General features: G+C 37.1%; 1 pseudogene; it reads left to right on the top strand.

Annotated features, from left to right (window-relative positions):
- Positions 1–87,008: 87,008 nt before the first annotated feature.
- LOC127527561 (DNA-directed RNA polymerase III subunit RPC10-like) lies at positions 87,009–128,557 on the top strand (annotated as a pseudogene).
- Positions 128,558–144,179: the final 15,622 nt, after the last annotated feature.

The following is a 144,179-nucleotide window of genomic DNA, read 5'->3' as shown; positions in this document are numbered from 1 at the left end:
GTTTGAGGAACTAGAGAAAGATTTCAAGTTGTTGATTTGTCCTCTAAATTCTCCAGATCTCAATTCGATTGAGCATCTGTGGGGTGTGCTGGAAAAACAAGTCAGATCCATGGAAGCCATATCTCACAACTCGCAGAACTTATTGGATCTGCTGCTAACATCTTGGTGCCATATACCACATGACACCTTCAGAGGTCTTGTGGACTCTATACCTCAATGGATCAGAGCTGTTTTGGTGGCACCGGGGGACTACACTATATTAGGCAGGTGGTTCTAACATTGTCGCTAATCAGGGCATATTAAAAGCACACATTCATGCTACTGCAGTAGCTGTAACAAATCGTTGTTAAACTCACTATTGCCGTTGATGGAAAAACGTGATTTTCAAAAACTTTACGTAGTGAAATGACATGCTTTGACGTGATTGGAATTTCACATGAACTCTCCCTGCAATCTTGATTTTTAGGGCAAATTTTTTGCATCAACATGACTGGGACTCTAGGGGGGTATTGCTTTGACGTGATCAGGACTTCCTGGGGACCCCCACATTTGCTTTGATGTGAATAGAACTTCACAGGTTTATCAATGCGAAAGCAGTATGTAGTGCAGTGTGATTGTGCAGTGTGCCGGGGATGTGGATAATTGTGTGGCACACCAGGTAGACTGGAGTAAGATGGAGGAATTTGGAGTTATCCATTATTTACTTTGGAGCCATTTTGGTGCTGGTACTGAGGTCCAAAAGCTGGTATCGATACCAAAGTCAAACTTTTAGTACCAATCATCACTAAATGGTTGGACACCATTGCTTTTCCCTCAGTATTTACCTTGACCTCCTCCACTGATAAAACTCCAGAGAAAGAGAGAGAGAAAAATCATCCCCAGTTGAGAAATCTCGTTACGGGGCCACTGTTGTGTATCACAGCCAGTCTGACCACACCCAATTGTTACACTTAAACTGTGGCTCCAGTTCCATTAGCAAAGCTGTGTTCCATATCTCAGGAAGCAATATCTACTACCACACTCTACTATATCTAAATATAGTACATGCTGCCCTGGAACCAAAAATGATGCCAGATGTGAATTAGATTGCACTGGACCTTGTGAGTGGTGAGAATACATGACGGCTTCCTTGTCCTTGATCCTGACTTACTATATGGGTCACCAAGTTTCAAAGCAAATGATAGCAAATATCACCCCCAGGTATGGCCAAGGTTTCATTATGTTTGTTAGGAACTATCATGGAAGTCAAATGTACTTTGTCTAGTCCCTCCCATTAGATTAACTTGCTGAGAGTAACCCTTACCCTTTTCAGCACTTTGGTCAGCGGCTGTTGTATGTAAAGTGCTTTATAAATAAAGTTGACTTGACTTGACTTACGTGAACACTTTCTGAATTCATGTTTTTTCTGTATTTTCTCAAACCTTCTTCTATGTCTCACTAACTAAACTAGAAAATATGGATTGGTCAGCTTATCAACTATGTTGTTTCATCTTAACTCTGTCTTATTTTTCCAGAATGGTCTGGTATTTTAATCAGTGCATTGGCTGTAAAAACTGTCCATTGTGAGCTGTATTCGCATCGCATAATATGTATGTTTCCATGTATTGCCATGAAGTTACAGCAAAATCCATCCCAGATTACATATAATGTGGAACTGCCGATGATTAGTGTGATCCTGCAACATTTTGATTACAAGGGCCCTCAGAAGTAGCTTCCCTAAAGTGTAAGCTAAATTTGTGTGAATTTCCCCTTGGGATTAATAAAGTATCTATCTATCTATCTATCTATCTATCTATCTATCTATCTATCTATCTATCTATCTATCTATCTATCTATCTATCTATCTATCTATCTAAAGAACTCCATAGACTGTTTGTGCTAGGAAAGGCTGTTAGCAATACAAAACAAAGTGATTCCTGGTGGCATCATTTGACTTCTCTCTCTCTGTCTCACTTTTTCTTTCTCAGTCAGCTCCCACCATGCTGCAGAGCACCACCTCCACACTCTACCCCTCCACAGTGTAAATTCTACTGACTTCTCTACATGTATTGTAATGGATTCACAGCGCAATCCATCCCAGTCCGTACATTTTGCATTGAGTAACTGCCAGTGTTCAGCAGTGAACCCGTGACATCTGGATTACAAGGGCCCTCAGAAGCAGCTTATTTAAAGCTTAAACTAAAAGATAACACCATTAACTGTGTGCATAGACATCCTTTAAGCAATGTAAAGCGGAACACTTTCTGGTGATGTCAGCTGAGCTCTCACTCTCTCTCCCTCACTCTCACTGTACTGCACAGCACCACCTCCACAATCCTTTGTAAACTGTACCTTGAGATGAAATCTTCAAATCTTCTAAATGTATTTAATTTGGCTTTGGAACTGCTCCAAAAATACTGGATTCTAAAACAACCAATCAATTGCTATTAAAACTTTTTTGTGAGACAATCCAGTGCTTCATTACTGATACTGTCATGCAATCCATATATCTTGTTTGCTACATTCCATACAACTAGTTAAGTCACACTGTATGTTGATGATGCCATCATGATTCTGTAACATCGAACACTTAGTGTTCTGGTTCTTGTTACAGGTATTTTTTTCTTGTTAGGTGACGGAGAAGCAGATATAGCTGCTATAATTAAAAAATAAAAATATACTTTAAATGACAAAATATTCATTTTTGGTTGATAGTGAAGGATCATATAGAAAAAAAGCTAGGGAAGAGGCCTTTTGTCTCTAATTTTCTTTCTTTTTGTTAAGCTCGGACAGCAGCTGAACTTTTTTTTTTCTGGAAGCTGTTTCTCTTTTGCTAAGCAGTGGCTATCTGGTTTTAGGATGATGTTCATGTCCAGCACCTCTAAGCCCGCCATCTCACACCAACTGACAGCTGTTTTTTGCCCCTGTTAAATCAACCGTAAGCAAGGGATCAACTGTGTTTGTTTCATTTGGTTGCTTGTTCTGCAAATTGGAAATTAAAGTAATATTTCTGTCCAGACTGGCATGCCTACAGAAACCTGTGCTTCTGACTACCACTTTAAGCAGAAGCTGTTTGTTTCTGGGTTTCCTCTCTCCTCTCCTGTGTGGCTGCCTTTCACATATCTGCAGTACCGTAGATAGTAGCTACATGGCAATGGTAACATTTTGTCACACTCTTTATAACTTCATTTTGGTTTATTGATGTTTAAGGAATTTATTTTAGGTACAACTCTTAAAGTCTTGCCAAGCACTTCAGTGTTAAGAGGTAATCTCAGAAATACTCAGTTGGATGAGCCTATGATGTCCTGAGTAATAGACTATGTGTCAAACAGACCGCAGTTTGTGAGACTCAAGGACTGTGCTTTTGACACGGATGTGAATAACATTGGAGCACCACAAGGAACAGTTCTGTCCTCTTTTCTCTTCATTCTGTGCACCTCTAATTATAAATATAAGACCAGGTCATGTCACTTGCAGAAAATTATCAGGAAAATCAAGGACCTGGGGCCTCATGTATAAAGCCGTGCGTAGAACTCACACTATAACATGGCGTAAGCACAAAAGCAGGAATGTGCGTATGCACAGAAAAATGCAGATGCAGGAATCTGTGCGTACGCAAACTTTCACGTTCTTCCACTACATAAATCCCGATCAGCGTGAAAAGTAATGTCACATGCACGCGCCTTCTGTCCCGCCCTAACTCCTCCCAGAATTACGCCTCTTTGAATATGTAAATCGATATAAATAGCCTTCTGTGAAAAGACAATGGGAAAAGCATGGGGGAAAATAGAAGAATTTCAGCGAATACCAAGTGGAGGCAAAGGAAAAACGTACTATTTGTTGGTTTAAACAGTGGTATAATCAACAAAAGAAAGTTGATCTATTGACATAGTGATGGAGAAACTCGAAAGCTCAATTTCACAAAGTCAAACAGTGCCCGAAGTAAAAAAGAAGTTGTCACATACTGTATCAAAGTCGGCGTGAAAAGGCGACTCGTAGTGGACTGTCTGAGTGTCATATGAAAGCTTATTAGGGTACAGAGAAAAAAAAATAGGCACACAGTGGGGAAAAAAGCACGAAATGTCAACTTTAACCTCGAAATTTCCACTTTAATCATGTAGTTTATTTTGTCATTAAAGTAGAATATCATAAACTTCATCTTAAAATCATTTATTTTACTAGTTTCTCAAATCCCATCGTAACTAAAGTAGCACGTTAAATGCTTTGTTCTGTGTTTGATCTTCTATGTGCTCTATGTGTGTGAATCACTATGTACTTCCGTTCTTTCTCTTTCTCCGACAGGACACAGAATCCATTACATTCGTGATATTACAGCTCTCTGAATAATTAAAATACTGAGATGTATACGTGATATCTTTTTCATGATGATAGGAATGAAAGCATGTTGTTAAACATGGGAACACGGTGGTGCAGTGATTGTTCATATCTCACGCAAGAGGCTTGCTGCGCCATGCGCAACCTTTGATGAAATAATTTATTACAGAAGTACTGTCTCTTTCAAACGTACCTCCAATTCCTGTCCTTACTTTTCTTTCTCCAAATACCCAATCGCCACACAATCAGCTATGTAATAGACGTTAAGCCATCTGTAAGCTTAGAACGCCGATTCTTCAAAACTTTTAAGGAACATTGAAATACGTGTTTAATTATTCTCTCCGTCTATCCTTCCAGTGTTGCGTCAGCACCAGCAATAATACAGCACAACGCAGGAGCTATCCGTGAACTAGCTAGCGCTGCAGCACTGTGTCCTCACATGTTTAATTATTAACAATACAGATTATTTAAATTAAGTTAAAGTTTTATCTGTATACTATAAGCAACATATTTTGCTGCATTTCATCTTAAAAATGATATTGTCATCATACGCGCTTTATAAAGTGGCGCAGGTTGTGCAATATTATAACTAGTGCAAGTTTACAGTGGGGTAATTGTACTTATAAGTACAGACAGTTCTACAAGGAGCACTTGATTGAGTGCGTTTATAGTTCTTGGGATGAAACTGTTTCTGAAACGCGAGGTCCGTACATGAAAGGCTTTGATGCGTTTTGCTGTGGCTAAGGTAGTGTGTGCTTGAAACTGTATACCGATAATTCTCTTTCCGATCAGCTGCTGCTGTGATTCCCCACTCAGATACAGTGATATAAATACTCCGAGTGGTGCAGTGAGAGTAATATGGAAAAAGATGATCCACTATGGCAACCCTTAACGGGAGCAGCTGAAAGAAGAAAAAGAAGGTGCAGTGAGAGTAACAACGCTAAAGCAGTTATGGTATTTGGAATACTATGGCTATTCCCTGGACAATTATATTTCTACAGGTTAATTACAATCAGATGCATTACACTAATAAACAATATGCAGTTAATTTCAGTGTATTTATAAAGCCGAGTCAGGAATGTGGATCTAAAAAAGAAAAGGTAACCACACAGGAACAGTAGCATTGCTTTGACGCTGGGTGCCGCCAGTCTGCAAAACCGAGTGGAGAAATTGCGTACACCAGGGTATGAGGTACCGTGGAAATGTGCGTGACTTTACGCCGAGTTTAGGTTTTATACATCGCGATTTGAGCGTGGAAACATTTGTACGCAAGATTTCTGTGCGTATGCACCGTTTATACATGAGGCCCCTGGTTACTGCCTTTTGACGCACCAAAGAGCCCCTATGTCTGCTTACTGTTCAAGGAGTGGATGTTGAGGTGGTGCACTCCTAAATGTACCTTGGGGTCCACATTAATGACAGTTTGTACTGGTCTCTGAACACATAGGAACTGTATAAGAAAGGGCACAGCAGACTTTTCTTCCTTAGGAGACTGCATTCCTTTAATGTGGGATGTGACATCCTTCACATCTTCTACAACTCTGTGAAGGCCAGTGCAGTTTTCAACACTGTGGTGTACTGGTTTAATGTATATATAAATGCAAAATTATTATATTTATTACATTTAAAGAAATTATGAAAACTGGGAGAAAATGACACAAAAACAATACAGAAAGTTTCTAATTACATGTTAAAATAAATAAATTAATAATAATCTGCTCTGCAGCACCTTAGTCAGGAAAGAAGACAGCACCATCGGTTATTGACATGCTCCATTTTATTTGCATGTGAAAATCAGATTTTGCTCAGTTAATCTGCTGATTGACACATCTGCTGAAATGCTTTTTCCCAGCCAAACATACTTTTTATGATCATAATACTGCCTATAAATTAAGGTCCACCTTTTCCATTACTGTAAGTAGGTCCTTATTTAATAAATGTGCTTCATTTTATGGTGGGAGCTATAATAAAAACAACAAAATATTTGCATCCTAAATATACCTTTTAATTTCATTAACATAAATATACTTTACATATAAAAATCACAAAGGGAAGTATTACTTGATATGTACTAAACAATGTTTTGTTTTGTGTTAACAGTTTGCTATACGGATAACTGCAACTGTAAAAGAGTCAGTGCTACTGTATCTGTTTTGCTGTTAGCCTACTGGGCACAGACAAATTAAATGACTACAGAAAAAAATATTTCATGATCCTACTAGCATTATAGATGGATGGACAGACACAGCCTAACACACTGGCCACTATTGATTAGTAGAACATGTCATCGTTCTGCTGGTGTTTCACTCCTGGCTGTCCCCTTTTTAAATTTTTTTTCACCTTAAGTTTCTCTTTGTTGCTCCTTGGTTTCCTTTGTCTTGTTAAGAACTTGAGTCTAAAGAATGGGACCTTAAGTTATGACCAATGACTGAAGTGTTGCTGCTGATTATTACAGGCACCTGAGAAGAATTAAAAAGGCAAACTCAAGCCTCACAGAGCTGTTGCTGCAGCAGTGCTTTTTCTAACTTGTCTAAAGATTCCATCTTAGACTTAAGTTGTTGTACTCAGGCTTCGTCTTCTTCTGGTTTTGAATTATATTTAGCAGATATGAGCATTAAAGAATAGCTGATTTATAGTCATTTATATTTATTCAATACACCAATTTTAACAAATATGCATTGAAACACTTATAAAGTATAAACCTTTATCTTCTTCGTATAAAGTTTTAGTAGATTATCATCACTGCAGGCAACACAGGTACCAAGCTGACTAAATGATGAAGATATCAACTAAACCTGCCTTTATAAGTACCTTTGTAAAAATGTTGCTCAAGTTTCATAGCTTCATGGAAGATCATTATCTGTGTTGGTCCAGTTATGCATTGCTGGCATATGCATTTGATTTGTTGCCTTCCTAAAACCACTGGCTACTTGCTTGTTTGCAACGAGGAACCATTCAAACACATCCCATACACAACTCTTAAATCCATATCCAGCACTCACCTTTTAATAGCCTTTGGCAGCAGCAGTTCAAAGCTGGATTTGATATCTTTAATACAGGATACTACATACATTGTAGGTCACAGGATCATCTTGATAACATTTTCAGCTAACGCCTTGCTTTGTCTCCCAGGAGGGATAGAGATCACAACAAATCTCCATTGTTAAACAGGAATGTAACTGCCCTGCAATAACCTCTCTTCATTAACTGATTATTCTTTGTGATTTGATCCATTGTTGTCTTCTTTTTCACACACTTGTTCCAATTCTTTTTCTGGTTCATTGTCATCGAGGCCTCTTCCTTACTCCCCGGAGTCATGATCAAATATTTGATCAAGAGACCCATACTTTGTACGTCAGTTCCTGATAGTGATGCTACTTAATGAAATATAATCAAAAGCCTGTGAAACCCATGTTTATAGTTCAGAATTGCAAATATAGATCTACAATGACCTGAAACATGTTACAGCAGCAGAAAAGACATATGTTGTCAAAGCAAATAGAAAGGTCTTTTCTCCCATAGTAAAAACACAACATACACAACATTTTATCCTTTAATTTGTTTCACACCTTCCCATTTCTCTCAACAACAGACTCTTTTTCTTTAAATCCTCTCTATTCATTTGCAGGGTTCACTTCACACCTTCTGTTCACCTGCCTTGACTCTGAACTATCTGATAGCTGCACTGCCTGTTACTGCTGACTACTAACTGCATGTGAATTCAGAAGTCTCATTATCGTTTCAACTGTTCATTTTCTATTGTCATCCAGATCTGAGTAGCAACAATACCAACTACAGTTCAGTTAAACAAGTAATCATTAGTCATGAGCAAAATGTAATTTTCAATTCTCATACAATTTCACAAAACTGACGCTACAGCTCACAATTCTGAAACCTACTTAATAAGCTTCGTTCACACTTCCGTGTTTACCTGTGTACTTTTCTGCAGCTGCAAAATGCATGTAATCTGTCACTTAACAGTAAAATAAAATCTATTTATGCCCCTTGTTCATATCACCACACTGCAGTTTGTGTTTTACAAATGTGACATGCTGCTTATTTTCCACTTTAAGACACACAAAAACACACCTTCTTGCACATTACTGTGTTTTCTCCGCAGGGAATTCTCATTAGACCAGGGATTCCCAACCTGGATTGTTCACACTGGCATTTTAGGGGGTGTGACAAACTGGAAGGCTGCATTGTGAGTCACCAAAATAGAGTGAGGTGCATTGTCTGACTTTATCATGGTGCAATCAATGTCTTGCAGTGTGCCATCATTTGTAAGTTATTTGTCAGTTAGTACTCCTATTCTGTGATATTGAAAGAATCAAGCATTGCGTGAACTATTGCCACCTATGAACGAGATACCCAAATGTGCATTCTCGTGGGTTCCTTCTTGTGGTCGGAGCATTCGTAGAGGCAAATAACTTTTTTAAGAGAATGAAATTTGGACCTTGGGGGTAAGGTCTAGTATTGATTTCTGTGAAACTGATTTTTGAGGTCTGATTGACATTTTTGCCAGGGGGGATAAGGGGGACTGAATTGGATGCAACACCCGCTGCTTACACTCAGTACATCTCTCCTGCTGGCGATCCTGCAGTAGAACAGCAATTTTAACTGCTCTTGAACTGCAGTGCAGGTGTTATTGGGGCATAAAGCTTGACAACTGTGTTTCATTGCTTACTAGCACACCAGCACCCATTGGTTTACAGGGGTCTCCAATCTCTCAAACCCTCAATTGTTGATCGTGTATTGTTTCCTCACCGCACTTAGTTTTTTGCGGGATAGGCCAATCCCAGGGTCATCAATTGGATATCTAAGCTTCATGGGGGAAACTTTTACAAGATTACTGAGATTTTTAAAAGTAAATTGCTCAATTTATATTTAAATTTTATGCACATAGTTAAAAGCTTATTTTTTTTATAGTTCAATATGTTCACCCGCAGTACTGCATGTAGTTCAATTCGTGATTCAAAAATTATAAATTTGACTTCTTCAATTTCAAATATGATTTTACTTTTGTAAGGGAAACGAACATAAATCAAACATTTTCTAGGGGCATAGAATATGCTGAGAACCACTGCCTTAGACAAACAGCCTTCTACGTCACCTCCACGCCACCATTTACTTACCTTGCCAGATTCTTGATTCCTGCAGAAGAAGTTGAGGATATGTACTATTCAAGCACCATGGAGCTCCAAGTTTCTTTTCTGTCTGTGATGCATATTTAGGATTGTGATTACCAAGGCTGTCATCATAGTTGGCAAAGTGTGAATTGTACTACCAGAACACATATGGCAGCTCAACAAAATGTCTACACATGACATTAATTAAGTCAGATGATTTTTTTTTTTTTATTATTACAGATCTTTACATGATAAATTACAGGTAGACACATGTGAAACGTAAAAACTTCCTTTCTTCCTGTGTCAATGGCACAAATTTCACTGGAAGTGTAACACAATTTGTTTCTTGAGCAACACACATTTTCACGCAAGTTCAATTCCACTTATTATTAGTTAACACCAGTTTTATGTATTCAAATGCCTATTCTGGACAAAGCTATCAAGCTTTCTGGCAACAAGATGATAGAAACCATATACTGTATATGACAACGTAATTTGACCAGAAAATAGCCAAAGGCTTAACACATTACCAGAAAGAATATAACATATTATATTGTTACAATGCACTGTAGACTACTGGTGAAATCACAAAGCTCTTGTTTTGGAGAGTCTGTAGAAATCAAGTCAAGATTTTGTGTTGATTTACAGATGACTTATGGTTCTTACTGACATTTGCTTTAAGTTATATTGTCTGGTGCAGACTCTTTCACTTGCTGTGGCAAACTTACAACACTGCTATGGTGCTTACAGTTACAGAAATGCCCCTTTTCCTTTAAATACCATAAAGCCAGTATGCACTCCATTTTGCTTGCGGAGCGGAGGTCATGCTACTTTCTTTCTAAACCCATGTTAGTTGACAACTCATTCACTTTTGTACTTCCTAAACTGATTTCATAGGTCATTTTAATTTTGATTGCAGTTAGACATGCTTTGTGAGGAGCAAAATGCAGTAAATGACATTACTTGTCTAATACATGCTGTATTATATTATCGCTGCTGTGGGCTAATCATAATATCAGTTTATCCTTTCTTTTGCTGTTAAACTGAGTGAAAAGCAGCTGAAGACTACATTTTTACATAACTGAGACTCATTGTTAAATCAAGTCAGTAGCAACTGTGGGAGTGAAACCCAACTGTAAGCATAAAAAAAGGAATACATCAGTTTTATTAAATGTGAATGAAAGCTGTTTCTGGCAATAGATACAATACAAACTCCAGTTTGGTCTGGATCAAACAATAATAACAATAATTAAAATGAAAATTAGATTCTGCTAAGAAATATGCTTTCACACACAGTGTGAATAATATGCTTTATGAAAAAGATTAGAGGAAATACAAGAATCATACAACTCTGACAGTTTGTAATTAAACAACACCAGGGGCATACCTGCCAGAGGTTTATGAATTGCACTCTGGTGCTAGAATGACCTTACAAAACCACAAATTTGTCCCCAGGCATACAAACCTGGGTAATTGGTATTCACTGTTTAATCACAGTTGAAGGAGGCTGATATCCCGTCTAAGTGAATAGCCCAGAGTGAACACACATCGAGAGGTAACCAGACTGGAACTGTACCAAGGGCTAAAGGTCATTGGCTTGTATTACTTCTTGCAAATAGGCCATCATAGGCTGAATGTCCCGCTGCTGACCACAAAAGTGTGTCCACTCTAGCAGCATTCCTTCAGTGAATAGAAAGAAAAGATTTTATATGCCATAAAACAAAATTAAAAAAAATGCATTTTACTTACTTATTATAGCAAATGCCAAATTATGATAAAATAAAAATACATTCATGACAATTTCCATACATTAACATTGTATGATTTCTCTTTCACTTTTTACACTTTCTGTCTTGTGCATCATCTTTGTAAAACTTCTAAACTTCTAAAACTTAGAGTCATATTAAATAATGTAAAAAGGCCCCATTCCATTATCAGTAGGAATATCGTCAGGAATATGTGACAAAAAATTGGACCAATGATATGTGACAAGTGTCTGGTCACACTTACAGGTAATCTAACTTAGACACCATTAAAATATCCGACTACGCCACCCAGTTTTATTAAGAGACTGGGAACTCTTGAAATTTGCCGATAATAGCACACAGGTTTCTTTAATTGGCCAGTGAGTAAACACACAATGAAAGACACAACAGTAATTTCAGGAAAAGCAACAGTAACTTGTATTACCCAAGACAATATAAAGTACATTAAAAAGATAAATAAACATAAAAAATCTAACAATATCAGGAACGAAATTCCTTTTTTTAAAAGGAAAGCACAAAGTCCACACTTTAAAAGTCTGTTAAAAACATGAAGTGGAGGTTACAACCTTTAGTGGTGCAGAGTCCAGTTTGCGCACTGTGTTACCCTGACAATTAATCGTCCAACTGTCCACGGATGCACTCTGTTTATCAGGCACTCATTTCCCAACAGAAGTTTTATCAGAATCGTTGAATCCCTGTCAGCATCTCTTCATCATTCCTTTTTTCCATTCTGGGCTCCTTGTGTTGTTGTGACCTAGGCACGCCTCATTTCTCATCTGCCAGCTTTGCTCGGTCCTTTCATGCGGCTTCCCTCTCTCGCTGGACCCACAACCGGCGTCTCCTTGTGGAGCTGTCTCTTCCTCCCTGGAAGTAAGTGTTGCCGTCCTTGTGCCTCATGTCGTGCCAGCCACGTACCCTCGTCTGCCTGCAAGCCCCTGTGCTCTGTCCAAGTGTCTTGGCAGCATTCTCAGTGGACTGTCCCTCTGCCTGCCTTCTACTGCCCAGAAGTTTAAATCTCCTTCAGTCCCTGCCTAGATTAACAGCACGATGGATTAAACAATAGCACATCCAAATCTCCTGGGTTTAACAAATAGTGTAAACACAAGTTAACAAAATGTATTGTTAGCAACTATCAATGAGTACACATACTGTATGCTGATTGGAAACCAATATTCTCAGACATGTTAATTTCCAAGTCAGGTAAATACAAACTATAATATCGGATTACGACACACAGATGTTGATATGATTCTTAAATACAGTTTTTAATAACTGTAAAATCGTGTCATTTTCTCATTAGGTTCTCTCTGTAAAAAGAAAACAAAAACCTTTTTTTTAAGAACTTCCTTTTTCCTTCTAAAATCCCACCCACTAACATTCTACAGGAAATTACCAACAACAGGAATGTCAATCAACATCAATATAAATTTAACTTGTTACTGAACGTACAAATACACAACACAAACATTTTCTAAGGAAGGAGCAGTTCTTTTATCACAATTTTATATTGTTTGTACTGTATATTTAACCAGTTAAAACTTCAAAGCGGTGATTCTTTTGTAAGACAGCAAATACCTAAATCCTATAGACAGCCATGACAATAATCAGTAACGGGATTACCCAGGAAATTTGCCTTTTAACTTCTCACCCCTGTCCCAACAATGGGTGCCTAGTGCCTCTTCATCTGCCGTGTTTTAAATGTAATGTTTACATGTTCCTTTGCCTAAGAGAGAAATGGAACCACCCAGTGTAAAAAAAATGTCCCCCTCTGACATCTAGAAGACCTAAAGATACTAGAAAAGGATGGAACAGGCATGCACATTTGCTAAAGGATGTGTGCTTTTTTTTTTTACAATGGACTATGATATGCGTTGTGACAGGACAGACATCAATGCTAGACCTGCTAACTTTTGGAGAAGCCTAATGTGAAAAATGAAATATCCATGATAGTGGTGAGGTAACTGATAATTCCAAGCTGCTAGGGCAAAAAAAAGCAGCAAAGTGGCTACTGACTTTACTCTTAATGAAAGAAAAACCGCGAGAAGTGTTAGAAGGCAGAGATACTGCTTTACTTTACATGGGACAAGATGCTCGGGAAAGAAACAGAAAGGCAGCTTGCTGCTTTACTGCTTGTGAGAAAAACAATGAAGAGTCTGCATTCTGGAAGAGAAAGACATCGTAGATGCTGAAGCTTTACTTTGGTAATACACAGCAAAATTAAGATCTGCAATGGGCATGTGTGTATTTGACAAGACTGTGTAATTTCATACGCTAGACATGTTTATTTGTCTGAAGGCAAGACAATATCTTTTTCATTTAATACAGTTGTTTGAAAACCAGATTATATTCAACATGTACATGTTCACAATGAATTCAAACAGTATGCCTTCCAAAGGCCTAACACTTTGTCATTTTGTTCCTTTCCTGCAACATCTACACATCATCTGTGATGATACTGCAGCTGATGATGAACTTTAGGGGCTTGCCTGCATAAAACTATAACCATATACTGTAAATCAAATGTGTGCATTATGCAACTGCACTATACTTGTGTGTTTCTAGTTAGAGAAGTTTTTTCCCAGTATTTAAAGCTGTAATGTATTGCTGTCAGTTGATTATTTTTGCACCTTTCTGTGCTAAATTCCTCACTAACCAAATGCTCTGACTTTATTGCAGTACTGGGCATTATATTGTACTAGAGACTTATAAATATAAATTCTGGACTTAATTTAAACATGAAAACAGTTTCCTATTTTTATTTCAAAAATGAAATCAATGCAATTAGGCTTAGATACTATGCTTCATCAAGATCTGGTTGGAAATGTTGGTGCAGTTTAAACTTACCATGACAGCAGAAATGAAAGATGTCTGTAAGATGTATCCTGTCTAAAATATTAAGGGCTCTCTTCAGATGTTTTTAATGCTATACAACCACAGTGTGAAAGTCCTTGATTGTGATATAATTTCTCTTAAATTAAACATATTAATAAACTCGAGGATGGTGAAATTCCTTAAAACTGACTATAGTTTTGATTGAGTTTTAATGCAGTATGTGCTTTGTGTGTCACAGCTTCCTTGTAAGCATCATGTTGTACGTGATATAAAAAGACATTTGTTTTCCTTTTACACTGCCCTTCTGAATTTTGAAAGCTATAAGTAAATCCAGCTAAGGCTGGATGACAATGCTTATAGGCTAAAGCGGGTATTTGTATGTTAGACAGTCATGCGTTTCACAGAGTTCTAATCACCTGAGAAATATTGGTGTCATGTAGAGTAATTAAAAACACTAGGCTTAACTTAAATATTTGTCAATTATATCAAAATTTAAAGATAATAAAAATTCTTCAAAAATTAAACAATCTCCACGTAAACACTGAAGATAATCAACTTATCAACATTTCAAAGATGAAAAATGGTTCAAAACTGGACAATGTGACTTTTTTTTGGGAGTTTTGTGAGACCACAGTTCCTTTTTCAGAGCTGAGAAATTTAAGTTCAGAAGGCTAGTATACCTGAGCACATATCTATTCTATTCTATAAACATTATGGCTACAGTTTGTTTCAATGGAAGTATATGTGGTGGAAATGGGTTGGAGGTTGCCTGGACTGGTCAGCCTGACATTTTCTAGTAGTGTCGAGAGAGGGAGCAATTGCTGAAAGAAAACAATAGTAGAGGTGAATAAAAGTAAAATTTATTAATGTCTACAAGAAAGGTGTGATGGAGCACTTTGTGGTCGCTTTATATAGGAGTGTGGAGACTGGACAGCATTTACTTTAACTTGCATAATTGAAATTCAAGATCATTGTAAAAAGTTTACTAAAAATAAAAAACTGTAAAAAACCTAGCTCTGTTCAGTAACAAAAAGAGTTATTATTTTGAAATCAGTTAAAATAAGGAAATGAATGAGAAATATTTTCACTCATGTAAATAAACAGAGCAATAGAGCCACTGAATGTCTTTTTGTACACTGAGGATTCTAGGCAATACAATTTTAAAGATAATTCTTCCCAATGTAGTAGTAGTAGAAAAGTCTAGTGTGACTATTTTGCCGTATGATTTCAAAGAAAAAAAAAGAATACCTGATTGATATTTAAATAAACCAATGATATTTTGCATACAGCTTATTTACCTAGATCCTATCTCTTCTCCTCCCCTATATCATGGCCAGTACTTGAGTATAACTGGTTTGTTAAAAACACACTGAAACAGAAAAGAAAAAATTGATGATCAACAAGTGAATGGTGGTGAGTGATGAGTGATACATAATGAGAGATGAATGATGAGCGACAAGTGAGTAGGAATTTGCGACGTGTGGCAAGTGAGTTCTGAAAGGTGAAAAGTGATGAGTGACAAGCAGGTAGCCATGAGTGATCTTGAAGAGTGATGATTGAAAAATGACAAATAATACATGATATGGAGTAATAGTGATGCATGATGACAGGAGAAGTAAAAATGAATTTTTGTGAAAATAGACATTGTAATAAAGGCAAATAATATCACAAACTAAACAGAAGGCTCACTTTGCATTTTATGGATTAGAACAAATTCACTATATACTCATTAAACAAATTATTAGGAACACCTGTACACCTGCTTATCCAATTACCCAATGAGCGAATCATGTGGCAGCAGTGAGAAGCATAAAAGTATGCAGATACAGGTCTGGAGCTTTAGTTAATGTTCATATCAAACACCACAATGGTGCAGTGGGCACAGACACACCAAAGCTGGACAGATGAAGACTGGGGAAGCCAGATGAATTTCAATTCATGCTGAGGCACATGCACTAGGTGGTAGGGTCAGAATGTGGCACCAACAGCATTAATCTGTCCACCCAACCTGCTTTGAGTCAATAGTCTGGGCTGGTGTTGGTGGTAAAATGATGTGGGGAATGTTCTCTTGGCACACTTTGGGCCATTAATAGCAATCAATCATCACTTGAATGCCTTGACCTATTTGAGTATTGTTGATGACAATGTTCATCCTTTAATAGCCACAATTTACCCCTCTTTTAATGGCTACATTTAGCATGATATTGCACCACGTCCACCATGTCACAAAGCAAAAGTCATCTCACAATGGTTTCATAAACATCAATTAATTCAGTGTTCTGCTGTGGCCTTCTCAGTCACTAGATCTGAATCCAATTGAATACCTATAGAATATGGTAGGACAGGGAGTTTGCAGCATGGATGTGTAGCTGACAAATCAGCAGGAACTCCATGCTGCAATCATGTCAACATGGACCAGAATCTCAAAGGAATGTTTCCAAGGCTGTCTTGAGTGCAAAGGGAGTTACTACCCAGTATTAGAACAGAGGTCCTAATAATCTGCTACATGACTATATATATAAAACAAAGTCAATGTTTACATTTCCTCTTTTGGTATTTGCAGATTTCATTGTTTTCAATTTATAGTACAGTCAATGAAGACAGATGACAAATCTCAGTGTTTTTTTTAAATGTTTGAAAATTACAAATGCAAGTCATGCACCACATTACAGCTGTAGTAGAGACACTTCTCTGCCAGTGTCACAAACATTGTTCTGCCATCTTAAGATAATCAGTAGTGCTTTTTTGAATGAAAGATCAGGAGATGAAACATAGCCAAAAACACTAAATGAAAATTCCTAGTCAGGAGAAAACGCACAGAGAATCATTAACCAGAAAAACAAGCAAAACAAAACAGCACTGGCAAATCTTTTCAAATTGTCTTTTCAAGCAGGAAGCATGCCAAGCTGACTTTTTCACTTTTGATCTTGTGATTTCATGTGCCGCACATTTCCTGTTGCTTTTGCCTAACAACAGTATAGCAACTGTTAACAAAATTCCACAAAATGGAGTCACCCAAGGGAAAACAAAGCAGTGTCACCGAAGAATGATACAAATTTTTTAAATTTTGAAAATTAATCTAAAACAATAAACAAATATCAGAAATAGATTCCTCGGGCTTCCAAACCACATTCTACATGTATACATTCTGATAAAAGCCCAATGTAAACTAAAAAAGCAGCTAATCATAACAAAAGTGTTCCCTTATGTAACATTTCCAAATTAGTAATTGGTAAAGAAATGATGATTCAGGCAAATGATGACAGATGGAATCTACTAACATCTTTTTTGCCCAAAGAGGTAAAGGGACTTATTAATAACCGTGATCATACATCTCAGTAACTGCACTGGCATTTCAAACTAGCAGAATCTACTGGTAGTAATATTTCTGTTTTGCACACAGACTTCATTTATGGTATAAATGCTTTAGTTATTAAAACAAATTTGAAACAGACATCCCATATCCATGTAGAATGTAGCTTTCATTACATATGTTTTTGAAGAGCCTGTCACATTAGTTCACAATATGTTTTTATAATATTCTTTATTTTGTGTGGTTTTGTTTGATTGGTGATTTCATTTTTTTTTCCAGAATCCAATATTTTGAGTTGTAGCCCTGTCTGTCAGTGTGAAGTGAGACTGTTACTATTTTCCTTAGAAATGGAGGCCTGGGGAACAAGATTTTCCGATTGATGCTGGTACAGCCAGACACTTTCATTTTGACATTTAATGGTACAATTTAAATAGTTACAGGTTGCTTTTTTGTGATCTTGGACAATGTATTTTGCCTCTTGTTGTGATTTATTTTTGTATTTGCTTGCAGTGATGCTTGGTACTCATGCTGGTAATGTGAAGTTAAGTGACTATAAGTCTTCCATATGTCAAACACATAACTGAAGGCAAGTCGGGGGTTGATGAAGTGCAATTAATATCTCTCTCCTCTTCTACTTATCACCAGAACAGAAGTCCACCTAAACAACGACCAGTTCCTGCATCCCTTTCCTAACCACGATTTCCCACTGACCTCACTGCCGTCTGGCCAGCAACCTTATGGACCTGCCTCTTACTTTCCTCCACCTATAAAAGTTAACCTTCTCACCTTACCAGTCAGTCCCATCTTGGACAAGGTAAGAATAAGAAATTGACCAGGAAATCAAAAGAGAACACACAGCTAAAAAAACAGAGCATTGTCATTTCTAGACTACGCTAGAGCATAGTATGCTAACCAAACATCTTTGTTGATAAATACATGCAAATTGCTAAGACCCTAATTTGACATAAAAACTAACTACACACTATGAAGTCTTCTCACAATATCAACAGTCTTATACACCAGGAAGTCTGTAACACCAGCCACATCATTGCAAAGTAGCAGCCATGGGTTGTTGTTAACAACAGGGAGCCTTTAGGGGCACAAAATGCCACAGTGAGAATAAAAAACATTTCTACAAAAATGTTTCTAAAATGAAATGAATATACAAATTATATACAGAATTGAATCTTGCACCATAAAAAAAATGCAATCTGCAGTTCTTTTCTTCACTTTCTCTGATGGCAGTAAATTGAAAGGAACTGAACAGCACACTTGAACCTTCTAAAAAATGAACTGTGAAAATCTGAGTCTTTTTCCTTTCCAGATTTCTTTAAAATCATGAAGAGTATGCTGTATATTCTATTTTAGATCCCTGCTATATAATAGATTTTAAACAGATTACATAGCTAGACATGCATACAGGAAAATAAAACCAGTTTAATCACTAGTCATTTTAATCGTTTTAGGAATTAAAATATGTTCTCACTCTGTCAGTTGCCAGGCAACACTTCTCAGCCATGCTGCTAGCCATGAACGCATGGTTGGAGTAGTGCTACTAAAAACATAGCCTTATATTTATTTTAAAAGGTATACATTTCTTAATTGTAATACTCCAGTAACATGTACAGTAAATTAATTGCCCTGTAAATGGAAAAATATGTGAGCTGATTTTTTTTGTCACTTTTGCACTGCTTTGAGACCAACTAAAGGTAAAGGTATTTGTTAGTCTCGTAATACATACAACATAACAATTAAACTAATTCAGAACAACTTGCCACTTACAACCAAACCTCACAGCCTCTTTAAAAGTACAAATGCTAGTGTATACGATAGACATCCTTTAAAATAATTTTTAAGCTATAGATTTTGTGTCAGCCAGATCAGTCAATGTGTTGTTAAATCTAACACTCACATTTCAAAGGATTCTTGCAGTTGTCAACATTATGTAAGCTAAAAGCGAATTTTCATTTTTCCCTATTTTTAGTAGCTCATAGATTTTAAAAATATAAAGGCTAATGTGTATCCAGCAGAGTGTAATGTGAATGCATTTCAACTGAGAGTTTCAAGTGACACGTAAAAAGCAGAATGCACAAAGCAGGAGTGTTTTACAAATACCACCAGAAATGAAGTCCTGCTGTGCCAACCTCAGCATTCATGGAGCACAATGTACTTGGGAATAAGAAAAGATAAATAAAAATCAAAAAACTGCAATTAAGACAAATACATAAAAACTAGACATATGTTATTGATTAATCTGAATAGTTCAGACAAGCCTGTTTTGGTTAAAGTGAAGAAGTGAGGAAAACCATGGGTTTCTCTCATAAACAGATAATGCATAACATGATTTTATTAATTTTATTGACACACCTAAAATTGTTTTAACAATTTACTCGTCCAACATGTTCAAATACCAAGTGAATCATAAATACTTGTTCTTAAATTCTAAATAAAAAAACTCAAAGGACTGTAGATTTTTCTGGTGTTAAATGCACTTGCAATTTAGGAGCTTTTATGTTGAGTGGCTCTTTATTCACATCGTCAAACTAACAACATGTTGGTCCTCCATCTGTTGTCATAACAGTCTGAATTTGTTGAAAGGTGGAATCAGTAAAGTGTCAAAATTGCAGCAGAGCAATATATCCCATAGTTGTTGTATTTAAAATAATAGACTTTCCCACCTCATCTTACAGATTAATGAATACATAAAGATCTAATGATTTGGAAGGCCACTGCATTAGACTGAATTCAAAGTCTTGTTCTTACTGTGATTTCAGGACCTTACTTATTGGAGTCTTATGCTTCTTTTAAAATGTAATTTGCAAATGAATGTAATTTTGCCATATAGAGGTTTTATCTAATTATCAATATTCTTCCCATACCCTGTGGCAGTGTTGTGGTGTGAAATTTTGCATTTAAGTTTATAAATATTTTGTATGTCTTTAGTTGTATAGTTAAGTATCCCTACCCTCTTTTAGGAATGAGTCTTTGTAATTTTATGACAGGGTTGGGGAAAAAGCCTCAAACCAGTATGGCGAGTGATTCTCTGCTGGACTCTCTCAATCAACTCCCACAGGAAAGTCAGACTGCCTAGCTAGCAAGCATCACCTTAACAAATGGTTTTGGGGGCAGGTATGAAGGTATTCTATGCCCCATTGATCTGAAGTATGGCTGTTTGGAATTGGCTTGTACCAGAAGCCTTTAAGTACCATGACGCCCTATTGGCTATAGGGTGTGGACAGAGAGTCTATAAATTTGCTTGCTTTACCCCTCCCTCCCTCTCTCTTCTACCATCTAATGAAGAAACATCTCACAAACCATGAACTGAAAAGGACAACACAATGAAGAGCGCAGCTTGGCAGCCATATTGAGACAGGCATGCGGCCTGTTCTGAAGAAAGCTGACCAAAAAAGAGGACTTAACTAGAGACATTTTAAGTAACTAACAAGTCTGTGTGCCACCTGAAACTACACCTCACCATTTATCAGGTAGTATGGTTGTCAATATTCAAATGTAATTTGCGTATTGTTATTATTTATGAATATTATCACAAATACATTATTTAAATTGTAACTTAACTCCTGCTTGTCTTTTACTACACCTAATTTCCTGAGGTTATAAATGTAGAAGGGAAGGTGGGGAGAAGTTATATGGTACAGTACCTTATAAACAGTGGTAAGTCTGGGAGATTTGAAGCATTCTGACAAAGGCTACATACAGTATTAATAATACAAAAGGGGAAAGTAGAGTAATATATTACTCTACCAAAATAAAACAGGCAGTCAAGCATGGTTTTCATAGCAGTGTTTCAGTGTCTTCAGTGTTTCATACCCTACAACATTACACTTCTACCACCAGTTGTGATTTTGACGTTTAAAAGAATGAAACCATGGAATTATTGGAGTCGGCAATTATGTCCCTGTCTCCTAATCAGAATAAATCAACAGTAACCAGAATTCCTCAGATTAGATATTATTCCAATTGTAAAATATCTAATAATTACTGTATGTGCTTTAGTTCATTACAAGAGCAATGTCTTGTTTTTTAACAATTAACATTGGAATTTGTTTGTATTGTCAACTTTAATATCTCATCCTGTCACAAGAGTGATAAGAGGGGATCTTCATGGAAATCCTTCATGCCCAGAAACAATACCAAGGAGACATAATAGCATTTTAACATAAACAACCAAACTGGGAAGATAATCACAAGGAGAACACAAAGTGAAAATAAAGAGAACCAAAATAATGTCAGCTGCCTTTCTGTGATTCACTGTACTTGTCATGCACACTTGTCTATTTGTCTGATGGTGCGGCCAACCCACTTGCCCTCTATAGCACCACACAAAGCACTCTCCTTCTCACCTCCCCTCTTTTACTCTCTTCTGACCGTGTCCTTTTAGCTAGCTGCCATTTGATGTTTTTCCTGCTCTCCTTCATAATCTGTACTCATTAAGCTTATGGCCTAGAGGTGACATTAAACAGAATCTTGCAGTCACTACTGGAATTATTTTTGGGTTCAAGAGTAATGTTACACTTAATCAAAGGGTACCAACTTCTGTGCACCTTAACTTTTAAATGCCCATATTATTGAGTTAGGGATTCTATCTCCTCCAACCTCCTCTTTTTTTCGTCTCAAACATCCGAAGGCCTTTTCCTTCTGAAACTCAGTCCTACATTTTTGCACCGTTCAATCTTCAGTTGCCCTTAGTTCAGACTCCTTTGAATGGAAAGGAGTAGCATTAACCTTCTCTCTAGTGAGTAAACAAGTGGTGAATGTGAAGAGAACAGTGAGAAGATCTTACTAATCGGCTCTTCTGATTTTTGCACTAAATTGCAAGAAAAAAGCGTAATCTTCTAATAGTATTAAGCAGAATCTGTACAATAATATGCTGTGGTCTTATGTGTAGAGTTAGGTGTAGAACTATCTCTAGAACTAGAGATCACATATTCATGTTTTACATACCTGAGGAAACTGAAAATTAATTTTTCAGACAGAAAAAGTAACATAAAACCTTTCATTTAGAGAGAAGCTATGGACACTTCTTGAAAAAAATAAATGTTTCTTTTGAAAGGATCAACACTACAGCATTTCATTTAGCACTCTAGATATTTACCAAACAGCATGCTGAATTTGTATTGTTCATTGGGTTTTTAAAACTAAGGTAATGTTTATTAGTATAAACTAACTGAAGAAAATATCACACTTACTTGAACGGTATAGGAGCAAATGCAATGTCATTTACAAGTAATTTCTGCATTTACAGGTCAGTCAGTCCAATTTGGTGGCTAGTTTTGAATAAATACACATGTACAAGCAAAGCAAAGTCTGATCAGTTAGGTGAGGTATTTTGAAAACAACAAAACAAAGACAGTTCTATGGGAATTCTGAAATAAACTTTGATCACAAGTTTGATTTCAGAAAGGTAACCTTAAATTAGGGACAAGTCTATAAAAGAAGGAAAAGATTTAGAAAATTATAGTAGCAGGTGTATGACAACTGAAATTTAAATTAATTTGACTTGTGGATTAAATATTACTCTTCAGTAACTGTTGCTAACCAGCTAATGTCTCTTCCCTACAATGATGGAGGCTCAGAACAGCAAAAGTCAGAAATCTAATGTTTACATTTTTTAGCATTAGTTTTAGGTAGTTATTGTGAAGCAAATCTTTAAGGCTTTCCATGACAAAGCACTCCATTGTTAAGATATTTAAAAATAATTCATGAAATACACAAAATTAGGTGTACATAAGAAAAAGTAAAAGGCACACATGCACACAAAACTATCCAAAATACAATATTTTTTGGCAGATAAAGAAATATGACCTTTAGTTTTATCTAATAACAGCTTAGTACTTAATAATTTAAGATGTCAAAAATGGCGGTACTTTGGATTGTTTAAACTCCTGATGATGGTATGCCAAGACAAAATACGCTGAACCTCTGATTTAGCTGATATTATTAACAATGGTTTTACAATATGCCGTATTACTTCTAGTCTTGTTTGAGAATGCTTAAGCAGCACTAAATGGATTCACATTTAGTGGTGCTATGTTGGTTATTCTCATGATATTGAATTTGTACTATTGCTTTTGTTGAAGTTTTTGAAGTGTTTTTTTCCATTTTTCCAGTGATTCCCCACCTATCACGGAAGTTACGTTCCAGACCCATCAGCTATAGGTGAAAATCTGCGATATAGAAAGACCATATAAATAAAAAAAAATTTTTATAGTTTAAGCCTTAAAATACCCCTCCCACACGGTTTAAATACATGTAAACTTATTAAAACACACTTTGTAAACACATATGATATGTGGATGTTGGGCTAAGGATATGAGTAACATCTCCCTCTATTATAAAACATTTTAACGTCACGTAAGACAAGGCAGTGAGACAGAAGGACAGCTGCTAAACAGGCTTTTAAATGATTGACACGCAGAGCGACAAGCAGAACAAGCACCTTGGCAGAAGCAGCACAAAGCCAGCACAAAGTCCACCTCTCCTTAGTGTGCAGTCAGCTCCCCCCTTCACAACGCGAAGTGGCAGGAGCGTAGCATGCCTCCAGGGAGCGGGGGGGGTGGGGTTGGGGGCTCTTGGGTTTAAGCGAGGCGAGCGAGACCAGGGGCATCATGTATAAACGGTGCGTACGCACAGAAATGTTGTGTACAAACGTTTCCCCACTCAAATCACGATGTATAAAACCTAAACTTTGCATAAAGCCACGCACATTTCCACTGTACCTCATACCCTGGCGGACGCAAGTTCTCTGCTCGGTTCTGCAGACTTGCGGCACCCAGCGTCAAAGCAGTGTTACTGATCCTGTGTGGTTACCCTTTCTTTCTTAGATCCACATTCCTGACGCCGCTTTATAAATACACTGAAACTAACTGCATATTGTTTAGTAGTGTAATGCATCTGATTGTAATTAACCTGTAACAATATAATGGTCCAGGGAATAGCCATAGTATTCCAAATACCATAACTGCTTTAGCGTTGTTACTCTCACTGCACCTTCTTTTTCTTCTTTCAGCTGCTCCCGTTAAGGGTTGCCACATCTTTTTCCATATTACTCTCACTGCACCACTCATAATATTTATATCACTGTATCTGAGTTTGGAATCACAGCAGCAGCTGATCAGAAAAAGAATTATCGGTATACAGCATCAAGCACATGCTGCCTCAGCCATGGCAAAACGCTTCAGAGCCTTTCCTGTACGGATCTCGCGGTTCAGAAACAGTTTCATCCCAAGAACTTCAAACGCACTCAATCAGTCCATCTAGTGCTCCTTGTAGAACTGTCTGTACTTACTGTATAAGTACAATCACCTCACTGTAAACTTGCACTACAGTTATAATATTGCACAACCTGTGTCACTTTATAAAGAGCGTATTTACATATGATGACGGTATCATTTTTAAGATGAAATGCAGAAAAATATGTTGATTATATTATACAGATAAAACTTTAACCTCATTTAAATAATCTATATTGTTAATAATCAAACATGTGAGGACATGGTGCTGCAGCGCTGGCTAGTTCATGGATTATTCTATACCTCGTGCTTTATTCTTGCTGGTGCTGGCGCGACACTGGTAGGATAGATAGAATAATTAAACACATACTATGAAGATATTTCAATGTTCCTTAAACGTTTTGAAGAATCGGCGTTCTAAGCTTACAGATGGCTTAACGTCTATTACAGAGCTGATTGTGTGGTGATTGGGTATTTGGAGAAAGAAAAGTAAGGACAAGAATTGGAGGTTAGTATGTTTGAAAGAGACAGTACTGCTGCGATAAATTATTTCATTGAAGGTCGCGAATGGCGCAGCAAGCATCTTGTGTGAGATATGAACAAACACTGCGCCACCGTGTTCCCATGTTTAATAACATGCTTTCATTCCTATCGTCATGAAAAAGATATCCCATATACATCTCATTATTTTAATTATTCAGAGAGCTGTAATATCACGAATGTAATGGATTATGTGTCCTGTCGGAGAAAGAGAAAGCCCGTTTAAGAAGCAGGTAGTGATTCACACACATAGAAGATCAAATACAAAACAAAGCATTTAACGTGCTACTTTAGTTATGATGGGATTTGAGAAACTAGTAAATTAAACAATTTTAAGATGACATTTATGATGTTCTACTTTAATGGCAAAATGAACTACGTGATTAAAGTGGAAATTTCGAGATTATAGTTAACATTTCGTGCTTTTTTCCCCACTGTGTGCCTATTTTTTTTGTCTGTACCCTAATAAGCTTTCATATGACACTCAGACGTTGGGTTACGACTCGCCTTTTCACGGCGACTTTGATATGTGACTTCTTTTTTATTTCGGGCACTGTGCGACTTTGTGAACTTGAGCTTTCGAGTTTCTCCGACACTCTGTCATTCAATCAACTTCCTTTTGTTGTTTATACCACTGTTTAAACCAACAAATAGTATGTTTTTCTTTGCCTCCACTTGGTATTCGCTGAAATTCTTATATTTTCCCCCATGCTTTTCCCATTGTCTTTTCACAGAAGGCTGAGTTCTTAAGGGCAATTTATATTGATTTGCATATTCAAAGAGGCGTAATTCTGGCAGGAGTTGGGGCAGGACAGCAGGTGCATGCACGTGCGTTACTTTTCACGCTGATCGGGATTTATGTAGCGGAAGAACATGGAAGTTTGCGTACGCACAGATTCCTGCATCTGGATTTTTCTGTGCATACGCACATTCCTGCTTTTGTGCTTACGCCATGTTATAGTGTGAGTTCTACGCACGGCTTTATATATGAGGCCCCAGATCATTAAAACAATGACAAGCAGAATACACAGCTTGCCAGCAGCAGCTGCAGAAACCCAGCAGATGATCCAAGCACTTCTCCTTAGCGTGCATTCAGCCCTCCACCACATCAGAACGTGCAGAGTGACAAGTAGAACAGGCATCTTGGTAGAAGCAGCACAAAGCCAGTAGCTGATCTGTCCACTTCTGATTAGCGTGTGTTCAGCTCCCTCCCTTCACAAAGCGAGCGGCAGAGACACGAATTGGCAAAAGGACAGCTGCTGTACAGGCTTTTAAGTGATTGATGCAAAGTGCGACAAGCACAACACACAGCTGGCCAGCAGCAGCAGCAAGACACCAGCTGAACCGATTGCATCTCTTTAGTGTGCGTTCAGAACCCCCCTTCACAACGCAAGCAGCGTTATAAGTGCCGTGAGAAAGAGATTTAACCACGCCCGGGGCAGGAAACAAAGGACAAATATTGTTTTTACAAAAGTTTTAAAGTAAAAATGAAAATAATGCATATGTAACAATTCCCATGAAAATAACAATCTCTTTAAATTGTTTATCTGGTAAACCAAACCCGGGGGTGGGGGAGCGAAGCGAGCAGGGGGTGGAGCCCCCTAGTAATAATAATACAGTGGAACCTCGGTTCACAAACATCTCAGAACATGTACAAATTGGTTTACGACCAAAAAGTTCGCCAAACTTTTGCATCTGTTCATGACCACACACTCGGTATATGAACAAGCCAGTTTCCCTTTCGGTTTGTGCGTGCCGATGATTTCCACACGTGTTCAGTCTCTCCCTGTGCAGCGAGCGAGAGAGAGACGCACATGCACGAGAGAGAGAGAGGGCTGGCCGCATAAGGGCTTGTTTTTAAAGAGACAGATTCCAGCATTGTTTTAACCTTGTTGTATTTAATGAAGACTTTTTTCTATTGGATTTTAACCTCCACTTCACTTCTGTTTACAGCGATCGGTTCGTAGCGTGCATTGTTGCAGTGTTACTTTTCTTGGTGGTTTATTAAATTACGGATTTTTCAAATGTTCATTTTTTTCCCTGTGCTTAAAACTCATTAAAAAAAGTGTTTTTTATCGAGCGGTTCGTAGCGCTATAGCGTGAACTCTTGCAGTGTTAGTTTTCTCTGTTGTTCAAGGTTTTCTCAGTGTTATTCCATGTTTTTACATTTAGTTTTCTATTACGCTGTACATTCTATGGTATAATTAACTATATTTGTGCTTAAAAATCTTTAAAAAAATATATTTACATACAGTTTGTATGGTCTGGAACGGATTAATTGTATTTACATACAATCCTATGGGGGAAATTACTTTGGTTCATGACCAAATCGGGATATGACCAGAGTTTTTGTAGTATTAATAAATCCGCAATGTAGCGGGGTGCGATAGCTGAACCGTGATATAGCAGGGGATCACTGTATTACATTTTTTTCTTGTTTGTTAATGTAGTGCATTGCTGTGCTGGACCTTTGCTTCTCTTTGGAAAGGCAAAATAGGTAAGGTGTTAGAGGAGAAGTACAGGAGTTTATACTTTCCTTTTTAATTTGCTTAATTATTTTGATATATCAATTGCTGCAGTGTTTGTCACATGAAACTTTATAACAAATACATATTATTAAGGAACACAAAGTATAAAAACATAGAACCAGTTATCCCTTGACAAAAATATTAGTCCATGACTGTTGATTATTTCAGATTATCAGATAACACTATAACAGTCGCCTGATATGGGAATGCGATTACTACACTTCACCACCCAAGAGGGAAGTGGACAATATTTGAAGGATAAAATAGCACTAACATATTCGGTCCTTGGCCCTTGTTGTCCCCTATGCGTGCCCTTAAATAACTGGCAAAAAATCAGAAGAAAGTGGGACCGGTAAATATATTGAAATCCACTGATTACATTTACTTGCCCCGTGCCTGAGTGCTCATTTGTGAACCCCTTTCCCCAGATGCCCTCCCCAGCGGCCAAATCTTAACTCCCGGTTTGATACAGACATAGAGAAATAAAAAAAACTGATCTCAGAGAAGCAAAAAGAAAGATTTTATGTAGTCCATAAACACGGAGAAGAAACCTGCAGTACAGCTCCTACTGTGGGATGGAGTGAGGAAAACAAAAACAGACTTCTGGCAAAAATGGTTTCCCAGGTGGCTATCCCAAAGAAACTCAATTATGAGTCCAACTCACCAAACGGGAGCACCCGGAGAATACCAGCCCCTGGCCTCTGCTCTGGGATTCGTCACACTGATTCAAGTTTGGGGTGGCCACCCACAAATAGCAGATGTCCCTGGGTGAAAACTGATCCTGACGATTCTTAAAGTGCAGATAGTCGCCTCCTTGCCTTCTGCCTTTTCCTTTTTTTTCCTCCTCTCCTCGATCCACCATTCCCCTTAAAAAGAAAAGTTTCCCACCGAAACATCCTTTCCCCACTTGGTTGTTATAGTAACATGACGCTGGCAACTTGCAGCTGGAATATTTACCAGGCGGGATCCTCCCAGCACTTGGTCCTCCACAAAAGTGCCTGAAGGGCTATTCATAGACACCCTTCCAGCCACATTATAAAGTGACGGACAGTCCAGAAAGCCAACCCGCCTGACAAGTTATGTAGCCTTGCTACAACACTGCTGTACATATAATTCATGTTCTTAATATAGCACATCTTTAAATGAAATACCAAATGGACTGTAGCAGCTAGAGTTTACATCATAGCACATCACTGTAACTTAAATGTTAGGCATAAACACGTTTGTCTTAGGCTGCATGATTTTTTTTTAAGTTAAAGGCAGATTGAACACAATGTTATGGAACACTGTCATTGTATAATTTTACAGAATGAGCAGGTCCTGTACTTCACAACGTTTCAGACGTAAATTATTTCAGAGCAGTATACAATTATGCTGCTATGTTTCTATATGAATGTTAGCAAATATGTCTGTGAGTTGCTGCCAATAATAGAAAGAGAAAACATAATTAGTAACATCAAACCTCATCTCCATCTAAACTTAACTGCTTAATCTCAATAAGAACTTTTATAATTTTGTCATCTTCTCAGACCTTTTCATCAGTTGTTGCATATTTCACATCAAAGAAACTAAAAAAGCATTAAGAAGAAGGACGCCTCACGCCTGGACAAACTGGTGAGGAAGGCAGGCTCTATTGTTGGCATGGAGCTGGACAGTTTGACATTTGTGGCAGAGCGACGGGGAATCAGCAGGCTCCTATCAATTATGGAGAATCCACTGCATCCACTAAACAGTGTCAACGTAAACGTTAACATTATTCAAAGTTATTGTCTGTTTTTACCTGCATTTTTATTACTCTTTAATTTAATATTGTTTTTTGTATCAGTATGCTGCTGCTGGAATATGTCAATTTCCCCTTGGGACTAATAAAGTATCTATCTATCTATCTATCTATCTATCTATCTATCTATCTATCTATCTATCTATCTATCTATCTATCTATCTATCTATCTATCTCTATCTAACTAAAAAACACTCCTGAATTAAGCCAGCAATATCAACATAACTCATTTTAATAGACAGCTACGTATATACAACGAGAAATGCCTGCTGTCTCGTCTACTTATAAAAAAGTTGATGTTTTGACCTTGACCTTAATCTCCTTAAGAAGCAACAATAATATAATTTTGTGTAAACTGTGACATGACAGAATTCCAGAAAACACAAATAATGACATAATAAGCTGTCAATACATTAGCATACAGATAGCTCTGTAATTTTCTAAGGTTGCCCATATTGACAGAATGTCCATTCTCATGATGTCCCCTGGTTGCTAACTCCTGGAAGCAATGCAGTGACATTGCAACTGGTATCCAATAACCAATATCATAAAACCTCTGTTGCATATCTAGAGAGTTATGAACAAAATTCTGTGTATCAGAAGATATTCTCCATAATCAAACGCTGACTTACTAGTACATTGTTAATCAATGAACCAGAATTACAAACATATCTTTATGTATCTTAGGTAGTAGATAGAATACTGAATTGCAAGGGTGTTTATTAAACAAAACAAAAGTCATAAGTCATTTACCAACGAGTTCCATGGTAGGAGTTCTATCAGTGGTGTTTCTAATAATCTGGGCAATACATTCAGTAGGATTCTCACCCTGCTGCTCATAACACTGTCAGATAATTGTCTAAGACCCTCCATCATATTCTGTGCTATATCTATAATAACAATGGTCTTTTCATTATCTGCAAAATGAATAATTATTTCAGGATCCTCACCTATCTGCTTCAATGCAATGTGGAAATGATATTTAAAAAAGTGTCTTTTCATACTAAATCTGAAAAGTTGTCAGTATGTGAAAAATTGTGCACTGGGGGATTAAATGTGGATTTAAAAGGTAACTCCTAATAATGTGTATGTGAATTGGGTGCTTTTTAAAGAATACTCTCAGTGTTATTTTTCTGAAAAATGTAAACAATTTTATACAGGTCCTGCAAGAATGGCATTGACAGGTGGATACAAAAGAAAACATTGAAAGAATGTTGGTCTCTGCAAGTAGAGTAGGTGATCAGAAATATTACTTACCAAATTTATTTTAATTCCATTTTCTTTGAATTAGTGGGATACAGGGAAAATTGACGTGTGACTTTGCTTTTTAATATTCTAAAAAAAGACTACGAAAAACATGGATAGGACTCAAAGTTGGTCTGATCTGTCCCTGGAATTCAGATTGTTTTCTTTTTATCAGAAATTTATAAACATAGTCCATGATATAGTCCTCTTCATCGCTGGAAAACTTTTTATCTTGTTTAATTCTTTTGCAAAAGAAGTGATATGTGGTACAAAACAGTTTCTACATTGCCAGCTTGTGCTTGGTCATTAGCACTTTACTTTCAATATTAGAAGTTTCAATAATTAATAACATTAAATTCAACATTTATTCAGAATCATACACCATTTAGAGCTAAACTCAGAATTCTCTAATTTTTTGCATTCTTAAGCTTCCAGGTATTCTCTTTTTTACAATAATCAAAAAGTTTCAATCAAGCCATTTTTCAGTCAAGGCCTTTGTCTCAGCATCAATTTCATTAACAGGTAATACATCTGTGCCTAAAAATTCTTTAATTTTACCTTCTGAATAGCTATACATATCCTTCCAAAGTTAGACAGGTACAGCCACAGGCTGAGTCACTATCAGAATTTCAAGTGTCCTACATTCACACCCTGAATTACTGTGGGAGTTAATGAGTAACAATTAAGGAAGCATTTGGAAATTCTAAACAAAATGCATATACTAATTTCTTCCCTTATAATATCAACGAATACTCTCAACTCAAGATATTAATTAAAAGACAGATAGTAAAACTGAAAATAAAAATTTGCCTTTTCATTATTTGAATTTTTTGGCTTCACATCAAACACAAGAACAACAATTAAATACAAAAAAGAAGTGCTCCTCAGTCACAAGAGAATATTACAAACTTGTGTGAACTCGGCGAAAGTTTCTCGTCACAACAATCTCCTCTGTATCACGATAGCTGCAGTCAAGTTTCAGCCCACAACTTTAAAAACAGCCAGAGAAGTCAAAATGCAGCAAAGGAAAATATTTGGTACTGGTTTGTCAGTTAAGAACTACAAGAACATCTACTGGAAGGAATAGAATTACATATGAACCTTTTCACAAATATTGAAAAGCCAAATGAAAAGCAAAAACTTCTGGTGCCACCTTACACGTTTTAAAAACACAACCTGCATTTGGCTTGTTACAGTGTAACCCTGGGCATTGTGCAGGATGAAGTTTTGTTTGCTGTAAGCTACTGCTTATGCACTCTCAGGTATATTTTTTATGAATCGAAAATAATGTATGCCTTACTTGTATTGTAAATACACATCAGGCCCCCATTAAAATCCACTGTCTCCCTGCTAAAATTGTCCTGCCACTGACCTAGCTTCGTTATTTATTTAATGTAATTTTAACAGCTGCCAGTAGATGGAGCACATATGTCAAAATGAGCCCTGCAGCAGTGTATTTTTATTTTATTAATAATTAACTTAATAATATTAATCAATTTAAATATTGATGCGTTTCTTCACAGATTCAGACAATAAGGTTTTCAAATATGACAGCATCTTGAATGTAAAGTAGGCAAACAGCACTGAAATTAATATGTAGATTCATATGACAAATTATAGCTTTCAAATCAATGTAGATAGCATATCTTGGTAGGTAAGAATGAAAATTAAGACCCCAGATAAACAATAGAGTAAATAATGGAGAACATGTAAAATTGCTTGGAGAAAGAAACATGCTCAGCACTTTAACTGTACTACATCACCCTAGTGACATTTTTAATGATTAGTGATTGGGTTTTTAATGTATGAAAGAGAGAGTCTGGTTAAATGTAGACTCATCATCTAGTTATTTACATTTTTTAGTTTCTCATGGAAAAAACATCAATAATAGATAATAAACGAAAAAAATGATTATGCAGCAATTTGTGGAGTTATCATGACTCCAGTGATCATTTAAATATTAAACACTTTCCCTTGACCGTTTGCTCAGCATTAATGCTTAGCCCTGTAATTTCTGCCATCTGCTTTCAAGAACTTGTGCTAAGTTTAGGTGCTCTTAAAATGTCATGAGCTATTAACTAGAAAGATGACAAGTTAGCATGAGTCAGTTCATATCATGTCCCCACTGTCATAGATCACTATTATTTTGCTAATCTGACATTATGATTCAGAAAAAAAACAAATAATAGCAAGCATTATTTAGTTGCACATGTGCACACCATTTACAGATGTCTCAATTTAATGCATTAAGTTCCATATTTCAGAATGTGCTTCAAATACTGTATAATATAAAACTAAATAATTTTACTTGTGTGGTGGGAAGAATCAGGTAAAACATAACCCAAACATGCACTCATCAATTGTGATATTTGCTCTATGAAACATTAATATTGTTTCTTTTTTTGGAATGAAATGTTTTACATCATGATGACATTGTGCACATGTTTGTTCAGGAGTGTAAACAGAAAGTGTAGTATACCTTGAAAATGTGTACATTTAGTGATAATTAACATTAAGCAAAGTTGAACAAGCTGCCAGAATATGACATTATACTCAACTGATTCAGGAGCAAACAGGAATATACTCTTCATTGTGCTGCTATATGTACTGAGAACTATGTTCGGATTAATTAACATGAATTTAACACTTTATTGAATAATTCTCAGGAAAACAATTGCATCTTTGTATACAGTTTATACACATCACTTAGAAATAAAATATATTTTAAAATTATTATTAAAAAGACCTTCATGACTCACAGAAAATGTTAAAACCCTTAACACTTTTAAAATATCACAAAAAGGGTTCCCTCCAAGTCATTTCATATCAGTTAACTCAATCATGACTTTATGCATATTTTCTTCCAGCAGCAATTCACTTTTATTACAATTTCCCTTGTGCAGTTACAACATGCTATGCTAGACAGACTTTGCCACCCTATATCTTTAGCATCTTCTTCCAACCCCTCTTGAAAAATTCCCTCATGACACTATGAGAGATGAAACATATAATTCCTGAGGTGAGTCCTGAGTCTGACCCTCGATCTCCACTGGCCTGTCCCTCTCCCAAGGAAGGCACACTGCGGAGAAAAGGCATTTTATATTGAAAATAAAAACGTACCCATACTTTGTGCAAGTTCTAGACCAGGGCCCATATTTAACAAGCACTTCAGAATTACCCCTAGGAATTGCAATAAAAGTCTGACTAGGATAAGAATTTGTCCAACCTCAGAGCAGAACACGAAAAAAAATTACAAAGTGTCCCAGTCCTAGTGAGCAGAAGGAAGCCACACCTGAGAATGAATGACGCCACGATTTCACGGCACCCATTGTGTCAAATTAATTATAATTCCAGAAAGAACATAATAATAATAATAATAATATTCAAAGTGGAAAAAGAAAACATAATAAGGAAGACTATTGCACTAAGTTTCAAGTAATTGTCATCATTGTGCAACATCATGAATAATGTCACAATGAACACTGAAGCCCAATAACAGGCGTGTTTATTTAACAATAAATTATCCACTGACATACTTTCAGAAGAATCACCTTCCTGCTGTAATGGCTATGGGAAATGCCTCGTAAACAACAACAACATTTATTTATATCGCACTTTTTCATACAAATTATGTAGCTCAATGTGCTTTACAGGATGAAGAATGAAAAAATTATAAAAAATAAAATAAGATTAGGTAATGCTAAGTAACAAAGATTTAAAGTAAGGTCCGATGGCCAGGAGGACAGAAAAACAAACAAAAAAAAACGCCATAGGGCTGGTGAAAAAAAAAAAAACAAAATCTGCAGGGGTTCCAAGGCCACAAGACCACCCAGCCCCCACTGGGCATTCTAACATAAATAATCTAAATCAGTAAAGTAAAGGTTATACTAAAGATAGCCGTAGCTAGTTCTACACTGTTACTGACATTGTGCTCACTCTTACACTGTTCCTAATTGTCTTCTAGAGTCGAGTTCCTTGCCTCTGATCTGTGATCCCTCCTTTATGTTCTGCGAAGATCTATTTATCCAATGCCCTGCCTTCTTGAACCTCCATGGCATGTAAGGTATAAAACGAATGCCCCTGGGTTCATGGAGTGCAGAGCTTAGCGTACCTGTGTGACATTTTGCTGTCAATCAACCATCCAGCCTCGCTTATCTTAAGGGTAATATGCTGGCTACTACAATACAGTTTGCATCTATGACCGCTTCTGTGTTGATACCACTTGCAGTTTACATATATTGTGTTCATCCACACTTGGGGCAATGATTTTTATGTGCATTCCAATTTGAATGAATGCAAATTGTTTTAACATTACTGCATGTGGAATGGAGGGAAAATGTATAAATATTGGATTACTTCAAGTGGTGTAAGGGCATTCAGTTTGCTGCATATTTCATGAAGTGCTTGGTTGTGATATACCTAAATTATTGTTCTTCCAAAGTTGCCTTTTCCCTGTGGCCCTACAGCATACTGTTACCAACACTTTAATTTCAGCTGATAGTTCATGGCGCCTCCACGTAAAGGAAGTGGTTGTGTAACATATAAGAATATTATGTTATGAATATTACTCAATTTCTGTCAAATCAATATCATTATATATTTTTACAAGTTAATTGTTGTCAAGCTTTTGCAAAACATTCAGCCTTTCCCTGGATGTGCATTCTGATCTCTGCCTGAACGCCATCTTATGGTATCTCTTAGCAAGTTAGGATAGGTTATAAGCTCTCCTAAATGCTGGTAAAATCAGGACTAGTTTCCTAACTTAGGAAAATTTATAAAATGGTTTGTGTCACTCTAAGAATTTTGGGCCAGTTAATATCATTCTCCTACTCTGAGATATTTGGGCATTGAAATCAAACCTTTCTTTCACCAAAGTCAATTATCAGAACCCATAGATGTAGTCAAAATTTCAAAGCATAAATTCAATATCATGAAAAACAAATGCAAGGAGAACAAACTTTCAACACACTAAGGGATTTTTTTTTTTCCAAACTAAGTTAAACAGGAAATTTACAGCACCAGCTTCTAAACCAGTGTTACAGGGACATCACACATTTCAGTCTATTCTTACACAGGAGCTTTACAGCACCCAATATAGGACAATAATGGCATAATGATCAAATGCAAGATGATTTCAACATCAAGTAAAACATTCAAGAGACTGAAGTAAATGATAGAATTGACTTTTCCACCTAAGAAACCAACATTTCACCTTAATTAATCAAGAAATAAACCAGAGAAGTCATGGTCGTACTACACCAGAAATAAATAAAACACATTTCAACACAAATATTTTGTCTTATTCATGTTTCTTCAACTCTTCTATATATAGCATTGTGGGCACCATTTTTATTATTTCAATACCATCATATGGAGAGTACAGGGCTAGCACAGGTGTGTCTCCACATCTGCAAAAAAAGGTATTGATTTTTAGAAGATTAGAACTTGTGACAAGAACAGCCTATTTATCTCAGCAAGCTCATTCTTCCTTCTCATCTAAATTGTCAAAAATAAGATAAACTCGAGATTTAAGGAAGGTCCCCAAAGTCAATAAAAACATCAGTTTATTCATTGTATAGCCCAAAATGACAAAAGGAATGCCTTAATGGGCTTTAACAGGCCCTGGGTTTTGACAGCCCCCAGTCTTGACTCTCTAAGAAGACAAGACAAAAACTACCAAAAAACCTTGTAGGATAAAATCTTTGGAAGGACAATTCAGAGACAGACCCCCTCAGGTAGGTTGGGCATGTAATGATTGTTGAAAAATGGAGTAAACACAATATACAAAACAGAACACAAGTAATCCTCTTCATAGAGCTAGATGGCCAACTTTGCTTTTGCACAGCACTCCTCACAATTGTAGCTGCAGAGCACTGCAACAACTGTCAAGGCAAAATGTAAAAATAGATCAAACCACTCACTAAATACAGAATTATGACATATAAGGTTACAGATTTGTTAAAATACATCAGAAACAAACAAACTAAATAGAATAAATGAAAAACAACAATATCTGTCCATCAGTTGTAGAATCAGAACCAGTTTGTAGAAAAGGAGTCATAGACGAGCCAGACATAGTCAGAGTCCTGGAGACCTTGGCCAACTTCCCACTTTCTCCCACTCTGCTTGTTAACTTATTCCATCTGTCTGTGATTCTTTGCACGAAGAAAGACTTTCAAATGTTTGTGTAAAATCTACCCTTAACAAATTTTCAACTGTGTTTCCTTGTTGTTCTTTGCTTCTTAGATTAGGAAAATAGAATCCTGGATTGACTAGAATTTTTTCAACAAAAACTTAGGGTCTTTGGCTCCTTGCTAGCCTGATTTTTGGCTCCTTGCTAGCCTCTCACCCAAGTGGTAGTGTTCTTTAGAAGATTACAACAATTAAAACAAAAAGAGTGTAGTCATTAATGTAATGTATATGTATATTGTGATCTAACTTTGTATTTTGTAGATTATGCTTTAAAAGTTTCATTTCCATTTATTTTGAGGTTTCATTTTTAATAATAAACCTTATTAATAAAATTTTTAAGAACTAAGATATACTGTACTAAAAACTTCAGCTCTATTGCTTCTATTATATCTGTTACTAATAAGGGTGGAAGATTTTTTTTGGATGCCAACAGCTCAGCAGGCTTTTCACACCCTTAAGGTCAAGTTTACTTCTGCCCCCTTTTTTGTATCACCCTAGCCCTACACATTACCTTTTCAGGTGGAAGTAGATGCAACTATTGGTGTGGGAGCTCTGTTATTTCAGCATTTTCCGATTTCTGATAAACTGCACCCTTGTGCTTATTTTTCCAAAAAGCATTCTCTATTACTGCAACAGTGTTACGTGGAAGATCATGAGATGCTGGCAATTAAATTGGCTCTTAAAGAGTTCTGTCATTGGCAGTATGGGGCTGCACATGAACTCAGTATTTTCACTAATCACAAGAATTTTACTTATTGGAAGTCTGCCAAATGCTTGAAAACTAGACAAACTCATTATCCTTTGTTTTTCAATTTCCTTTTTGTTTTTATTTTTTTGTTTTATTGATTTTATTTGAAGAAAACAACATTCCTTACACTAAAGTCAAACTCAGACCAACCAGACGTCATCCCCTGCCTGAGAGAAAGAGTGGACAGCCAACAGCAAGAGCAAATCTTTAAAAACAACAGAGAAAGGAGAATGTCCTTTTCCCTGATATAAATGCTTATTGTAATATTTGATTGATTAAAAATTGCCATATCTAAAAAAACAGTTTTGAACAGATCCTCTAATAGACAATTTCAAATAGTATAGAACATAAGTTACCCATTGACTTATAACAGGTCGGCTGGAAGATAAGTTTATGCGTTTGTTATGTGGTATAGACAATTACAATCAATTTGTCCTTCTCCACTTTGAGCAAATCCAGGAGTACACCAAGCACAGCTGTTAATGGGTTAGGAGTGATTGTGAAACCAAGGCTGTGTGATAGGCTTTTACAAATTTTTTCCCAGAATGATATTCATTTGATGCACGCCCAAAACATTAGGCCCAGTGAGGCTGGAGCTTGATTGCAACATTGACTGAGGTTGAATCTTGCTCTGGATAAATTTTGAACAATTTTAAATGAGATAAACATGCTTGAAAAAAGATTTAAAGTTGAGTGATTGAATACTTGTGCATTTGGAGCTGGAGTGTATTCTATGCATGGCTGCCTCTGAAATGTTAAATGAAAGATAATTTCTCCATCATACCCTGGGATCTTTGAAAGGAAGAGACTTGAAAATGTTTTATGTCAATGTCAATTTATTTATATAGCACATTTAAAACAACATAGGAATGCAGTGGCCAAAGTGCTTTACAATAAAAGAAGGAAAAAAAACATACAATTAACATTAATAGAAATAAAATAAATGAACGTAAAAAAAATAAATAATAGTTATAATATTACACAACCTGAGCCACTTTATAAAGTGTGTATTTACATATGATAATGATATCATTTTTAAGATGAAATGCAGCAAAATATGTGTATTAGATTATACAGATAAAATGTTAACATCATTTAAACTAATCTATATTGTTAATAATTAAACATGAGAGGAGACGGTGGCGCTGCACTAGCAACGATCTGGTGCCCCGTTCAGAGATTGTTCTTGCCTTGTGCTGTATGCTTGCTGGGACTGGCGTGACCCTGGATGGATAGAATAATTAAACATGTACACAAAGATATTTCAATGTTCCTTAAAGGTTTTGAAGAATCTGCGTTCTAAGCTTACAGATGGTTTAACATCTATTACAGAGCTGATTATGTGGCGATTGGTTACTTGGAGAAAGTAAAGGAAGGACAGGAATCGGGGGTTAGTACATTTGAAAGAGACAGTACTGCTGCAATAAATTACAGCATTTCATCGAAGATCGCACACAGCGCAGCAAGCATCTTGCGGGAGGCAGGAACAATCTCTGGACAGGGAGCCAGCTCGTCACTATCACTATGCCACCATGTTCCCATGTTTAATAACAAGCTTTAACTCCTATCATCATGAAAATGATATCAAGTATACATCTCAGTATTTTAAATATTCAGAGAGCTGTAATATCATGAATGTAATGGATTCTGTGTCCTGTCGGAGGAAGAGAAAGCCCGTTTAAGAAGCATGTAGTGATTCACACACATAGAGCACATAGAAGAACATAAACAAAACAAAGCATTTAACATGCTACTTTAGTTACAATAGTATTTGAGAAGCTAGTAAATTAAATGATTTAAAGATGAAGTTTATGATATTCTACTTTAATGACAAAATAAACTATGTGATTAAAATGGAGTTTCTAGATTAAAGTTGATATTTTGAGCTATTTTCCCACTGTGTGCCTATTTCCTTTCTTTTTTCTGTACCCTAATAAGCTTTCATATGACACTCAGACGGTGGACTATGACTTGTCTTTTCACCGCGACTTTGATATCTGACAACTTTTTTATTTCTGGCACTGTGCGACTTTGTGAACTTCAGCTTTCGAGTTTCTCTGACACTCTATGTCACTCAATCAACTTCCTTTTGTTGTTTATGCCACTGTTAAAACCAACCACTTGGTATTCGCTGAAATTCTTCTATTTTCCCCTGTGCTTTTGCCATTGCCTTTTCACAGAATGCTGAGCTTAAGGGCTATTTATATTAATTAGCATATTCAAAGAGGAGTAATTCTGGGAGGAGTTTGAGAGTGGTGACAGGTGTGTGCACATGCGTTACTTTTCACGCTGACTGGGATTTATGGAGCGGAAGAATGTGGAAGTTGGTGAACGCACAGATTTATGCATCTGGATTTTTTTGTCTGTACGCACATTTCCGCTTTTGTTCGTACACCATGTTTTAGTGTGAATTCTATGCACGGCGTTATGTATGAGGCCCCTGGTTTTTACTCCTTCTTATGATAACCCTTGGACATAAAGTCTTATTACAAACAGGCCATTGGCCTAACATAGATTGTTAATTTTTGTTCATCTAATTTTTGCAAAATAAAATCAAGTTGAATTTTAAAGCTTTTCAAAGTACTATAATCTACAACACTACTTGTTGATTTTGTTCCAAGTACATAAAATTTGCTGTGTAAATAAAAACTTTCTAACAGGTTCCATCCCTTTTTGAGAAAGTAATATAAAATAACGGTAGTTCTCTTCAGAATTCTGGATACTTACATAATGTCACCTCTTAATATTCATTTGTTTAAAGTGAAAATAGTTAAACCTCTTCCATCTTTTCCCATAGCTCACACTCCACAGTCCTGGAATGTCCTAGTCACTGTTCTTTGGTTTTTCTCTAGTGTAGTTATGACGTTTTTTTAATTTGGAGCCCAAAACTGCACACAGCACTCCTGGTAAGGCCTCCGAATTACATTTTATAGCATAAGCATAACCATTCTTGATTTGTACTCTACATTGTGGTATGTACCCCAACATTCTATTAGCCTTGTTAATCACCTCTGTTCTATGTCTAGATGTAGCTAGTCCACTATGACTGCTAAATCCTTCCCAAAATGATGTACTTTCAGACCCTCATTTGTATTTAAATCTATTTTTTTTGATTTTGTAACTTTTTTATATTTTACTTTACTTATTACATTTCATCTGCCCAAGATATTTTCAGTGTTTTTCATCTGGCACTGAAATCATAAGCATGAACAAATGATTGTTGGATATAATATTGGATTATGTCTAATGTCCAACATCTATCTACTGATTTACCTGTTAATGTCAACATGAAATGATTATCTGTGGCTGCTGTATGCTTGCCAGAATCTTCTTATGCATATCTTCTCTCTCTTAAAAAACACTTGATTGGCAAATGTGACTGGCATTCTGTGCAACCTTCTCCCAGTGCAACTGTGAAGCTCCATCAATGTTCAGGCTAAATACTATTTTGATGACTCACTTACTCTCTCTTGCATTTTTCTCAGCTATTTTTGTACTTTAATGTCTTATTCTTTTTCATCCATTGGTACAATGTTAACATTCTGTTAGCTCATACTGTCAATTGACTGTGAGGCTCTGTCTGCTCATGTAGGCTCTTCAAAGTTTTTCCCTTGTAATGCATCATGTATTGATTGGCCCTGCACTGTACCCTATCCTGTAGCTTTTGACTTGCTATGTAAAGTGCTTTATGATGGTTTGCTATTGTTAAGGGATCTGAACCATGCAAAATGAATTGTTATTATGTATATATATCACTGTTACTTCATGTTATTTATTTTTGTCATGTTTTGTTATTTTGCTGGGTCACCATTTTGTTTGATGGCTAGAAGGAGGACGTACAGTTACATGTCAAGTTTTGCATTACAATTGGCTTTTTACTTAACTGGTAATGTCTGATAGTACCTACTGTACAGTAGTGCAGTAATCCCCTGAAAAATTCTACAGATTTTAACTACCCTCATGAAGACTCTGAGGTAATTAAACTCATTGCTTGGAGAAACCAATTTACTAAAGCAACATGCGAAGTGCAAATCTTTATTTCTTCTTCCTTGCAGAGAACCTCAGCTTTATATGGAGGAATTTTCACGCTCAGTTCTGAACCATTTCATTGTACACTTTAGATCAAAGTCTTGTCCCCAAACTGGACAGTTATAACCTTCAGCTACATTTAATTATCCTGCTCAGGATAATCAGAAATGCAAGACAATCAAAGATGTATCTTTCTATGTTGACCTTAGATGGATTTCCTAAAACTAAAAATCTGGGCATAACTGTGACTCTGAAAAAGCAAAAACTGAATATTACTCAATGATGACCCGATGTAGCATTACACACAAGATAATTTAGTGTACATATTTTTAAGAATAACATTTACAGTGTATTTAATAAAATAACAATTAAAATAAAACACAAATTAAATCTGAAAAATAAAATTAAGTAAAAACATGAAACAACATTCAATAAAAGCAGCATAAATCTTAGACAGCACTACACATAGATTTTAATCAGGTTATTAAATCTGTTCATATTGAAAAGTGAAAGCAATTGTATGGGGAGTATATTATTGGCCATGATGTTACCTCCAAGACCTACCACTTAGTCTGTCACTAGTGGTACTGCTTCCCATGTACTATCCGGTCACATTCAAAAGGATATTTCAAGAAAGATAACTTTTCCAAAATATCAAGATAGGACACAAGTCATAACATCTGACCAAATGCTCACAACAGATAAGTTAAAGGAATATAAACAGCTTAAGTAACAGTGGTAAGAGGAATACACTATGGAAACGTGTTCTGCCACTGGGACATCTCTTATATTATCAAAAAGGTAATGATTCCAAGGTCAAGAACCACTGCACTAGACTAATCTGCATGCTTAAATACATTTTTAATTATTTTATGTTAAATTAATTTACACATATGCTGGAATGAACTTGAACACGCAAGCAATTAACTATCATTTCTTTAATGGAGAAAATCTGTTTGGCTTATTTTACACATGCACCAATCCAATTACAAGAATATGGGACAACAGCTAAAAAAGGCTAGTTTTTGCAATTAAACAACTGCTGTCTAGTATGATATTTTACTTTTATTAACTTGTTTTTCTCTGATCCCTGCTAGTTTAGAAAAGAAAGATCTGCTCATAAGACAGTCAAACATTCTTCTTCATTAAACAATAAGTACTGTACTTCAAGGAATCTAAGCATTTTTGAATAGTAGTCATTTCAATTGAAATAATTATTTTGCATTCAGCTTACTTTTTGTTCATTATATAGATACATGAGTTTCATGTAATACCCATCCTTGCAGCTAGAGCTATTTTCTGGAAGCCAGGGTATTTGTAAAATCTATTCCCAAGTGGCCAGAAGTACATAAAACTGCCTTTGAAGGTGCCTAGCCAAGAGATACAAATGGCAACTGGTCAGTAATGAATAATTTCCACACATTTTTCTTAAAGTAAAAGTTTCTCTTCAAACTAGGAGCATGCTCTTTTCTGGCAGGACGCCTTATAATCATTCAGGCAGTAATGAGTAGTTTCCTTGACTGTCGCTAAGGCAAGAGCAATTTGTTCTTGAATTTTACAGAGCTGGATTTTTATGTAATATTTTGAATGGCTCTGCTGCAATGTCTAAGCTCTATCCTCTATTCTCATTCTCAAATGACTAATTGCACCTGACTGTATGCTATCAGTTTATCTCTGAGGCCTCCTCCAGCATGGCATTCATGCTGCTGCAATGAGAAACATTATTATTCCATGATTCTCCACTTGATCACTGACGCCAAAAGTAGTCATCATCAAGCTCACTTCCTCTCGCTTTGCAGGAACATTATGATTCATACTTTCTCAACCACTGTCAGTTTAAGCGCCATCAAAAACAAGACTAATCTCCCCATCTGTTCACCAAGTTACGCACATGGGGAACATGTACTGTATAAGGAGATTCAGCTGTCTTGTTAATAAATTTTCTTTCCTCCATCATCCTTTGCAAAATTGCTCCTTTCATATTCATAGTGTATGTGTGATGAGCGTGTTGCTTATTTTTCTAGCAAATTACTCTGTCTATTCATTTATTCTTTGCACAGCTGGTTTGAGAAAGACATAACCTATTAGCCAATGTTATGCTGTATGTTAAGACTGAAAAAACATGAGGTGCATGGGCGTGACAGTCCGTTTGTTTCTCCCTCACAAGGAAATTCCTAATAAGCCAACATGTGACTGAAAGAGAATTGAAAGCTTTGCTATTAAATAGTCACAAGATATTTAAAGTTGTGCTCAATAGGCAATTAGAGTACAAAATATAAAAGTACCAAAAAAATAAAATTCTAACCTAAGAAGACCGCTTCAGACTATAAATATGAAGTAGAGATGTAGTGTGAGACAGGTGGGATATCATTCTTCAGTGCTATTAATAAACTATTTCATTAGAAGTCTTGCTTTCACCCTGTATCATCAAGCCAACATTTCTGATCTACTACTTCTCATGTGCTGGAGAAAAACATTGAGTTATTCCTATTAATGTGTGCCATAAGGTGGACTGAAAAAATTGCAGAGATTGCCAAGCGAATGCAGAATCAAGGAATTCAGAGCATACTGTAGGAAGTTGTGGCATATGTGTAGAAGTGTGCAAAACTGGTTAAAACATAGAAAGCAAAGAGTTATAATACAAGGAACCTTATGAGAATTAGGTGATGTTAAAAGTATAAGTATATATAGTGGCCGCTGTCACTGCTCTGTTTAACAGTAATACTACACAGAAACACAGCTGCCCTTCAGAAACTCCCTCTTAAACAGTATTTCAATGAGAAAAAAAACACTGTTACACATCCCATTTGCGGGATTAGCTGCAGGCTTACTGCGTGACATGCTTCTCACACAAGGTTTGGAACATTTAAAAGACCGAGCCTCGGGCACCCTAATGGCTCATGCTCCTGTCTTTTCTCCCTCAGACTGTCTCTACACCAGTCACTGATTCCAAGCCGTTGAACCCACCTGATGAGGAGAACTTTGTGTTCTTTTGACGTGGAGATGTGACCTGAAGCGCCACATTTGACAGCTGGTTCCTGTGTGCTTTTCTGTTGTTGGCAAACCACTTCTGGATAAGGTCTTGTGTTTGTACCTGCCAGTTCAACAATAATGATTTTGTTTCTTGAAAACCTGTTCCCTTTTCTGGTCTCCTGTGAAGTATTGTGACCCAAGTTTGACAAGTGGTACCAGAAGTGGGGTTAGGTTGGTTATCCTTCTGATGATCTTCATCTGCTCTTCTTCCTTTTCATATCCTCTAGTGTTTTCTTGCTCTCCTCAAGTTTCATTTTGGTTTCACTCCGCATTGCCCTCAGAAGTTTCTGTTTTTCTGTTTCCTCCTCTAGGTCCACAACTTCATGCCCATTATGTTCAGTCACTTTACAAAGGATGCAGATACACATCTCATCAGTTTTGCAAAAAAAGTGTCCAGAATGTTCTGATGTTTCACTCAGAGTTTCTTCTCTAGATTTATATCTAGATCAGTTGGCTTGTTGTTCTTCAAGGTTTTTGCTGTTAAATGAGGCTGCAGATGAATCTCACAGAGGGAGGCTGTGTAGGTTAGGCATGTCTTCATTGCCCAGAACTTCAACCAAGCGCAGTAGTCAGACTCCACATCAGCACGGCAAGCGTATTTCTGAGATGGAGAAGGAATGGTTGTCTTCTTTAACCACTTAAGCATTTCACTCAGCTGAGAGTTTATGTTCAATTCAGGTATCACGGTGAAGACGCGTTTGCACTCAAGACAGCTGTACTCATTGCTCAAACCCACCTGTTGCTGAGGCACAGAAATTGTGACCACAGGGAATTGTGACAGGGTCACTCAGGGTGCCCAGACACACAGCGCAGGTGAAGTACTATGATAGAGACTTGGCTCCAGCCATCATCAGTCTTTCCATTTTCTTATAGGACATTTCCCCCCACAGTACCACTGGCAAAACACCTGCAGAGCTTTTCCTGTATAAGAAATGAAATTGCAACTGATGTCTCCACTGAAGGTCTTATTATTAATGACTCATCTTGTCAATGACGTTTTGTCAATGGAAACTGGCTTGAAAATTGATCCAAGCTGCCCCGCGGACACATGCCAAACTGTCACTAAAATGGACTTAAGCTGGTAGAAGTCTGAGAGGATTCCCGGATCACAAACATGAGGAATGGCAACACAGTGTCCCAGGATGTTGAATGTGGTGTGTGATGAGGTCAGACATTAGCTTGAATTAGACATAATTCACGAGAGTAAAAGCAATTGGCGGAGCCTGATCATATTAGTCCCAAAAGTGGATGGATCAATTCGGTTCTGTATAAATTTGAGATGCTTAAGTAAGGTTTCCAAATTTGATGGTTATCTAATGCCACATTTTGATGAATTATTTTTGAAAGGCATCGTATATCTCTACGCTCGATCTTACAAAGGGGTACTGGCATGTACCTTTTGAGGCTTCCAGTTGCAAAAAGACAGCATTCGTCACCACTGACAGGTTATTCAAATTTACTAGGCTTCTGTTTAGTCTGAATTGCGAGCCTGTAACTTTCCAGCATATGATGGATGAGATTTTGTGCCCCTATTCCAAATATTCTGGAGCATGTTTTGATGATGTCATCATTTTCAGTAATAATTGGCAATCACATTTGGAACACCGTCAGGCTATGCTTGACAGTTTGAGGCAGGCCGGGTTGACAGCTAACCATTAGAAATGTAAATTGGGTATATCTTAAATGCATTATTCAGGATATTCTATGGGGAAGGGTTTGATTAAACTTCAGTTGAAAAAGGTAGGTGAGGTGCTTGCATATCTCCATCTGGAAACACAAAAGCAGGTTTGTGCTTTCCTGGGACTTGCTGATTATTATAGAAGATTCATCCCATAGCTAATAGAGCTGCTCCTCTAACTTATCTTATGAAGGGTCGAAAGAACTGCTGCATACTCTGGTCCGATGATTGCAAACGGTCCTTCTCTGATTTGTAGACTGCTTTGTCGTCTTACCCAGTTTTAAGGAATCCCAACTTCTCTAAGGACTTCATCCTGCAGACAGATGCTATTGTGTTTGGTGTGGGGGCTATCCTGTCTCAGGTTTTCAATGGTGAGGAGCATCCCATCACGTATTTGACTAGAAAAATGCTTCCCAGGGAGCATAATTACTCAACCATTGAGAAAGAGTGTTTGACAATTAAATGGGCGGTGTAAGCACTCTGTTATTACTTGTGGGGGTGTAAATTTACCTTGGTGACCAATCACGCTCCCCTATAATGGCAGACAGAAAGATACAAACCCCTGACTCACAAGGTGGTTCATTGCCATTTAATTTTATTTTTTGTCATTGTCCCGGCTCTGTGCACATCAATGCTAATGTCCTTTCTTGGCTAGCCGAGCCAGGTCTGGAATGTAGCTCAGTTCACAGAGGTGTGAACAAAGCTGAGGGAGGGCAGTTCATTTTCAGTAAACCCTTAAAACAACATTGGTGACAGAACAACACAAGTACAAAAAAGCAATCATGACAATATTTTTGTACAATGTGGCTCACAGAAGGACATTTTGAAAGATCCTCACTCTTTTTTGAGTGAGTTGGATAGAACTGCCATTTTAGGAGCAAGGAAAATGCACAATAGTAGTTAGTTAGATACATATGGAGAGTGGCCACACATTTGTATCAGTTTTGGAGTGGTCAGTATGGAGGGTACATTTATTTGATGGGCCCTCAAATGGAGTTGTGTGCCACTTGCTTGTCAGCTTCATCCTGACATTTTTCCATTGCAGCTGTGGGGGATTTTGAATTAAGGTGCTGTAGAAAATGTAACTGGACTATGAAGGTCGTTAACAGGAAGTGACTGGGATGGATGGCAGATGTTGAGGACTAAAGAGTTCCTGCTATATATGTGCATAAAGCACTACTCGAATATAAATTGGGTCCAGATTGGGTCAGTGCCGTGGGTGAGGGGATGTTACACTCTGGTCAGTTGATATTTTGACACAAGAAAGAAGAGAAGATTAGATAAAGTAAAGTAGAACTAAGTTGAGGTGAGCTCAGTTCAGTTAAGAGTCCCGTGTAAGACCTTCAGATGTAATGTTTTTTTCTTTTTAATTTATTTTTATTTTAATATTCCAATATTGATTTTTGAAAAATTTTCTTGTGCTTTTAATGAATATTTTTTATTTACAATATTTATAGCTTATTTGTTAAAGTACTTATATTCAGGTGCACTTCTGGAATTGTTTTTAAAGAAGTATTGACTTTCACACAAAAAATGCACTTTTTGCATAATGCATCTGTTCTGTATGCCTCTCTTACTGTGCTACTGACCATTGGTTCCAATACTTAAATATCCTCGAGAAATTTTTAAAGTCAAAGGAGCGGCCACAGGGCATGCCATATACTTAGCTTGATTATAGAAATGTTCAGTACAATCTACTTTAAAGCTCTTTTCAGGAGATCCACAATAAAGGTATAATGAGCAGTTAGCTAAAGTGCTCTCGGCATCCTGGCTGTTATCTGTTCCAGATGATGCCAGAACATTTGTATGTTTGGAATGTGAAAAGTCACTGGTCACTGAAGATTTGAAAGTCTTTGGGTTGAGCAAGTCGTTATCTGTGGTGTCCACTGTGTCAGGGATCTAGCAGCTTTGGGGTCTTAAATCCTCAGGTGTTATGACAATTTTTAACTTTAAGATAATAATGTTTTGATACAATGAAATAAAGGTAAGTAGGAGTTTCACCTCTTCTTTTGCTTAGAAACCTCTAAAAAGAAGGAACCTTTTGTGCTTCAAGGCCCAAGAAATATTCTCACAGGTGTATAATAGCAAAATAATGAAAACAAAATGCATAATATAAAGGAAAACCACACAATGTAACATAGTGATTAAAATAATAAGTAGAAATAAAACATATGTATTGTATATCAGAAAATAATATTTCACATTTATTTAACAAAAGGTAATATGTTGTGGTGGACCAAATAAACTTATTGTCAACAAATTTGTGTTCCAAAACATTTATAAGTTTTTAAGAAGTGTTTTTAACATTTGTGTCAAATGTGTGCTTGCAGGAGGTAGGGGCCTTACCTGCACTTTTAACACTGAAAGAAAAAGACAGTGGATGTAGTTGTCCAAAAGCCAGTTAGTAAGAGCTCAGTTTTACTGCTTTTTGCCACTAAATAGCTCTGATGATTCTAGGCACTAACAGAATTTAAACTGTGAGTCATTTGTAAAGCAGAAGCTTAACTATTTTTATATAGGCAGTACAGTATCAGTGCATCATCAGTGTTTTGATGAAATGCCACCCAAAAGCTGTAAAATACTAACCGGAGGGGTGTTGTGTATATTCAAAAGAAAAGAAATCTAAGAATAGAACCCTACTTTGATTTTCTTTCATCGTATACCACATACTCCTATGTCTCACCAAGTTCTGATTTAATCTAATGGAGGAAAACATCTGAATGCTTCAGAATTCTCTTCATTTTGCTAGGAAGAATGCCATGCTTTACATTGTCACACATAACTTTCATCAAAACTGACAGTGTTGGGTTTTAAAATTGCCTGGAGTGATTGAACAATGTCATTTAAAGACAAATGATTCCAAATTTGACTAGAAATACCAGTATTTTGGAAAGAAATGGCAAGTTATACAGTAACTCCAGATCCATAAATCTTAGAAACATCAAGGCCATCACCAGCTTTCTTTAGATAAGGTTTAATAGAGACAGTTTTAGAAGTTGTATAAGCAATGCCAGATTCAGAACATTTTCTGAATTTAGCCATGGTAGGAGAAACAAACACATTTTTACCAAAGTATTAGAGCTCATCATTTTTGTAATGCTCCAACTAGAGTAAAGAATAATACAAAAACACAATATTCTCAAACCTATAGGGATATATAGACATAACATGCAACAAACAGAAAATGGGGAGCATCAAAAGTGGGAGACATTACTTTGAACAATGTAGGATAATATAAAGGGTTCTTACATTCTTTTTTAAAAAATGTCTACAATCTTGGTAGAAAACATAATGGAAAATATTTACTCCAAAGTAACAAAAGCATTAAGACAATTTGAATAGTGCACTGTAAGTTAAATTAAGAAACAAATTTTTGTTAAATTAAAATAATATTTTTTTACATCAGACTCATAAGTAATAGACACACATTTTACATTTAGATTTCAGTGAGAGATTGTTGCTAACCTTATAAATAACACAATACACTGAAAACCAGAGAGAGGAGCCTTGTTTAGTAACATAAAATCATTGATCTGTTACTAGGTCTCTGTTAAACAAACTACAGAAAGAGATGGATTCTTTAAAAGGAACATATTTCTTCAGAAAGCTATTTAATATTAGAGAGAACTGATAACCACCACATACCTTACAATACCGAGCCATACCGTGGATAAACCAGGGTAAGTGAGAGAAACACAAACAAGATGGTACAAAATTAGGCGGTTCTTTATAAACAGGTGAAACCAACATGAGATGCTACAATAATCTACATTTATTAGTGCAAACAATGTCTATCTTATGGCACACACACACATTTTCAATCACTGATGCAGTGTCAATTTAAAGTCAGTAATCAACCCAACTTCTGTTTCTTTTGGATGATTAAGAAAAAATAAACACTACGGCAAAACACAATTACTAATGAATGTAGTGATGTATATTATTTTATCAGAGGTATCTTGTAGCAGCTCCACTTTTTGCTTGATGCCTAGTGTCTGAAATCTTTGCTGTTAATTCAACACTTTTCTTCAACGGCATGAATTTTGCAGGCTGTGAAACACAATAGTTTAACAAAATGTTTCCCATATTCAATTTCATGCAAATTACTGGCTCATCACTAATGTTCAAAGTTCATAACCAAAAACTCTTAATGGAGACAAAATGATTGTCTATACATATTGGTCCAAAAGACTGACAAATCAGCTACTGCCAATGCTAGACATTCAGCTGGAAAGAGAAAGAAAGTCAGTTCTTCCACCCAAACTAGCTCCCTTTTTGGAATAACCTCAACCTCAACATAAGAGATCCAATTAAAACAACACTTAGTTGCCATAACTTAGCTACAATGTAAAACAATATATTTTTTCTGGATGCTCAAGAGCATATTACTGAGACAAGAGCTTCATTAACAACTGATTATGCAATGCTAAAAACAGAAAGTCTGAGAATGTGATAAAGGAGCTAAAATCAAAAGATATGTGTCTCAGCTTACTGTGTAATAATAATTTTTAATAATTTTTTGCATTTATATAGCACTTTTCTCACTACTCAAAGCGCTCAGCAATTGCAGGTTAAGGACCTTGCTTAAGGGCCCAACAGAGCAGATTCCCTATTGGCATTTACGGGATTCGAACCGGCAACCTTCCGATTGCCAGTGCAGATCCCTAGCCTCAGAGCCACCACTCCGCCTTAGCCCCTAATAAGCACACAATAGACACAATAGTACCACATAAAAAGGAATTTTGCAGAGCTCAAAAAGAAGTGCAGAAAAAGATAAGAAATGTAGTAGATAAATCATAAAGAAGAAACAATTACAAAATCCTTTGAAGAAAAAGAATATCAAAGTGACAAAGTCTGGCAGTTGTATTAAAAATGACAAGAGCTGACAATCTAGTTGTGCCCTCAGGCCTTGCTTAATGGAGAGAATAGTTGGCATGATGTCACACATTGACGCACATGACTTCGCCCATGGCATGATGTCTCTATGTTGCAACTATTTGTATCCCAGGAAACAATAAAAAATAACCAGCTAACAAGCAACAATAAAACAAATTGAAATTAGAATCAGAATTGCATAAAAATTGTGCTAATTGTACTTAAATGGCTTTAGATTCTGACAATAAGCTATTTTCTAAATAAAAAAGGCATTTTAATTTTGAAGACTCTCTGTCCAGCACTCATACTCAAACAAACCAACTTTATGTTTATTTTTCTAATTTATTTTCCAGCACCTGTGTTTTCCTCTTCAAAACAATACAAATTTTCTCTTTTACTTTTCTCTAATCAAAGTTTCAGCAAGGAATCCCAAGACTGCCAAACGTATCAACATTGATGTTGACAGATTGTAATGTACTGGTAACATACAATGTGATGACAAAGTACTTGATGGTGTATGTCTATATACCAAAGCTGTCACATACAGCCCTAGTAGATGAGGATGATGTTTAAACCTGCAAGACAGCTTAATTTGTCTAATTAGATACTAGTGTCTCCATGGATAGGTCATATCCTTACAATTTTATATTTGATACAGTGTAAGGTGTTTTTTTGGAAAAGTTTGATGTATTGTTGATAATTTATTATTTTGTTTTGACTGATGTTACTCTGTTATTGTTTCTGGGGATCCAAGATGGTCGCCATTTTTTGACATCTTGGGGACATGGGCATGTGATGCTGTGGGAATAGGCATGCGGTGGATATGAGAAGTCATGGGCCAGGTGAACGTGGTCCTTGTGCATACTTTGAAAGCGTGGTTAGTCCATTTTCCAACTGTGACTATGCATGTTGCCAATTTTGTTTGAGTAAGTTTTGCTATTTTGTACGATTTGCTTAGTTTGTCTTAGACTAATTCCTTTTAACTGTTTTAGCTGTGGCATGTTTGAATGCCCATTTAAGAGCTTTTTGAAACAGACAGGTGCTGTGACTTTGCTGACCATGTAGAGTTGGGGTTGAAACAAGTGTGTATAAGCTCTACATATATATAGGTTTCTATTTTATGGTTAATTACAGGGATTATGCTGCATATGCTGTCATATTTTGAACACATTATATGTTTGGGTTTGCACAATTTATCACTTCTTTTGTGCCTATAACTCCCTGGCAGCAACTGACTGTGAACAAATTAATTTTATTTCATGAAAAAGTTTTTTGCTATATCTTTTTACTAGTTTTTACTAGTTCCTAGGCTAACATCCTTAAACTTTTCAATTCTTAGTAATTGGTGTTTAAAATAAAGATGTATACGATTATCTCAGCAGCTGTCTTGTTGCTCTGCTGCTGCCGTCTCTTTTGCTGTACTTGATAAAGCATCTGCACACATACTTGCACACATATGTTGTGAATGCTTAGAATAAAGGTGATTATTAGGAAACAGCAATTATGGAAGAAGATAATCCGCTGTGGCAACCCCTAACGGGAGCAGCTGAAAGAAGAAGAAGATTAGAAATGTCTTTTAAAGGGCAACTTGAAAGAGTAGTAAGGGACAGGCAGAGGGTCGGTATATTGAGAAGTAGAAGATCAATTTATCAAAACCAAATGGTAACCAAACTTGTTGTGGACAGTCAAAAAGAATGTTGCCAAACTAAACCTTGTTTTTTTGACCTCATAACTGCTTTAGACTAGTCTGTTGACTTTCGTTCTTTTGTAATGGCAATATGAAGACATCATGCTTCACATTGCTGTTAGATCACGTGAGCGACAATGAACATTGTGCATCTGAAAAATGACGATGAATTAATAACAATGCAACTTTAATAATCATATACTAGAAAATTAAATAAAACATAAAATATTAAAATAGCAAATGCCAATCAAATTTTAGAAATTTGGAAGGAAATGCTGAATTCTAATTAAACTTACTACAATGGGATGCCAAACAAACAAGCAAGCAAGATTTGATTACATCAGCACAGAGTCCATGCACTGTATGTCAGCAGAAAAGTTCTGTACTTTATGACAATATACGGGTTGCCTGAACTATTAAATCCCTACACTCATACCTCCAATGCTAGACAGTACACTTTATAAATGGTTTTTAAACAGTTTTTGTTCACCCTAGAAGACTTTCAATTGAAAAATTGATTTGACCAAGCTAGTTTGGGCATACCAAAATAGGAAATATCTACCATTTTGGCTGCTTTTAAAAAAGGTTAACCATTATACACTCAAAAAATATTCTTCTTCTATCTGTGTAACTGTCTTGTGGAATTAACATAGTAGCTTTAAAAGCTAGGAACAGTAAATTATCATATGCCTCTAATAAAGATATACTGAAAAGGATCAATAAATGTAAACTTTTTTTTTAATTTTTATTGATTTTATTGAAATCACACAACATTCTATACAAATACATCAATTTTACAAGAATAGGATTGAAAACAAATCAACCCCCACACCTGAGAAACAGAGCATGGCCAGCAGAATAAAATTTAAACCTAGTAAAAATAAGCAAATAGATAGAGTAATAAGTGAATATAGATAAATGGAGAAGACAAAAAAGGGACAGAATCTGCTTCCTCAGTACTTTAAAAACTTATTCTAAAATGTTATTGATTAGATCCTGCCAGGTTTGGAAAAATTTCTGCACAGATCCTCTAAGTGAGAATTTTATTTTTTCCAATTTCAAATAATAAATAACATCAGTTACCCATTGACTAAAAAGGGGGGAGTTAGGATTCTTCCAGTTGAGCAACATAAGTCTATGTGCCAATAGTGTAGTGAAGGCAATTACAGTTTGTTTGTCCTTCTCCACTTTAAGCCCCTCTGGAAGTACACCAAACAAAGCTGGTAGTGGATTAGGAGGGATTGTGACACCAAGGCTGTCTGAAAGGCATTTAAAAATCTTGGTCCAAAATGATGTTAGTTTGGTGCAGGCCCACAACATGTGACCCAGTGAGGCTGGAACTTGATTGCAGTGTTCTCAGGTTGGATCTTGCCCTGGAAACATTTTGGATAATTTTAAGCGAGACAAATGTGCTCAATATATAATTTTTAGTTGAATAATTGTATGCTTTGAACATATGGAGCTCGAGTGAATTCTCTGCATTTCTACCTTCCACTCCTTTTCTGATATGTTGAGGGAGAGATCCTTTTCCCACTGTACTCTTGGATCTTTGAAAGGGAGGGACTGTAAAATGGTTTTATATATTGCAGAGATTCTGTCTAAGTCCTTGAAACTGATGAGTATTTTTTCCAGCACCTAGGGAGGTGGAAGATGAGGGAAATAGGGCAGGTTCTGTTTAACAAAGTTTCTAATTTGAAGATAGTGAAAGAAATGTGTTGCTGGAAAGTTAAATTTAGAATGTAGTTGTTCATAGGATGCAAAGACGGTGTCTATGTACAGATCTCTAAGTGATTTAATCCCAAATGTTTTCCAGACATTAAAAAACTGCATATGTTTGCGATGGTTGAAAAAGGTGGTTCTCGTGCAGTGGTGCCACCAATAAAAGATTCTCTATCTTAAAATGTTTCCTATATTGGTTCCATATTCTGAGTGAGTGAAGTACTATTGGGTTATTAGTATATTCGCGATAATTTGCATTTATTGGGGCACAAAGCAAGAAATATAAAGATGAACTGCAGGATTCTATTTCTATTGCAGACCAAGCCTGCATATGTTCATCTATTTGTGTCAATGTCCAGGTTTTTATGTTTGCTGCCCAGTAATAAAATTGAACGTTAGGCAGAGCCATGCCACCTTCTGCCTTTGGCCTTTGTAGGGTTGCTCTTTGAATACATGGATGTTTTGAATTCCAAATAAATGTTGTTATGGTTGAATCTAATTTCTTAAAGAACGATTTATTGATGTATATTGGAATATTTTGAAATAAAAAGAGAAGCTTAGAAAGGATATTCAACTTAACAATGTTACTTTTTCCAGCTAAAGTGAGATGAAGGGTTGACCATCTGTGCAAGTCTTGCTTGATTTTTTCCATACAGACAGCAAAATTTTGTTGATAAAGAGCTTTATGTTTACATGTGATGTTTACCCCTAGATATTTGAACTGATCTGTGATGATAAAAGGGAAGGTGTCCAATCTAATATTGTGTGCTTGAGAATTCACTGGAAAGAGCACACATTTAGTCAAATTAATTCTGAGACCAGAAATATTTTGGAATTCTGTTAGTGCTGTTAGGACTGTAGGCACAGAATTTTGTGGGTCTGATATATACAGTAATATATCATCTGCATATAAATACATTTTCTGTTCAAGTCCTTCTCTGATACGTCCTTTTATCTCATAAGCATTTCAAAAGTGAACTGCCAGTGGCTCAATGGCGATTGCAAAAAGTAGTGGTGACAAGGGACATCCTTGTCTGGTACCATATTCTAGTTTAAAGTAGCCTGAATTAATGTTAATACAAACTGAAGCTTCTGTATTGGTATACAGTAGTTTAATCCATGCACAAATGTTTGGGCCAAACCCAAATTTCTCCAGTGTAGTGAAAAGGTAGTTCCATTCAATCATATCAAATGCTTTTTCTGCAACCAAGAATAATAAAATCTCTGGGATATTTGACTTTGAGGGTGAGTATATTACATTAAACAGGCGTTGAAGATTGGACGCTAAATGTCGGCCTTTAATAAATCCAGTTCGATCTTGTGATATTACTGAAGGCAACACTTTCTCCATCCTTCTAGCTAGGACTTTGGAGAGTATTTTAACATCATTATTCAGAAGTGAAATTGGTCTGTATGATGCACATTGTAATACATCCTTATTTTGTTTAGGAAAGACGGTGATTGATGCTTGACGAAAATTTTGAGGTAGAATTTTATTGTCTCTAGCTTCTGTTAATGTTGCTAATAGGAGGGGAGCTAGCTGAGTGGAGAACTTATAAAATTTGGCAGGGTAGCCATCGGGGCCTGCTGCTTTCCCACTCTGAAGTGACTTTATAGCATCTAGTAATTCTGGTAGTGCTAGAGGTTTATCCAATTCCTCTGTACTAAGAGTAAATGTAAACTTTTATTTTGTACTCACTGTTTCTGTTCTGAACGGACTTACTGTAACGTAAAATGAGGTTGTTGAACTAGCAGTACTTTTGCTTCTTGTGCTCCACATATGAGCTAAAAAGGTATGGCATAATTTGGATTCTTATCTTATAAAGAAAGTAGTTTTCAACTTTGCCAAAGCCTAAGGCATCTGGCATTTAATCTAGTTTCATAGGGAGAATGTTTAAGGAACCTGGAAACTTGGATTTCAACGTTCATTCCTCAACTACATTACTAATTTGTTCTCTGTCTGACTCATATGTTTTCTGTCATTATTTCATTAATGCCAAAAGGATTGTCATACAACTTGTCATAATGTGTGACACATAATAAGTGTAATGTTTGAACGGTTTGCCTATTAAATTAAACTGTTAAACAAGATTCAGACTGTAGAATTTCCATCTTTTTTGATTACACATTAAGAGTACAAATAATTGTGCTAGTCAATGCAGTATTTCTGTTGCATTTCTGAATGGGCTGTGCAAGGGTTATGCAAAACTTGAGGTTATTATGCAATTGAACAAAATATTTACATGAAAGGACAGCTCTATCCATTGCATTTATATATAGTGGTGTGTACTGACACTGTGGTGTCTGTTAGATTTGAAAGTACCGTTTAGGAATGGTCTTTGTGGTTTAGAAAACAAATGGCTGATTGATAAATTATTTTACAAAAAGAGCAACACAATGAAATACTCCTCCCAAAAATGATATAATTTTTTTATATGTTAAACATACCACAGAAAGTTTGTCATCACCATTCTCAATGAAATATTGAATTAATTAATTATTGAATTAATTCTTTTTTTCTGGGCCATCACTACAAACCACATGGGTTGAGGTACATATTAAAAATATATGAATTTGAGTGGAGTATTCCTTTAATATACTGGCAGGTGACAATCTTTCAGACATTTAAAGTGAAAAAACACATTTCTATATAAGTATAAAAGGCAGGGCACTAAAAGTATGGTCCACCATAATTTGCTTCATTTTTTAAAATATTCAAAATTAATTATAAGTGCGGATTCAGAAATATGGGAATCAGTGGGACAATACTGAAATATTTCTTTGTGGCCTTTTCTATGTACAGTATTTTAATGTACATGCTATGTGTTTCTGTTCAGAAATGCCACTATTATGTGTTTAATTGTTTAGTTGCTCTGAGCAATTTTAAATTTGTTCAGGCTTTTCCTTTCATCAGCCTACACAGGCGTCCAGCAATACATAAATTGCTATTCTGCCTGCTTAATCCAAGTAAGACATGGACTTTTTTAATGGTTGGGCCAAACAAAACACTCTTTACCTTTCTGTGTCTATCACTGTTATAATGACTGTAACAAGAAAAGGTTATTTGATCATTCAGAAAAATCAACAGAAACTAAATTAGATTTTCTTCATTTTGAAAGATGTGTCAAGTCCTGAGAGATTTTTGTGGTAGTGCCCATTGTTCTTGGTAGATGTTAGAAAGTATGACCTGTCAAACAGTTAATAACCCTCTATAAAACTCGTTACATTAATATTACAAATAATAAAATCAATATGGTTATAATGAATATTAATATTTTATTAATTAATATAAGCTAATTCTAAAATGTTAAAAAAATAATATTTTTAATATTCTGTCAGAAAATTAAATATTCAAAAAAGGAAGAAAACATCTTAATACATAATTCGCCAGTCTCCTCACTCACTCACTCACGTCTGTCCGAAGCCGAATGCGCAGTCACCTTCTGCGCATGTCTGAAGCTGAATGCGCAGTCGCCTTCTGCGCAGCTGCCCGAAAAACCTTACGAGACCAACATCGCGGCAGGTGGAATGGATTTACGGCCGCGAATATTCAAAGAGAAAGACGACAACGGCCGCGTAAATTCAAAGAGAAAGGCGACTTTGATTAATACTCTAGAGGCCTGAAAGGCGATTTCGACTACAGCTCGAGGCCTAATTACGCATTCATTCAATACACCTATATCAGGTTTGTGGTGCGGAATGCGCAGTTGCCTTCTGCACACGTCACCTTCTGCGCATGTCCAAAGCCGAATGCGCAGTCGCCTTCTGCGCAGCTGCATGAAAAGCCTTACAAGACCGACATCGCGGCAGGCGGCGGATTTACGGCCGCGAAAATTCAAAGAGAAAGGCAACTACGGCCGCAAAAATTCAAAGAGAAAGGCGACTTCGATTAAAGCTCTAGAGGCCTGAAAGGCGATTTCGACTACAGCTCGAGGCCTAATTACGCATTCATTCAATACTCCTATATCAGGTTTGTCGTGCTTATACTTATTATATATTATACTATTCCATTCGTGCCCGTTTCATCTTACGTTGTCGAAACGGGCTCTTTGTCTAGTTACTAATAAAAAAAGGAAAGGCTAGCAGCACGGTTAGAGCAGAGAATGTTAACTATTGTATGTCATCTTCTCCACCTGGGGGGTATTTTTCGTACGTGGATTATTCGTTTAGCCGGATGTAGTTGTTGACGATTTGGCGTGTGATCTGTCGGTTTTTCGAAACTCTTCCTGGATGTGTTGTCATAGCCACACATCCTAATCCTCAAACCTGCTCGGAGCAGGTTTGTTCTATGTAAACAAGGATTAGCTTACACACTTAATCAGTGTTCGTGCGTGGAATTCATTTAGTCATGACTTCGCCGTTCATGAATGAGCAACCAATTGATATCGGTACGCAAATTTTAAGAAGAGAATTTTATATAGAGAGGGTTTTGCACGATCAGCAAGATCCTTTATTGTTCCCGGAGGAAATTCTTTTTGAAAGATACCGCTTTAGCCGAGGGGGAATATTGTACCTCAAAGATTTATTAGGACCTTATATTCGAAGTCAAACTCGGCGAAGTCAGACTCTCACAACCACACAGACAGTATGCATTGCTTTGAGGTTTTTTGTAAGCGGTACTTTTTTTATATACTGTAGGCAATGTGGAAAATCTATCTAAAAGTGCAGTTTGCCAGGCAATTCGTAAAGTCTGTTTGGCTCTGAAATATTTCCTTCGGGTTTTCATAGTGTTTCCTGGACACCTGCATGTGCAGACAAAAGAGGCGTTTCATGCCATTGCAGGTAAGTAATACACAAGCAAAAACACCCACAGTTCCATAAGGAATTTCACAATCAGCCTAACATTCTCATTACCCAGGGTTTCCAAATATGATTGGGGCACATGGGACTGATCAGAGTGGAGTTTGATCAAACATTATTTGGAAAATGTACCTCTCCTCCTGATGAATAATCAGACACAGTGTCTTCATCAAATATTTGACCTTCGTCAATATCTCGTTGGTCAGACACAGGTTCAAGGAATATGACATTCCCTGCAAATGACCCAACAAAAAAGAGGGCTATATGGAACATACCTATGGCACACAAATATACACACAAATATATGCAATGGCCATCCTTTACCTGAAATAAAGTGACCACTGCATCCTGCCACTGGTTCTGAGGAGGAGTTTCCCCCTGGAATGCCCTCAGAAACAGGGCGATGGGCATTTTGCTGGAGAACCAACTCTTCTGCAGGGGTTAGGTCTGGACCGCGTGGACCTCCACCTGTTTTTTGCTTGTCTGCCTTCTTATTAGCTTTAAAATTGATGTTCTTTACATTATATATGTATTCTTTAAATAGTTAGAAGTATATTCTTGTACTTCACTTTAACCTGTTTCCGTGTTCTCCTTGTGGTCACGTTTGATCTGGAATTATGACATATTAAATAATAATTAATCTGACACATAGGAAATAAAACGCTGCATTCAGTAAGTACAATGCACACTACTTAGCGTTTAATTTGACGGCCACTTTTTGCCAGCCGTCTTTTCTGGTTTGGGCTGCTTTTGCAGTGTTACCCCTTGTGCATATTAAATCTTGAAATTCTTCATGTCCTTCGAATAAAGGTCTTGCGCCGCGTGTGTGACAAAAAAATGCGCCCGTTCTTTCGTCATTTTGTTACAGCCTATCAAAGACTTGCTGATCATGTTTTCTAGACTCAGTATATATGGGCTTTTCACTCAGCACGGGCGCGCGCATTCATCTCGGATGATTAGATCAAGCTAGACTGATCTACTACACCGCTGCGTTTGAAAAAGCGACTTATCCCGGATGAGTTTCACTGGCATTAACTCATCCAAGATGAGGTGGCTGATCTCGGATGATTTAAGTGACGTACGGAAAATACCCCCCTGTTCTCTGAAAGTGTGGCTCACAAATGTTTCTTTTGGATACCTTTCATGAATATATCTTCAGGAATCTCTGCTCTAGGTATGGATCTGATACATGTGAATGAGCAGAGAAAAATTTTTATTCTTAAAAAAAAATCATAAAAACAATAGAAAATACCCTGCAACATTACACATGAAACTACATAACTATTATTTTAAAATATTAAAATAAAAATGACTATTTTAAAATTAATTTTTAAACTAAAACAATATTACCTATAACGGAACCTTTATTTCATATTATTATAGCAAATGCACATTCATAGATACATACATATATTCTCAAACCCATTTAATCTAATTCAAGGTCATGAGGACTGGAGCCGAGGTTATGCTCGTCTGCATTTTAAACTTTTGAGTCTCCAATAAACCAAATGGAGGTGTAGGAGAAAAAGTCACAATAAATAAGATTTCATATAGACAATGACCTGGCACTGGATTCAATCCCAAGACCTTTCATTTGTGAAAAAGCAGTTCTAATAACTCTGCCAACATCAACAAATTTATAATAAGAAGTTGAAGAATAAAGCAATAATGAAAAACTTCCTAATATTCTATCAAACAAAAAACAGCATTAGAAAAAATGCATATTTTGAACCACAGTACTTTTACATTTAGCTCATTTATTTTGTACAATTCAGGAACTTATCATCTATAATAATAAAAGGCAAAGCCCTCACTGACTGACTCACTCACTGACTGACTGACTGACTGACTCATCACTAATTCTCCAACTTCCCGTGTAGGTGGAAGGCTGAAATTTGGCAGGCTCATTCCTTACAGCTTACTTACAAAAGTTAGGCAGGTTTCATTTCGAAATTCAAAGCGTAATGGTCATAACTGGAACATATTTTTTGTCCATACACTGTAATGGAGGAGGCGGAGTCACGTATCGCGTCATCACGCCTCCTACGTAATCACGTGAACTAAAAACAAGGAAGAGATTTACAGCACGAGTCACACGTGGGAACGAAGGTAAATGACGTTAATTTTTGACTGTCTTTTAATACTGTGTAAGCATACATATTAACACATGTGCAATTAAACGTGTGCATTTACGGGGTGATTTCTCAGGCTTAAAAGCTCGCCTTTTACTAAAAAGGTAAATGCAAAACTATTTTCAATCAGTTTATTGAAACGCTCCCGTTAAGGATTGCAATAACATATTCGCGAGATAAAAGAACGAAGTAGGGGGAAATGGAGGAAGAGCCGGAAACAGCGAAGAGCAAAAAATTAATTAAACAATTGAGAACGGAGCGAGTGAAGCATACAAGCATGTTCATAAGGGAAACAAAGCACGGTGTAAAACGTAACTTTAAATTAAGTTTATAGAAACGCTCCCGCTGCGGATTGCAATAACATATTCACGAGATAAAAGTTTAATGAGAAGACACGAGGTATACACAAACCACACGCCGTGGCGCAACGTTAGGGGCAACAGTTTCAACCATTCTATGATCTGCTTCTCGCAACTGAAAGACGGCACATGGCGGATGTTAGCCGACTTGCTGACCGCAACGTTACGGGCTTCAACTATGGCGCTGACGCCACATCTCAGTGCCAACATTTTGCAGACTCTACTTAAAAGACACGCCCTCCTCACTGGACAGTTAAAAAGACCAATCAAACTAACGATGACATCAAGTATTACCCAATCAAAAGTAGGAAAGGAGGCATCTTCATAAAATGCATGTGGGATGATTTGCATGACACGCTGCTTTAAAAAAAAAATGATAAAAAAAATACGGGATAAATCCCATCCAGTATTGATTCAAAACGGGACGCGCAATTTCATTCTCAAACGCGGCACGATTCCGTATTTTAAAGGACGGGTGGCAACCCTACAGTGCCAGGTAACCACCCATACAATCAGATTGTGATTCAGACTAGGAATGCAATGAATGTAATTACCCCGATCTACATACAAGGCGAAAGTCTTGCAACATTCAAAGATGATGGTTTGGGATAATTAGTACTTATTAAGTACACCATGGCACATAAAAGAGCTTATGAAGCCTTGAACCGAAAAAAGCAAGATCTCAGAGATCGTAAAAAAAAAAAAAGGAGGTAATGTCGTTTTACTCGCTGTACATTTTAGTCAAACATTACCAGTTATTCCACGAGGGAGACCAGCAGATGAACTCAATGCGTGTTTAAAATCCATGCTTCTCCCACGGTCGGTTATATGTCGCGTGTTCTCGGGTAGGTACACCAAAAAATGTATACATTTAAGCATGTAATGGGCAAACAGAAAATGAGGTATACCCGAAGGCACTGCAGTAGTACTCAATGTAACTTTACTTCTTAAATGTTAATGTTTTACTGTTTAATAATTTATACGCTTCTTATATATTGTTCAAATTATTTTATCAAAATACCAGTGACAGCGCAATGCACGATAACATGGAGTGAATACACCATACGCATCTGCCCACGGCCGCCCTGGTGTGCGCAGATAGGAGTTGATTCTAAAATAAAATAAACATAAAAAGAGTAATACAATCATCACCCATAACGCGGATAGCAGACGTGACGTATTATATATGTACCAGATTTCAACTCAATAGGTGAAACGGTTTGCAAGCTACAGGTCATTTAAAATCCTGGACAGACCAACGAAAAGCCACGGTAGCAAATTATAGAAGAAGATTTTACTGTTTAATAATTTATATTTATATGAAATGTGCTTCTTATATATTACTTCATATTCTCATATGATAATGATGTTAATGTTGTTTATATTGATTTCTATGTTATTGTAAGTGCATCTATGTGTGTATATGTATGTATGTATGTGTATATATATATATATATATATATATATATATATATATATATATATATATATATATATATATATATAAAAAATATATATATAACAAATATATGTGTATATGTATATATAATATATCTGTATATGTGTGTATATGTGTGTGTATATGTGTATATGTATATATATATGACAGCAACACTCATAACAATGACAACACAATTACATTGACAATCATGTTACGTTATTTTTAAAATGTTTCCTTTACTTTTTCATAACCTCTTTAACACACTACTTCTCCGCTGCGAAGCGCGGGTATTTTGCTAGTTAGCACATACCGTATTAAGACCCCTTCACTTTCTGCACACTTTATTATGTGGTAGGCTTAATTTTAAAAGGGTAAATCTGCCATTTTTATACTCAACGAGCTGTATATACCCGGCGTTGCCCGGGGCAGAAGTAACGTAATCGGTCAAACACTTACATATATACCAAAGTAAACCTAATCGGTCAAACAGTTACATATATAAAAAAACCGAACCTAATCGGACAAACAGCTTCATATATACAGAAGCGAACCTAATTGGTCAAACAGTTATGCATGTGCAGAATAATTTTACAAAGATTATGCGTGTTAACAATCATTAAAAAGAAAAGATTGAGGAACTCTTCTTCTATATGTGATAAAGCTGGATAAAGCTGACTTGACGAAGACGTAGGTGGCATAGATTGGTTTTTCTAAAACAGAAGAAAAAAATGAGTATCTATTATTATTTTAAATTAGAATGAAAATGAGAACCTTGATTAGAGATAGATTATCCGTATTAAAATATGTGCATGAATAAACTTTTGCTAACTCTCTAGCAAAAGTTTATTCATACAAATTGCCATGGGATGGCTTTGTGAAAAAGTAAAAATTAGATAAAAATAAATTGACAATGCGTACTTCGATTTGACTGAGATTATCTGTAATGATGAAAAAAAAGTTTAGTATGTTTTTTTTTCCATACGGGAAGGATGTAAAACCTTACATAGGCACCCTTCAGCCCGTACTGAAGGGTAGTGTCAGATTCTTACTGACTAAAAAACACCCTTTTTATTCCACAGCTACCCCAAAAACCACTATTATGCATTACTTTGGGGTGGCAGTAGTTTAGTTATGAAACAGCTGGGTCCTGAAAAAAATCTGTCTTATTAGTGGCTTCATCACATATAGAAGAACAGTTCCTCAATCTTTTCTTTTTAATGATTGTTAACACGCATAATGTTTGTAAAATCATTCTGCACATGCATAACTGTTTGACCAATTACGTTCGCTTCTGTATATATGAAGCTGTTTGTCCGATTAGGTTCGGTTTTTTTATATATGTAACTGTTTGACTGATTAGGTTTACTTTGGTATATATGTAAGTGTTTGACCGATTACGTTACTTCTGCCCCGGGCAACGCCGGGTATATACAGCTCGTTTCATATAAATATAAATTATTAAACAGTAAAATCTTCTTCTGTAATTTGCTACCGTGGCAATTTGTGTGTCTGTCCAGGATTTTAAATGACCTGTAGCTCGCAAACCGTTGCACCTATACACTTGAAATGTGGTACACATATAGTACGTCACGTCTACTATCCGCTTTATGGGTGATGATTGTTTTAGTCTTTTTATCTTTATTTTATTTTATTGTACAATCAAGTCCTATCTGCGCACACCAGGGCGGCCGTGGGCAGATGCGTATGGTGTATTCACTCGATGTTATCGTGCATTGCGCTGTCAGTGGTATTTTGATAAAAGAATTTGAACAACATATAAGAAGCGTATAAATTATTAAACAGTAAAACATTAACATTTAAGAAGTAAAGTTACATTAAGTACTACTGCTGTGCCTTCGGTATACCTCATTTTTTGTTTGCCCATTACATGCTTAAATGTATAAATTTTTTGGTGCACCTACCCGAGAACACGCGACATATAACCGAGCGTGGGAGAAGCATTGATTTTAAACACGCGTTGAGTTGATGTGCTGGTCTCCCTCGTGAAATAACTGGTAATGTTTGACTAAAATCTACAGCGAGTAAAACGACATTAGCTCCTATTTTTTTTTTTACGATCTCTGAGATGTTGCTTTTTTCGGTTCAAGGCTTCATAAGCTCTTTTATGTTGTATGGTGTACTTATCCCAAACCATCATCTTTGAATGTTGCAAGACTTTCGCCTTGTATGTAGATCGGGGTAATTACATTCATTGCATTCCTAATCTGAATCACAATGTGATTGTATGGGTGGTTACGTGGCACTGTAGGGTTGCCACCCGTCCTTTAAAATACGGAATCGTGCCGCGTTTGAGAATGAAATTGCGCGTCCCGTTTTGATTATCATTTTTTTTTTAAAGCAGCGTCTCATGCAAATCATCCCACACGCATTTTATGAAGATGCCTCCTTTCCTACTTTTGATTGGGTAATACTTGATGTCATCGTTAGTTTGATTGGTGTTTTTAACTGTCCAGTGAGTAGGGCGTGTCTTTCAACCGTAAGCAGATTTTTTGCACTGGTATCACTGACCTCGACGACGGCGACGTTATACATCAAAAATAAATTACGATAAATGACGATTTTAGCGATACTTTATTACGACGGCGGCTACATAGACACGATCAAATAAAAACAAATCAAATAATCATTCTACATTTTCAAAACGTCGAAAAAACGACGGAATGAAAAAAAGGCCCACCCGACGACCCACCCATTCCATTTTTATATATATAGATTACCCATAATGAGAAAGTGAAAACATTTTTTCAGAAAGGTTTGCAAATTTATTTATGTCATTTATATAAGTACTCAGACCCTTTTCTGTAGCACTCCAGTTTGTGGTCAGGTGCACCATTTACTTATCCTTGAGATGTGTCTAGAAGTTGATTGGGGTCCACCTGTAAAAAAAAATGACCTGATTGGACATTGAAAAGCACATAACTGTGTACATAAAGTACCACAATTCACACTGCATGTCAAAAGCAATCAATGAAGTCTAAGGAACTTGGACTCAACAAGTGTTGAGGCATAGATCAGAGCAAGGACTAAAAAAAAAGATTTTGTATGCTTTGAGCATTCCCAGGAGCACAGTGGCATCAATAATTGGGTAATGGAAGATGTTTGGAATCACCAAGATGCAGCCAAAGGTTTGAAGTGTGCCACTGTGATCTGTGTGATTTATTCCATAGTACAAATATCTGGACTATGCAAACCAGTTGACAGGGAGAAACTAACAGGGTAATGGAAAGAGACAAGTCGAAGACGACTCAGGCAGGCTATTAAAAAGTGCTGATGATGTGCTCCCTGTTGGGTGTATATGTGGCCAGGGGCCACTGTCTACTATTTAGAGATTCCCTGTGAGTGAAACTCGTGTTCGGCAAATGCATATTCTTATTTTGGAAACTGAGAAAATATAAAGCTCTGTCAACTGCACTGAACATTAGAGCTCATCTGTTATTTTAGTTTTTAATACTCTACTGATGTTTTTTGGCAAGTATAGTAGGTTTCTATCAGTTTGTTATTCCTTTTGTCTATTTCATTAGCAATGATTTATTTATTTGAACTTTTGCACATTGAGTATTGGCAACTTTAAATGCATTTTTTGTTATATTTCGATCCCTTTTTCCAGCCCTGTGGTGTTTTTGTACTTGTTAGGGGCTATGTTTTGCAGGCAAGCATCTCTCTGACCACATCAGGTAAGGTAGCGAAGACTCCTTTGCTTTTTTGTCCAATAAGGCTTTCATCTTCAGCCTCTATCCTGAGGCTATTGCTTGGATCTGCTAGGAGCTCGGGCACTAGGCACTGTTGTTTCTTTTAGTGTCTGTGCCAATATTTAAACATTGGCAATCCAGCAGCATGTTGTTTTTATGTTATTGTTTTCAACAACTATTTTAACAGTATACTTTGCACCAGAGTTATGGCAAATGTAATATTTACTGTATAAATATCATTTAAATGAATTGGAAAACACTGGGCTTCTGTTCATCATTGTTCCATACCTTTAGACCATTGCTACCAAGGATAGAATACTATGTGGCTTTTAAGAACCCTGTACTGAAAAAAAGGAAATTCAAATTTGATGGATGGCTGGACATTTTTCATACACTAATAAATGTGGTTTTTGTCTACAGCATTAACATTATTGTCCAACTTCTCATCTATATATCTGATTAATTATTATTCCATTTTGCGTGGAAGGTGGGAAGAGCACCCTTGGAATGGCAGACTGGTGTGGTGGTCCCCAAATTTAAGAAAGATGACCAGAGGATGTGTTCCAACTCCAGAGGAATCACACTCTTCAGCATCCAAGGTAAGGCAAGGGTGCTGGAGGTAAGAATCCATTTGATGGTTCAGCTAAACATACATGAAGAACAATGGTGATTCTGTCCTTGCCATGGAACAGTAGACCAGCTGTGTGACCTCAGAGTAGAGCTGCTGCTCCTTTCGATTGAGAGGAGCCAGTTACGGTGATTTACGCTTGTTGTAAGGATGCCACCTGGGCAGGTCCCCCTAGAGCTGCTCCAAGTTCATCCCTCTTGGTGCAGAACCTGCAGCAGACCCAGGATATGTTAGAGGAGCTATATTTCTCAGAGAGCTTGCAAACGTCTGGGAATTTTCCAGGAAGAGCTGATCTCTGTAGCTGTGGACAGGGAAGTTTAGGTTGACCTGCTCAGTCTGCGGCCACCACAACTCTCACCATTAAAAATGGTTGAGAAGATGGGATAAGATTTTTGATTAACTGAGAATAAGTGGTTAAAAGATTAACTGAGATGGCTAAAGCAAGGAAATCACTAATGCTGAAAAAGCCACATTATGCTGCAGCACATTAAAATTAAGTTTGAATTACCAACAGTGCCAACATAAACATCTAACAAAATTATAACATCAAAATGCAAAATGAGCCAGAATGCAGATATTAATACAATTGAGAATTCTTGGCTGTACTTGAAAAAGGCTGTTCACTCACAATCTTCATCCAACATTGTACAGTCTCACTGAAGCCAAACATATATATTTGAAGACAACCATAAATGAATTTTGCTTAAAAAAAGGGTGGTAACAATTAAATGGCTCGCTGAGTGTCACATTTATAAACCAATCCAATGACTCAAGAATGCAGCACTCAAAGTAGGGATGGTAAGTTTGAACTGAAAATATCAGAGGTGCTTTGGTTAACCTGTCCTGACAGAGAGCAAGCTTCTGTTAATGATGACAGACATCATTAATGTCTACAGTCGAAAAGTCTTTTAAAAAAAACCCATTAGACATATAAATGTGTATTGCGTGTTCAGAGGGCTCACTGCATGTTTTAAAATAAAAAAATTTCTGCATGATCACATTATACATTGGCATTCGAAGACATCAATGAATGGATGGTAAACGTGAATGATATGTTGTCGCAGGTGCTGTGTGTGCTCTTGTCGTTCAGACTATAGTGTAGGAGTTGATGAGCACTTCAAAGAATCGGCAGCTACAGTATATTTTGAAAATATGAAGTGCAAAATATGCATTTGAAGTAAATGGTGTGTCATTCTCAATCAAAAGGACTGCTGTTAAGAGAGCTGATAACAAATAGCCACAGGAAACGCAGATTTTGTGTTCCTAACATCCAAATCAACAAGTCTGCTTAACAACACCAGTAGATGCACAGATGAGGCTGCACAACACCCACCTTCTGACTACAGGTCTAAACAAATAGCTAAAAAAAAATTAACATTACTGTCTAATTGGAAATGCAAACATGCCAGGACAAAATAACTTCAACGCTTTAACAGTTTTAAGAAGCTGCACTGTGGATATAGTCTTTACAACACATTGTTTCACCACTACTCACTACAAATTTTTCAGCAGGTTGTCCCCAGATGTGTATTCTCGTTTAAGAATCATGTCTGGCCCTATCAGACTAATGGTTGTGTAACAATAAAAATTCCACGTAGGCGAGTACTTTTTATAGAACGTTATTCATATATATATATATATATATATATATATATATATATATATATATATATATATATGTATATATATATATATATATATATATATGTACTATTCATCTAAAAGTATAAAATTGTAAATGTGACATTATGGAAACTTTATCAAATAGGAAACCTAAATCAGGTATCAGAGTATCTTTTGGAATAAATAATGAAGAATCTTTTCATAAACTTGGATAAAACTGGAAAGAAAATGGAAAGCTGTGCTATGCTAGTGTATCCACTGTGTGCACTTGCATAGACTTACACCAATTAATCCAGGTAGTAGTAGGTCAATGGAGTACAAGCATAAAGCAGCCTGCTATCCCACCCCCCCCAAATGCCAGAACTGAGTGCATCGCAAAATTCTCAGAGCTGAGGTCTTTTTATCTGGGAGTGAGGTGCCTGGAGTTGTATAGGGTAAATATCCATCCATCCATTTTCCAACCAGCTGAATCCGAACATGGGGGTCTGCTGGAGCCAATCCCAGCCAACACAGGGCGCAAGGCAGGAACCAATCCCCGGCAGGGCACCAATCCACCGTAGGACACGCACACACACCCACACACCAAGCACACACTAGGGCCAATTTAGAATCGCCAATCCACCAAACCTGCATGTCTTTGGACTGTGGGAGGAAACTGGATCACCCAGAGGAAACTCACGCAGACACGGGGAGAACATGCACACTCCACGGAGGGAGGACCCTGGATGCAAACCCGGGTCTCCTTACTGCGAGGCAGCAGCGCTACCACTGCACCACCGTGCTGCCCTAGGGTAAATAATATATTGTTATTTGGAATAGATACATTTCATGTATGTTCTGTGTCTACAACGATTTGTGTAAGTGTAGGATGACAGGAACAACTGAACACATAGCTAAAACAGAAACTTTTTCCATGTTATACTAATAATGACGTGAAGTGTATAATGTGTGAACACTTTAGTCGAAATATCAAATAAACACATGCGTTTTTATTCAAGAATATAACCAAAAAAAAAATGTGATTTTCATGTTGCTGTTAATGAGTTAAAATCCCAAGCTCAAATGTCAATTGACAGGAAATTGATATGCATTCTTGAATGGTGTAGAGGTAAGAATTGCTGCCTTATAACCCAAAGGTTCAGAGTTCGAGGCCAGGCGCTCTGTGTTTTGAGTAGTGAGCTGCTATTATTATTACTATAATATAATAAAAACATACATTTGATTTGAGTCTGTAACAACCCAGTGTAGGTTTTAGCTACTTGTAAAAGTTAGCACTTGTTTTTTTTTATTATTCAGTTTTATTCTGTCAGGGACATTTATGTGGTACAACGAACTTGCCTCTCCCTCTTCTTTTCACAAGAGCAGTGATGACCACAGTGGGTACTGTGGCTGATACCTGCTCAGAACTATTTGTTATAATAGCAAACAATGTCCCGTATATGTGACAGCTTTCAGACTATCATGTGGCATTTGCACTTTGACAACAAAGAAACCTGTGCAGAACGTATGAAAAACAACAGATTTGCTGCGATCTCAGGCATCTGGCAACATTTTGTTGAGAACTGTGTTTTGAGTTATAACCTTAGGGCAAAGACTTTCCTAGTCTGTGGTCATAAAGCTTATAGAAGCATTTCTGGACAAAGGCAGAACCGTAACAACAGACAGTTTCTTCACAGATCTTGCCTGTATTGCATTTTCTGTATCATGCACCATAACGCGGAGTACAGGCAAGATCAAAAAAAAAACCATGTTCAAATGACCAGGTGAGAATCACAGCCCGGCAGCAAGCAGCAGGCTAGAGGCTGATCCCTCAAAGATAATATGAAAAGCTGTGTTTGTTTCCCATTGAATCATTGTTTAAGAGAGGGTTTCAGATGTCGCGTTCACCGCATTCACACTATATGCTTCCCATTGGCTATATTATTTGTAGCTATGGACTGGGTTGTCGTTTTTATGCAGATGATACTCAACTCTGTTTCAATGTTAAAAGTCAAACTTCATCAAAGCTTTCATAGCTCACAACTGGCCTCAGTGAAATTAAAACCTGGATGGAGCAGAACTCTTTAAAATTAAATTGCAACAAAGCTGAACTCCTGCAAATTGGCAGTAAAGGGCAACTTAAGAAAATGACCTCCTTTTCAATCACTCTTGACAGAGATCCTGTCAGACCTTCAAATACAAGAAATCTTGGTGTCATTTTTCACTCATGCCTTTCTTATTCCGCCCACATAAACCACATTAAGAAACATTCTTACTTTCAGCTCTGTAACATATCCTGTGTTCACTCATTCCTCTCCTTTTCTAATGCTGAGGAACTTGTCTGTGCTTTTATCACATCCCGCATTGATTATTGTAACTTTCTACTGGCAGGTGTTGCTTCTAATCTTATATCCCAGATCCAGTTGATTCAAAACTTTGCTGCAAGAGTCCTGACATGAACCAGCAACAGCGAGCACATAACACCCATTCTGCTTTGCTTCCACTGGCTTCTTGTGTCTTACGGGATTGAATACAAAATTATATTAATAACCTACAAAGCTTTAAATGGCCTTGCACTGGACTACATCAGTGACCTTCTCCATCGCTATGCTCCTGCTCGCTCACTAAGGTCCTCTGATTCTGGCAATCTTATTGTGTCCCACACAACAGCTTAAAAGGTTGATTGATGTGGTGTTTCTATCCAAGTTCCCAAATAAGCATTTACATGAATTTATGCTTTCATTCTTATTCATTTGGTGTTCTTTTGGTTACGACTCTTCTTGAACTTTTATCCAGTTATCTTAGTTTTGTAGCCTGTGCTAAGGATCTCCCGATTTTTGTCTTTTTTGCTACATCCTAACCACTACCTGATCTTTTTTTCTGATCAGTCTCATTAAAACCACCCTACTTACTAAAAACAGAATAACTTGAGAATAGGTTTGGGAACTAAATCAGTGCTGTTTTAGCCATTTGTATTTGAATAAGAATTTTGATACTATTTTGTTTTTTTTTTATTATAATGTCCCAAAAAGTCCAATGTTACGCACATCAGGAAATTTAGATCTGATGTTTGAACCAGAAAAGTTTTTTCTAGGATGGACTCTACGTGACACAGGTGGTTAGCCTAATCCACTGTGGTTTTACACAATCAATGATGGATAAAAAAAAGAAATGATTGATAATCTAGGGTGCAAGACTACAGGTGCCAAATTCTATAGCTCTGTGTGTGTGTGGCTTGTTAGTTGCTTTTGTCCTTTTTATCATTTTTTAAATTTCCATTTTGATTTGCTGGTAAATGTAACATCATTTTAGGAATTTATGACTCCGTGTTTTGGTGTGTTTTTCTTATTTTGTTTATGTTCCGTTGATTTATGCTCATTAAGAGTTAGTCAACACAGTCAGGCACTTTCTCCATCTGCGCAGGGTCAGGAAATTGAATCAGCTTTCTGTAGCTATATGAATGGACATTGCATTTAGCTCCACTTTCAGATTAGTAATAAGGCCTATCAGACTTTTTAACACTGATTTTTTCATTTTGTTTTCTTTTCCTATCACTGGTAGCATTTTTGGCGACTCAGTCATTAAGTTATGTTAATAACAATTTATTTATTTTTGCCTTCTGTTCATGGCATCTGGGAAGTTTATATGTTTAACTTCACTATGGAGGCATGCCTTAGTGTACACAAAACTAAATGAGAATTGCTGAAATAACCTTGTTTTTGAAGAAATGGTTGCAAAGGGAAACAAGCCATAAAATCTGCAATGCAAACCAAAATTTTAAAACCATAAGGACAATAAAAATGCTACATTATGACTATTTATCATAGATGATTATGTTGCATTTTTTAACTAAATATTTGTCTAACTGTTGTTTGTTTTTGCTTGCTGGCTGTTTCAAAGCACTGCTTGTGTGAATGCAAAAAATATAAATATCTAGTAAGTAATATAAGTGCTAAGAGTCAAACAAAAGATTTTATTATATATTAAAACAACAAAAAATTATCTGTTTAAGTAAAGGGGGTTTTAGATTTGACATGACTGATATTTTTAACTTATTAAAGGAATTAAAACAGTGGATACAGGTTGTAACTTTAAAATGAGCTCTTCATCAGCAACCAGGGAACACAGGTTCTTGTTAAGGGTAAATTTCACACAAACAATAGAAAGTTTTTTTCTTCACAAAAAGAACCATGGAACCATGGGCACAACGTAAAAAATACCAAGTAGAGATTAGACTTTAGGGACTTTGAAAATGCTACTTGATGTTATTTTGAAGGGATTAGGTGTATACAATTGGTGATCCTTGTTGGGTGGGACAGCCTATTCTATAGTTCTAATGTTCCAATACTCAAAAGTGTGATTTTGGTCCTGCAGTGTAATATTGTCTTCTCATGATAGATAGATATATAGATACTTTAGGAATCCCCAAGGGGAAATTCACATACTCCTGCAGCAGCATACTGATAAAAACAATATTAATTAAGAGTGATAAAAACACAGTGCAAGTTAAAAAGTGCAAGGTGGAGAGTGCGAGGTATGTATAACAGTCTAATGTTACTGTTTACCCCCAGGGGTGGAATTGAGGAGTCGCATAGTGTGAGGCAGGAACGATCTCCTCAGTCTGTCAGTGGAGCAGGACAGTGACAGAAGTCTGTCGCTGAAGCTGCTCCTCTGTCTGGAGATGATACTGTTTAGTGGATGCAGTGGATTCTCCATGATTGACAGGAGCCTGCTCAGTGCCCGTCACTCCGCCACAGATGTCAAACTGTCCAGCTCCGTGCCTACAATAGAGCCTGCCTTCCTCATCAGTCTGTCCAGTCGTGAGGCGTCCATCTTCTTTATGCTGCCTCCCCAGCACACCACTGCGTAGAAGAGGGCACTCGCTACAACTGTCTGTTAGAACATCTGCAGCATCTTATTGCAGATGTTGAAAGATGCCAGCCTTCTAAGGAAGTATAGTCGGCTCTGTCCTCTCTTGCACAGAGCATCAGTATTGGCAGTCCACTCCAGTTTATCATCCAGCTGCACTCCTAGGTATTTATAGGTCTGTACCCTCTGCACACAGTCACCTCTGATGATCACAGGGTCCATGAGGTGCCTGGGCCTCCTAAAATTCACCACCAGCATTTTGGTTTTGCTGGTGTTCAGTTGTAGATGGTTTGAGTCGCACCATTTAACAAAGTCCTTGATTAGAATCCTATACTCCTCCTCCTGCCCACCACTATGTCTGGTCCTTAAATAGTTCAAGGGGTTTAATGCATAACTCTTATTCTTGAATGAACGTGTTTACCTTTAGAAAATATACATTCAATGATTAGAAAAGTATTAAACCAGCACAGCCAAGCAGTGATATCTGGATGAAAAACAACAAAGTACCAGCCACGCACAACACCAATCACATCATCAAGTTTGCGGATGATACAACGGTGCTGGGACTGATAAGCAGGGATGATGAAACAGCATACAGAGATGAGGTGGAACAGCTCTCTGCATGGTGTGAAGACAACAATCTATCTCTCAATGTCGACAAGACAAAAGAGATAATCGTGGACTTCAGAAAATCATGTCCTGCCCACATCCCACTCAGCATCAACGGTTTAGATGTGGAGACTGTCAGGAGTACCAAGTTCCTCGGTGTGCACATAACTGAGGAACTTACATGGACACATAACACCTCATCACTAAACAAGAAAGCCCAGCAGAGACTACACTTCCTGAGGCGACTGAAGCAAGCAAGTCTTCCCCCTTCCATCCTCACCATGTTCTACAGAGGCACCATTGAGAGTGTTCTGACCAGCTGCATCACGGTCTGGTATGGCAACTGCAAAATATCCGACTGCAAGCACCTGCAAAGGATAGTGAAGACAGCAGAGAACATTATTGGGGTGCCTCTACCTTCACTACAGGACATATTTTACAAACACAGTGTCCGCAAGGCCTGCAGCATTGTGCAGGACCACTTACACCCCTCACATGGACTTTTCACACTTCTGCCATCCAAGAGAAGATACTGCAGCATCAAAGCCAGATCTGCCAGGCTGCAGGAGAGTTTTTACCCCCAAGCTGTTAGACTCCTTAACACCAGGCTGCCCCCTGGGACCTTCCACACGGCCTCAACCACCTCTAAAAACAGAACTTTCATACATGCGAGCCACTGTCCTGCAAAGACGAGTGTGCAGGTAGAAAAGAACTGAAAATCTCATACTGACCTTTAAGTATTTTGACACTCTTGTTATCCTTCTGCTGTGAAACATTCTGACCTGTCATTGTTTACACGTCTTAAACAACTATTATCATACACTGATAATTTCTGTATTATCTGTTATTTATTATTTATTTATTATATTAGTATCTTACACATCAATATTGCTGCTGCTTCTTTGTCTTGTCTTTGCACAATGTCTTGTCTTGTTTGTGTTTACATTTTTTTATATTTTGAATTTATTATTTGCACGTCATGTTGTTACACTGTGGACCCTGAGCTTCGCAATTTCATCTATCAGTATACAGTACTTGTATATAGCTGAGATGACAATAAAGTTCACTTTGACTTTGAAGAGTTGCAGTCAGAGATCTATCAGATTTAATATAAAACAACTTATATTATGTCCACTGTCCTTGGGCCGCCATACTTAACAAAAGGAACTCCCAGCACCATGTAGAAGTCCTGTAATAGTTTTGATTTTTTTATCTTAGTACAAGAGAGGAGCTAAATTTGTTGAATTCATTTTGCCTCAGGTTCAGCAAAATTGCAAAAATGTTCAGAAACTTTAACAAAATCTTTGGGGAAGGATGCAGAAGGCCTGCCCCCTACAAATGGGATAGCAGGTACTCAACAGAAAAGTACACTTTATTTTTTTCACCTTAACACTTTTGCTTGTTCGCTGCTGCTGCTACCAAATGCACAAATCTCACATGTGGATTCTGTCCCTGGGCCTAATGGTGAGGGAACATGCTGTGCTGTGATAGACTGGCATCCCATTCATGAGCTGGCTACTGCCCTATGCCCAGTTTTGTCAGGGTAGTTAACAGCTTCCTACTATCCTATAATGAAAAAGAAAATGCAAGAATTACATGTATCAAAAATGTATGTTTGTTGTGATTTTATGTAACATATTAAGTGTCATGTCTCCAGTTTCTTATAAGCGGTGTTTTTGTTGTCTTCTCTGGGTTTGTCACAACATATTGCCAGGAGCTAAACATCTGTCTGTGAGAAGTTATTAAAAAGAAGGCCATAACTGGATTTTTTTCCAAATGAACTGGTAACTTTGTCTAGTAGATGCAGTTTTTTGTGTTGTGGGAGGATTCCAGAATGGACAGAGAAAAACAATGTACATTCCACATAAACACTTCCTTAAGACATTGAGGCAGACGTAGTTTCCAGTTCACCACCACAACTACAGTAAATTCAATGCCAAGAAAAAATAATTCAAAGTAATAACAAATTAAAGTTAAAAAGTATTTTCTCGTGAAAACCTCTATGAGATAACATAAGGGGTATAAGTAAGTTTTTAATTACACTGATTGATTTAAAATTTAAACTATAAACCAAAACAAATTACACATTTCAGCAGGTAGCAGATAGCAAACAAAGAATGGAGTAAGAAAATAACTTTCTCAAACCTGCTTAATCCAAATTGAGCTCTGGGCACAAGCCAGAAAATAGCCCTGGACTTGGTGAAATGTACATTGTACAGAAGAGCCTCCTCAAAAACACCCACATCAACACTAAGACAAGAACAATTTAGAATTACCACTTAAGGTAACCTTGCACAATTTGAGGAGGTGGGAAGAAAACCAGAGAATGTGCGAATTCCACACTGGCAATGACTGGGTGGGGATAAAGGACCTGTGCTAAACACTGTGTTACTGGGCCACCCAAACAAGTCCTTTTTTTGAAAACAAGAATACACCAAACCATACATTTTTTATAACAATTGATATAAAGAGTATTTTTATTTTAGATGGCAGATTCTATAAGCTTTTAAAACACAAGCTTCAGATGAATTAAGTAGTGTCCCTGGATCCTGCTATCTTTCATTTGCGATTCAAAATTTACCTTGTCCTGGGTTTAGGTGCCAGCCAGTTCTCTTTCAGTGTGAAGGTTAGATGGGGTATCAAAGCACAATTGGCTCTTTATGAGTGTGGTGTGACCTAAACTAGTTCAGCACTCTGTCCAGGGATCATTTTTTGCCTTACTAGCAAGGTTTTCATGATAGACTCTGATTTTAAGCCAGCTCAGATAAGGCAGGTTTAGAAAATGAATGATTTAACATAGTATAATCATACAGCCAGAAGGACTTCAAGCACTAAAACTTACAAATTAACATATTTTTATAAAGTTGCTTGCTAACAAGTTCCAAAGGGCTTCATATTGTAAGAGCTACTAGTCAAAGGGCTATCAGGGGTCTCTGAGCGCTAGAAACTCCCGTCACAAACCTTACACGCAATTAGCATTTGTGATCGATGTGGTTTAACATCTTACCCAAAGGTCACTTCCAGACATATCCCATCTTTCTCTAATGATCTTTAGTTACCGTGCACCTCTGAGGCTTTATTTTCTATAAAAGGGGTGCATTTAAAGAAAAAATTCTTTACTAATCAACTTCTTAATGACTGCCTGAGCTTGGGACTGTATATTACTACCTATTCATTCAGAAACCATTATCTCTATTGTTGCATCCCAACCACAATATATAAAGACAGTCACATTCCCCATGCAGGTTTGCTAGCATACCTCCCTAAAAAAAAACCCTGACTATACCTCTTCTGGAGCATCTCATGTTGCTCATTGTCCTCCAGTGGCATGGCTATATGCATTAAAAATGGCAATGCAATCTTACATTCATCTTCTAAGATGTTGCCGAGTCCTGCCTATGTTTTGAGCCACACTTTCCTAGCCACAAAGCCGTTGAAAGCAAGAGCATTACAGTAGGTACCGTGAGCTTTTTACCACTGGTACAGCTTCATGTAAAACAAATTTAGCTGAACTTGCTTATATAATAAATAGTATAACCTTTGTCTATATATTGACAAGTAAGGTCAGTATCTCAGTATACTTCTCACAATCCATGGAATTTCTTGTGGCCACATATATCTATTGTTTGAAAGCCACACCAGCACGTTTAAAACTAAATAACAGATATTTCAGATCAACACTGCAATTTTGCCTCTTTCTTAGCCTACTAACACCCTTTGAGAGCTTTTGATAACACAGTATAAAATTACTGATGGCATTACAGCAATCATAAAATAGTAAATATCACATTGTTGTAATAGTGTATACTCTCCCTTAAATTGTAAGTGTGTCATTTGCAGGAGCTATAAGACAACCTCTGCAAGCTGTTCTTTGTTAACATAATGACATCACACACTTGTGGCCATGTAAGCTCTTAAAGATAAAGATAAACTCTAAAAATAATTAAATTATTAAAAAGGTGTTTTGCAAGGTGAGTGTTTCTAAAAACTTAAAAAAATCAATTCACATCTCAAAAGTAAAGTCACTGAGCTTAAAACATGGCAGTGCATTTTAGAGTTAAAACACAGATCTAGACAGATCACTCTTATCAATTCAGTCAATAAGGTTTTCCTGTTGCAGCTTGCAGTTTGGGTTGAAACAGCACATCTTTACAGTAGATGAAGTAATCAAAATCCTCAACAGTATCCTCACTTTTAACCTGTTATCCTAATTTTGCAATACTTATTATTCTATTAATTCTTTTGACTCTCTGTGCTTTCATTTTCTGGCACCCTTTCTTCTTTCCCTGGATCTTTCTTTGTGGGCCACATTATTTCTCAGCTCTGAATCCTCAGACTTTGTAAAGAACGTTAGTATTTTAAAACATGTTTATTATCTGTAATACATTGTAAGGTTTCCAAACTCTTTTGGGACACCCCCCCAGAGGGATGACTCACCAAAGAGTGTCCTGAAGCGTAATCACTTCATCTGTGGAAGACAGCTTATAAATTGCCGGAGCAACCACAGGCTCCCAGTGTTGCAGCAGCTCGCCGCAAAGACATATTCAAGCCCACCGTGATTGCGCTATAAGCACTTATCATCAATAGCTGATGCAAGGAACATTATAAATGCAGGAACAGTATTACTTGGCCACGACCCTGCCTGATTGCTGTGACTGTGTATAGGAGAGTGGTAAATCCCGCTACAATAAATAACCGTACTGTTCCTGTTTCAAGCTGAATAAAGCTGATTTTGCTAAAGTACTGAGACTCAGCCTTGTTTTTTAGGGTGCAAGATAAGGACTCAAACGTCACAACATATATAATTGTATTATCTTTATTTATGTTTATATTATAATGCCAATCTTTGTTTCACAGGCACAGTCATTTTGGAGCTTCTAGTCAACAAGATGCTGTGCAGTGCTCGGTACATATGCTGTACGTGATGTCATCATTACGATCTATCTTTATTTTGGCACCTAAATGAGTTGTTGAAGTTTATTTTGAAAGTTTTGGGGTATTCTTTGATACTTGTTTATTCTATTGTTATAATGGTGATGTCAACACAATGACATCTTGAATGGGTTGCTTTCATTTTATTCTCACGAAGTCACACCACAAGCCATCTCAGTTTGTAGATTTGCACTGTGGTAACTGCTGGCAGAAACAGCCCCCTTTCTCAGCTCAAGCTAAATGAGAAATCCAATACCTCATATCAAATGGACAGGATGGAAGCAAGCTGGCATATGTTATTTATAGCAAAATGTTTCAAGGAAAAAAACAGAACTGCTTTGGGTAGTGAGCTATATACAAGGAGCTTGCATAGGTTTGCTGGTCAATGAAAGCAAATATTCTGTGTATTTGAAAAAAAGGCTCCTATGGGAGGATCAGATAATAAATTGGGTGGAATTTTATTTAACAAGCTTAGGTAGTACCAAAGTGTTAGTATGGAAAAGGAGGAGGTGAAGTTGATTTAATTTCTGGTGATCCTCTATAGGTGGATGTTGCAAAGTCTGCATCTATGTGGTTGAGGATACTTTCAACAAAATGAGAAGGATGAGATATGAGAATTCACTGACTTTACTGCTGACAATTTGGTTGTTCCAGAATGATAAATTTGATTTAGGTCTAGGAACAACAGAAAATCAACAAAATTAGATCCTTCTTATTACGTTTGACTATACTGTATCTGACGACAATCTGACAATAGTATCACTGTGTTATATCTGTGGTATGGATTCTGCTCAGTAAAAACAGAAGACCAGTAAAGGGTATGTCTGTCTTAACTCAATCAAACACCTTCCTTCCTTCCTCTTCTTCCTACCCCAATTTCAAGCTGAGCAAACCAACAAACTAAATGCTTCAGTTTGCAATAGCATGGCCCACTGAAAACCTTCATTACAGTACATAAAAGTAAAACTCATTCTGAATGAAGTTATCAATAAAACATACTTGTATACCTCCAATCATAGTATGCTATTTACAGTCATTATGTATCGATCGTTTGTGTTTTTTATCCCAGACCATAGAAAAAACATGATTGTATAGATGTTCTGCCAAATGGTCTTAAATGCAAAATTGCCTGAAAGATCTGCAGCTTGGATGCTTACTATCTGTTCTTTTCTCAAACCAACCACCATGGGTTGGCTACTGGCACTTTATGTTTAAGAGCACTGTCTGTTTAAGAACACTGCTCGGATGTTAAAACCAATTAACCAGTTTCTTTCAGAAATAACACAATTTCTTTCTTGAAAACTAGAAATAAAATTGGAAAGCAAAAATAAACTTCTCTGAACACTGTAATATGTTTTTCTAAACTGTTAGGCTTAGCCATGATCATTGTTTGGAAAGAGTCATTCACCAAAATTCAAGAGCCATAACTAGTAACAGTAACCAGGCAAGAAGGGAGGTGTCAGGGAGGTGATCAAGAACCCAGTGGTCTTATTCTGCTGAGATGGGAGAACCTAACATTTAAATTACTCTAAGTGAATGAAGGAAAAGATTCCCTGGTCTGATAATACAACTAATTGAACCCTTTGGGCATATTTTCAAGCACTATGTCTATCAAAAACCAGACATTGTTCATCAATAAATCTTAAATCATTATGTTGAAACATGGTGGTGGCAGCATCATACTATGATGATACTTCTTAGCAGCAGGATTGGGAGACTGGTCAGAATCAACGGAAGGATGAATGTACAGAGAGGTCCTTAAAGAAAACCTTCTCCAGAGTGCACGCAACCTCAGACTGGGGCAGCAGTTCTCTTTTCAGCATGACAATGACCCAAAGCATACAACCAAGGTAATGCTGGAGTGACTTTGGTACCCATCTCTGGCTGTCCTTGAGTGGCCCGGCCAAAGTCTATACTTTAAACTCCATAAACACATCAGGGGGAAGAAATGAGTTTACAGTTTACAGATACTTCCCATCAAATCTAAAGAGCAAGAGAATTTGCCAGAAAGAATGGGTTAAGCTGAGACATGAGATCAGCCTGGTAGCTAATAGTTATAAAGAAAAAAAGAGTGCTAACTTTTTTTTAGTGAGAAAGAAAGAAAATGAGAAATGCCTCCACTACTCGGGTTAAGAGATTTTAGTTTTTGCAGATATTATTATCCTCAGCCAGGTATTGAAAATCATTTATTGTAAACAAAAAGTGAATCCAAAAGAATTTTCCTCACACCCAAATTAATGAACCATATCAAACAAGAGAAAATATGAAGAAAAACAGAGCTGAGGTCTGTGTATGGAAAATACTGAAACAATTTTGTTGTAGATGCCCCACAGATTTTAAGAAATGGCTTGATGAGATTCTGCTGTGAAACTAATGTACAAATTTTTCCATTTTCAACAAGCATAAAATTATATTCTAACAAACATGCACTAAAGCTCACGCATTTGACTACTAGCCTTATTTTCTATAGTATTCTATCAACATGAGTATATTTACAAATCTAATGAGACATTGATTCATTTTCTGCTCCAGTTTTATTGCAGTAAAGATCACAGGTGTGCTGGCGCTTATTTTGGCAAAAATTAAGGAAAAAAAATAAACTTTGAATATAATTACAGAAGACATACAGTACATGCATGACAATAAAAAAATGTAACTAAAAGTTCCCCAGGACTTAAATAATGCTGACAGATAACCACACTATAAGTGTGTTACATATAATTGTATCATCCTCTAATAAATCATTAAAAGAGATGAGAGATGAGACCATTCACACTGTAATTTTGCCCTAATTGCCTTGTAATAAACAACTTGGATAGGAATATAAATAACAAGCTGGTTAAGTTTGCAGAACCTATCAGAAATGGCTGATATTAAGAGTGGTGCCCCACAGGGGTCAGTACTGTGGCTGCTGCTATTTTTAATATAGATGAAATTTAATGTATGTAAATTTAAAGTATTACACATATGAAATAAAAAGTTTAGGTTTGAATACACAATGGGAAGTCTGAAAATCAAAAGTACACCTTATGAGAAGGATTTAGGAGTCACAGTGGACTTGACACTATCAACTGCTAGACAGTGTTCAGAAGCCATTAAGAAGACTAACAGAATGTTAGGTTACATAGCACGATTTGTGGAGTACAAGTCCAAGGAGGTTGTGCTCAAGCTTCGTAATGCACTTGTGAGGCCTCATCTGGAGTACTGTGTGGTCTCCAGGCTACAAAAAGGACATAGCAGCACTAGAAAAGGTCCAGAGAAGAGCGATTAGGCTGGTTCTAGGGCTACAGGGGATGAATTATAAGGAAAGAGCTGAGACTTTCAGTATAAGTAAAAGAAGATTAAGAGGAGACCTGATTGCTGTGTTTAAAATTATGAAAGGAATTAGTACAGAGGAATGAGACTGTTGCTTTAAAATTAGTTCTGCAGGAACACAAGAGCACAGTTAGAAACTTGTTAAGATAAATTTCGCGCAAGCATTAGGAAGTTTTACTTTACACAGAGAACCACAGACACATGCAATAAGTTAGCAAGAAAGTGTGATAGACAGTAGTAATTTATTTAGATTTTTGATTAATTATTTCATTGTGTTTTGCTAAGAGATGGTAATAATGGCAGGCCCCAAGGGCAATGAATGCAGATAAAATATTAGTCAAAACACCTTAGCCAAAGTCGGAACAATGAGAACAAAAAATATCTACTGTAGTACCTAACCAAAGTGTTAACTACAAGTCAATGTCAAAAATCTAAAATTTATTAATTGTAAGCTAAAGAGCAGACTACCAAGCACAAGTAGAACTGTTTGAGAATCCACAATCTCTGATGACTGGAAGTGCAGAATCGCTGACCTTTATACCGTTATGGTGATGACATAAGGTGTCGTACATTCCTAGTGTATTCCATGCATAGCAATTCAGTACCAATGTAACTGGCAGTGGTCATGGAAAAATTAAAATGAAACCAAAAGTAAAAATGAATAGCAAAAATTCTGAATTAGAGTAAGATTTACTTCATGAGATTAAGGTAAATGATAAACAAGATCAGTTGCATCAGCTATCATTAAATATTTAAATATGTGTTTCAGTTTAAATGTTTAAAGTCTAAATATTCTTGAATGTCTGCGGTGGGTTGGCACCCTGCCCGGGATTGGTTCCTGCCTTGTGCCCTGTGTTGGCTGGGATTGGCTCCAGCAGACCCCCGTGACCCTGTGTTCGGATTCAGCGGGTTGGAAAATGGATGGATGGATGGATGGATATTCTTGAATGTAATAGAAATTTGTCATTTTTCATGGTTTAAGGTTGAAGGTTTCTTTATTTAGTAATGTTTACATAAAATAAATTGAAATTTGTCTTTTCAGTTGCATCTAGTAATAGAAAGAAAGCAAAAAAAACAAATAAAGACAAGACAGTTTAAAGCAGGGCAGCTTTGTTAGTGCATATCTACCCAAAAATGGATACAGGATACATATCAAACCTTAGTCATTTTCTCCGATATTCCTTATTAAAACGTTGTATGGCACTAGGAAGAAAGGAATTTCTAGAGCAATTTGTGTGGGTTTTCAAAGCGACTATCCTTCCTGATTTACTGAAGTTAAGTTCTGCATGTAATGGATGTCTGTTTTCAGTTAACATGACACAAACTTACCAAATCATCTACAATCGCCCTAATAACTTCAGCTGCATGCTTAGTAATCTGCTGGAGTTTTTTTTATTTTTGTTTGTTAGACTACTAAATCAGGAAATGAAACTGAAAGTAATAACATACTGAGATAAAAGGACAATATGAGGTCCTTGCCTACTTTAGATAGTTTGAGTTTATAGAGATAGAAGAACGTTCAGCTTTCCACTGGGATAGAAGCAAAGACTCTGGCAAAAGTAAAGGAAGGGACTTTCCATTTACGTATATAATAGCTGGTATACCGACAAAAATATCATAAGCAATTACTGTTCTACTGATTGGGAGTATCTAACAAGCAAATGCAGGCCCTTTTACTTACCTTGGTAGATTGCCATTGTCATAGTTACATCTATTTACATTTCACTGATCTCCAAACACTGACAAAGCTCTAGGTTATTTGCTTGACTCCATTAATTTGCAGCAAACCAGTTATTCTGAAGCCGTTCATATTATAGCTGGTGATTTCAACCACATGGACTTAACAGTGGTTCTCACTCAAACCAGTATAGACTCCCCTCAGAAGGAAAGTCCAAATCACCACAAAGACTGTTAAAACAGCTTCAGGATTGCTTTGAAATGACTAACTGGGACATTTTCGAGGATCAGGATTTAGAAGTGTACACATCAACTGTGCCACATTAAAAAGTCAACAAACATATTCGTGTGTACCCCAACCAGAATTTGAGGATGCTCTTCGCAGACTTCAGCTCGGCTTATAACATAGTTATCCTGGATAAACTGGTCACAAAGCTTGCTGGCTTAGGACTTTCACTATCTGTCCACCACTGGATCAAATATTTTCCGACTAATCATCCTCAGACAGTTAGATTAGGCCCTTACTTCTCCTCTAACCTCACACTCAATCCTAGCATCCCACAAGGCTGTGTGTTCAGCCCACTACTATATGCGTTCTATACCTATGACTGTGTACCCTCTCATTCCACTAATACCATCGTTAAGTTTGCGGATGGCACGACTGTGATTGGACACATCTTAGGAGGCAACGAGACAGCCTGTAGGGATGAGGTCCAAAGACTGACTGTACCAAAACAAGAGAACTTATAATAGACTTTCAGATGCACAATACAAACCACAACCTAATATACATCAGTGAAGACTGTGTGGAAAGAGTTCCTGCCTTCAAGTTTCTGGGTATACACATTGCAGAAGATCTCTCCTGGTCCATAAACACCTCAGTGGCAGTTAAGAAGGCATAGCAGGGACTGTATTTCCTGAGGATCCTCAGAAAAAACAACCTGAAGGAGAAGCTCCTGGTGGCATCTAAGAAGATATATCTTACACACATAAGAGATGACCTGGTATGTCATAAGGACCCAGTTCTGTGTTTGTTTTAACCTGCTATAAGACTTTCTCCACTTCAGATAAACTGACCTCAATCACAGAATTCTTAGTGTTTTTATAAAGTGTCTCCATTACTATTGCATTTTGGGTAGCGAAATCACTTGTTTCAAATCTGGTAAAAAAGTTATTAAATTCATCTGCTGAAAGCTTTTGGTCTTTGTCTACTGGAAAGTTTACATTCTTTTTAGAACCTAGTCCTGTGATTGTTTTTAGGCCTTTCCAAACCTTCTTTGGACTGTTAAACATTAAACCACCTTATGACTTTTTCCCCATACATCTTTTTATTTTGTTTAATTAACCTGTTAATCCTTTGCTGCAAAATTAATTTTCTTCTATCATATTTTTTTGATGAACATATTGTTTTTCCAATGGTAATGCTTTAACCTCTTTAGTAATCCATGGCTTACTATTTGAGTACACCTTGACAATTCTTTCCTTAATTATCATTGACTCACAGAATTTCATATATTTACTTACAGTATACGTAGCCTCAGTCAGTGACTGTTAGGATGTCAGCACATCTCGATGCATTCCTGCAGTTTCGCTACACTTTCATTGCCCCAGTTTTGTGTTGATCATATCGCTGTCTATTCTTGCTTCAGTTTCTGTTTGTACTTCGGTAGTAGATGAATAACGACATGTTCAAATGCACCCATGGCTACTCTGTGATGCAATATGTATGCACCAGGGATATTTCCATAACACTTGAGTAGTGTTTTGTCTCCTCTAGTATTAATACTCCTGTACTGATGGTAATGTGGTAATGCTGATTCCAGTTTACATAAATTAAAATCACCCATCACAAGTTTGAAAGAGCCAATGATTTGGTTTCTAATTTCTGTACATTTTCAAGAATTGTTTCAGCTGCAGCATCCCTATCAGCAATCAACAGTATGTAAACCACTGTCACAAATATTTGATTAAACTTTCGTAGTAAATAGTATGGGCAAAGTGAGTAATTCAATATTCAGTGTGCAAATGCATTCGTTTACAGTGATATTCTTGCACCACGTTTTGTTAATTTAAAGGCAGACCCCACCAGCCAACTGCTTACCAGAGGCTAGGTTTCTGACTTGCCGTACACAAACAAATCCATCTACTTTCAAGTTGGTATTCTTAATCCAGGTCTCAGTAAAGCACATCAGAAAGCTTTCTCAGTACTCATGGAGATATTGCATAGATGTGTCAGCTTGTCCAGTTTATTCTGCAAGGGCTGAGCGCTGCTCACGATGATAGTTGGAAAAGGTATTTTAAAATCTCTCTATATCAGACGTACTTCAAATTCAGGCCTAGCAGTTCAGACACTCAAAGGGCGCTGGGGCGCTCCTCCATTAGAGGAAGCAATTGAATTTAAAGTGATGGTATATAGAAGAGTATACGTGGTGTGAGGTGAAGACGGTTTGGTCTTTAGTTATTATAAAGAGTAAATCAGTTACTGGAGTATTTCACTACAACTGTCTAGTTTAAATACAAATTAATAATAAAAAGTAGTAAGAAGTAAAATTCAAAAAGTAAAAGTAGAAGTGAAAAAGTAAAATGTAATAAAACATAATAAAAAGTAAATAAAAAATTAATGCCTCATCAAAAGCAATATTGTAATGTCCCTATCCAGGTGGAAGAAATAAACCATACAGGAAAGTGGTTGCAGCAGTCCAAAACAAAGGATTTAATGCATTAATTGGATAATGGAAACTCACAGACAAAGAACAACCACGTGTCAAACACCTCTCAAACTCGTTTTTTACCCCCTCCATACCTCACGAAAAAAACTAACAGAACTCCCTTAACAATTTCCTGCTCCCCATCAGTGGCTGCTTTATTTAAGAGTGGCAGATATGGCTCCTCTGCTTGCCATTCTCCACAGTACTCTAAGCAACACCAGGACACACTGCCTTGGTGGTAATTTCTTTTCAACTGTTACATTATTATGAACTACTTTATCCTGTAACTTACATTTTATAAACAATGCTTTTTCGCATTTCTGTTCACATATTGTTCAGGATATTTTTCTGTTTTTTGTTTATTGGACGATTCTCTTTGTTCTTAACTTTTATTATATGCAGCTCTTTTTTGTTCATTTTCTTGTTTTCAACATTCATTATCAGCTCTTGCCACTCTTTTTGTTGCAATCTAAAATTTGACATTCTTGAATACATAATTTGCATTTTTGCCTTGCCATTATAACCGACTGCATTGATGGGTGAGTTAGCACTGAGAGTGTCTCAGGGTGGTGTGGAGAGGGGATGTGTGCATTAGGAGTAATGATTGGGTGAGCAGTGTGGAGGGGAGTGGTCAAGGCTGAATAACACGGACATGACAGAAAACATTTTTAATATAATAGAGATTTACTGTGCTTTTGCACTTTATTTCAACTTTAAAAGTAACTTATGATAAATTAAGTAATTCTGCAGATGTGTCAACATTTCTTCAGGTGTTTATGGCATTTACAACAATTCTATCATTCTCTTTCCTAAGACTAGAATTTATCTACTGATTCTGGATGTGCTGGGTCATGGTATGGAAGATCTGACATGAAGATTTTGCAGAGAGTGAAATCCTCTTTTTGTGGCATTGCAGTACATATTAGCTATAGTAATTTCTGCAGCATCCTGTGAGTGTGAAAGCTGTAGGACTACTGTGACCATGTCACCTAAAGCTGGGGCACGGAATGACAAACTTGTATTATGCTGCAAAATAATTGCTTATTTCCTGATAGTATAGCATCAAAAGCCACCCACTGTATACACTGCATGTTTGAATTCTAAAAATTAAAGAGATTAATTATATCGGGGTACCGAGACTGTAATGATTTTTCAAAATGTTAACAAAAGACATTGATTGTCTTATTTAGGGTTGTAGTAAATTCAAAGCCAAAAACAAAGCACGAGGGAAAACCAGCATTTTCCTAAAATGAAGAGTGCTCAAAAACAACATTTTTTTGCAAAATCTTTCTTTTTTAGTACAATTAGAAACTGTTTAATGCATGCTGCCATCTTCTATAACATGGCTCCCACAATGTCATAGATCACATGGGATGCATGTCACATGCCTACCAACCACATATTATCACAGCAGCCTGTTATGTTTCAGTTAGAGTTTATTCCCTGTCTTAAATAGATTTCTAGCATTGTATTTATTTTTTATTTTTTATACATTTTTTGTTATTATGTAGTTTTTGGTATTTTATGTATTGTGTATATGAGCCTCAAAACTAAATTCCTTTTTTGTGGTTGGAACCTCAAGAGGTGCCGTCACCATGATGTAACTGCTGATGGACTGAGTTACATCAGAGGTTCATTAATTGTTGGAGAGTTAACATCTTCATTGATTTGATTTTCTGGTTTATTGTGGATTTTTGCTTGGTTCTGGCTTCAGATTACAAAATTACAGATGGGACTTGTTTGCCTTGGGCTGTATTTTCTGAAAAAGTCATTTTGCTTTTTTGTCCTTTTTTTGTTTATATAAATATATTTTTTAGAATACACTTCTTGGCATTTGTCTTTTTCATTTGTTATCCTCTTCCTTGAATGGCATTTTTGTAAATTCTGGATACTTAAAATTATTTAGTTAAGTGCCCCATTTTGGGCCTATACTAGTCTGAAAGCCTGCCTTTTTGGTTTGGGATCTGGCTGACAGGGGTAGTGCCTATTTTGGGACAAACTAGTGAGTGGCCTGCCCTTTTCATGGATTTTGTGGCATGCACCCCCTTACGCCATGTTTGTGCTGCATTCACACAACACAACTCAAGGACTTTCAATGTCAGCAACTAAACACAAATAACATCACAAAATTCTGAAAGTAATGGAAAAAATAATTGATATACAAACAATAAAAATAAAACATTATTTACATAGTCCAAGCCACCATTTTATGGTTGTTGTTGTTGGTAATGACTTCTGTTGCCAATCAAGTTAAATGAAAGTTGATGTCATGTGTAACACCATCACATAAACAGCTTTTAGATAAAATTTTTAAAAACTTGGTCTCGTCCGTTACGGGAGATGGACGTCTGAAGCTGAGCTCCGTTGAAGCAGCTTTATTTTTTCTCTTATTTCTTATTATCCTGAGGTATCCAATATTTACCTAACCAAACGAGTTTCTACAACAGTATGTAAACATGAGTAACAATAAAGGGGGTCAGAAAGAAGTGGAAAAGAAATCTAAAACTACACCCAAGTCAAGACAGGCGTCAGGCCCAAGTGCAAGTACAAGGTACGGCCTTTCAGAGACTGACTTGGAACAGGCAGGCGAAAGCACAGACTTCCCAGGAACCTGTTCCACTGCTTCATCTCCAGTCGAGAGTGAAAATGGGAGTGAAGGTGCAAGTGATGCAGGTCACAATAGCTTGCCGATTCTAGAAGATCATTTGAAACTAAAGATGGCCTTGCAGTCCGCACATTCATCTACTCCTTGCGAGTCGGAAGTATCGGTTGTAACGGGCAATGCCACTTCATCCGCGGAGCACGAAAGCTGAAACGATTTGTTCGAACTGAAGGAAATGATCGCACCAGCCGCGGCCATAAGCGAGCTCAAGAAAGACATTCAGAAAAATATGAAGAAAGAAATAAATGGCTTGGTCAAGACAAACGAGAAGACAACTCAAGACTTGCTCAAGACAAATGAGAAGCTGCAGCTGGAGCTGCAAGAGATGCAGCAGGAATATAAAGACTTGGAAAAATGTATATATAATCGTTTTGGTGCAGTCTTTAAGGATATGCTGAGAAAAATTGAGGAACACATTCAGGAAAATGCATCTAAACTGAGAGAACTTGCCAATCAGCTGGAAGACGTTAAGCAGACATTCACAGTTCAAATTGAAACAGCGGAACAATTGGCATCTAACACCAAAGGAAAAGCTACAGCTGTGAATTCCAAATGCAACAAACTCGGAGACAGACTTGAGGCTCTGGAAGATGGATGCTGAAGGAATAATAGAATCGAAGTTCTACCTGAGAATCGTGAAAGTCCAAACCCAGTGAAATTCATAGTTGAACTATTCTCAAAAATAATTGTAGAGGACTTTAAATCAGATACCGAGATAGCAGCAGCTTATCGCATACGTGGATCAAATACCTCTAAACCTAGGACTTTAATTGTCCGCTTCGAGAGATTACAATTTAAGCTTAATGTAATGGCACTTATCAGACACAAACAACTTGGGGCGGAGTAATGGCTCTGTGGCTAAGGATCTGTGCTGGTATCCAGAAGGTTGCCGGTTCGATTCCCTGTCACTCCCAAAAAGAGATCCTACTCTGCTGGGCCCTTGAGCAAGACCCTTAACTTGTAATTGCTCTAGGGGTGCTGTACAATGGCTGACCCTGCGCTCTGACCCCAAGGGGTATGCGAAAACTAACAAATTCCTAATACAAGAAATAGTATAAGGCAAAATAAAGAACAAAAGAAAAAAAAACACAAAAAGAGATTATATTTGAAAATAACCACATTCGTATTTTCCCTGATTTCTCACCCTCAACAGCTGCTAAACGTGCAGCTTTTTATAACATTAAACAGCAGTTACAGAAAGCCAATATCAGATACAGCCTCTTGTATTCTGCCAAACTGAAAGTGGATATTCAAGACAAATATCACATCTTTTCCTCCAAGGATGAAGCAGAAAAGGAGTTAAGAAAGCTGATCCCGACGCTTTTTGAAATACGAAAGAGAGTTGCATCCTGTCATGGTGTGAAGAACATATTACCTGCTGGCTGATCTGCTTGCAATGATACGGGTATCATAATTATACATCCTTTTTTCTTCTCGGCCACTTTTTGTTTATCTTTTAATTACAATTACACACGTATGTGTGGAAGAAATTAAATCAGTTCTTTTTTTTTTAACTATTCTAAAGGAAACTGTTTAACATCATACCCTTGGTTTATTGTTATTGTTATTATTGCATTAGGGTTTACTATGCTTATCCAGGGCGACTTTTTAACACTATTCCCTGGGTTTACTGTCTTAATATTTCAAGATTGTTGATGATTATATTTTACAAGGGGGCTCCGCCCCCTGCTCGCTTCGCTCGCCAACCCCCGGTGATGGGTAACCCGAAATACATTGATGAATGTATGAGATATATTGGTTCATCCGTTGATAGATTGCGTCATCTGGATCTAACACATAGATCTGTGCATATTTGTGTTCGTGATTTGGCTGAAGGTGCACTGTTCCAATCCGATGTAATATTTGTCCACATACGCGAAAGTAGTATGGGCCATTGCCAGCTGGTGGCCTGATATTTACCCCGGTAGATGCAAAAGCAAATGAACTATTGTAGGATCTAATGCAGTCCATAAAGTTTTTACTTTCGGGTACATTGTTAGTTAGAAACATCCGTAGATATTCAGGATATTCATCTAAAGGAGGCAGTCTAACCTGACCCCTTTGACAACAACGTGTAAACTCATTAGTTGTATTGCCAGTTGTTTCTTCAGGGAAGTTAAGTGAATGACAATGACAGCAAATGATATTCATTAATCCTAATGAATGTTCATTAATAGTGGACGCACTACAGAATGCGTTGTCAGCTAATTGGCGGAATTGTTTAGCGGCTGTTTGTCGTTACTTTCTTTGCCGTTTATCTATTGCCTCTGCTGTTTGAGAGGCGCGTTGTAGGCGCCTGTGTTCATTAATTGTATTCAGGCGGGCTTGTTTCTGTATGTCCATTAGGTGATAAGTTTCGTTTTGGAGCCGGAGCCATGACCGTGACTCCATTAGTTATCCGTTGTCTACTGTTAGTAATATGGATAATTGCACTTACTGTTAATACGGAGCATTTTCTGTGGTTGTACTGTTAATAATACATCACTGTAATGTGATCCACATATGCTATATGGTTTGGACGTGTGAGGATGCCGTACGTTTAATACGGAGAGTTCGTTTATTCTTATTACCCGGACCATGCTGTGTAGTGTGGACGTTTAGTTCAGAAGCGCGTTGTAGGCGCCTGCGCCTTTCGTACTATCTTTGTGGACCTTTGCGGACCCCGTAGTGTCTTCCGTTTGACTCTGGGGTGCAGTGCAAAATACTCTTTTCTGTGTGGCGTTACTTGAGCTATTTCGTTTTTGAGCTGTGACTCCTTCGTTAGTTGAGCTCTTTCGTTTTTCAGCCGTGACTCCTTTGTTCGCGGTGGATCAGAATTCGCTTGCGGTTTATGAGACGCGCGCTGTAGGCGCCTGCGCACTATGTCTCCTGCGTCCATCGCCATGTACCTGGGTCCGTGCCTTCCGGTTTACCATTCTCGTTTAGTAATATGGATGCTTATAATATTTAGACTTTAGGCAATAGATATCTCTACTTTTCAATCCTCAAATGCCACTGCTGGAGGGCCTGTTTTGTTTTGGACGTGCTCTGTCTCTAGGTATGTCAGAGGACTGGGACTTTGTGAAGTGCGGTCCAGCCTCACATGGGGTGTCAAAATGGGGGGGGGGGGGGGATAAAGGGGAGAGAGAAAGAGAGCAAGCTATATCTAATCTATCCTTTTAATCCTTATAACTTCCAACGTAACAATAGGCTGCATGGGAAAATTGGAAATTAAGGTTAAAGCTGTCTCACTTCCAGTTAAGACTACAAAATTACATAAAAAATTTCAGAATCAATGTCTCCACGATGGGTGAGCGAACTTTGTGAGCAGGAATGTTAAAGGCCTGAATCACAAATTAAAAAGAAAGAAAGTATTCTCTCACCTAACAGGTCTAAACGCAAAAATAGTATTTTTACAGGAGACCCACTTATTAAGTAAAGATCAGTTCCGGCTGCAAAAAGACTGATCTAGCCAAATGTTCCATTCCAGCTTTACAAAGAAAACTAGAGGTGTGGGAATTCTTATACATACAACAGTCTCATTTTTAGCATCAGATGTAGTATCTGATCATGAAGGGAGATATGTGATTGTCATGGGCAACTTATTTAACTGTAAAGTGAATTTAATAAATGTTTATGCACCCAAAGTCGATGATAGGGAATTCATGCAAAATGTATTTGCATCTATTCCCAATGTGAACACTCATAAAATTATAATGGCTGGGAATTTTAATTGTGTTTTAAATCCACTCTTTGGTAGGCCTCCTGTCACAGGGGGATGACATCTAACACTGCAAAGACAATTACACAGTTTTTAACTGACCTCAACTTATCAGACCCCTGGAGGTTTCAAAATCCAAACTCAAGAACATATTCCTTCTATTCACCAGTGCATCATTGCTACTCAAGAATTGATTATTTCTTTATAGATAACAATTTCTTGCCTGCGATTAAATGTTGCAAGTACGACGCTATTGTTATTTCTAAATATGCCCATCTGATCTTGGAGCTGAAATCATTATGTCCCACATACTCATCTAGCAGATGGCGTCTTAACCCACTTCTATTAGCAGATGAGAACTGTACAGAATTTATATCAAAACAAATCAGTTTCTTCCTAGAGACAAATACATCCTCAGAAATCTCTGCAGGCATACTCTGGGAAACTCTAAAGGCCTTTTTAAGAGGACAGATTATTTCATATCTTTCCCACAGAAATAAATTAGAAACCAAGAAGGTATCAGAGCTAACCAGCGAAATTACTAGAATAGATCAAGAACATGCCAGGTGTCTAAGTGAAGCTCTTCATAGGAAAAGACAGGCTCTGCATTCAGAGCTCAACCTCTTAACAACCAAACAAACTAAACAACTCATTTTAAAATCAAGACATCATTACTATGAACACGGAGAGAAAGCTAATAAGCTCTTAGCTCAACAAATCCACAAGCAAGAAGTTCGCAATACAATCTCAGCAATCACCAACACGAACGGAGATAAAATCATTGACCATAAAAATATAATGCACACATTTAGAGACGACTATAAATCCTTATATTCTACTGAGTTCAAAGAAGACAACACACAATCTAATGTATTTCTGGATACATTAAAGATACCATAAATAGATACTTTTATTGCAGAGGAACTGGATAAACCTCTGGCCCTATCATAATTACTAGATGCTATAAAGTCACTTCAGAGCGGGAAAGCAGCAGGCCCTGATCATTACCCTGTCGAATTTTATAAGAAATTCTCCACTCAGCTATCTCCTCTCTTATTAGCAACATTTACAGAAGCTAGAGACAATCAAATTCTACCTCAAACTTTTCGCCAAACTTATCACAATGTGCATCATACAGACCAATTTCACTTCTGAATAATGATGTTAAGATATTCTCCAAAGTCCTAGCTATAAGGATGGAGAAAGTGCTGCCTTTGGTTATATCACAAGATCAAATTGGATTTATTAAAGGCCGACACTTAGCTTCCAATCTCCGACGCCTGTTCAATGTAACATATTCACCTGCAAAGACGGACACCCCGGAGATATTATTATCGTTGGATGCAGAAAAAGCATTCACTACATTAGAGAAATTTGGGTTTGGCCCGAATATTTGTGCATGGATCAAACTACTGTATCCAGAAGCTTCAGTTTCTGTACTCCAGAAGCTTCAGTTAGTAATAACAACATTTTCTCAGACTACTTTAAACTAGAACGTGGTACCAGACAAGGATGCCCCATGCCACCACTGCTATTTGAAATCGCCATTGAACCACTGGCAGTTCACTGTCGAAATGCTAATCAGATAAAGGGGATTATCAGAGAAGGACTGGAACAGAAAATTTCTCTATATGCAGATGATATGGTTTTGTATATATCAGACCCACAAAATACTGTGCCTGCAGTCTTAACAGCACTTACAGAATTTCAAAAGATCTCTGGTCTCAGAATTAATTTGAATAAAAGTGTGCTCTTCCAGTGAATTCTCAAGCATACAATATTAGATTGGACACCTTGCCTTTTATTATTGCAGATCAGTTTAAATACCTAGGGGTAAATATCACAAGTAAACATAAATCTTTTTATCAACAAAATTTCGTCGTCTGTATGGAAAATATTAAGCAAGACTTGTATAGATGGTCAACCCTCCACCTCACTTTAGCCTGGAAGAATTAATGTTGTTAAGATGAATATCCTTCCTAAGCTTCTCTTTTTATTTCAAAACATTCCAATATACATCAATAAATCATTCTTTAAGCAATTAGATTCAACCATAACCTCATTTATTTGGAACCTAAAACATCCACGTATCCAGAGAGCGACCCTACAAAGACCTAAGACAGAAGGTGGCATGGCTCTGCCTAACTTTCAGTTTTACTACTGGGCAGCAAACATACAAGCTATAAAAACCTGGATACAAATAGATGAACATACACAGGCTTGGTCAGCAATAGAAATAAAATCCTGCAGTACTTCTCTATATTCCATGCTTTGTGCCCCAATAAATGCAAGTTATCACCAATATACTAATAATCCAATTGTGCTTCACTCACTTAGAATATAGAACCAATGTAGAAAGCATTTTAAGATGGAGAATCTTTTATCTGTAGCACCTCTGCATGAGAACCACCTTTTTCAACCCTCACAAACATATGCAGTTTTTAATATCTGGAAAACATCTGGGATTAAATTGCTTAGAGATCTTTATATAGACAACATCTTTGCATCCTATTAACAATTACATTACAAATTAAATTTTCCAGCAACACCTTTCTTTCACTATCTTCAAATTAGAAACTTTGTCAAACAGAACCTGCCCGATTTTCCCCATCACCCACCTTCCTCTATGCTGGAAAAAATATTGCTCAGTCTCAAGGACTCAGCCAGTATTTCCGCAATATACAAAAATATTTTACAGTCCCTCCCTTTCAAAGATCCAAGAGGACAATGGGAAAAGGATCTCTCACTCAACATATCAGGAAATGAGTGGAAGGTAGCAATGCAGAGACTTCACTCGAGCTCCATATGCACAAAGCATACAATTATTCAACTCAAAATTATATATCGAGCACATATGTCTCGCTTAAAACTGTCCAAAATTTTTCCAGGGCAAGATCCAACCTGTGAATGCTGCAATCAAGTTCAAGCCTCACTGGGTCACATGTTCTGGGCCTGCACCAAATTAACATCATTCTGGACAAAAATGTTTAAGTGCCTTTCAAACAGCCTTGGTGTCCCAATCCCTCCTAAACTACTAACAGCTGTGTTTGGTGTTCTTCCAGATGGGCTTTAAGTGGAGAAGGACAAACTGTGATTGCCTTCACTACACTATTAGCACGCAGACTTATTTTGTTAAACTGGATGAATCCTAACTCTCCTCTTTTAAGTCAGTGGGTAACTGATGTTTTATATTATTTGAAATTGGAAAAAATCTAATTCTCACTTAGAGGATCTGTGCAGAACTTCTTCAAAACCTGGCAGGATCTAATTAATAATATTTTAGAATAAGCTCTTAAAGCATTGAGGAAGTAGATTCTCTCCCTATTTCTTTTTCTTCTCCATTTATCTGTATCCGCCTATTAAACTCTTCAATTTATTTATTTTTACTATTTTTAACTTTTAGTCTGTTGGCCATGCACTCTTTCTAAGGGGTGGGGGTGGATTTGTTTTCAATCCTATTTTTTTTTTGTAAAAATGTATCTATTTGTATGGAATGATTACAATAAAAACAATAAAATTTAAAAAAAAAATCCAAACTGTAAAACCCTTGATCAATTTTACAGATTGATAGGACCTTTATGAAACATTTTTCTGTACTGTAATTTTTAAACATTGTTTTTTGATGGTTTAGTTATTGACTTTGTTTCCTCACAATCTCATGGGGCCTCATACATAACACAGTGCGTAGAAATCACACTATAACATGACGTAAGCACAAAAGCTGAAATGTGCTTACGCACAGAAAAATCCAGATGCAGGAATCTGTGCTTTCGCCAACTTCCGCGTTCTTCCGCTACATAAATCCCGCTCAGCGTGGAAATAAACGCACTTGCATGCGCCTGCTGTTCCACCCCAACTCCTCCCAGAATTACGCCTCTTTGAATATGCAAATCAATATAAATAGCCCTTAAGCCCAGCGTTCTGTGAAAAGACAATGGCAAAAGTACAAGGAAAATTAGAAGAATTTCAGCAAATACCAAATGAAGGCAAAGAAAAAGTTCTGTTTGTTGGTTTAAACAGTTATATAAGCAACAAAAGGAAGCTGATCGAGTGACATAGCGTGTCGGAGAAACTCAAAAGCTCAAGTTCACAAAGTCGCACAGTGCCTGAAACAAAAAAGTTGTCACATATCAAAGTCGGCGTGAAAAGGCGACTCGTAGCCCACTGTCTGAGTGTCATATGAAAGCTTATTAGGGTACAGTGGAAAAAAAAGGCACACAGTGTGAAAAAAGCACGAAATGTCAACTTTAATCTCGAAATTTCCACTTTAATCACATAGTTTATTTTGTCATTAAAGTAGAACATCATAAACTTCATCGTAAAATCGTTTAATTTACTAGTTTCTCAAATCCCATCGTAACTAAAGTAGCACGTTAAATGCTTTGTTGTGTATTTGATTTTATATGTGCTCTATGTGCCTGAATCACTACGTGTTCTTCCTTTGACAGGACACAGAATCCATTACGTTCTTAATATTACAGCTCTCTGAATAATTAAAATACTGAGAAGTATACGTGATATCATTTTCATAGTGATATAAGTTAAAGCATGTTATTAAACATGGGAACACGGTGGCGCAGTGATTGTTCATGTCTTACAGCAAGATGCTTGCTGCGCCATGCGCGACCTTCAATGAAATGCTATATTACCGAAGTACTGTCTTTTTCAAAAGTACTAACCCCCAATTCCTGTCCTTACTTTTCTTTCTCCAAATACCCAATCGCCACACAATCAGCTCTGTTATAGACGTTAAGCCATCTGTAAGCTTAGAACGCCGATTCTTCAAAACTTTTAAGGAACATTGAAATATATATGTCATGTTTAATTATTCTATCCATCTATCCTTCTGGTGTCGTGCCAGCCACAGCATGAATACAGCGCGAGGCAGGAATAATCCGTGAACAAAGCTCAAGCTCGCTAGCGCTGCAGCACCGTGTAGTTAAAGTTTTATCTGTATAATATAATCAACATATTTTGCTGCATTTCATCTTAAAAATGATATCGTCATCATATGTAAATACTCACTTTATAAAGTGGCTCAGGTTGTGCAATATTATAACTGTGTCATAAGTACAATTACCTCACAGTAACTTGCAAGTACAAACAATTCTACAAGGAGCACTTGATGGACTGATTGAGTGTGTGTATAGTTCTTGGGATGAAACTGTTTGTGAACCGCAAGGTCTGAACAGGAAAGGCTGTGAAGCATTGGTTGGATGAGAGCAGTTCAAATAGCAAATGGCTGAGGCAGCTAGTGCTTGATGCTGTATACCGATAATTCTCTTTCCAATCGCTGTAGATCTGTGATTCACACTCAGATACAGTGATATAAATACTCCGAGTGGTGCAGTGACAATAATATGGAAAAAGATGATCCGCTGTGGCAACCCCTAACGGGAGCAGCTGACAGAAGAAGAAGAAGAAGTTGCAGTGCGAGTAACAATGCTAAAGCAGTTATGGTATTTAGAATAGTTTGACCATTCCGTGGACCATTATATTGTTACAGGTTAATTACAATCAGATGCATTAAATTTATGAATGATATGCGGTTAATTTCAGTGTATTTGATAAAGCCACCGTCATGGATGTGGATCTAAGAAATGGTAACCACACAGGAACAGTAGCACTGCTTTGATGCTGAGTGCCGCCAGTCTGCAAAACCGAGCGGAGAACTTGCGTACGACAGGGTATGAGGTACTGTTGAAAAGTGCGTGGCTTTACGGCAAGTGTAGGTTTTATACATCGCGATTTGAACGTGGAAACGTTCTTACGCAACATTTCTGTGCGTACGCACCGTTTATACATGAGGCCCCTGACCTTTGCTAACTAACTACTTGTCCGATGGACAAGCCAATTCTATACCTTGGCTACAAATTCTGGCCAAGACACTGTAGTTAGAGAGTATGCACATTCTCCATATCTGCTTGGGATTTCTCATGGTATTCCAATTTACACCCACATTTTGTACAGAATAACTTGATTGGATATTTTAAATCTGCTTTTTTTGGTGTGACAATAAATTGTGCTTTGCAAGAAACTATTACTTCTTTTCAAGGTTGATGATAGCCATCCACCTCATGATGGCTAATATTCTTCCTAGATGTCACTGATCAGTTCATAATCTTTACCAAAAGGAGTAATCCACATTTTACATAGCTATTTTATTAATAGAAAACCAATTAACTACTGTCTTTCAAAATAAGCAATATATGGAAATAATTTGAGTGCAAAGTGAAGTAGGGATTAGATAGATAGATAGATAGATAGATAGATAGATAGATAGATAGATAGATAGATAGATAGATAGATAGATAGATAGATAGATAGATCTTCCCATGAACTCAGTTAAGCAAGTCTGATAATGTTTGTTATCTTATATTTATAAATGGCTTAAAACATTCTTATAAAATGTTTTCTTAAACCTAATATACCAAAACGTTTAAGATGGAATCAGTCTCTATCCTTGGGAAATGACAAGTCAGCTTGTACTACTGATGCTAGATGAATCATCACATAGCCCTAGAACACATTTTTGACAAAATAAAGAATCAGTCTCTCCACAGTATGTCATTAAACATGGCAATTGCACAGGGAATAGCATTGATTCTTTTATCCTTATAGGAGCCATCTGTGCTGTTCTGGCCAATTTTAGATGCACTAAAGCTGTTCTTGTGTTCTAAAGCATAAGATAGTTCTTAGAATATTTTGATCAGTCCATTTCATATTTATTTCAACTACAGTCCAACTGCCATATGCTTTTGTGTTTCTCCTGAGAATAGGTGACCCATTTTCTAACTCTTAGAATGGTCTACTGTACCTGTCAGATTATAATCACAGAAATATAACAAACTTCAAGATTTATATGTAAAGCAACGGAGACATACTCTGCTGTATAAACATAGGCTAAACAGTATTTACTAAGATTTCTGCACAAAATGCATTTTTATTATTTCCTAATAAAAGTCAAATTCCTTTTCATAATGTTCAAAATATTTATTTTAGTTGCATTATTCCCCATTTGTACCACATTTTAAAGGTAACTTGCATGTTGTTTTAATGAGAATTTAAATTATGAGTGAGTGTGTAGGTAAATAAGTGTGTGCCCCAAAATGGACTTCTGCTCAGTGCTACAAGCGTTAGACTCTGTCTTTCCACAACCCTGAGGTAAATTAAGAAGGTTTGAAAATAAACATATAGAATAACAATGCAATGTTTAAATGTTCAATTCAATGGTATTTATCAATAGTTAATTCTTACATATGTGCATAGTGCCTAAATAATGAACTAGGTATCTATTCATGATGAATTTAAAAGTCATCAGTTGTAAACTTTTTTAGGATTTACAGGACTTGTCTAATTTATAGTCAAAGAACACATGAAAAGGACAAGTATAGGGAATCAATATCATGAGAGATGTTTATTCATGTTTTCAATAAATTTTACAAAGGCGTTGAGCAGTATGGTGTTTATGTATAATTTAACATCAGCTTATCCAGTAATACTGTTAACCTTACACTTTTGAGAAGCATGGCTTCATGCCGAATTATTCCCAAAGAACTTTGTGTACATATTTTTTGAAAACAGCTGGTAATGTGTTTTGTTTGTTTTGAGAAGAAAATGATTACTTTGTAGTACAGAGTCTGAAATGCACCTTTTTGCCTAAACAGAATTAAGAATGCATGACATAAGTAAATGGTTATTATTTTTCCCTTATGTCCATGTTTCTTTTATATATTTTTGCATGATTTTGCATTTGAATTACCAATTTATAAATAATTTAAACCAGCTTTAAAAAAGTAAACACCACAGAAATGTGGAAATTGCTGCAAAAGCCCATCCAAACTCAGATCTTGGAGAGCCACAGTGGCTGCAAGTCTGTAGTCACTTTCTGAATCAGCAACAAATTACTACTGCTAACAGAACATGATATCATTGTTTCCTATTATCTTTATATTTGTATGTGTATGTTTGTGGCATGAAACATTATATATAAGTTGATAAATATTTCATTATTTGTAAGTCAGACAAAGCAAATGTAATATTAGTGTTTCAGGAGAAATTTACTTAATTGATGAGAACAGCAGTACTTTCATGCCTAACCAACCCCTGAATCTTTAGGACTGACTCAGGATGTGAATTTTACTGCAGGGTTTTTAGGAGGGGGGGGCATTCACATGAGACAACCCCCACAGGATAGCCATAAATTACATAGCTGGCAAGCTTCAGCTCAATGAATGGTCTTGGGGGCAGGTGTGAAACGGCAGTATGTGCACCCATTTGTCTGAAGAATGGCTCTTTTGGATTGGTTTTGAATCTGTACCATGACACCCTATTGGTGTAAGGATTTGGTTGGACAGAGAATCTATAAATTTGGTCGCTTTTCCCCTAGCTCTCTCTCTCACACACCATGGCCATGAAGAGAAGAGCACAAGCAGAAAGCACAACTTGACGCCATACTGAGACAGGCATGCAGCTGGTCATGAAGAAAGCTGACTAGAAATGATGACCTAACTAGAGACCATTTAAGTAACTACAAGTCTGTGTGCTGCCTGAAACTACACATTGAGTATTCATCAGGTTTTATGGTTGCCAATATTCACATGTACTATGCTTATTGTTATTTTATGAATATTATCAATAATAAATTACCTAAACTTATAACTTAACCCCTGCTTGTCCTTTTACTCTATGTAATTGCCTGAGGTTATAAATGTTGAAGGGAAGGTGAGGAGAAGTAATAAAGCGCAATACCTGATAAACAATGGTAAGTCTAGGGGATCTGAGGCATTCTGATAATGTCTACACAATAAAGAGTACAACAGGGTAATGTAGAGCTATATAGAATAATGACCAAACAGTATGTGATCAGATAATTGTTTCTATGAAATTGCCTTCATCGTGACTGGAACTTTACTTTAAACTTCAACCTTTAAAACATTCCACACTCCTCATTCTTTTCTCACTCTCCTAAACAATCAAGTCACTAAAACAATAGATGATTCCATCAAGAAATACGACTTTAGTGATTTAATCATTTTGATCCTTAAAAGAAGTTAATTGACTGTAATCATTATATACACAAAGTAACAATTCTGTTATAAATGTAATTTCATATACTATGTACAGCTCTTAATATCATAATAAAAATAATAACATTAGTAAGAATGATGAGCTTTAAACATTAAAGGGAGGTCCAGTCATGATGAAAGTAATTTCATAGACAAAATTATCTGATCAAATATACACATAAAAATATGAAGATAATATGAAACAACAATATCAAAATAATGCGATTCAAAAATATTTTTGCACCTGTTCAAGCATATTTTGGAATTATATTTTTGGAATGATATGTTCAATGCTTTCAAGAATGGTCAGAAAAGTGATTCTGGTTTGTTTAAATTCCATTCTTTTTGTTTATAAATATGAAATTAACTGATAGATAATACAGTTCATACTTGTTACTCATATATTTCTTAATAAGGTGGACTAAAAAATCTTATCATGGAAAAAAGAAGCATGAATTAAATGAAAATTATGGATGATGGAAGGTCTTCATAGTGAATAAAATAATCGCTACTGTATCACCTTATTTTGAAAAGTAATGAAATAAAAATACTATACTATATATTATACTATGTAAAAATACTACTCTTTCAGCTTATTGTAAAAACGTTATAACATTAAAGATATGGAAGTAGATGAACCGCTGTGGCGACCCCTAACGGGAGCAGCCAAAAGAAGAAGAATTGAGTCATCATTTATCTTTAGTGGAATGGGACAGAGGAGGTTGTGAAAACTGGAGAGGGGTAAGTTTTTATGTATAATACTAGAGAAAAGCCAAGCAAAATGACACCTTTTATTGGCTAACTAGAAAGATTACAATATGCAAGCTTTCGAGGCAACTCAGGCCCCTTCTTCAGGCAAGATGTAATAATCAAATGTATAATACTACAAAGTAATCTATCTATTATAATAAAATAATCTTGGGTCGAGACGTGATCATCTGGGAGAGACACTTTGAAGTCCTGTGATGCCACTTGCACATCATGCCCTACTTACAAACAATTATTCTGAGACACTTTAACATCCAGCAAGACAAGGAAGTGAGACAAAAAGACAGCTGCTGTACAGGCTTTTAAATGATCGACGCACAGTGCAACATACAGATCACGCAGCACGGCACAAGAAGCAGCTGGCTTAAAGGACAATTGGGGTGAGCGAGCAAAGCGAGCAGGGAGCTTTGCCCCCTAGTACTGAAAACAAAAATCTTCAAGCATCTGCTGCTGTGAGGCCTACCAAAGTGAATAATACAGTGGGGAAAAAAGATAAAGATGGAAGAGCAAGAGTCTTCTTAAAATGAGATATGCAAATAGATCCTGATTCATAGATTGATAGGATATTCTCAGAATGACAAAGTCATTTCAGTAGACCACGTTGACCAACACTGAAATTAATCCTTGCTCCCACAATGCTTCTGTGCGATTCACAATAAATAAAGAAGAGTTGTACTGTATATGCAGACATATTAAAAATTTTGGGTGTGAATGAAAAAGACTCATATTATTAGACAGTATAAGTAAGGCCCATTCCACTTATAATAAATGCTTTGTCAGTGTTAAAAAAGCACTGCTGACATGTGTGATTTGCAATTTAAAGAAAATTTTAAATTCCTATGTTAAGGATTCATTTAATGACAGTTCTTGTAGAATTCATTAACATATAAAATATGTAGATAACACATCTATTTAATTTATCTATAACACAGACAAAATGAAAAATACAAAGAAATACTCATCAGGAAAATTACATAATGATTCGATTAATCTGTAAACATTAAAATATCACTTAATACATTTAAAGAAAACAGATTATGAAAAGTTGCTAATGAATTAACCTCTTGTCATAATAATAATATATTTTATTTATATAGCACCTTTCCCATTTCATATACTTTCCTTTCCGCATTCATATACTTCTAAGCAACTACTTTATAATATTTAGTTGAAAAAATATACAGGTAGGACACACCTTCCATTATGGCATCACAGTTTTAGAATACTGGGTATGAATCTGGAAATAGTCTTTCTGTTGAGTGTTAATTTTTCTCTACATATCTGTCTGGAATTTTCATTAGGATCCCCATTTTCCTTTTCAACCCCCATAAAATGTAAGGTTGGTTGGTAACTCTGAATTGGCTGAAATGTATTTGAGTGTGCCCTGTGATAGACTGGCACCATATCTATTACTAGGTTCTGCTTTGTAACGTTATGACTCAAGCGCAACACAAACCTGAAGTGTATTGAGTAGTTCTGATGAATTGTGATGAACAGTGTCTCAATTAATTCCTCTTCCTTGTGACATTCAAACTGGGAGCACAGGGAAAAGCCTGGGGAACAGACAAGAAACTCATGATACGCCAAGGTCTGTTCTCTTTTTTTGGGAAAAGTATGTTGAATAGGAACCTCCACTGTGGTCACCCTTAAGTTCAGGGAGGAAAGGTCTGCACAGTAAGGTCAAAGTGAGAACAAGAGATAAGTCCCTTCAATTGACATGATCCAAGAATCTTTTATAATAGAAGAGATTGAAAGTAAGCAAGTCCATGACAGAAGGGGAAACTCCACCTAGTGCTAGGCTACAACAAAGGTTGCCCTAATCTTGCCATTTAAGACAAAATTGTAGCCTATGATTTTCATAATGCTTGAGGGGAAGAGTCTGTCTTCAAGTACAAAGCAAAAGGAGTTTTAAAAGAAAAACTAAATCAAATTTGAAATGAGACATCTAAGACAACATCAAAGTCAAAACCAGATTGTTTTCTCTAAACTATGTGTAGGCACTAGTCTCACATGACATCTTTTCTTTAATGGCTTAAGGTTTGGATGCTGTTTTATGTAAGAGGTTATGACTGTGACATTATATTCATTTTTTGTGCTTTTCCTTTACTTTTTCACGGAAATCTATGCAGCTGTACTGGGGTTTTTATTCCTTGGGAATCTGACTTTGATATTAGTTTTTCTTTTTCAGACTTCCTATAAAGCATATTTATTTTTATCGTCTTTCTGTTGCACCATTTTCGATTGCTAATGGGCACTGCTTTTTTCTAGTAGGAGCATCAGCCATTACCAAGGCAATGCTCTCAGAATTCTACAGGAATGTGCGACACGTGTCATCATCAGTGTGACCTAAAAGTTCTGACTCATGCCATTCTTATTATCTGTGTTTGGATAGAAAGACTTCATGTGTGATTCTCTGTGTCTTTCTTATCCCAGTATTCTGACTTTCTTTTCGTTCAATGGTTTCTAATTCTTGTCTTATGTTTCTAGCTTGGCAAAAGATTGTTTTGTCTTTTTGGTATCGACCCCTGCTCGCATTCTTTTCTATCTCGTTTCACCTCCTGATATTTAATTAAAATCTTTTTCACTGTCTCTTACTGAGATAGTACAGGAGATAATCACATATATTATAACTACCATAAAGTCATAGGTCACGTAAAACTAACATCAATACAGAGCAGCCACCCAGCATAATAGTGAGCAGAAACAGAAAATTGTGGAACCTGTGCAAACAGACACACACAAAATAACAATTAAATATAAACACATATAAATAAATAATTATTGGTTTTTATACAAAATCACTATATTAATAAATATTATTAAATAGCGGATTGGATAATGGATGGATATTCTTGAAATAACATTATTCTTTGTTAAGACAGATACTTCTTCACCTTATAAAAATTGGAAAAGTGATTTATTTGAATTAAATGTTTAGGTTTCTAGCAATGATTTAGAATATTTCTGTTCTATAGAATGGCAAACAAAGATTTTGCTTACTTTTTAATTCATGCTGTTAATACATTTCCAATGCTGATCTTTTCAAAAAACATTATTAGTCATAAATTAATAATCAAGGAAATGTGTACCAGACATATGCCTGTTTAATTATTAATTATTTTCAGTGTCCTTTGATCCCATTGAAGCTCTCCAGATGCCTTGATCCATCAAAAAACAGCATGTGAAGTTCATAGAAGACAAAGCCTTCTGTACAAAATTGTTTTCAATATCAAAGCAGCAAAAATACACTTTGGTCTTAATTTTTAGACTGCTTGTATAATTTCCAGGAAGGATTTTATGTAAAGAGGTAGTAGTATTGTCTCTGTCTCTCAATTACATAAATGCACTCACGCACACACACACACTTTTACTAATGTATATTAGTGGAGAGCCACCACTAACTCTGTGCTCAGCATCGTGTTGTCTACATAGTACCATTCATCTATAGCAGGAATGAGCTCTGGACAGTGCACCAGTTACATTACTTCAGATCTACTCTCAATCTTTATAGCTGTGAGTTGACATATTACATTATTATCAACCAAAGGATACTACATGGTTACTAAATGAATGGATAATTACAAAAATATAATTAAAATCTAGGTGTTTTCTTATCTGTGGAAGTGTTAGGGTATCAACCTAAATTTCCACAGTTTTTTTTTCAAATTGTCCCTGTAGGCACCACAGGTTCAGACATCATTTGACAATTGGCAAAAGCATATGCCTAATTATGCGATTAAGAGATAATTGCAAGATGAAAATCACAAGGGAGAAGTAAAGTAGAAAGTATATGAATTTCTGATATAATTTGAAAATTGATTAGTGCAAATATTGCACATGAAAATCTAAATTTTCTAAACACATGATTAATGGAAGTGCAATTCAATCATCAAGTTGTGGTATGCTGTCATCTGCACTTTTGGACATGCTCAACATTTTCATTTTCATTCCTTGTTCTGAATTTTTTTAGCTGTATCTCTGTTAGTTGTTTTTTAAGTGTTAATAATCTTCTTTCAGTCCCTTTATTTAAAGTAAATATTTGGTTAATTATGTTGATAAGTGTTTTCTTGTATTTGGTTGAGGAGTGGCTAGACCCTAAATCAAGCCACAAGCCCCAGATGCTTGGGGGCTGTTTAAAGGTTCATTCAGTCACTCCTTCAGTGGACTGGCATTAGCTCACTAGTGACATTCTGTACTGTTTTTCTCTGAATGTTGAACTTAAACTTTAGTAGGGTGATGTATCGTGTTAGCCATTATGAGAAGTGACCAAGAGAAATTAATAGCAGCCATGATGCCTGGTAATAAAGTTCAAAGTTTAAGTTCAATGAGAAGTCAAGCAAAATGACACCTTTTATTGGCTAACTTGACAGATTACAATATGCAAGCTTTCAAGGCAGCTCAGGCCCCTTCTTCAATCAGGTTGTAATCCTGCCTGAAGAAGCGGCCTAAAAAATTACAACCTGCCTGAAGAAGGGGCCTGAGTTGCCTCACAAGCTTGTGTATGGTAATCTGTTCAGTTAGCCAATAAAAAGTGTCATTTTGCTTGACTTCTCATTGAACTTAAACTTTGAACTTTATTGCCAGGCATCATGGCTGCTATTAATTTCTCTTGGTGTTATGTTCATACACTTAACAAGTTATATATAGAATTAAACAGCACAATATACAATACATTATAGCACAACCACATTATATACATTAGTAGTGAAAAATATATTGCACAAAACACAAAAATATGTAAAACAGTATATTAAAGGAGAATTGCACTCCCACCCTGTAATAAATTAAGTTCTTATAATATAAACAGAAAATAAAAACATCATTTAAATTGGATGGATAAGTTTAGAAATCAGGTAAGACAGAGATGAGTCAGAGACTGTGTTTGACCATATTGACTTCAGTAGGAAAGAAACTGTTCATACTGTATGTCTAGTAGTTCTTGCATTTAGTGACCAGTATCGTTTCCATGATGAGAATAACTGAAAGAGAAAGAGGCTGCCTCGTTGAGTGTAGTCTTTGATTATATTTCCAGCACATTTCCTGACCAGTGATGTATACAGGACCTCAGTGCAGTACAGTTTCATGCCTACAATCTTTCCTGCTGTCTGAAAAACACGCCACATGTTTAAGTATTGATTGAGCAGATGCATTGCCATACCAGCACTAAAAGTGAAGAAGCTTTCAATAACAGCACAGTAAAACTGTGCCAGCACAGACTGGGACAAGTTAAACTTTTTTAGTTGATGGAGAAAAAATATTAGCTGCTAAGCTTTTTTAATAAGGGCAATTATGGGTTTATGCCAGTTCAAGTCAAGAGATTGGAACAATTCCACCTTGTTGGCAGTAACGTCATTTATAATTAGGGATGTAGGAAATGAGTAGTGTCACCTAAAATCCACAATGCTTTTTCAGGGAAGGCAAGTTAAGATTGTTGAGTGTGACTTTTGAAAGAAACACACCCAGTTGAGATGGGTGAAAGCCATGTCTCCTGAAACAGGGTAAAGATCAGATATGTAGTTAAAAACTCAGTCAGAAAACCCAGCAAAAATCAGTTTGGCATTGAATTTCTCACTTGCAAATGAACGGGCACGGATATCAGTTATACAATGAACTAATAATAAAACTAACAGAGGAAGTAACATCATGTCACATTCTTGCATTTCTGCACCCCTTTTTGCTTTGTAATTTCTTTCAGTTTTTACACTTTTTACTTCTTATGTATTTTTGACCTTTCTTTCTTGTCTGCCATTTTTCCTTTAGTTTCTTTGTAATTAATTATTTTTGTCTCAGTAAAATTCTTAATTAAATTAAAAAATTTAAGTTTTCCATGGTTTGCCTTCACTACTTGTCTTTGACCATGCCTTCCATGTGCACTTATTTTCTAAGAAGATAGAACATGCAACTGGTTTCTAAACATCCTATACACTTTTAATTACAAAGTAAATGCACATATCTGTCAGGCAATTTTTAGAAATACCCAGTAAGGGTCCAATTGTTGGCTCTTTTCTTCTGGTACTATGGACTGTAAAACAAATTACACTGCACAACAAAGATTTTTGGGCGCTGATCACGAATATCACATTAAAATTTACCCATCATGTACCATTTCAGTTTTGTCATGATTTTTTCTTATATTTGTATCCAAACATTTTCGCTCCCGTAAGTGACTTATCAACAACGGTTTGTGCAGCCTGGGCATATCCAGGCATGGAATCAGGCCAGGTTGGAAGCTGTTCTGTGGAAGTTGACATCCTGGGCATCCCAGGGCAGGTCTGAACGAGCTTGATGCTGTCTCAGCCTGCTATAAAGGTGGCTTGCATACACCAATCCTGCTCATTTGGTTAATATAGATAGTCAATTTGTATGTATAGTATCAGTATAGTAAAGTATAGTATCTGTAGCAATATAACAGTAAGTGAGCTTGATGCTATAGACGTTTTGGTGTCGGGCAATATGTCTCGTCAATGTCGTAACAGCCACAATACATTCTGCTATATCTGTGGCGAATATACACTTACGCCTCAGAGACATTGGATGACTGCTCTTGTGAAGAAAGCTTATCATCTGTATTTCGGCTGCAAAATTGGTGATCAAGACAAGGAATGGGTGCCTCACATTTGCTGTGCGACATGTGCTGTCCAGTCTGAGAGCCTGGCTCAGATGCACTCAAAAGACGATGCTGTTTGCTGTTCCGATGATATGGCGAGAACAGAAAGACCATGTGACGGACTGTTACTTCTGTTTGACTAATGTGTCTGGTTTCTCTGCCAAAAACAAGAAGTCAATTGAATATCCTAATCTGCCTTCAGCGATGAGACCCGTGCCACATGACGACAGTCTTCCAATTCCGAAACCACTAGAGGATTGGACCTTAGACGAACCAGATGAAGAAACTGCAATGCAGGGTACTGACATTGACCCAGATTTTGAACTGTGCTCATCAGGCAATCCACATCTAATAACACAGTCCGAATTGAACGATTTGGTCAGAGATTTGGGTCTGTCAAAAACAAAAGCCGAGCTGCTGGGTTTGAGACTGCAGGAATGGTGTTTGCTATCACCAAGTATGAAAATTTCTATGTTTCGAGGCTAACATCATGATATAACCACATTTTTTGCGCAAGTCGACAGTCTCTGTTTCTGTTGTGAAATTGAAGGATTGTTCTCGGCTTTGGGTTGTGATCACAACCCGGAAGAGTGGCGTCTCTTCATTGATTCATCAATGTTAAGCCTGAAAACTGTTCTGCTACACAATGGCAACGTTTATCCTTCAATACCTGTTGGCTATGCAGCACACATGAAAGAAACATATGAGCATATGGAACTGTTGTTGAAGCACGTCCAGTATAGCAGGTACAACTGGAATATCTGTGGAGATCTTAAAGTTGTTGCTCTGTTACTAGGACTGCAGGTCGGCTATACAAAGTACTGTTGTTTCATCTGTGAATGGGACAGCCGTGCCAAAGAGTCACACTATTCTTGACAGAACTGGCCACTCCGTAAAAAGTTAGTTCCAGGACAGAAAAATGTGGCACATGAATCGCTTGTCGACCCAGCAAAGACATTTTTGCCTCCTCTTCACATAAAACTGAGACTCACGAAGAATTTCACAAAAACACTGAACAAGGAAGGCGAAGGTTTTCGTTATTTAAGACAGATGTTCCCAAGAAGAAGCTGATGCCAAGATCAAAGAGGGCATTTTTATTGGCCCCCTGATCAGACATATTATGAGTGACAAGCGGTTTGAAGATCTGTTAGTTGGTCCGGAAAAAATTGCCTGGAAAGCCTTCAAAGACATTGTTGACAATTTTCTGGGCAATTACAGAGCCCCAAAGTACATTCAGCTGGTAGACAAACTTCTCAAAGCATACAAGACAATGAAGTGCAACATGTCACTCAAGATTCATTTCCTCCACTCACACTTGGACATCTTCCCCGTAAATCTGGGTGCTGTCAGTGATGAACACAGTGAAAGGTTTCACCAGGACATTGCTACGATGGAGAAACGATACCAGGGCAACTGGAATCCGTCAATGCTTTCTCACTACTGTTGGACACTGCAACGTGATGCACCAGACATTGAATACAAAAGAAAATCAGGAGCAAAACACTTTTAATTCTGTTGAATTTAATAGCTTATGCGAAACATAAACGTGACTAAATATATTATTGTCAATAAACATATAAATTTCTACTTCTCAGAGTTCCTACGTGATGTAGTAAAAGCAAAACTATATTTGAGCATACCCGTAGGTACCTGTCACAATCAGCAAAAACTTTACAGGAAGCAAGACTTTTCAAAAAATTGTTGTGCAGTGTTATCTATGAAGAATGCTACAAGTTAGGATATACATATCTTCAGGAGACCAATTGAGAAAAGCCACACCATCTTGTGTGCTGTTCTGTGTGACCAGCGTTATGCTGAATAGCCACTTTTCTTGATACAGATGCTGTGTGTGCAATGCTAAAATGGCTTTTTCATCAAGCAGATTAAGGTAATTACATGTCATAAGCCAATTCACCACCCTACCATAGATAAACACTGCAACTGTAGTTAGTTAAGAGCATGGAAGGCAGAAGCACATCATTTTGGGTGTAAAGCCGTGTTTGCCTGCAACACGAACACTCTCAGGACTGTGTGCTATCCACTGTCATACTCTTCAGCATATAAGCACTAATGGCCATGTGGGGCTTCTATTTTTACCTTTTTCAGAAAATCTTTGCCCTCTGTTTTGTTTCCTCTTGAGGCTTGTCAAAAGATGACTTTTCACAATGTACTCTCCTGTCCCTTTTTTTTATTGATTACCTACTGATGCTTTTTCTGCTTTGACCATGTTGCTGACTATCAGACCATCCATTACTATTGTTTCACATCCATCACGCTCTCAGGACTGATTGAGTTGACCACACTCACAGACAGGTCCACTTTCATAAGGCAGTTTTAACCAGTAGTACAAAAGAGACGGTGAAGATTCAGTTTATGCAAGAATGCCAACACTGTGGCCTCGATCACAACAGCAAGCATTGATTATTGTCACTGACAAATCTGTACAAATTTAAAGATACATAGATTGTTTACATCTTTATTGTTTTTTAATAAAATATATGTGTAAAATAGTTTCTTTTCCAAGTTACCAAGCTTGATGGGATTATAAACATACATTAAATTACATTATCCCAGCAGAAGATATGGTATTCTGTACATGCTGTATACAGAAAAGAACTGAGAGAATACTGCTTTAGACATTCTTTTATTCTATCACAAAGACTACAGTGCTCTGCAAAAACTATACTGGCAACTTTGTGGGCTTCCATATAACACTATATCAGAGTTTTCCTTCAGGCTTAAGATAATTACAATCCCGTTAGACTGGGCTACAGAAGTGAATAGTGATACCTCTCAGCACCTGGAGATTTGCAGTTCAAATGCATGCCTATCATTGTTCATGTGGAGCTTGCATGTTATCTCCATGAACACAGTGAGTTTTCTTCTGGGTGCTCTGATTGTCCTCTCACATCCCAAAGACATGTGTTAGGTTGATTGGTGACTTGAAATCGGTGTGAGTGTGCCCTGTGACAGAATAGACTGGTCCCTGTCTTATGCACTATGCTCCCCAATGAGCTATGTAACCCTAAAATTAAATAAAGTGGGTTTGAATACAAATGAGTAGATGGAGACTTTGAATGAATTTCCACTGTCGCATCTCAGAATGCCATTGAACAGCTTTTAAAGAGTATGAAATTGCTGAAACAATTATGATGATTTCAGTGTGTTTATTGGTGTGACAGCTTATAAGTCAGAATCCACTAAATCTAAACACAATTCCAGGAGATGGAAGAATGTAAATGGGTAGTCCTTAATTTTTAAAGTGTTAAAATTCATATTTATTGTGTTTATTAAGGTGCCCACTACATTTGTTATAATTTCATCAATATCAAAAAATATAACTTTTTTAAATCAGTGCTTATTCATAGCCATACTGTTTCATATGCCTATACACACATGTAATTGTTTCTGCACTAATATATCTGACACCAGTATATGATAACAGTCAAAAGCCATAAATATCACTGTCAATTTTATTGTGTACATAATTGATTAGCTGAGTATTAAAGATAAATAAATGATTAATGAATTTGACAGAGGCAAGTGAATTATTATTAAATACACTAAGTGGCCATCTGCCTTCCCAAGTGATTGACAGCTCAATCAGTGACAGCATTCTATGTGCAATCAATGACATTTAAAGCAGGTAGGCAGGTGCCAGTGCATCACATGAGGGTGCAACTTGGCTGAGCAGTGGGCAGCCCTTAAGATCTCAGTGGCTCTAAATGCAGTTAGGCTCACTGGTAGGAGTGCATCAGGATGTTGTGCCATGCCCAGAAGCTAAGAAATCCCTGGAATGGTTTCAGGAATACAACTTTGGTATTTTTAAAGTAGAAGTTTTTTGTTCACAGTCATGTTATATATTGATTTCTCAGATGAAAACGTGTCATAAGTGAAACTTTTTCTATAAAATTTAAAAAGCACACTACTTTGTCTTTCTTGATTTTTAAAATTAAGGTGACAAAAAAGGTCCTAAAACTTAACAAATACATCCGTTTTTCAAGCCAAGAGTGTTATTGATCCACCTCTTGAGGTTACATACACATTTTTTTAAGGAAGGAAAAAAGCAAAATCCAAAACAATTTTGTGAGATTCAGCCACTTTAAAATGGAGGCTGGTTGTACACTTTACTTTCATGATCATCCATTGGGGATCTGGTTAAAAGCACTCTGGGACCAAAAGGAATGGACTAAATTCTATTGAATAGTGGAACAGATGGATCGGTTACAGTAACGTATGATGGGGCAACCATTTTGAAAGCCATAGGTGTTGACAATCTAGCTGTTAAAGTATTGGTTGACATATCCAAGGTTCAAGGTTCAAGATAAATAAATGTGACTCCTTCACCAACTTTTAGCAAGGTTATGTAAAATAACAGGGCAGAATGTAATAGGAGAAAAGGAGGAGCCATTTAGGGAAAAACCATCATATGATTTGAGTGGCATAAGGAAATAATACTTTTTGAGTATTTACTGTATGTGCTGCTGGCACCACAGCAGAGGTGCACTCAAATCAGATATTTTTTGGGCTTACTGACTGCTCTGTCACGATATCAGACTCTACAGAGCATCATTTGTGACAAGCCATGGCAGAATATAACCATTGGAGAAAGACAACTGCAGAAACAAAAGAAAACATCCAGACAGAAGCAATCAAGAAGGCTAATAGGTTGTTAGGTTGTATAGCTTGATGTGTGGAACACAAGTCAAGGAAAGTTATGCATAAGTTGAAGTATTGCATACAGTTTTGTTCTTCATATTATAAAAAATGCAGAACAGCACTAGTGAAAGTCCAGAGAAGAGCAGCCTGGCTGATTCTGGCAATAAGGCGTATAAGGTTCGAAGATAATATGAAGAAGTTGAACTTTTTTCATTTAAGCAATCAGAGATTAAGAGGAGATATGATCAAAATGTTTTGAATTATAAAAGGAATAAGTACAGTGGATCCTATCTCTTACTTTAAAATGAATTTTTCAACAAGAATACAGGGACACAGTTGGAAAGTTAAGGACAGATTTCGCACAAATGGTAGAAAGTTTTTCTTCACACTAAGAACCATAGAAAAATTTGAATTAATTACCAAGTAGTTTGGTGGAGAGCAGGATTGTAAGAACCTTTAATTCTCAATTTGCTGTTAATTTGAACGATTTAGGTGAATATGAACGGCAAGCTTGTTTGATTCAATGGCCTGTTATCATAACAACTTTTCTAATGTTCTAAAAGTGGGATAAAATGTAGTCTAAAACTATGGAAATTTGCCTAAAAGTGGGTGTCCTTGTGGAAAATGTAAAACTCGACGACCTTTACAAACACATAATTGAATAGGAAGTGTTTCTTTACCTCAAAGAAACAGTACTAAGAATCTGTGATAAAATATTTTATTCCCAGTTTACTTTTGTTGTCACAAGAATGCATCAGAAATATAGAAGGCATGCTTTCTAATATTTGAAACCTTCACTGCTTCATGGTTAAATTCATTTGGTAAATTTAAGGCATTCATTTTGGTTTGGCCCCCACTCTGTTCTCCTCCATTTTAAAACAGAAGAACAGGCTAGGAATTTTTTAAATCTTATGCTTCACTTTACAACACTGTTTCATGTGGTAAAATAATATATATCATGATTGTGAAGAAATACCTTCAACAAAAATACCAAACTTATCCATTAATGAAGTGGCCCCTCCAGTCACAAAATCTTAATCCATTTGAGTGTCTGTAAGATGTGAAGAACTGAGATTCACCACCAGCTAAGTTGCTCTGTGAATGTACAGACATTACAGTAGAAAGTAGCCAGGTCCCTTGTGTGGCACTTCTAATTCCTTACACTTTGTAACCTGCTTAACCTAGTTCACGGTTGAGGAGGTCTGGTATCTATTCTGATGGTACTGATGGCACACTGTATCATACCAGACTAATTTGGAGTTATAAATTAACGTATTACATACATATTTGGGATGGGGAGAAGACCAACAGAGAAACATGGAGAATGCAAACTAAAGGTAAGCAGGCTCTGGGTCTTAGATTCAAATGCAGGACACTAGAGCTATAAGGCAGCAGTACTTACTTTTAGACCACAGTGTCAACCTTACATGAATGAATTGAAGATTTTCTTTAAGTACATTGTAAGCCAACCCTCAATTTATTCTTGTGTGTAATAAAGTGGGCACTCGTTGTCCATAATTTAAAATCATGGCCCCATTAACCACTAGATGTTGGACAACTGAAATCAATACAATAAACTTCCTAATTTAAGTATAACATTAGCTTTTTACAAACCTGCTTAATGTGATTCATGGTCGCTCATGTGGGGCAGAAGCTGTACCAGTAGTGCCTGGTGCAAAGCAGAAAACAGCCTTGGATAGGTACCACTGTATTGCACATACACCAATATTCACACACACACAGGGACAAGTAAGAGTCATCAGGTAACCTAATCAGCACTGAGAAAAAATGCGCAGTGTGGTTGAAAAAATGCTAAAATGCTCTGTATCACATCGTTTAATAAGAAGTGGAAGCCAATTTTTTTCCTCTCATGAAAACTGAAGAACTGTGACTTAATCCGTAGTTCTTTGTGCTATGGAGGAAAACCAGAAATTCTATTGCAATCAAAAGTATTTTATAATTCAAAATATTCTTCTCATCTTATAAGAACTTCCAGAAAGACCAAACAAGCATCATAAACATAAACATGATGATTTATAAAAGTAAATTTGCTAACTAGTCAGAGACTTTTAAAAATGATACGAAGAGCAATCAAAGATGTAACACTTAGAAAAGTGAATATACATGTGTCCAGAAGGCTGGAACAAAGAATACCAAAGGCATGGAAGCAGCTAACAACTGCAGAAATCCCATGGCTGTCTGAAATGAAGTGATTCAATAGAAACAAGGATATGAATGGCTATCCAGTTCACAAACCCTACAAAATTCAAAATGACTCAAGAGGCTTTGCAGAGAAACAAGACATTTGAAAGTCTAATGACCAATTATCTCTTGTAAAAATGTCTTTCTGAGGTTATTTGTTATACAGTGAAAATAACAGTTAGAATTCAGTATTAAAATTCATATAGATCTGTAAAAGTGCAATAAAAGCAAAATAAAAATATTGTAGTAACATTAAACATATTGAAAATTAACCAGAAATAATTCCTATATGAAGTGGCTTACAATAACATTTGCACTGTAAGTACTGTAAAGTTTTATAAACCTAATGAAAATAGCCTAGAAAGAATGTGCTATATTGTATTTATACCAGCAGATTTATCCTGCTTAAAGCTTTAGTGGATAATACAGAAAAAAACTCAATTGATTCTGATATTTTTGCGCACAATATTTTAAACAGCTGAAAATAGTTTAAGCAGAGTGTCACATCTGTATGTATGAGAGACAGCTCAATGGCTTAGGTGATGGTAATTCTTCACCAATCCAGGGGGTGGCGCTGTGTGACAATGTTCTCTCATCTCCTTCCATTGCAGGCTAGAAGATCGATACCTCTCTTCCACCAACATCACTTCCAGTGTCCGTCCTCCTGCTCTTCTGGCCCAGCTGCCTTACAACTGGAATACCTGCCATCTTGGGCAGTCTTGATAAGGGTTCACATCTGAGAAGACAATTTTGCATGTTTTCATGCATTTCTTTTTGAGTTAATGTATTCAATTATACAAGGTTTGCAAAGGGTACCACAAAACATTAATGGACTCTGTCTTTACTTCTTACAAGAGTCATAACAACTTAAAGCTGAATCAAACTGTAATATAAATGGTTAACTTTTGACTTGTGATCTGTTAGGAAGATGACAAAAAATATACTAATGACTATGAGTTATCTTTTTAAGGACTATAAAGGCAGGTGAGACAACTTCCAAGAATCTAGATGATTTTCTAGGATATATTGTTTAGAAATTGCAATTGAGGAATTTTGCTTTGGTGAATTTTGCTTTATCTTTTTGTTTAATTATTGTTTTGTTTTGCAAATGGTAATAGTTCTAAGATCTTTAAGTCTGAATGAAATTTAACAAAAGAGTCTAGAACACACTAAAATGGAGATTTCTGATATATCATGTTCAATACCAATCTGTTTTACACACATATCTCTGTAATTTACTGATATTTTTCTTACTAATGTTCTACAGGTCAACTCAGTCATCTGGGATAACACAATTCAGTAAATTGTGTGTATTTCAACTCAAAAAAAACTGGAGCTATGCAAGTCTTGTTTGGTATCTTTCTTCTGGGGAAAAGTTGAGCTAACATTTAAGAGCTGCCTTTGTGTTTTGGGAATTAGTGATCACTAGTCCAACCAAACTGAGTCTCTGAAACCTGGAGGAACACCATAAAAACCATTTAGGAGTGGTGAAGATGAAGCTACCTGTTAGGAGTTTTGTTTGGGACAATGAATAGATCAGGAAGTACAGCAGCTTGTAGCATCAATTGCGAAATAAAGTAAAAAAAAATAAAAACCAGCACCACTGCACCCGTGGGAATGTCCTGTAGCTGGACAATTCTTGGAGACAGCTTCCCAGGTGATGGTTGATGCTTGTTCCAGATAGTCTGAAGTCTTAATCGTGAGTGCCACAATTTAGCTTACACTTTATTGAATTATTACTGAGGCTGTTTTCTAGATCTGTTCCAAAGCAACTGGTGAATGACAATAGTCCTCTGTTTATAGATGCATATTTTCAAACATTTTTCAAAAAATACAATAAGATATTTTATTTGCACCAATATATCCACATACTAATGTTTTAGTTAAAACGTTTCTTTAAAGCTTAAAATTGGGCCTCTTTGCAATAAGTAATGAACATGTTACTCTTTCCCAGAAGCTAGAAAAATTTTTGTTTCAATATTGATATGATCCACAGGCAATTACTAACTAGACAACACCACTACTGTGGTGGGCTGGCGCCCTGCCCGGGGTTTGTTCCTGCCTTGCGCCCTGTGCTGGCTGGGATTGGCTCCAGCAGACCCCCGTGACCCTGTGTTGGCATATAGCGGGTTGGAGAATGACTGACTGACTGACAACACCACTATTATTGTTAGCAAGATGCATACATTCTAGATTACATATCTTAAAACCAAATTTCAGAAAAGTATTATAACAAACAGTTGAGACAGACCTAGAACGTTGGAGTTAGAAAAGCATGTCATTTTTAACTGGAAAAAACAGGATTGACAAGAAATTTGAGGGTTTCCCTGCAGTTGCTGTCAGATCCTGTGGTTTCACAGCATCCTCCTTTAAATAAAACAACAACATGTATTTATATAGAACGTTTTCATACAATTGGTGTAGGTCAAAGTACTTAACAAGATGAAGAAAGAAAAGGTTATAAATTACAAAAGTAACATTAGGCAGAACTAAATAACAAAGAATAAGGTAAGGTCTGATGGCTGGGAGGACAAAAAAACAAACAAAATTTGCAGGGGTTCCAATGGCATGAGACCACCCGGTCCCCATGGGCATTCTACCTAACATAAATGATCTAAATCAATCCTCATGGTTTTCAGGCTTCACATGAAAAAAACAGATGATGATGGTCATGTGGACCTCGCGCCTTCAATTCATGAATGTAGGGACTGCATGGTGTCTTGATCAGGTGGTGGTGGTACAGAACACCACCACAGAAAAAGAACAGCAGAGAAAACTAGCAATTAGTATGGATTGCGGAGCCAAGATAAAAATGATTAATTCAATGAATATATAGTTTATCAGGTTTACACTAAAATGTAGCTATGAGAAAGACATGTTAAAATAATGAGTTTTTAGTAGTTTTTTTTAAATGCTCCACCATATTAGCCTTGCAAATTTCTATCTGTAAGCTATTCCATATTTTAGGTGCATAACAGCAGAAGGCTGCCTCACCACTTCTTTTATGTTTAGCTTTTGGAATTATAAGCAGACACTCATTTGAAGATCTAAGGTTACGATTTGGAGCATAAGGTGACAGGCATTCTAAAACATAGGATGGAGCAAGATTATTCATGGCATTGTAAACCATAAGCAGTATTTCCAAGTCAATTCTAAGATTCTGGTAGCTGCATTCTGCACTAGTTGCAACCGATTGATGTCTTTGTTGGGTAGTACTGAAAGGAATGCGTTATAGTAATCTAGTCGACTAAAAACAAAAGTGTGAACTAATTTTTCAGCATCTTGCAAGGTTATAAGGGATCTAACGTTTGCTATATTCCTTAAGTGAAAAAATGCTGTCCTGGTAATCTGATTAATACACGATTTAAAATTTAGGTCAGAGTTAATAATTACCCTTAAATTTACCTCCGTCTTGACTTTTAAGCCTAATGGATCAAGCTTATTTCGAATAACCTCACTATATCCATTTTTGCCAATAATTAAGATTACTGTTTTCTCCTTATTTAGTTTAAGAAAATTACTACTCATCCAGTCAGAAACACAAGTAAGACATTGGGTCAGTGAACCAAGAGAGTCGGGATCATCAGGTACTATTGATAAATACAGTTGTGTGTCATCAGCATAGCTGTGGTAGCTTACGTTTTGCCTTGAGATAATCTGATCTAAAGGAACCATGTTGATCAAAAAGAGCAGTGGACCCAGGATAGATCCTTGTAGAACACTATGTAGAATATGTTGTGTCTTTGAAGTATAATGACCACAACGAACAAAGAAATTTCTACCTGTTAAGAAATTTATACCCACTGACTAAGGTGATTTAAAAGAATATCGAGTAATAAAGAGTAACAGTGAATGATCAACTTGATTTGATTGCTATATTCTCTTCTAACAATAACATTTAAATCATGAGCGAAGGAGAGATGGTTATCACAGAGAGGTGTTAACTTGTCATAAAGAATGTTCCCACCTGGCTGCCATTGGCTAATATTTTTTTCCATCTCCATATAGATGTGAGTGTTCATGCAGATCCTTATGTAGGCTGTGTCCTAGAGACCACTTAGCCTACCCATCTAAAGGGTAAAGAAAGAGATAGATTTCAAAAGGATTATTCACTTGAAGAAGCAGTGATTCAGAAAATGTCATTCATTGCGAACAACTATGAATAATCACTGTCAGACTGTACAAAAACAAAAACGAAACACGTTTTGAATTGTTCCTTAGAAAGTTAGCTTAAATTTTCCTTAACTCCAGTAAAAAAAGACATCCTTGTACCATTGTGCTATATTACGTGAGTTACAATTCTTGCAGTTTAGCACAATATCACTGTAGCATAAGTTACTGCAACAGGTTTTTCATTAAGCAATCATGCCCCATCTTGTATTAAGCAGACAATGCTGTAAGTGGATGAGGGATTACTGTCATCTCTAGACTGTCTGTTACCTATTTTATTCCAGGACAAAAATTTGACCATTCCCTAAATGTGCAACGAAGGAAAGCAGATGCTTGATAACATCTGTCACAAATTGGTTAGTTATTAATTGCTTATGATGTGCAAGTATGAGTTGAGTTCATGTTCATGATCATGTTTCACACAGATTAAGGAATACTGTATTTTACAGTTTTTTATACATTTATTTCAACGATTGAATATAGCACAGACATCAGAGGAGACAAATAATTAAATAGTAAAATGATGTGCCAACAAGTCAGGAGTAAGTGTACTGCACAGCTTACACCAGTCTTCCCAATGCAACTGGAGTTGTAAATGTGATGCATTACTGATAACACAGCGGTACTAATAAAAGCTAATATCTAGAATGGGACAACTGTGCGGAGTACAAAATGTGGAGAGAGCAGGGGTCTTAACAACAGTATTGAAAACCAACACAGTAAGGATAGCAGCAGGACATGCCTACAAATTACAATAAAGCAAGTTTAGGACATTTGTGTCCAGCATTTGTTTGTTTTGAATGTATTTCTTGGGACTGTAATGAAAGGTAAGGATAGGGCTGCACCAGGCAAGCCGAACAGACAAATAAAAGAAAGTATGCACAGACACCTAATCCTTATTTTTCAAATTTCATTCATATGCTCTTCGTTGTGTTGGTTGTAATAAATATAGGGTTATATACAGAGCAATAGGATGTCCCTAGAAATAACCCCTCTAAATTACAACTCTCTTACACAACTCTTGAATTTGCTAGGTGCACTGGGAAAAAGCTCAAAATAAGTTCTGTTTACATTATTTGTCTTATACTGTATATATTGTCAATCATTTTCCCCCAGTGTGTAACATAAACTTAGACTAGTCAACCTCTAATTCTCATTTTGTCCCCATCACAATGGAAATGTGGTCCAACTTTCTAATAACTTTAGAACTGGATAGTCTCTAACGTAATTAACAAATGATTAACTCATTTTGTTTTCATTTCTTCTAATGATTTAAGAATGCTATGTTTTTAGTGATAGAGTAAAAATGGATATACTGTAAAGATAAGCAATTACTTCAAGGCTTTTCATAGAGGTGAACCAGAAAAAAATTTTAGACTCCTAGATATAAGAACCATATTAAAGTTATTTTAAAACTTGTTCAGAAAGAAGAAAAAATACTGGCGTGAAGGTCACAAAGCTGATTTAGCTAGCTGGACAAACAACACCATTTAATACAGGTGTTAAAAAATCTCATTATCACCACCACATAACTCAATTTGGCTACAGATTATAGAAGCTCAAAGGTATTCATTGCCCATTTATCACTAGCCATGCACATGTTTCTCAAAGGAAAGTTATAAGTATTTATAGATTTTAAAGGTAAAACACTTGTGTAAAAAAATTGTAATGTTATCACTGACTTAATTTAAAAATCTGCCACAGATGATTTCCAATTTTCTAGGGTTACCTGGGAGCTTTCTGATATTTTGAAAAGAAATAAACTTGATTTTAAGCCATAGAAAAACCTGTGTGAACTACAAAAGAAAGGAAATATTATTTCCCTAAATGTTTGTGTCCAATTAAGGTGAGCAGACATTTAAAGCACAATAAAGTCACTAATGTGTGATTTACCATGAGAATGTCTGTACCACCACTTGACTTTCTAATTAAAGATCCTGTAAGCTGTGACTATGTTATCTGCATATTAGACAGCTTCTACTAGGAAAACACCATAAGTCCAAATCACAATTAGCTTTCTTATTTTTGTCAGGATCATGGACTGTTTTATGTGCTTTAGTGCTGTTTGTGACTTACTCTTTATTTTGTTGTTTATTACAACCTATTGCTGTTGCATGTGTTGAGGTAGACTGACACGGCAGGGGCGCCCTCAGCCCCAATGAAGGCAGTCAGAGACTTCAGAACAGACAGCAGAATTAACTTTTATTGTATGGCGCGTATACAGACTCACTTAAGATGGAACAAAGAGCCCCCAGCAATGGGCACCTTTTTCTTTAATTACAATTCTTATCATTTAAGCCATTATTCTTCCTCATCTGACTTCTAGCATTCCATTGCTCTAGTCCTGCCTCTAATTGATTCCACTAATAATTCTTAGGTAAGGGGGTGTCAAAACCCACTCTGTTTATCTTATCTGTTTGATAAGAGCTATTCTTGCTTGCTACTATAATCTACAGCCAAAAAGTTCACATTCTCTCTCTAAGTGAGAGGCCCATCTTTTTTCCAGCTCTTCTGCACGTCTAACCTTTGGCTTAATAAACTATTGGTGGATTCTAGCTCATACAGAATAATTAAAAATGTGTAGGCATAAGTCTTTTTAACTCCTAACTTTTACATCTTAATACTTAATAAAATATAGTGTCTAGTTTTCTCATGTGCTTATAATACTTTTCTAATACACAGAGATTACCAATTTTAAGAATACAATTTTCTATACATGTTGCACATTGAATATATTATCAGTAAAGCTACTTTCAGGCACAAAAGGATGCCCATCAGAACAATTTTGGAGTTTTGTGGGAAAAGTATTAAAATGAATTTTTGAACAAAGGAAAACCGTAGTGGATTTGGAAGAAATTAGCTTTAACAATAACTAAAGCAAAACAAAAAAATAAGGTGGAAAAAATGCCATCTATAGAAATAATTTTAATCATCCAAAAACGAAATATTAAAAAATTGTTTTAAACATAAAGGGTACTCTACATCACAGTTTCTCAAGGTGTGGTCATATTGTAAAATGTCAAACCAGGACCTTCACCTATTATAAAATAATTTCCAATATATATTCCATATTGGCGCATTTGAGACTTTAATTCTATGGATTAGAAATGACTCAATCCGTTTTTATTCTATGTAGTACCTTTCAGAGAGTAAATCATTTCAAAGAACTTTACATAGTCCACAACTATACAATTCAAAGTGTCAACTAACAATTCAAATGGATGGCATTTGTAGAGGAGTAATCCAGGACAGGGAATAAAGGTCAAAATGGAACAAAAAAGTTATTCTGGATTGTCTAGGAATCAATCTGTGGGGAAATATGGTAACAGTGAAAAAAGGAGAATGAAGATTATATACACTAAAGCTGCCTAGGCATCAGCATGAAAACATACCTTTCTTACCTTTTTGGTTTCTTTGAGTGTTACTGTGTCCAGTAGGGGGGTGCTTGCTCCCTGGGAAAGTGTTAATTTTTTAGAAATACTTGACAAAACCTGTATATATACCCCCTCAGTAATCATAGTGGAAATAATCACACAAGAGAAATATGGTACAAATATATATATATATATATATATATATATATATATATATATATATATATATATATATATATATATATATAAACTTGCTTTAAAATGCAGGCTTTCACTCCCAATAGTATGATCATTTATTCATTCAGATCCAGACCGAAGAGAAGCCATTGGAGCAGCACAATCATTGTTTAACAGAGTACAACAGAGTGCAAAAACAACGCTAAAGTGGTAATGGCCTAGACATAAGTTACAGTATGCAGTTGGGTTCAATCACTAGATGTTTAGCACAAGTTTCAGTGTGGTAAGTGTGATACATGTAGACACACATCACATCTACTGTTTAGCAGGTTGAGAATGACATGCAGCAGACCATGAAGTTACAAGCTTTGTGGGTACCACAACTTGCAAGTAAAAAGTTTTTAAATCCTGAATACCAAATAAAGACAGGTTGACATCACAGTAGTTAGCAAATTAAAGAAGTACATTAAGCATATGTTTACTACCAAATACAATACAAAATACTGCTCTTAACATTTAAAGCTCTGCACAGCCTTGCTCCTCCATATCTTACTGATTTCCTACAGACTTACACTCCCCTCTCACTCACTCAGATCCTCATCTGCAGCTCTACTTTCTTTACCACATATCAAACTCTGTTCTATGGGAACTCGAGCATTCTCACATAGTGCTCCTCAACTCTAGAATTGTGTTCCCTCTATATATACATCAACTAGACTCAATAACACATTTTAAAACTGCCCTCAAAACTTATCTTTTCAAACTGGGTAACAATTATGAATTTAACATTGTTACTGCATGTTATTTTTGATGTTTGTTACTATCTCTGTACCTTATTGCTATTTTATTTTATCGTCCTCTTTGTTTTTATATTTTATTAATGTTGTTTAATTTCATTGTAAGGTGACCTTGAGTGTTAAGAAAGGTGCATATTAAATAAGATGTATTATTATTATTAAAAGATTTTGTACTGTATACACAGTGGTACACATTTGTGGAAGAAGGTTTGTTAAGCTTCCATTATGCACATGAAAACTTTCTTTCTTCTTTGTATTTTGCTGTCAGGTAAACCACATCAACAGCTTGAATACAAACAAAATATAATAAATCAACCATCACTCATCTTCTTAAGTCTGCTTGCCCTCCACCGAAGTCTGTTTGAATCTAGAGGTCTAGCCAGCAGGGAGATAAACCTGTCTGGTTGTGTATGTCAGAAAATGATCCTTCATAGCAGATGTGTACTCAGCAGAGTGTTACTAAGAGAGGAGTAATTACACAGTGGCAAACTCTCCTATTAATAAGACATACAGGACCTGCAGCCAGCTATTTAATCCACTAAACAGTCACCAATAAATATGTAGCTGTCAAGTTCAGTGTCACCTTACTGTATGATTAAGATTCTAATCCAAGCCATCACATCAGAAAGCTGGTGTGGCGCACATCTTAAAAACCAGACCATCACCGCCAAAGTAGCCCTGCATGGTTTTCTAAGGACAGATATGTAATAGCCTGCTGACCTTAAACAAGTCAATTGCTAGCTAGAAAGTATTACTGCTGTTTTATATTCTGCATCCCTCTTTAAAATCAAAAGGATGCATTGTGTTTATGTCATTTATGTATATATATGTGTGTATTTTTTTTAAGTATTACTGACATAAAATCTCACAATTTCAGTGCTCGGGTGGTGCACTACCTTCTATTGTAATGACAAAGTATATCCACAGTAAATTCTGAATCATGCTCATTGTCATAACCTTCAGGCACATAAAATTGAAAAAGGGGGGGCAAAGAAAATGGAGAAACTACTTGTGGTGTAAGACCTCTCACAGGACTAATGACAAGCCTCAAGTTTCAGACGCTAACTGTGGTGCTACACTGAGATTATTGTGTACACGTCATGACTCTAACATGAGTCAGTGTAGGTGCCTGCCTACTAAACTAGTTCCTAAATGAACATCAAAATCCTACAGTGTTGAGCAAAAGTACTAAATTACAAGCTTGCTCTGAACATATTAAAAAAAAGCGCAAAAGCACAGGCACCAATCAAAAATGGGTTTCAACAATTTTAAAGAAATGTCAAAAGACAGAGCCTGCCTTCTCCAAAAGAACTGGTGTTCTGAACATTCTTTGAGGTCAGTTTACGTACTGTCCCAAAATCTGCACTAAGATCATATGACCATGCCCCCAATAACACAATAATTGGACCACATGGTAGATGATATGACCACTCCCTCATGACAAAATGATATGGAGGCCATTTTGAGTTAGTGGAAACAAAAGGAGATGGCCAGCAAACAAAGCAAAAATAAAACAAAAGATTAATATAACAAGAAATTCCCAAGTGGCCACAAAATCTGACTATGTTATGATTATTAACAAAAGTTTATGTTTCCGTTTCTGACTATATTTTGCTTACATTTCTATTTCGTACAGTCATGTCTTTTGTAAATTCTAAGAGTTTTTTTGACCTGCAGGGTTTATGGACATATGGGAACAGTCACACTATTTTTAAGAATGGAGTAAACCTGAAGGTTTATGTTTTGCTTGAAGGAAGTGTAATTCTGTCGTCATATGTAATGGCCCAGCAGAAAGTCTACTGTAGAATGTCCAGGAGGGGGTGGGTGGCCATTTGACTGAGGTCGCCAGGACTGGGACCGTGTCTGAGTTTATCTTTTGACTTTGTCTGTTATAATTGACTGTGGACCCTACGAGGTTTATTTTCTCCAGGAATGCTGCCGACAGGCGTTTTTGTTTTCTTCTCTACTGTTGGAGAGATATTGTTGGGTTCCAATAATGTTAATCTATTGGAACTGCTTTCTCTTCCTGTGTGTTTAAACAACTATGTATCTTTATGTGTATGCATTGTGTAATTAGTAATTTAAAAAGTTTATGATTGCATTTAACTGTGAACTTGTTCCAGTGCTCAGTGCAGAATGCTGTACAAAACAAACTGAATTGAATTGAATAATCTACTAGCCATTATTCCAAGTGTATTTTTATGGACCTTGACAATTCTTGTCACATTCTTCTTTCATGAGTGTGGCACTACTTTATTATAGCATATTACTTTTTTATGAGAGCATAAGGATTTTGTATGAAGCTTGTTCAAAAAAACATTATTACCTAAACATCTTAGTTCAACAGGCTATAGAATTAATGCCATTAAATTGGAACAGAAGTGACTTTATGGAAAATCTGATCTGATGGTCCATAATACTTGCAGACCTTGACAAAACAAATTTCATTCATTTTGATAGTGAAAAGATTCTTTGAGAAAATGGAGATAAGCACAGTTAAGATGGAAAATAGAAAGTACTTTTTATAGACTCTGAGCCTCCAAGCCAGAGAAGGCACTCAAATTGTCAAGCGCTTCAGGAGAAATAAGATCCTGCTGTTCTGTCCGATCTGCAGGAATGTACTGATCATGAAAGAGGGCCAGAAGTGTTACCGGTTTGCTTGCAACACCTGAACTTATATACACAACGTTACAAGAAAGGTCACCATCAGATAATATCCAAAGCTGAAGGAGGTGGACGATGTTCTGGGAGGAGCTGCCACCTGGGAAAACGTTGACTCCACTGCAGAAACGTGACCTAAATGTGAACACGCCCTTGCATACTTCATGCAGATTCAGACAAGATCTGCAGATGAGCCCATGACCACTTTCTATAAATGCTGCAGTTCACAGTGTGGCCATTGTTGGAGGGACTGAGGGGAAGGACTGCTTGCATCCTACCTACCTAAAAGAGTCCTGGTGCGTCTGTTGTGTGGCAAAGATGTTCTCCACCTGGAAAGTGTAGTACATGGACTTGACTGTCATGAGCTCCAACATACATTTCTTGGCAATCAACAGCTGGCGGCTGTAGGGTGGTGGCTGCTTGTTTACTGTTTTCTTTAACTGGTTGAGATTCTTACTGAGGCTTCAACATCTGCCCTGGTTTGAGCTTCAGAACTGCATGTCTTACCTGAAACAAGCTGCCCTTCCTGGCACATTGACCTTGAATGGGCTTTAACAAAACTGAGGCAGCAATTCATTTTTATAACTGTTTTGACTTTTTTTTTCTAATTTCTCTGTTATTTTAATACATTATAAAATATTTATATGAGATTAATAAATTAGCAAACAACAATAACACCAACAAAAAAATACTTTTTATAAAGTGTGGGAAGAAATGTGCAAAAACTTCAGTCATTTTCTGAGGGAGATATTCTGTCTCAATTGAAGATGGCTATGTACAGTTTGAGACACCTGGAGAAATAAGCATCTAGCTAGTCACACAAGCCAGACAAGCTGACAGCTGTATTCCAGTGCCATTCTCTTTACCATCAATTATTTGACTATTATTCTCATTCTCAACAACAACAGGATGAAATTCTCCACTATAAATAATACAAAGGTAGTATAGAGTATATTGTATAATATAGAACTGAAAGACTCGAAATTTAGAATGTGTCAGTGGTTATAGAAAGAAATTATACAAAATTAGATTAGATTATACTTCATTTGACCCCAAGGAGAAATTAAAATTTTACAGAAGCTCCCTTCGAAGAAAAAAAAAATGAATATAATATAAATAACCAAATCCCCCAGCACACATATCTCCAAGAATTCAGCAAGCATATAAAAGCATAACATATACATGATTATGGCCAACCTAGAAAACAAAACAAAAAAATTATAACATTTCAGATTGGAAAATCAGCACAAATGTAAACTGACACAATGACAGAATTGAAGCATTAGCAAACCCTAGCTGGGCTATGTGGGTTAAATTTACAGATTTTGCAAACAGAGGTCACAGAAAGACCATAAGTATTATCAGGAAATCCAGCAATAGAAAGAATGACAGACACACAAAGTTCATGTTGGGCTTCTGCACCAGAATGCTTAAAATTGCTATTAAGGCAAACCCAGAAACCCAACTTACATAATGCTTACCTGGCAAATGTTTCCTGAAATCTCAGGGTAACGTAAATGTATTTTGCAGCAAAAGGGAGAAAGGCACACTCCTGTCTGAAGGCAACCAAGTTGGTACTTTCAGAGATTAAATCACAGAAATTATCTCATTTATAATGAGATTAAGCAGCAGCAGCAGCAGCGGTAACTAGTCAGGAATACGGTTTGGCTTTAAATATACAGCTAGACTGAAAGTGACAAGTGGAGATCAGGCATACATGTTTTTCTTACCTAAGAAAGCACAGAAGATCTTTGTGGGTAAATTAAGTAAATAAATACATGATGACTGGCCATATTGAGATAAACTGTGGACATTCTTTTTGGGGCAGAAAGATTAAGGAAAGAGCATAGAAATAGTATTTATATGATTAAAAACCTTTTACACCAATATCAATTACACTATTGGTCAGAAGTTTTAGAACACCTCATCTTTTCCAGTTTTTCTTCAAATTTAATCAGTTGAAATACAATGAATGACCTAAAATGGTGAAAAGGTAAGCAGTAAACTGCCAGAGGTTTAAATTTAAAGTCAATACAAATGTCAATATCAGAATATTACAAATGGGCATTCTTGAGGGAACAACTAATAGGTTACAACCTATAGATGTTCTGCATCAATTAAAGCAAATAAGTCTTGCAAGTTGAACCAAACAATTTGCACAGGTGTCCCAACTTCTGTTGATTACTTAAAAACCTTCTGTCCATCTTAAAACAGAGCTGAACCCTCAGAAGCACTACTTGGACAATATTACATTGTAGAACGTAGAAAAACTTTTGACCAGCAGTGGAAATAAAAGACAAAAAAAAATGCTCTTTAAGTATTTCTGTCCAAAAAATAGACTTTACACTACATAACCAAAACATTGTATGATGTACAATCCTGTAATCAATTTTCTTGTGTGCCCCAATCTGTCAGCTATCATTGTACCCAGGTTAGATGTCATATCCCATAGCATTGCAAAATTATACTGTTTGGCCCAAAGTGTCCCCCTGTTTGGAAATATTTAGTCTCTTGCACATAATCAATCTCTCAAAACAAGTATTACAGTTGCAGCTATATATATTTTTATTTTTTACAGAACACACACACTATATATCACTCCTAACACTAGAATTACCAGAGCCAACAAAAAAACTCATAATTCCAGCCCACCTTAAATCCCTTCGCACCTCTCCGTCAGTGTCTTTTGTCTTCTAAATGTGTCGATAAGCAGCAAGAAGCCTGCCATACCATCACCCACCGCCTCAGAACGGGCAAGAAGTTCTTCCAGTTCCTGCCTTGATTGATTATCTAGGAGTGAGCTACCCAGAATTGTAAAGGGAAATAATTTGATGTGTGTTTTATGTCTACAACAATCTATGTAAACACATCATTAAAACAGAAACATTTTTCATGTTTTAGTAATAAATAACAAAAGGTAGACATGAACTGTATAATGTGTGAAGGCTGATGGCCAAATATCAAAAAAAAACTTTCACAAAAGGTTTAAGCACAGCATGACACCTTCTGTGGTGCTGCGGTTAGAACTGCTGACTTATAATTTGGTGGCCGTGAGTTTGATACCACTTCCCGGGCAAATTTAGCATTTAGAATAGTGAGTTACTCTTTTTGTTAATATTATACAATAAACACATACATTTGATTTGTGTCTGTAACAGCCAGTGTAAATTTATAGTACTTGTAAAAATTAGTGTTTTTTTATTCACTTTTACTCTCTCAGTCACGATCACGATACAACCCCAATGAAACCCAGACCCCCCCCCCCCCCCAAGCCTGATGTGACGCAGTTACTTTTTATCTGAAACTGGGAATAACTGTAGATGTGAGTGGTGTTTTGAGACAATGGAACTGGAAATTCTCTGATCTGGAGATAAAAGCTGACACACAAACACTGGTGAATTTGCCTTCTTCGTATCTCACTGTCACTTGAAATTTTTTTAATTAAGTTTTATTGAGTGTTCCTGCTCACACTGAATTAGTATGCACCTTATTGTTTATGATGTCAAAGGGACCTGTAGTTCAGAAGAGCATCCCTGTTCAGATCCCTGGGTGTCACCAGAGGGCACTGCCAGAAGAAGGTCAACCTACTTCAAGGAGCTTCCACAAAAAGTACTCTCGGGTCCAACATAAAGGGAGCCATCTCACCTCACTTAAGTGAGTCAGAGTCAGGAGGCAGAGGATGAAACACACCAGGGGCCTCATGTATAAACGGTGCGTACGCACAAAAATGTTGCGTACGGCCTTTTCCATGCTCACATCACGATGTATAAAAACTAAACTTGGCGTAAAGCCACGCTCATTTTCACGCTAGCTCAATCCCTTGCATACGTAAGTTCTCTGCTCGGTTTTGCAAACTGGTGGCACCCAGCGTCAAAACAGTGCTACTGTTCCTGTGTGGTGTCCCTTTAGTTTTTAGATTCACATCACTGGCAGCTTTATCAAATGCACTGAAATTAACCGCATATCGTTTATTAGTTTAAGGCATCTGATTGTAATCAACCCATAATCATATAATGATGCACCAAATGGCCAAACTATTCTAAATACCATCACTGCTTTAGTGTTGTTATTCCCAGTGCACCACTGAGTATTTAACCCACTGTATCTGAGTGTGGAATCACAGCTGTAGAGCAGCTGATCGGATTATCAGTATACAGCATCAAGCACACGCTGTCTCAGCCATTACTCTATTGAACTGTTCTCATATGGCAAACGCTTCAGAGCCTTTCCTGTAGGGACCTCGTGGTTCAGAAACAATTTCATCCCAAGTGCTCTAAATGCACACAATCAGTCCATCAATTGCTCCTGGTAGAACTGTTTGTACTTATAAGTGCAATCACCTCACTATAAACTTGCACTACAGTTATAATATTGCACAACCTGAATCACTTTATAAAGCGTGTATTTACAGATGATGATGACTGGCTTCTAAGTTAATTTAGATTTCCAAGCACTATCTTCTTGGAGCTCTTGATATCATTTTTAAGATGAAATGCAATAAAGCATGTTTATTACATTATACAGATAAGTTTTAAACTTCATTAAAATAATGTATATTGTTAATAATTAAACATGTGAGGACACAGTGGCACAGTGCTAGCGACAAGCTGGTGCCCTGTTCAGGGATTGTTCCTGCCTTGCGCTGTATGCTTTCTGGGATTGCCGCGACCCTGGATGGATAGATGGATGGAATTAAACAAGTACTAAGAAGATATTTCAATGTTTCGTAAAAGTTTTGAAGAATAAGAATCTGCGTTCTAAGCTTACAGATGATGGTGTGGTGATTGGTTACTTGGAGAAAGAAAAGGAAGGACAGGAATTGAGGATTAGTACGTTTGAGAGAGACAGTACTGCTGCAGTAAATTATTTCATCGAAGGTTGTGCACGGCGCAGCAAGCATCTTGCGGGAGGCAGGAACAATCTCTATATAGGGTACCAGCTCATCACTAATACTGCTCCACCGTGTCCCCATCTTTAATAAATGCTTTAGTTTCCTATCATTATGAAAATTATATCAAGTATACATCTTAATACTTAAATTGTTCAGAGAGCTGTAATATCATGAATGTAATGGATTCTGTGTTCTGTTGAGAAAGCCCATTTAAGAAGCACGTAGTGATTCACACACATAGAGCACATAAAAGAACACATAGAAAGAAGCATTTAACATGCTACTTTAGTTACAATGGAATCTGAGAAACTAGTAAATTAAACAATTTAAAGATGAAGTTTATGATGTTCTACTTTGATGACAAAATAAAGTACATGATTAAAATGGATATTTCAAGATTAAAGTTGAGATTTGGACATTTTTTCAACGGTGTCCCTATCTTTTTTTTTCTTTTCTCTGACCCTAATACACTTCCATATGACACTCAGACAGTGGGCTATGACTCGCCTTTTCATGGTGACTTTGATATCTGACCACTTCTTATTTATTTCCGACACTTTCTGAACTCCGACACTCTATGTTACGCGATCAACTTTCCTTTTGTTATTTATATCACTGCTTAAACCAACAAATAGTAGGTTTTTCCTTGCCTCCACTTGGTATTCACTGAAATTCTTCTATTTCTCCTGTGTTTTTGCCATTGTCTTTTCACAGAACGGTGAGTTTAAGGGCTATTTACATTGATTTGCATGGTCAGAGAGACGTAATTCTGGGAGGAGTTTGGGTGTGGCAGCAGGCGCGTGCACATGTGTTACTTTTCAACGCTGACCGGGATTTATGTAGCGGAAGAACATGGAAGTTGGCATACGCACAGATTTATGCATCTGGATTTTTTTTTTTTTTGTACGCACATTGCTGCTTTTGTCCTTATGCCATGTTTTAGCGTGAATTCTACGCACCGCGTTATGCATGAGGTCCCAGGGGAGTGGAAGGAGAGAAAACAAACTTTAATCAGTCGTGGTGACTATACCTTGGGCTGTGATTGTTTGTTTAATGAAACTGTGTAAATGAACAACCTTTATTTGAACCCATAATTGTGTTGGTTGTAATTGTGTCTGGCAACTGGGCTATGTGGCTTTGCTTGTGGTCAGTTATACATATATATATGTGTGTGTGTTTCTCTGTCGAGGCAGGGGTTGGCACTGACCTTTGATGTTTTCTCCTTTTTTCCCTCTGCAGACCATCGGAAGAACCCACCGCCTCTCAAAACAGCATAGCCTGGTGTCATCACTTCCACTTCCAGTCCCAAGAGATCTCTCCTCTTCTTGTTTCTGACCTTGTTTTTGTGTTTTTTACTATACAGTATATACAAATATAGTATATAGAGCTAAACTGGGGAGAAGAGGTGTTTGGTTTTTATAGGTTGTCTGTAGGAAGAGCCCGGTCTGTGAGGGTAGTGGCAGATGTCAGGTCAGTAGGAGGATGTGGTCTGGACAGGGATGCAGGAAGTTGCTGCCGGTTTAGCTGGGTTACCCTTCTGATGATCTGTAGAAGAGAGAGAAAAGAGATTAGTGCACTTCATCAATACCCGACTCGACATCTTACCCTCAGTTAAGCCCTTTGACTGCCTTTTATGCGCATGTGTGTGATATACAGTATACATAAGGCCTGAGAAACTTAACACATTAATTTTTGCGATTAACATGGCCTTTTTACCACAGCATTTTCATGGGTTTTTTTAACATTATGAAAGTATAATATTGTAATGGTCAGGCTGGAGATGCAGAGGGCCATGTGGCTGGGCAGCTACTGAGCACTGTGCGTTCAGAAGATGCAGTACATTGGTGAAAATGAATCATCTCAGTGAGAAGAAGAGGTCTCGGGGAAAAAGGGTGGAAGGAGCGTGAGAGATGGGTTTGAGGGTGGAAGGTGCTGGAACAGAAGCGCTTTTGCTTGGCATTGGTGATGGAGTGCGGGAATCATACAGGGCAGCTGCATCGCAGGTGCAGACAATCAGGAGCAGCGTGGTGTGTGTGGATAGCACAGAGTTAACATGTGAGTATACAGGTGCGAGAGTGAGGGGTCAGACGAGTCTGAGTGTGATTAAAGTTTAGTTGGAAGGCAATTAATAAAGCAAAAACAATTCAAACTCCTGGAACACATGCTGGTGTTGTTCCTCCCTGACTGGTTGTGGGTGTTACAATACAAATAAGTTAAGTGTGTACCTAAACTACTACATACACATCCAGTACTGTATTCCTATACTACCTTTGAAAATTTTATGAGATAAAATTTCATATAAAGGTTTAACATTTTATATTACGTGGTTCACAACAATACACCACATGCCAATACGTAGCACTGGTGTTCGTATTCTTGATTTGCACAGGTACATACTGACATACTGAGGTGCAGGGTGGGGGGGAAGGGGGTGGGGAGGAACATATTGGGAAAGAACTTCGATTTAACTAAAATTAGATTTTAAGTTTTTTCAAATCTAGCAGGTATGTATCAATGTTATCTTCAATTAATTGAGCCTAAGGAACCACTGGTAATCTTTTACCTGTTTCCATATCTTTGACTGATTTCTTCATTTTGAATCTGTCTTACCTTCACTAGACAGGGTAGCGGTGGGAAAATAAAATGTGGTAAAGGAGATCTTATTGTTTTTTCATTGCAGTATCAATTGCAATAAGTAAAATAAACAAAAATATTTCAGCAAGATAATTATTATTTTAACTAATGGCACCATTCAATATTTAACAAACACAAGCATAATTATGAAATAAATTTTAAAAACTGCTGTACCAATGCACTGTCAAAGGCTAAGTGTCAACCATCCTGTTACACAGAACAGCAAAATACATTCATCTGGCTGGTTTCCTCTGTCAATTTAAAAACTGAGCCCTTACAGATAAAGTTCTTGTGCCCAAAGCAGCTCATTGAAACAAACTGGAGAGCTCAGACATGCATCTGTAGATGAGCCAAGCAAAAACACAAATCACTGAGAGATGTGGATTGTCATCAGTGAGTAAGAAAAAGGCTCATTGGCTATGTAAGAGAAACCTATGTGTATTTCTTTGTGTTACTGAAGTACAGTAAATAAAAGAGGTATTAATGGAATGGGTGTTAATTTTAAATAAAAAACCAAACTTCTGACCAAAACATTGTTCTCAGCCTTTTTCTCCCATCTAATATATGAAGCTCAGTGTGTGTGTACCTGTCTGTCTCTGTGCTTGCTCTTTATACAATTTCAAACCCTTGCTCCAATCGCAAAACAATTTTGTACACATATCCCACATTGTCAGGAGGAAACAACAGACTACTTTTTACTTTTTACTAAGGGGAGTTTTAAGGACAATGCCTTTTGTTGGGTTTTGAGCCCTGAAATAAACAAAATTACTTTAATTAGTCTCCGGAAGGGTATACTGTACTTTAATCAAGACTATTTAAAAGTTAGATAGTTTTGGCTGGGCAATGCTTCTAGTTATGAATTCATTAAAAAGATGATTTATTGTTGAATTCATCTTCAGACCAATTATGTTTTTTAATAAATTATTAGGGTTAAACTGCATTCAGTCAAGCACAATTGTACTCTGCTGCCTCAAAGCTCAAGACACTTATAGTCAGTGTAGAGTTTACGTGATCTATCCAATCCTTCATTGGCTTTTCTCTAATGTTTTCCACAGCTCCAAGTCATATCTGTTAGTCTGACTGGTGTGTGAAAATTGTCCCAGGGTCAGATGGGGGGCGGCACGGTGGCGCAGTGGGTAGCGCTGCTGCCTCGCAGTTTGGAGACCTGGGGACCTGGGTTTGCCTCCTGGGTCCTCCCTGCGTGGAGTTTGCATGTTCTCCCCGTGTCTGCGTGGGTTTCCTCCGGGTACTCCGGTTTCCTCCCACAGTCCAAAGACATGCAGGTTAGGTGCATTGGCGATTCTAAATTGTCCCTAGTGTGTGCTTGGTGTGTGTGTGTGTGTGTGTGTGTGTCCTGTGGTGGGCTGGCACCCTGCCTGGGGTTTGTTTCCTGTCTTGCGCCCTGTGTTGGCTGGGATTGGCTCCAGCACACCCCTGTGACCCTGTAGTTAGGATATAGCGGATTGGATAATGGATGGATGGGTCAGATAGGGTCACTGTGTGACAGTTTGTCCCATGGTGAATAGGGTTAGTGTTTGAGATGCAGCCAGTGTCCCTTGTTCATGCCAGCTGGGGTGGCCTTTTAGCGTGTTCTGGGTCCCTGTTCTTTAGTCCACTTTTCTGAATATTGTCACACACTTGTACATGGGAGGCAGCTAAAGTCCTCAAAAGATGGTAATCCCATGTTGGACCAGGGGGTGGCGGTGTGCACTACCCTTTCTCTTTTCCTCCTGAAGACCACCAGAGGGAAATTCTACCTGGGCCTGTTGACATCACTTCCAGTTCTGGGCCCAATGACATCACTTCCTCTACCCGACTTTAAAAATGCCATTTTGTTAGCCATGAATCAGTCCTATTTTGGACTCAACTCTGTAAAGACGGATTAATGATTTTTGCTTTCTTTTTCTGGACAAATCTTCAAGTAGACAGGGTGGCTACCCCTAAAGCTTTTTCTGGTTCTTCTCTTTTACAATGGCATATTTGTCAGGATTTTGCTCCAGTCCTTAAGCGTCCAGGTGGGAGAGTACCGCACACGAATCGCTGAGTTTGAGGCTCAGGTTGCTGTTCAAAAGGACAAGGCATGGGCTCTGTCCCAGGTATTGTATTTTTTGCTAGGTAGACACCATTGGGTGCGTGCGGAAGGGGCTCACAGAATAGTGCTGTTCTTGAAAGGGAAGGTGCAGGGCATTTATTATGGTTTCTCAGAGGACAATGCCACCAACTATGACCTCCTAAAAGCAGAGATCCTTAATAAAAATGGTGAATCCCCGGACCAGCGGGCAAGGCTGTGTCATGAGTAGAGCTTTAACCCAGAGCGGCCAGCCCACTCCCAGGCCTTCACCTTAAGGGACAGGGCTGGGTACTGGTTAAGGACAGACATAAACAACAATATACAGGTAGTCAAAGTCACCTGTGATTTTTTATTGAATGTCCTTCCAGAATATCTCGCCCAGATATAGTCCAGAGGCATCCTTTCAAGAATATGGAAGCTCTCTATAAGATTGTATCAAGACATAGAGCGGCTTCACAATCCAAGGACTCAGAACGGTCCGCTCTTCAAACCTGGAAAGGACGTGTCACTACTCAAGAGCCCAACCGCCACTGTCCAGAGAGAATGCCAAAGTACAAGGACAAGCAACGCTGTTCTTTGCTCGGTGAAGACATAGGTTGCAGGAGAACAGGGGGAGAGAGGCACTGTGCACTTGCTAACCCCCTTTCTTTTCTTTGTACAGGAGTGGCACTGTTAACGGGCATAGGGTGATAGCTTTAACAGATTCTGGTAGCAACATTTACATTGTTGTTCATCGATTTGTTTTGCTGTGACAATTGTTAAAAGGTAAGACCAGTCTGACCTGCATTCATGGAGAAACTCACTGGCACAGAACTGCCTCATGTTTCATCAATTACTGTGGATTGCTCAAGAAACTAATGGAGATGTCCTCCGAAATCCTCTGTTTCTGGTGATACTGGTCTAACAATTAAAGCAGCATAACACCACCCACTCCTAAAAAACTTCTGGGCATAGTAATGGACGGAGAAAATTTGTCCCAAGCTGCCCTGACACCGTGTATACAGCCAGCTGGAGTGATCATCAAGCACTGCAGCAGTGTGAGATGAAACCACGTCCATTGAGGTTGGCATGGACACTCTTTGACTATTATATTTTCAGCTTAAACAAACGCCAACATCTTTTAAACAGGAGCAATGGAATGACGATTCCCTTAAATTTGCAAAAAAATGCAGTAGTTCTGTTGAATGGCCAATGCACTCAACATCCTATGCCACAGGGCCCTCACTTTGTCTTGAATAATCACCTTCTGTATCGGGTAGCAGAGAATGAGGGAGAATTACGGTCATTGTAATTGGTCCCGTAGTCCTTCTGGCGGCAGGTCTGCAAACTAGCACACATCCACCTCATGGGGGCCCATTTGGGCACCAAAAAAGCCCATGAGCATATTAAGCTCTGATTTTATTGGCTGGGGATTAATGAGGAGGTTCATCGCTTTTGCATGTCCTGACCAGAGTATCAAACGCATCAAATTCCTAGGAGGGACTGTGCTGTTCTGGTTCCCATTCCTCTTATTGATATCCCTTTCAAACATATCAGGGTCAACTTAGTAGGACCCCTAGAAACTTCAGCTAGAGGACATAAATATATCCTAGTCCTACTCGATTACATTACCAAATATCTCGAAGCTGTCCCTCTGCGCATAGCAACCTCCAAAACCATCACACGAGAATTGGTAGGGGTCTTTGCAAGAATCGGCATCCCTAAAGAAGTCCTGATGGACCAGAGGATGCCCTTTACCTCAGAAATGTTCAGGGAGACATCCAAATTACTTAAGTATTTAAAGACCTCGGTATATCATTTTCAAATTGTTGGTCTAGTAGAGAGGTTTAACCAGACTGTCAAAAAGATGATACGCAAGGTGGTCAGCGAGGATGGGAGGAAAATGGGGATCAGCCCACCTTCTCATCCTCATTGTCTATCAGGAAGATCCCAAGCCTCTACGGGTTTCTCACCATTTGAATTGTTATATGGGCATCAACCCCATAGATATTCTATAGGAAGGATGGGAGGAAGAAGCTCCCCCCTCCACAAATACACTAGAATATATTGCATAGTTACATGATAGATTTGCAAAAATTTGACCCATCCTAAAAAGTCACATGGAACAGATACAAGCAGTACGGGCCTGTTATTATGACTGTGGGAGTTCCACCAAAGAGATTGTGTCATAGTCCTCGCCCCCACTCCTAATTACTGGCCCATTTGGTTACACAACCCAATCATTGACCAAGAGAACGGGTATGTGATGTAAATCTGCTGAAACCAAAGATGGATAGGGATCCTGATCCCTCCTCTGGCCAGCCTGTTCACTCTTCACTCACAAAACAACCCTTAACTTTGGTCCCAATTTGACTGCCAGACAATGACAGGAGCTGGAAACAGTTATCCTGTATGTACCGGACGTGATGAGCGAAAAACCCAGATGGACCTCTCTGATTGCACATGACATTGTGACAGAGCCCGAGGGTGATCATTCAAGAGTTCCTGAGACAAAAAGAGCTGAGGTGGAGCTAGAGGTCAAGTGTATGCTGGAACTAGGTGTTATTGAGGAGAGTCATAGACCCTAGTCTAGCCCTGTTGTCTTGGTCCCTAAGCCCGATGGGAGCTGGAGATTCTGTAATGACTTTCGTTGGCTTAATCAAGTCTCACAGTTTGATGCCTATCCAATGCCACGAGTGGATGACCTCCTCAAACAGCTAGAACAGGCAGAATTTTTGACCACACTTGACATGACTTAAGGGTACTGGTAGGTTCCTTTAATGGACTCTGCAAAGGCTTAGAATGTCTTGGCAGTATTATGTCATTCCATTTGGGTGACAAGGGGCACCAGTGACTTCTGAACATCTGGTGGATAAAGTGGTATATCCTCATAACTCCTATAGTGCTGCCTACCTGGATGACACAATCATCTATTCCAGCACCTGGAATGCTTCTTTAGATTAAAAGAAGTCATATATATGGGCTACCTGTTGGGTCGGGGTACCATGAAGCCACAGTTTTCCAAAATAGATGCCATATTGAAAAGTCCTTGTCTGAAAACCAAGAGGCAAACCCAAGCCTTTTTCATGTTAATGGGCTATTACCACAGGTTTGAGCACCGAGGAGGGCCCATGGCACATGGCACATGCTGCATGGAAGGCAGCAAAAGGGCTCAAATGATGGTAATCCCATGCCAAACTAAGGGGTGGCAGTGTGCACTAACCCTTTCCCTCTTTCTCCTGCAGACCACCCAAGGGAAATTCCACCTGGGCCTGTCGACATCACTTCCTGTTCCAGGCCTGATGGTGTCACATTCAGTTCTAGGACCGTCAACGTCACTTCTGGTTCTGGGCCCAATGATTTCACTTCCTCCGTGCGACTTTAAAAAAAACCCTATTATTAGCCATGAATCAGTTCTGTTTTGGACTCAACTCTGTAAAGACCAATTGATGATTTTTGCTCTCATTTTCCAGCCAAATCTTCAAGAAGTCGGGATGGCAACCCAAACCTTTTTCTGTGTTCTTCTCTTTTATTTACAACTTCTTTAACAATATCCTAGGGCCTTTGAAAGATGCTGACGCTGCGGTCGTAGGCGAATGAGGCCACAGTTTAGAACAACACTCTCTGGTAAAAATAATTTCAGATAAATGCTTTATATTTCAGTACTGCTGAGTAGGTAGATAGATAGATAGATAGATAGATAGATAGATAGATAGATAGATAGATAGATAGATAGATAGATAGATAGATAGATAGATAGATAGATAGATAGATAGATACTTTATTAATCCGAAGGGGAAATTTATTTATTTATTATTTATAGAACATTCTGATAAGTAATGAACAAAAATTAATGCTCCCTTGGGCTGATGAAACTTCAGTGACATTATTGGTTATATCCTTCTATATTTATGCAGCAAGAGTTCTGCTTGAATCATTGGCCTTGATTTGAATTTGTTTAAAACAGGCATGCCTGCTTTGTGTCTCATGCAGTCGGGACAGGCACTCGAAACATAGAAGTAACAATACAAGTATTTCTTAGGATGGACTGTGTTAACTAGTATTTTTGCTGTTCTCATTTCATTGTCAACTGGCCATGCATTTTGTTAGCCTTCTTTCTTATGAAGTTATCTGCTTGTTTGTACAGATCTATAAAGCAATGATCAACGGTAAAAGACACTGAACAAGAAATCACCAGAAAATCATAACGTGGAAAATGGAATGTGTAGTTACAGAAAAGTATTCTGCATCTTAACAAACATTAAGTATTGAGAATGTTGATGGTTCAGTATTTGTTAATTTCAATAGTTGGGACTTGCAGTGATGATGACAATGTAAAATTTTAAAATTATTCTGCAGTAATTCTTCTGAATAAGACATTTTTTTAAAATGGTGCTATCATTTTAATGACTGATCATGTGCTGAAAGCATTTCATCATCTAATGTGTTTCACAAAAAAAGTGCTTTTATGATAATATATATACAGTGATCCCTCGCTATATCGCGCTTCGCCTTTCGCGGCTTCACTCCATCGCGGATTTTATATGTAAGCATATTTAAATATATATCGCGGATTTTTCGCTGCTTCGCGGGTTTCTGCGGACAATAGGTCTTTTAATTTCTGGTACATGCTTCCTCAGTTGGTTTGCCCAGTTGATTTCATTGGCAGATGGCTGAGAAGCTATCCAGCTTACTTTCTCTCTTCCTCTCTCTCTCTCTCTCTCTTGCGCTGACGTAGGGGGGTGTGAGCAGGGGGGCTGTGTGCAGCTGCTTCCTGAAGGACAGGCTGCACGGAGCTTCGCATACTTAAAAGCTCAAAGGGCACGTATTGATTTTCTGTGGCTCTCTCTCTCTCTCTTCCTGCTCCTGACAGAGGGGGTGTGAGCTGCCGCCTTCAACAGCTTTGTACCGGCGGTGCTTCGCATACTTAAAAGCCAAAAAGCCGTATTGATTTTTTTTTTTGACTGCTTGCTTTGCACTCCTTTGAAAAGGAAGATATGTTTGCATTCTTTTAATTGTGAGACAGAACTGTCATCTCTGTCTTGTCAAGGAGCACAGTTTAAACTTTTGAAAAAGAGACAAATGTTTGTTTGCAGTGTTTGAATAACGTTCCTGTCTCTCTACAACCTCCTGTGTTTCTGGGCAAATCTGTGACCCAAGCATGACAATATAAAAATAACCATATAAACATATGGTTTCCACTTCGCGGATTTTCCTATTTCGCGGGTGGCTCTGGAACGCAACCCCCGCGATGGAGGAGGGATTACTGTAGTGTGACAATAGGGGTCGCTGTTGACCCGTGAAACCCGCAGACAACACGTCCAGACACCAGGTAAAAGTATCAGAAATTAATTTAATTTCTTCAATACTGAGCACAAAGCACCTCCACCTCCACAATACTCAATAATCAACAATATATCAATAATAAACAATAATTAATCCTCCTGTGCACCCAGCAGCTCTGTCACACTCCCTCCCAACTCCGGCTCAGTCTGCTGGGTTTCCCACAGTCCTTTTTATAGTGCTCGACCTGGAAGTGCTTCTGTCCTTCAGTCCATGTGATTCCATAGCACTTCCGGGTCAGATGAAAATTCTTCTTTTTCTTCAGCCCGGAAGTACTTCAGTCCCCATGACTTGGGAGTACTATAAGGTTATAAGGAAAATATAAATCCCTGCGCCTCCCTGCAGTGTTCCCTGGCGGCCCCCATGGTATCCAGCAGGGCTGTGAAGCCAAACTCCATTGTCCATGATGCCCTGCGGGAATTCGGGGCACCTCCATGTTGCAGGGAGGACTCCATCTAGCGGCCTGGGGGTGTTGACCAGGATAAACTGCCGGCCATCTCTCACAATAGTTACATAAAAAATGACGATTTCCTCTTACTTCTACTGAAGAAATGTAAATTTACATGAAAATAAAATTAGAATTTTGGAGTTATGATTTTTATGACATTTACTTAACATACTATATATGGTTACAATGGGGCCCAGGGCTGCACAACCATTGCATCCCTTTTAGGGATGGCCCTAGCTGTCAGGACATGCTTCAGCTCCCAGCATTCATAAACTGGAGGGATGGAAAATGCATTGAGCTTAACTCTGAGGAATCATGGATTAGATCTTCTAATGATGGTGACAACTATACTTGTTAGTGTCTCTAAGATTAATCTAGTGGTGCAAACTCATCAGCCTAATTATGTACTGTACTTCTAACTGTATTAGAAATGCTGAACACAAACAAAACTTTCATTTAAGTTTTAAAAAGACTTCTTCTTGAGCTGTTTTTTTAACTACCTTTCTATCATGCAGTGGGAGGAAATAC

This window comes from Erpetoichthys calabaricus, chromosome 4 (assembly GCF_900747795.2).
Source record: "Erpetoichthys calabaricus chromosome 4, fErpCal1.3, whole genome shotgun sequence".
NCBI classification, from domain to species: domain Eukaryota; kingdom Metazoa; phylum Chordata; class Cladistia; order Polypteriformes; family Polypteridae; genus Erpetoichthys; species Erpetoichthys calabaricus.
The sequence above is the reverse complement of the archived record's forward strand: the minus strand, read 5'-3'. Positions and strand labels throughout refer to the sequence as shown.